Source organism: Trematomus bernacchii, unplaced genomic scaffold (assembly GCF_902827165.1).
Source record: "Trematomus bernacchii unplaced genomic scaffold, fTreBer1.1, whole genome shotgun sequence".
Taxonomy (NCBI): domain Eukaryota; kingdom Metazoa; phylum Chordata; class Actinopteri; order Perciformes; family Nototheniidae; genus Trematomus; species Trematomus bernacchii.
The window spans coordinates 4,844,814-4,956,134 of NW_022987582.1; the positions used below are offsets into that span (position 1 = coordinate 4,844,814).

Genomic DNA, 111,321 nt, shown 5'->3' on the forward strand with positions numbered 1-111,321 from the left:
GGGCAGAGGACATGGATTTGATATGTGGCTGGAAATAGTCATATACACTGCAGAGAGAGCCGCGGGTCCGTGTTCAGCTTTAATGGCCCTCCTCCTGCTCGTCAATCACACATAAAGAAAATGCTTAATTGCAAATTTCAAACCAGTGCAGTGAACTGACGTCATATTATTGGAATGGGAGAGAGGAGACAGGTTTTGAATTGCTTGTGAGCTGGGCAGATGGATACCACTGCCTAGCAAAGGTATATGTCCTTATGAGTTATGAGCTTGTAGCGGGATTTAGAGTTATGGTTGACACAGATCAGCTCAACATTCAATATCACAATTACAGTAAAAGCTGGTGTAATGTTTCTCATATGGATAGCAGCATAAACCTTAGACCCCTAGAGCCACCCTAACACTGAAACAAAGACATACGCCGCAGTGTATAGAGTAGTGTTAAGTTAATATTCATCAATCTAACAGGCCATATTTCAAATCACAACACAAAGCTTATTTTTATGATACAGATTCATTTAGGGGTAACTGATTTGTGTGTGTTTTAACAATACATGATGATATGATTTATTGATATGCTTATATAGAATGTATATAATGTATGCACAATGTGTATTTTCATTGAAAACTATGCAGAGTTTCCCATAGCAGTAGAAGATTTTGAAACAAAACAAAGCTCACATTCCTCAACCTCTGGCTTAGTTTACTTTTGAGGAGAGAAATGTCTCCTATTTCCTGCTGTAGATAATGAGGTTGATTTTATTCAGTTTAATATTCATTCACTCTAAACACATGGTTTGTGTCTGTATGAATACATTTCCCTCCACTTGAACGTTAGATCCTCTTTCCAGATAGACAAGAGAGAAAGCAAAGCGATTGTTATTTTAAGGGCCCAGCATGCCGTTCACCACGATTGACATCTCTTTTTTAATTGACCCCGGGTCAAATAGGGACTGGGATAATATTTTGTTAAGTTATTCTCATTTCCCTATGAATCACATTTCCATATATCTCCACTTCATGCCTTATTTATTACCTCCTTACAATTACCATGCAAACGACGTCTTAACTGTCACCCCTTTCTCCCTCTGAACAGTTTAGTAAATATCAAACCATATTTATTATTGATAAACCCACAGCTGAAAACCCCCTTTTTATCTATGAATTATTCACACACTCAAAAGCTTAGGGAGTATGGGCGCCCTCCATTTGATGCCATGGAGGCCAGCATAATTAAGAATATTGGCTCAAGCTGATGCTTGTGCATGTATCTGTTTTGCCCTCATCTGTCCATCTGTGTGAGCCCGTAGGAGATCATACATTTCAATCCCTGCATCACGCCCAGTGACAGACTTTACACAATGGATGCTGATTTTATTATCACAGCCCAACTGGTGAGGGCCCCCTGCTGTTTTACTGTCCACACAAGCCCCTGCCGTCAGTCACTCATTGTTGATTTCACACGTTCACACTGCAGACAGCAAACCCACACACCCGAAAACAACACAAAGCATAATTTGATTTTCTAACTGTCTATCTCCAACATTCAAACCCCTACTCACAACCTAAATCGCATTCTGACATATGTAAAATCTTCCCTGACACAAACACACACACATTCAGACACGCTCATTTGCCCATGTGCTCACTCACACTAACCTGGGTTGGCTTCCCAGCTGTGCAAGCTGTTTCTTCCATCAACATGTGTTTACTGGCAGGGGACCCTTATGTTTGCATTACGGGGAGGCAATAAACAGGAAGGCCAGCCCGGGGGTTTGAAAACTACTGTTTGGGGGAGAACCCTCATGAGGAGTGAGCCCTAATCATTATGCACTTCAGCCTTTAATTAAATGCAGCATAAAATGTCAAAAGACTAATTTTTGTGGATGATGTTTTCTAAAATCCACACATGCTGAAGTCCTTAGTGTCCAAAACCGCACACTTTGATGAATTTTTTACAGTCTTGTGGAGCACTTACCACCTGGTTGAGTTAACAGGGCACATGTGTGTTTGTTTTGTGAGTGTGAGTGTGAATGGGGGATGTTAACATTACATTAAGGCGTTGCTTGCTACAATACACATACAAGTGAAAGACTGATTAACCAGATGACTGCAAGGCCTATTATTTTTGGTTAATCAATAGACCCTTGAATAACTAATGAACAACATCAAAGAACAAGCCTATAAACAGCCACGGGCAAGTGATAGACTGCACTGTTTTCATCTCTTTATGAAAGCCTTAGCTTTTGCTGAAATATGATAATGATTCTGTTCTCTGTTCATTTTAGCGCTCACCGTATGACAATGAACAAAAGGCTCTTTTTAGATCAAACTGCACCTGAAAAAGGTTTGTTGTGAGTCAACTTCAAAGAAAATAATTAGCAAAAATACGTCTGTGAACTTCACTACATAAACTATTAATATACTTATATCAACTAAAAAACATCTCATTTGTGAGTAAACTGAAATAGCAATACATAGATTGGAGAAAAAAAACATTAGTAGTCTGATGGAAAGCTGTGTAAACAAAAGACAAATGTAGTTAATGCTGACAGTTTTACTGGTGTAAGCCGGTAATTGAAGATTTGTTTTTTTAAGCCTTCAATCACTTCACCATTTGGCAAAACATGTGCTGCCAATTCTGCTGCAATCTTACTCATGATTCACCTTCGTTAAGTTAGAAATATGTTGGCTGAAGGCGAAATGGATTAAACTGGATACTTTTCGACAGATACATTTATATAAATCAGAAAATTGACCAATGATTGACAAAAGCAAAGGGTTGTCCTGTAACTTCATAATTAAATAGTGTTCCGTCTATACATGATTAAATCACAACCTGAGGTGAGATGCATGAATTTGAGATGTTAGGAGAAAACATTCTGAAAATAAAGGTTTTTAATGAGCTAGTAACCATGAATGGTATTACAATATTGTATTGTTATATTCCCATGGGGGATTTAAATGGCACTTTAAGTAATGTACCTCTACATTACATTAGTGTGTTCTGCAACCCATGGACCAAATCGCTTGTCTATCATTTAATATGATTGAAGTCTCCATAGGCTTCTCAACCCAAATATGCCAGGGCAGACATTTAACTCACAATAAGTGTTTTAAATACCCTCCCATGACGCCCAGTCAGCCAATCGGGGGGCCCTGGAGGTGGGGGCCGCTTGGCCCCACTGGCAAGCATCTGATCGAGGGGCTCCTCAGACTCAGCTCGGGCAGAATTGGTGTACCCCTCCCTACCAGATGACTGTCAGTGCGCATTTCCTATTGGCGAGAGGGAGTGAGAAGTAAACAGAAGAGACCAACAGGGGAAGAGTGTGTGAGAGAGAAGCGGTGAGTGTGTTACAGTGGGAACAGAGTGAGAGAGAGACTCCAGCGGAGGGGGCGAGAGGCAACTTCACCGGGGTTCATCACTGCGCACTGTCAGGGAGAAGAGATCGCTTTCCAGCGCAGCATGCTCACGCAGGTTAAAAAGTGGACTGTGGAGGAAGCTACTGAATGAGACCCCCGATTCACTAATGGACTGTTAAAGAGAGCGCAGTGAGTGGTTAAAGCTGTGCCGGCCTGACAGGGAACAGATACCGGAGAAGAAGCTGATGCAGTGGGGAAAGTTACCAACTATGGAGATGATTTGTTAACTGAGAGTTTTCAAACTGTTCGGACAACTCAGAAACATTTCCTTAAACTGGATGATATTATAGACGAGTCCCAGTGCACTTGTCCGTCCGGTGAGATCTCGGTGCCGCGGTGGACCATAACCAGCTCAGTCGCATAGACGGAGCGAGTGAATCCCTCCACGCTACACAATCAGCGGCCAGAGCTACAACAATGACGGCGTTATACCTCATATTTTGCCTTATGGCCACAGGTAAGACATGTGTTTGTGTGTTATCATTAAGCATGCATATCTTTATTGATGGAGAAAATATCGCTCCATACTGGCGCGATGCGTCAAGCCATCCAGCGCGCGGTTATAGAGGGGCATGATGTGCTGCAGTGCTACAATCCACTGCTGTTAATAGCCGGTAAATGTTTAATTAGTTTTGAAAGAGTGATTACAACAGGAGGTTCGACTGTCTGCAAGCCACTCCGGGGCACCAGTGAATCATGGCACTGCGTAATTCTGGGTTTCTGTTCTGGTTCAAATGCCTGATCTGTGAGAGAGACTATCTGTGTTTCAGTGGATGGGCATGAGGTTGCGGATGCAGGGCGCACGTACGGAAAGTTGAACCCACATTATTGTTTTACCTGAGGGATTCCTTATTCCGGACTGCAACGCGTGCGAGCGTATGCCTCACAATATATTAGCTTGTTTTAAAATGAGGGTTAAATGCTTTGATGAGTAAGCAGGTGGGGGAAATACAACTAAAGCGCTGAGATTGGAGGCAGCGCCGTGCAGAGCTCCGCATACCATTTCCCTCTCGAAGTTAGTCAGTGGTCCGCAGATTGAGATAATGATGTCCATTAAATAAAAAGCACCGAAGAGGTTTGGCCCGATTTAACGATGTGGACATTATGTTTGCTACTGGGTCGTTATGGTTGGGTTTTGAAGTTGTTTTCTCTTTGAGGCGCAATCCAACACAATCGTGGTTACTATGAACGGTGCGTAAAGAGATAAAAGGGTGCATCATGAGGGGAGCACAGTCTCGCGGGTATATGCGTTTGTGCTGGAGCAAGGCAGAGAGGGAGTGTGAGAGACACCGAGAGGAGGAATATTTGTTTTTTGGGAGACAGGCAGAGGCACAACGCACCTGTATGCCTCCCCCAAAACACCACCACCCCCTGCTGATTTCTGTTTACAGAATCAATTTGCCTACAGTAGTTTGTTTATGAATCATTTGAACAGAAACTCATGTCTCAAAGCATAAACTCAAACTACCCAGTATGTATGTAAATCTGACTAAGAGACTGTTTTAAGGAAGAATGCCACAAATGAACAGCCTTTTGAAAAAAAATGCATTTGTTGCATGTGTGGCTTATAACGATAGTTTTCCTAAGTGTATGTGTATTATCTATGCATCACCATGTGTATTTTAATATAATATCATAATTTATCATCTATGCCTTTTCAGTATAAATATAATCCTTACGAACAAGCCGGCTCTATGAGCAGCTGGTAAAATGAACTCTGATAATTTAGTGCTGTGAATGTCTTGACGCAATTAACACTGAGCAACTGTTGACTTATCAGCATCTTTCAGAGTTGTTGATTAACTAGTTTGTGGTATTAACACTTTAAAAGAAATTAATTAGCTTTAAACATGAGGGAGTACACAACAGCATCACACTGACACAGATCATCTCTGGGAGGGACAAAGGGTGGAATAATGAAATCAAAATCCCTTCAGACTTTTATTTTTCCCTTATCTTCTCTGCCTTTGCCAGAAGCAGCATTAGCTTTCAGGCTCAATCCCGTGCCGTATTTCAACCAGCTTTCAAGATCACAAATGGCAAAGCGTGTTTAATGGCCATTTGTTGTGAGTACATCTTTACCATCAGCCCCGGTTCCGCATGGTTTTGTCATTATTCAAAGCTCGGGGAAGGGACATGACACCAGTAGACCTCCGCTCCCTGACAGACTAGCAACAGCTGGATGTGAAGGGAGCGGTAGCCAGACGGTGGCATATTTTCCCCGACCCTAACACACACACACACACACACACACACAACTCCTCACTCTCACACACAAATAATGAAAATGGTAACAGCTGCCCTAATTAAAACCTAAGAGACCATAGACCTCATTTATTGAGCCTCTCTTACAGTCAAAATGTGGCCACAGCAAGACTTCCCTTTGAAATGTGTGTATGGCATATAACACATTTGTATCTATGTAGTCTTGTACAACACTGATAATTTACTTCCTCAGAAAGTCCCCTGGGCTCTCAGAGGAATTGGATTCCACACTGCATCAGTATTCTGAGTAATCTTCAGTGAGCTCTGCTTTGGAACCTTTTGCATGGGTCGCTTGAGTCTCATCGGGCCAAGTTCAAAGGCTGTGAGCCGAGATTACAAGTTTCTCTCCCTTCCTCTTAAGTCGTGTCGCCACTCATGTCTCACTATAGTGTAACGCCGTGGAAATGTTCCACCTTGCCTCTTCTCACAACTCTTTTGCCTGGCTGAAGAATGTGTGACTGTGGGACAGGGGGACATGAGAGCGTATCTGCTTAATGGGCTGGAGGCGGCTGGCAGACTTTCACCCAAGGTTGAAAGCCTCTTCACACACATATTTAATGCAAGCACACACAGGCACAAACAGAGAAGTGATATCCAGCCGGGAAAGTGATAAGCCCTGACCAAGCCCACTCCTCTCCACCACATCATCCTTCCCTTTCCCATTACCAGAGATTTGTCTTTTCCTCACGCAGCGCAAATATGTTTGTGGACACAGTGCATGGCAGCATGGCCCAAGAGGTTGGTTTTAGGGAAATGTGCATATTTCATGAACTGCCAGTCTTTGAATTTGTGTGCCGGAAGTCAGGATTCATAGCAAAACAGAGTTTAAGATGAACAGGGAGAGGAAGGGGAGTGGTGTTGCAGGGGTAAGACTCGGATGTGCCACCAGTGTCTCAATGATTAAGCTGACAAGCAGTGGGGAAACACTGAGGAAGACTGCTGAGCACCGTTAACCCTTTCTCCATCTTGTTACTCTTGTCTGTATCTCTCTGTCACACAAACATACTCATGCTCAAATCACTCCACCATTTCTATCCCTCTGTCAATTTCAATCCTCTGCGATACAAAGAGATTGAGGATAAAGTAGGTAAAGTGTGAAAAGTTTGCAGCCGACAACCCCAGCCAGCCGATGAGGAGTTTTAGATACGCGGTGCACAATAGTGCAGACGCAGCAGAATCCAAACACAGCTGAGTCTTGAACAGAAGTGTCTTGCATTATTTAGGAGGCATACTCATGGCAAATATATAGATGAATTTTGGCCTACTTTGATTTCCTGTCTATCTGAGCTCTGTGTAATGGTTTGCTGCTGGGGTGTTGTATTGAACATCAAATCTGAGTTTTCTACATTCTCTAGTGGCCACAAAAAAAAAAAGGTAGGGATCCATACATTTGTTGTAACAGTAACTTAACTTATAGTCAATATATGGTTTTTAGTTTAGCATTTTAACCAAACTCAAAAGTGAATGTTTCCTACAAAGCCTCATCCTTTTCCTTTGGAAGTACATGACACAAACACACATATACACACATATACACACTCAAAGGCACGCACAGACAGACAGTAATGAATGATCAAGATCCTAAACAATGGCCTGCTGTTTCTTCTCATCCTGGAGACGTGTCTTGCACGCATGCCATTGTCTTTCGGCCCTTCTTCATAAACAGATATCCTCCCATTTCCCCATCTCGCACACACACACTTACAGTACGTGTACGGAAGGAGAAACTGGAAGGAGAAAGGAAACAATAGGGCTTCATAATGTTGCCTGTCTCTAATCAGCTTTGCCATGCGGGTAAACACAGATAAAGAACTTGGCAGTGTGTCCTGAGGCTTTGTTATCAGCTGTTAGCAACTTAACTGGATGTGTATGCTGGTATGGCTCAACACAGGAAGGCATAGCAAATAGTTTATGGCACTTGGTTTCTTCCAGGATTATTTTTACCTCTACCCGCCCATTCTTTTTTTTGTCTTTGCTTTCTCCTTGTGTCTGTGTCTGCACATCCTCACCTTGTCTTCCTCTGGGACAATCGGAGGATCCGGGGAGGAAATGACAAGGAATGGGACAATGGAGGGGCCGTGTCAGCTTCCTGCCATCGCCTGGAGTCTTCTTCCCCAGTTAGAGCGCAAACGTGTTTATTTTTCTGTTCAAACACACTAATGGAATAAATAGAGAGAGAGTGAAAATCAGGGATTCTGTGCATGTCATTAAAACAGCCCCCCAAGGGAAAGAGTCACGTTTATACTGTAGCAGCTATTTTAAGAAAGACTTGGATTGCATTCATCGCCCCCTAAAATGCAAGTGTCACTTCCTTCTAGAGAGATGTATCACCATTTCAAAGACCCTAAGCCCAGAAACCAACATACAACAGAAAAATTGCAGACATACTAGACCACACATTCATTTTTATTTTCCAATCAATTCCTGCCCTGCAAGACAAGAATTTCATATCTCCTGCCGAGACACAGAAACCAACAGCAAATTGAAATGTATCTTCTGCGTTGCAGCAATATCTGTTCCTGTGTTATCTTCACCAGCCGTGTTCCTTAACCCTGTATTAAAGAGAAGGATTCTGGCAGCTGAGAAGGGGCTCAGGAAAAAGAAAAGTTCAGCTAACAACTGAACATTTATTTTATACTGGATGCTGATTTATTTAACTCCTCTTTAGACTGTCCATATATGAAATGTGATAGTCAGTGGCACTCAGTAGTAAATACAAGCTCTGAAATATTAAACTGGGTGTACCAGGGCTCGTGGCATGTGCGCATCATCCAGAAATGAGACACAAGGAGCTCACGGTAACAACATCCTAAACACACACACACTCACACATACACTCAGAGGTCAAGGGCACACACTAGGGCAGAGGATGATAAGCTGAGATGAGTGTTTGGCATCTTCAGGGCTGTGTGCCCTTTCTGGAGCGATTAGTCAAAGTCCAACTGTCTAATTAATGATGCTCCAGCAATCAGGATATGTCATTTCCTTAACCAACTAGGGGTAAAAACACATTCAAGGAAACAGGAGATGCCTGCTGCTCACTTCATTAGTGACGGAAGCAGCATCCGTACACTTGGGACTACAACTACTCGTTACTTGAAGTCCACTCCTTCCCCCCCTCCTTATTTTCTTTTCATCTCTCCTTCCTGACAGTTCAAACCGCCTGGAACAACACGGCTAATATTGTGTTAGTGACTCAGCCATTAACCAAAATAGTGGGTTGTCTGTTTCTCAGTGTCTTCTTCTTCTACACAATAAAATACTGTTGCTGTAGGAGGCTTGGTAATGGGTTAGAGAAACATATTTTATTTTACAATTCGGACGGGGGCTGAGAACCTCGCCCTGGGAGGTCTGTTTGAAAAGGCAGCCATTTTGCTAGCAACTGAGAGATGTCAATCAAAGCTTATCGATCAAGCTTTTAACTGCAGCTTCCTCAATGGCAAAACATGTTAATGTTATTGAGCTGTGTAGAAACGTGAGGAACAGGGAAGCGAGTGGGTGGGTGGTTGAGGTGGGTGGCGGGTGGACCGGTAGGGTACAGTAAGGTGTGTCTCTTTCCTGCCGAATGTTTGTCCAATGAAAGCCGATGCAGAAACGGCGATGGACTCAGCATGAGAATAAGGGGGAAGGGAAAGAAAGAGAAAGGAAAGAAAAGGTGGAGAGGGGTCAAAGGATTTACTGCCAGGAGCCAGGTAATGGATATGCTCGTATTGGTGTAAACCAAACCTGCTGTTTTTCTTCCTGAAAGGCTGAGGTGAAAAACAACAAAGGTGTTACTGACTGCAACTCTGAGGGGCATTAATAGAAAGTTGATATTCCAACACCTCGGGCCAAACGTTAGATCTCAGGTGTACACTTGGACACGCGAAATGCGGTTGTGTGCAGCAACGTGTTGTGGCTGGGGGGCTTATAATGATGGTGAGGTAAGGAAAGTGTATAGGGGGAGGCTTTTCTGCTTCTGCCACATTCCTGTGAAGCTGCAGCAAGGAGGGCAAGAACACATGGCTAAGTGCTTCCAAAGCTGGCTGAGGTGAACCCAACACCCCTCCTGGAGGAAGCAGCCCAACCATTGTTCCAGCACATTGCACCCGTCTGACGGAGGCATCCTCGTGCTGCCTGGATCCCAGGGGGCTGGAAAGAGAACGAGGCAGCGGCGGAGAGGGACTGATTGTTCCCTGCTCAGACTATCCACAGATGGGGCTACGGCACAGGATGCTGGCTGTTTGCTTTAGAAAGTCCCAGGCGTTTGCTTTGCAGTTGTGGTGTATGCTCTGGGGGATAGAAGAGAGGATATGTGCCAGTGGAGACAACAGCAGGGGAAAGGAAAGGAAAAAAAGAGTAGAGCAGAGCGAAAGAAAGAAAAAGAAGGAAAGAAAGAAAGGGACAGAAAAAGGACCCAGCCTAATATGATGTCAGTGTGAATATAGTGTCAGTGCCAAGAAGGGAAGACAGATGATACAGCCATACAATGATAGGGTAGTTGGGCGAGAGAGTGCTCAAGTCCTCCCCTGTTTCCAAACAGAGACATATAGAGCTAGAGATAATGGAGAAGGGAGGAAGAGCTAAGAGAGTAAGCGAGGACGGGGGAAAACGGAAGGGATGAGATGCAGGGAACCCAGGCTGCATCCATCATGTGGTTTGGTGCAGAAGCCATTTGTACCTATTGTTCTCCATAATTTGTTTTCTCAGAGCCTGCAAAGGGAGGGGTGAAGGGGATAGACAAAGCTGCGGCAGCCATTTATTTTTGCACTAATTACATAAGTGAGACAGCATAATTAGACGTATAGCTAAATAGACAAAAGGCTGAGAGAGATGCACAGAGGGAGATAGACAGGGAGGTGTAGATGAATTCAAATAGATGAGAGGCACAGCCCTCTCTATTTCACATTCAAGAGTGGTAAAATAAGTAAAGGGAATGGAGAAGGATAAAGAGAAAGGAAAAGGGAGAGTAAAGGAGACGGGCTGATGGAAGGGATAAAAGATAAGAGGGAGTGAGAGAAAAGCCCTCTTCACAGGCTGCACTTTGAGGTGCGGCCAAATGCTGCCTGAATAGTCACCTTCTTTAATACACCTGCTCAGCAGGAGGGGGCAGAGAGATATAAGGAGAAGTGGCAAAGAAAAAGAGAACAGGGCAAAAGAGAGGAGAGGAAAGAGGAGACAGATCTCATCTCTGCCTCTTCAGATCAAAGGCAGAGAGTGGCTACAGGAAGTTGTTTGTTGTGGCTAGTTTGGGAGGGTCTCTGTCTGTGTGAGGTCATGGTTTGTCATGGCCTGTTATTTTGCTCAGGCGGTATTACACTGCAGCACAGCCACATGCCAAACCCTCGAAAGTATCACAGGCTTCAGGGACAGTTTGTGTTAGAACTTGTGACGTTCTATGGCCTTGAAGCAGCAGGAAAGCTGAGGACTACATGTAGGTTGTCTGAAAGTTAAAATCGCTACAGAGATTGCACATCTTTTCAAATATCTAAAAAGGACCATGTTCACAGGTATTTGGTTGTTGTGTTACTAATGCATTTGTGCATCTGCTCTGGTTCACGTGTAGGCGGTGCGTGGGTGGGTTGAGCATGTCACCAGTCTTTCAGGACTGTGATACAGGGGGAGATAAATAGGCCTTTAATGAAGCCACTCAATCACAAGCCAGTTAAAACATCTGAGCAAAGATTGAGGGGCAGTCAGGCCTGATCGGAGGACTATTGAAGCCGATGGACGGAAGCTCTTGAGCCGTCACACTTTAGATTAGCCATTCACTGCACTATAGACCTCTGGCCTAACTACTCCTCTGTCTCTTAACAGCTCTCTGAGACACTATAGTATAGCTCCAGTCAACTCCCTGATTGTGCTGGGGAGTTCTTTAAAAGCCAATTTAAACTCAGTCCTTTGTTTAACTCCCCAGGAACTCAAGCTGGGACATACTGTGTGTGTGTGTGTGTGTGTGTGTGTGTGTGTGTGTGTGTGTGTGTGTGTGTGTGTGTGTGTGTGTGTGTGTGTGTGTGTGTGTGTGTGTGTGTGTGTGTGTGTGTGTGTGTGTGTGTGTGTGTGTGTGTGTGTGTGTGTGTGTGTGTGTGTGTTGTGTGTGTGTGTGTGTGTGTGTGTGTGTGTGTGTGTGTGTGTGTGTGTGTGTGTGTGTGTGTGTGTGTGTGTGTGGCGCAGAGCCTAGTCTTTGGGTGAAAGAGAGGGTGTATTGGAGAAATCAATGGCCCAATTCAACCTATTACAGCCATGACTGTTGGTGTAATGGTGTGGAAATGGACAGTGGTCATGTGGATCCCTTTAATGCCTCCAGGCTCGGATCACAACTGAAGCTCTGATTCATTTCCTCCCAGCTTTGATTAAAATAAAATAAAACCTCAGAGGATTTCAAAGACTCTCACATGATGGCAACGAGAGAAGAGATCCTTCCGTTTTGTGCAGGGGATGAATCCTCCATTCTACCAGGTTTGCCGAGGGACAAACCTAACACTGGGCAGCAATTTTCCTCAACAAATAATGACTCCTCTAGTCCTCTCTCCTTCCAGCCTTTGCCTCTTTGATCCCAGGTAATGTGTTAACAAGCAATGGGTTCATGGAATACCCATAACATTAGTGTGTGTATTCGCACCAAGGTGTAAGAGTGTGTGTTTGTGTTTACACATGTGTGGCTTTATGTGTATTTTCGCGCCTACTAATGAATTGCTTTATTTGCCTGCTGAGGTGACGATGGCCTGTCTCTAGCAGGGCATGGCTTTTTTTTCTCTCTCTTCTGTGTGTCGGTTTCAGCCCATAATGGGAAGGGCCCTTTCTCACACTAACACATTAATGAGACCGGTCTAATTAGTGCCTGCGGTTCCATATAGGGGACCCCCAGAATCCACAGGAGCATTGTGAGTTGGCCTTATCAGGGGACCACTCAAAGACAGAGGACCGAGTGAGAAAGTTCACACAAATAGGCAGACCTGCTTGGACTAGACTCAAATTAGTTTCCTTGTTAATTGGGGTAGGAGCATTAAAAAATAAAAGGTGGTGTATTTTCTGATACGTGACCACTGAGATTCAGCTCCTCACCGGTTAGCGCCCTCTCTCCCTCCGGTTGTGCTCCTCCTGAGGGCGATGCAGAAAAATGATTTTTGCTCTCCTTCATCCCTCTCCCTCAATCCAGATAATTCAATCTGCTCAATATCAAATAATCTCTCCCAATTTTCCAGCCCATTTTAACCTTATCGCTCAAACAGATACCTCTGGGGGATGAGCCTCGTTCCACCTTGTTAAAAAGGGAGGGGGAGAGAGAAAGAGAGAGGTAGCCAATGAAAGAGGGATGGCAAATAGCTCTCAGCAGTGCTTTTAAAAGTCTCTCTTTGCTGTTCTCATGGGCCTTATGTGAAACAGCGGCCAAATATGTTGAAAGACAGAAGAATAGTAAGGATCAAGATACAGAAGTAGATAAAGGAAAAGGGAGACTATCTACAAGAAATTAGGTGTGTTTAGGTGTTGTGAGTCGTGGTACTTAAGGTCTGGGGCACTAACTTGGGTCCCACAGCACTTATCGTGCCCCTAGCCATCTCTCCTGGCAGTTAATTAGAATCCAATAAGGTTGCCGCCTGTTGGTCATTGTTCCTCCAGTGTGTTTACCCTTTCCAGAGGCTCTATTCGCTGCTTAATCTGCAGAGAAGCTGAATGTCAATAGGTCAGGCCAAGACTCCAGAGCCCTAAGAGAGAGGGAGAGACCGAGTGAAGGGGGAAGAAGAGAGGATCAGGGGGATGAAGGAAAGGGGTCGTTCCTTCCCTCTCTCAATATTTTCATCTGACGTTCCATTCTAGTTGTTGTTTTTCTGCCTCCTCCCTCCCTTTTGCGTCTCCTCTTCTCTTCTTTTCTTCTCACTTCTAATCCGTCCTCTTGATTGTTCTAAGCTGCTTTCAGCCAGCCCCTGGGAGGGTGGGGGGTTTTGGAGTCTGTTTTAATTAAGATTTAAAAGACGACTCCCTCAAGAAGGGAGATTTAAGAGCAGGATGGACTGAGCAAAGTATATGAATGAATGTAGGTAGGACAGATTGTAGGGAGGGATCAACAAATATCAGAAATCGGTAAAAAGGAGAACGTTTAAAAGCTGTTATTTAGCTTTAGGTGCGCACGCCCCAAACACCCACACATTCACACTCAACGCAGCCAGACTCTGAGGCATTCGAGTGGCTAAGCCAAATGGGATTTTTTTTTTCATTTGTAATCAAGCGGCACAATCTATATAGATTGATCTCAACTTCCTGTGATTCATACCATATCCTGCGAGGGTGATATGGGATCAGTGGTAGCCAGCAGGCAAGCTGAGGGAGTTATCTCCACACTCTGTCTAATGATCGATCATCTCACTAGATGCGCTTAAGAGCCTGTAACGCTCCACTTGTTTATCAGAGCCCCAAACCTGAGGCTTCTTCGTAGATGTGACCTGCAAAGCAAGTCTCATTTTGCAGACCGGCAAAATGAAGAGAGAAAAGAGCTCTTTTAGAGGCACGTCTCAAACGTTTGAAGTTTGCTTTTGTTGTCTTGACCAGACATGTCAACGGAGGGTGAAGTAATTTCCCCGTGTGATGTAATTCCATTTGGGTGGTAATGTCACCAAAGTGAGTGCTAGACGTTACATTAATTAACAGTCTTATCGCACCAGGACAAAAGGAGATGTCTCTGTAGAAGTCTGCACTGGTACTGTTAGCATCCTATGTAGCATTACTACCATCATGAAAACAACAGACATAGTGTGTCCATCTGTATGTGTCACTGCAAAAGGGCGCGTGCTTCGTTTTTTGGTAAAACAGTCACATAGCATACATCTGCCGCTACTGCAAAGGCTACATTCTTCATCCAGAGTAGAACCCCAAAGAAAACACACCCCAAAAAAACAGAGTGCACAATGAAGTGTTTAAGTTCATCAATCCCCAGACTTTGGTGCAGCCGGTAAGGTGTTAAAGGCCAGGCGAGGGTCGAGAGCCCAACCCACAGCATTCTCTGCCATGATGCATCCCAACACAGAGCCACCATATGTCCAGGGTTTCACAGTCAATGAGCCATTCCACCCAGCTTTACAAAGACCCATTCACAGCCAGTTGACTCTGAGGTAATCTGCAATGCCATGGTATGGTTAGGACAGAATGCAGCACTAGCCCAACCGGTGGCAGTTTGAGAAAAACAATGGAGTAGAACGTACGGAGGAGTAAACTAAGTGTTAAGGGAGAAGGGTACGAAGACAAAGAACTTTACAAAGCATTTTGAGCGGATAAACGCAAGCATGATCTCGCCCTCGGCTTGCCGCAGCTCCATCGCTTGCCTCCATCAAAGCCCCTTGAGATTCTCCCAGCGCACCCTGCCTCCGTCACTCACAACTCTGTTAATAAGGCCAGCAGTAAACGCCAGGAAAGATATGCAGGGATGAAAGATCTTCCTCTCATGTTTTTGCTTTGAGGATGCGTTTCCGGGTGTCAAGGGGGGGGGGGAAATGCAGCTTTACAGAGAAATGCTGCATTTTAATAGAAACAATAAACCCATCCGCTTATAAAATAATATTCTGTGTCCCATATCCTGTTGTGTTACAGCTCTGGGGACTTTTGGCGAATAAAAGCCCCCACCTCCACTAAGCTAAAGGTATAGAAGAAGCCCATGTCAAAGAATACAGTGTGAGGAGCTCCTGGGGGAGGGATATATCACACATATATTCTTTCACTGCAGCGATTAATATCCGGGGGAAAAAAGGTCAAACTTGACTTGAAACGGTCCAGTATATCACAGTTACATTGGGAGCCAGCATTTCATACATCAATCCCTGTTGTCATGTCTCATCAGCCTGGTCACACAGGAGAGACCCGCACCGCACATTATCAAAGATTGATGGGATGTCCTAGTTAAAGACAGGGGGGGTGGAGAGATGGCTGGTTGGGAGAGGGAACTTTGAGTTACCCTCTGCCTTTTCAGAGGTGTTGACTGTGGGTTGCGTGGACTTTTACGCCCAATACAAACATCATCACTGTGGTTGGCAAATGTTATGCCAGGCTTCACTACTGGCGACATTAAGACCTGACCCCAAGATATATGGGGGGGGGGGGGGGGGCCTTGCAAATGCAGCCTTTTGAGGTCAATGCTCTCACACCAGATGACTCCCGCTGACTCAGGAGGCTCAAGACGAAGGGGCTAAGCCTTCAATCTCCGCCCTCTTCCTCATCCTCCCCTGTAACGAAAGACAAAACAAACTGACAGAACAAACAGACAGATTATCCTAAATCCTTTTTTTCTCGAACACACAACCTAACCCTCTCTTATATCCACTGTTCACTGTCATCTTACCCGTTTCTTGTTCAGAGTGCTTGCTTAATAATTAATTGATTAATTAGTTAACTCATTAATCATTTATTCATTAATCATGGCCTGATTTTTCTAGAGGAAGCGGCACAATCTGAAAAACCCTGACTTCACATTTCAGTCTAATTATGCTCCTTTACTAATCAACGCTTAAGAAATGGAGTTTCAGGAAATGAGTTTCCCCCTTCCCTTCTTTTCTCAACACAAAGCAGGATGTATTGAGGTCGGCAGGTAACGTTCTCTCCTCCCTTTCTTATGCTCTGGAAGCTCTTAGTCATCAGTAATTTTAAAGGAATGATTCAAGTTACAGGCAATCTGATGAACAGAATAAAAATGCAATGTTAAATGAAAGCTTGCCTTTTCTCCACCTCGTGAAAAAAAGAGAAGATAAATTCTGGTCACAGACTTATAGACATTGATTAATAAATGGCAATTTGAAGGCCGTTTGTACAACAGAGGCGGCTGCATTGTGAATCACACACTTATTGTTTTCACTGGATCTATGGCTCTCCTGGGAGGGGACGTAATTTGTTTAATCGCCACGAGTTATGTTCTCTGGACAGAGAGATTGGAAGATAGGAGAGTTCCGAAATATCTTCTGTAATGTGGAGTGAACAGGAGTAGAGACAAACTTTAAAGAGGTTTAATTAGAAGAGTTTTTGTGCCTTTGTGTTCCTGTTGGATGCAGAGTTCACAACACGGTTCAGCTGCCTTTTCTGAAGAAGCTGTTGTCAGCTGCTGACAAAAAAGAATTATGCATCAAATGAAAGAGAGCACTAGTGAAATGGAGGCAAGTTGGGCATTAACCTCTAAGCTTTAAAAAGCACACATATTAAGCAACACTAATGAGACTCTCATTGAGCTAGCTGTGTTTTATATTCCAACACACACAAAAGCACAGCTATGACTGCAGTGTGCCGCGCTGCTGCTGAATGAGGTTGTCTCTCTCATTCATCTCTCCAGCAGCTAACACTGCACAAGTGAACAATAGTGTAGATGGCCCTTTTACTCTAATGAGATGCATACATTTACAACATTACCACCCTCATTAAAAAATAATAATAATAAAGGAGAAAAAAGTATTAATTATGAAACGCACTACTTCCTATCTTGAAGAGCCATGGGGGTCTCCACTGGGCTCAATTAGGAAGAGTAGGCCGCAAATCCCCAGACTAAATTAATTGACACCCCAGGGCATTAGGCCCAGAGTCCCAGTACAGAATCTATGTAGAGATTTCCTTTGTTTTCATTTCCACAGCCTTTTAGAACAAGCAAGAGAAGGAGGCAATTTTAACATGATCTCTTCATTGTTTTATGGATTAATAATCTATTATTTATTCATGTCTGTATTTGTTCACTTGTCATATCTGCAGTTGGTTATGAAAATATTTGCTTTTCTTTTATCTTTGAGAAGCCCTCCTGTCACATGTTCCGCACCATAGCTGTTTTATCCACTGTGTCAATTGTGAGTACACAAAAACAGCACAAGAAGTTAATGATTTAAAATCACAGTAAATTATACTAAAAGCCATTCCATCCAAACACTGGGAAAGAAAGGGGGGGGGGGGGCAGAGAGGGAAATTGGGATACAGAGAGAAAAAAGGGAGAAATACAGCGAGTAGCAGAGGGGACAGAAAAGGGCTGGAACTGTGACACAGATCCAGCCAGCAGCTGTCTTGCAGTGAAAACACCGGGGGGTAAGCAGGAATGACACGGAATGACAAGACTAGCTCAATCAACATCTTGTCAACACTGCTGGCTGATGTGTACAGACAATTTCATACCGCTACAACTGGCTCCCTCCCCTTTTCTCTCCTTTTTTATATGGCTTTTTATTTCCTGTCCTCCTGCCAGCCAGCCAGTCACTTGCTATCTGTCTACATGGAGTCAGCTCTCAGCTCTTTGGCTGTTGGCTTCAGAGTGGGGTGGGGAGTGGGGGGTGGGGGTGCTGTTTAAAAGCTGTGCTAGAATTATACTCAGAGATGCTTGTGCCCACTACAAACCCTAAAGATATGGAAGTGTGACGGTAAGGGTGTGTGTGTGTCTGTCTGTCTGTCTGTCTGTCTGTCTGTGTGTGTGTGTGTGTGTGTGTGTGTGTGTGGCAAGTATGGGGACACAGCATTAGAATGAGGGTATTTATGGCACATTGTCGGGCACTGCAGCACAGTGACTGCGTGAACCATTCCCATCCACACACACTGACTATATGTCACATCAGCACTCTTGGTCTCCCCCTTACACCCCCCCCCCCCAGAGCCTCCTCCTTTTTCCCTCCCTTTTTTCTCCTCCTTGTATGCATACCACTCTATTACTCTATCCATTGCATCTGCTGTAGCAGGTACCCGGGGAGAGAAACTCTGCTGCTGCTCGCCCATGCGATCAGCCTGACTGCTGCCCTGATGTGTGCAGTGCCCTATTCCAGCGGAGAAAAAGCTTGTGGTGACAGCCTCGGAGACAGACTGATTACAGCGTTCCATCAATCCCCTCTCATGGTCCGCTCCTTTGCAATTGGAAGCTGACAGGAGCCCACTTTTTCTATTTTTACCTTACCTCAGTTTTTTCCGGTCTTTCTAACATGTAGTGGCCTTCTTTTCTTTCTGTTGTTCCCCTTACCCTGCTTGCTTGAGTGTTGTGTTGACAAGCCGACACAAACCCCTGTGATTTTCACACCAGGGATGCAGGGAACAGGAGAAAGGGGGCAGGGGATACAAGGTGGAGGAGAGGAAGAGATGGGGATGGAAAGTGCAAGGGGAGAGACTGGCAGGAGATGACAGCTGACACGGAAAAAAGTGGAGCGATGGCAGAAAGAGCCATGTAGAAAGCAAATCAACAATTAGTAACACCTTACATAACTCTCAAAGGGGGCCTGCTAGGGATCACGGATCACTGACTGTAGACATTTGAGTGATCAACAGAGGAATGAGAGGATGGGTTTTGGATTGTAGAGGAATGGTAGAGAATGCCCAGGGTGGGGGGGCATCAGCTGAGGGGAGGGGGGGGGGGGGGGGGGGGGGGGGGTTTGGTGGATGAGCGGGTCCACTCTCTTAAAAAAAAGGGTCCAGGTCTGAGCCAAGATGTTCACAATGGAATAAAGGCTGAAAGGAAAGGCTAGGAGGATTAAACTCGGGCAAAACAGCTCTTAAAAAGCTGTTAGACTGCAATTTGGGCACAAAAAACACAGAATGGGAAAAAGATAGTGAGTCGGTGGGTGGGAGTGCAGCTGGAATGCATGTGGGAGAGCAAGGATTGAATGGAGGCCGGGACACATGAAGGTATGGGAGAAGAGACCATCTGCAGAGCCACAAGCTGAGGCTGTTTGCAATGGTCCAAGTACAAAAAAACTAAAAGGAGGTTCATCACACAAGCAGTGCATGTGTTGGGTGCCACGCTGCAACGAGTTGGTGGGTGGTATCTGTTGTTAGTTCTCTTCAAGCTCTCAGAAGTTCTGTAGGAGTCGTGGTAATGAGCTTAGTAGCCAGATCAAACATGAGATGGGTGCAGGGTCCCCTTTGGGACATACTCTTTGGTTCAGCTACCTCAGCACAACTATCTGTTTGTACACACACACACACACACACACACACACAGGAAGGGAAAGACAAAAGAGCCTGACTCAAAACAAAGGGATAATAATTCCATACAGAGAGAAATGGAGCTTGCATTTTCCAGCCCGATTTAGAAGCCTTATCTAGACAAGGCACAATGGATGGCATTTGGGGAAAGGGGTTGTTTATTCCAAGCTTGACACTTTTCTGCCAATTGCCTTGTTTTGTACTGGGGTTTTTCTGGAGGTCTGTTCTTTCCTCCTCATTTTCTCCTCCTCATTTTCTCCTCTCAGCCACTTATTGTGGAAAACTCACACCAGCTTGGCGCAGGATTCTGGCTCTACCACAGGGGCAAAAAACGCGATATCGGGCTCTATTTTTTTTACATTTTGAATTATTTCTGCAAAGAGCAAATTGTCCAGTCAAGTTGAGAGCACTTATATTTATAGACCCCACAGGACTGGATGTTGCACTCTTTGCACTAGATGGGAACGGGGACATGGAATAAAATCAGGACTAAAATAGGGACTCTGCAAACGCAGCGCGGAGCCTCTTAAGAGTGAATGAACATGTGCAGTTGAGTGTCATTGTAACAACGCAGGGAAATGGACAGAGTGCATCGCCGGAGCCATATTTTTTTATTCCTGACGTTTTGAATGCTGATTTATAGCCATGATTTTTTTTTTTTGGGCAGATTATCAAAATAGCATAAAACATTATGACCGTGGCTACTTGGTACTAAATGCAATGTACTGTGTGTTTGATCCCAATTCGATCAAAAGGTCATCTGCAGTGCCATTATCTTCCTCAGTCTTTAGCATCATGGCCGGGGCTCACGCTCACACACGCACACACGCACGCACACACACACACACACACACACACACACACACACACACACACACACACACACACACACACACACACACACACACACACACACACACACACACACACACACACACACACACACACACACACACACACACACACACACACACACACACACACACACACACACACACACACAATCTCATTCTATCAAGGCAGATGTCCAGTGGTGGACGGATCATTGCTGACATCTGTCCATCTCTTCCTGATCCTTCCTGATGTGGATGTATCTCTATCAGCTCAGATGAGGGGGAGAGAGAGTGCAGGCAGCATCGGGTCGAGGCAAAGCTCTTAAGTAGGTTGCGTCCAAGTCTGAGAGGCTGTTTTGCACTTAACTCCGACCATGTGACAGCAAAGTCACTGTGTCAAAGTAACTGCTAAATGTGCCCTCCGGTGCCTGACAAGTCGCTTTCCCTATTAACACTGCCCCACCCTCCACTCATTCACACATTCAGATGCGCACACCCACATGTACACAGAAATAGCACAACTTAAGACACACACGCACACACACACGCACGCGCGCACACACACACTGAGCTCACACAGGCGGGCAGAAACGAACACACACACAAACTTAGCCCCATGTGCATCCAGCAGCGTGAAATGATATTCCATTTTGAGAAATCCGGATTAAAATGTATCAGGCCAAATGTGTTTTGACCTTGTTACTGGGGGATGGAAAAGTGCTCATACACACATACACACAGCAAAGGTAAGAAACCAAGTAAATGTTGATGTCATTTGTCGTGATGAGAACTTGGAAATCCAAATTGTGGCTGCCTTTAAAGTAACATTAAGCACACCGCATGTGGTACAATTAATCTATGCCGCACATATTTACCTGCGTAACATTCAGAACGACATGGTAAATAACTCACATCTACTGCAGGAATGTGGGATTTCAAGGGGATTCATATCTTTCTTTTCAAATGCGATTCAGTTGCAGCCAACAGACTCCCTATTTTAAGTATAGAGAAAACACTAAAAGCGATGGCGTGGTGTTTGTGTACATGCGTGTGTACAGCAGCACACCAAGAACGAGCCTCCTCACACCCACAGCTCCCTACTTCTTCTGACTGCCTCTCCTCCATGGTTCCTTTGTCTGGTTCTGTTCCTCCCTCTCTCCCCGTCAGAAATGTATTCATGTAATTAAGCTGCTAATACACCGTCAAATAATTGTCTAATTCAGCAAGGAGGAATTAAAGGAATCTGGCATGAGTCATTAGCCAGTCGAGATGTTCTGTTGAGCATTTTCAATAAGGGATCTGGAGAGCAATGAATCACTCGTATGGTGTGAAGACATTCGCTACAGCACATACTCTGCACTCTATATTTGTACGCCTGCAATTGTATGCCTGTGCGCGTGACGTTAATTGCCATATGTGAGCATGAGAAATTGTATGTGGGTGAGGTAAAGAGAAACAATTCAGTGCATGTAATCCATCCAAACAATAAACCAATGCGGAGAATTATTACCCATTGTAAACATTTAGATACTCTGGGCAAGATAGTTAATTGCAATCAATGTTTGTACTGTTGCAAATACAAAGAGTAAAATCCCTAACCTGCTATGCAAGGGGGGGCATATAAAAACGCTCATCAGAGCAGAATGTTAGGGACAGGCAGGCAGACTGTGAAAACAGAATTTTTTAAGGTATGATGGGAAAATGCCAGCCTTCGCTAAACGCCTAATAGCCTGAGCTAGAAGACGTTTCACTTCTCATTGACGCTCTCAAATTGGCCTCTTTTGATCCACAGTGCGTGACACATAAACAGCCTACCTGTTTGCACCCACAGCTCAATAGGCTTTCCAGGCACTTTGGTAAAATGATATACAGGGAGACATTATTTGAGAACTAACATGCATTGTTCTCTGTTATTTTCCCCCTGTTTAGCTATCTATTAACATCTCTTTTGGCCCAGATGGAGAATCAGAAAGAATGGGCGCATGTGAAAATTGTTTTTTTGAGGCGGTTGTTGAGAACCACAGCGGTTGTGTAATCCATGGAGAACTCACGTTCCTGATGAACTCACTGTTTGGCGGCTTTAATTGTGCTGTTGGATAACAGAGACAGAGGGTGCAAAAGGAGGAGGGAGGGGGGGGGGGGGGGGGCGAGGGGCAGGGTTCAGTCCATGGTGCACCCCGAGATGAAGTGGATAATTGAGTGCAGAATAAACACTGCCAACAACCTCGGAAGCCCCCCTTTCAAAAAGAAAGAAAAAAACTTGAGAGAATAGAGCAAGAAATAGGAGGGGGGGGGGGGGAGAAAAGGGGTGAGGGAGAGAGAAAATCCCAGCTACCCTCTGGGGGGAAAAGCTGCTATTGAAAAGCTATTAAACTTGCATTTAGCAGGATTGATTGGAAATGAAGAGGCCTATTAAAAGAGAGGGACAAGGGGACAATAGCGCGTCTCTGGCCGCCGTATGTTGCCCTCCTTTCAGCAGCTTTCTTTGCTCGGGGGGGGGGAGCAACCCTGTCTGTTTAAGCGCTCCCACCAAGAGAAGCAGTTCAGGGGGGGCTTAGCACTGCCTGAATAGAACCCTCTTTATCTTCCTCCGTCCCCCTTCCCTTCCATTCTCTTCTGAGCAACAAAGAAAGAGAGCAGGAGAATGAGGGAAGGTTTTTTTTTTAAGTCTTCTTCCCGACTCAAACAGACACCCCACTTAGATAACCAACCAACTGCCTCTCCCTCTCCTCCTACCTTCCCCTACAGATTAGTTACCTCTGGAGTCTTGCCATCTTCCCCTGCCAGTAGGGTTTGTAATACTCAATCTTTAGCATAGTGGCACAAACAGTTGGAGCCGTGGATTCCGTATTCACGCAGCGTTTCTGTATGCGTGTGGAGGCAGGCCAGCCAATCCAGTGAGACCGTGTGCCGTGCTTAAACACAGCAGCAGAACGGCGGCAGGTGTCTCCACTGACTTTCAGCAGGCTCAAACGAATGGTTCCCCTGGGAACTTTAATGGAGTTTTGATTGTTTAACATCCATTTTTACAAAAAGCACACTGAAAGAGTGGCACATTTTTCCCCTCAGAAATGTGTTTGCTTCATGTCAGCGAGCATATAACCATATGGTCTCGAGAAGAAGTTAAATAACTTATGAAGCGCATCTGACTCTTCCTCTTAGAAGCCAAATTTATAGAGAAAATAAATAATATGTTCACACATGTCGGCCTTGTCTTTTCTCTCAGAAAGTACCATGAAAACAAGAGTGAGCAGACTAGTTCATGGCAGTCTGCCCTTTTTCATTTTCACACCACTTACAATGCGAGTTTTATTTGTCTCATACTAAATCTTTGCTGGCATTGCAGAAGTGTACTCATGTTCTTGTAAAATGTACCAATTCACTTGCTAGCTATTTGGTGATCTTCTCTATGAAATGTTCAATTACCAATCATGAAAATAAGATTTCTAAAATACTTTTTATTAACATCTCTATGATTTTCCTTCTGTTTTTACAGCAGCCACCCAAGCAGCCTACTTCTCCCAGCAGCCCCAGGACCAGGTGGTTGTATCCGGCCAGTCGGTGACTTTACCCTGTGTCATCGTGGGTTATCGGGGAATGGTACAATGGACCAAAGATGGTCTGGCACTAGGTGGAGAGAGAGACCTACCAGGTATTATCACTGACCTCTTATTTCTCCCTCTCCTTTCTCACCCGCTTTCTGTGTTTTTATTGCTCTCTCTGTCTCTGTCTGTCTTGCCACGATCAATGCCAGGTCTCATTAGAAACCAAGTCCGTCTGTGTCGACCGCTGGAGTTTTACGCAAATGAATGTTTAGAGAACAATGTACTGCAGACAGGTCGGCTAACAGCTGCACACACCAAACTTTCATTTGTTGTTTAGCATTTTAAGGGTCTCGTAGGAAGGTAGATAATCAATTGGCTTTTGTCACACGCTGACATTTAAATGTGTGGCTGACTACAGAGAAGGTGGAGAGGCTTCCTCTTGACCTTAGCCACCCCATTTTTATTGTGTCTGTCTTTAAAGGACAGGCTCCTCATGCAGCAGCCTTCTGACGTGTTGCATTCCCAGCCTCACGCTGCTCTACAGTATAACACAGCGGCTCAATGCCTGGCTCAGTGAGGTGCTGCTTGCTTTCATATGTGTCTTAAAGAGCCGTGCCACATTTCTCTAGCCTTTGTTCAGCACACAAGTCTGTTCATTTTTATAGCCCTTTCATAATGTGTTTGTTGTTGTGTGGTTTTGTTTGTCTCTGACTCTATTCTCTGTGCTGGCTTCACGCAGGCTGGACGCGCTATTCCTTAATGGGCGACCCGCTATCAGGCGAGCACAGCTTGATGATCGATTCGGTAGACTTGGCGGATGACGCAGTGTATGAGTGTCAGGCTACGCAGGCGGGACTGCGCTCCCACCGAGCCAAGCTCACTGTACTAGGTAAGATACACAGCTCATGCATGATCCTCACAGCAAGCCCTCGTGCCAAGGCCTACAGGCTGGCAGCGCTTGGGAACAATCAGGGGAGTGTCTTCATCACAAAACACAGAAACATGTAGGCTAATAAGTACACATAATATGTATTTGTGTATAATGTACAATACCCAAAAACATATTCACATTTAAAACACAACTTAACATACACTATACTCATGTAAAAAAACTCCTTCCTTTTCTAAACAACTTCTCTATCACCATTAAAGATAAGCCCGCTGTACATTTAGTTTCCTGGTTTAAATCATGTCCTGATAGTATAATTCAAACCAAGCCACGCTCAGCCGAGAGATTTATCTAGAAAAAAGGAAACCCCTCTGCTCTCAGTAGCGATAATCAAGACTGTGGACGTCTAGGATAATGTGATTGCTGCAGTCACAAATGACTTGCGTAGCCGCTTGAAAGTCAGGGTCTGCACAGTTAGCACATTTTACAGTGAGCCACAACATTTGTCAACCGCAAGGCGGTTTTACATTAACATGATGTGAGTGATCTACTTCTTCACACAGACGCTCAGAGGTGGGGGGTGGGGGGTGGGGGATTAAGGGCCGTATTTTATGGGAATTGGAATCGGCAAAGCACTGCTGGCATCTGGTGGCATGCAAAGGAACATCACTCCATTCATGTTTCCCGTGAATCGTCCATACAGTATACACCTACACACAAGAACCATACAAAAAGAGGGGAAATAAACATGATGGCACAGCTTATGCTATAACAATGTGCAACACTTTTACCACAAAGCATATTCTCCTTGAATCTGTATGTCGCCATTAAGGTGTGTATTCAAAGTTCTCAAGGGGGACGTGGGCAAAGCTTGAGTTGCCATGGAAAGGCAAGCAAATTGTGATCAAAAGTCGTACATTTCAACTAAATTATGAGATTTAGAGTTCACCTGTGTTTATCAGCCCACCTTTCTGGGTCTAGAGTAACTGTCTGCACAAAGCACAGCTCTGACCACATGCCCACACACGACCGTACACGACCCATGTGGAGGCAGTAACAGAAGTTGATGAAACTTCCACTTTTACATTTAATGCACTCTGAAAAACCAAGGCTGCTGGATCATGAACAATATATGCATTTCATAGATATATAAAAAGGAAATCAAGTGCATCGGTCAGGAACCTGAGGTTTATGTTTATGCGTGCACATAAGAGTGTTGAATAGAGAAGGTGGCTTTTTCTATGCACGTGCCAGTATGTGTGTGTGTGTGTGCAAATCAATGTGGCCAGATGAGACCAAAGCAATCCTGCACAGTCAAAGGAGTCAACGGCAGGAGTGCAGTCAGGGGAATCGGCATGGAAATTAAAATCACCTAGCATTCGGATTCCATTAGTGTCCGTGCCGCGGCAGCGGAAGGACCTCTGACAATTCAGATACACACAGTGAAATTGGTTCGGTGGAGGGAGCGAGAAAGGCCAGCACAAACCCCATGTTTACGCCTTCTCATATTGGTTGGGGAGATAGACGCCTTCATCAGGGGTGGCACGCTTGGCTTGCCAGTGGTGCGTGCGAAACCATGCAAATAAATGAACAAATAAGCAATTCAGTTGAAACATCACTCTGCAACAGTAAGAGCAAATAGAGTAAAAATGCTAGTCCCAAGAAAGGAAATAAATATGGTTGAGTCTGTTTTTCTACGAAATGACAACTGTTCTCTGCCATCTCTCCTATCTGAAACTACACATTGTTAAACAGACACATGGCCATAAGATGATATTGTTTGCCTCTTTTGCTGTTGCGAAGTATTGATGCTGTGCTAAGAGCAACAGCAACTCAATAACAGTACGACTTCTTTGTGGCTCTGCGCTGGCCTGGAGCTGTAATGAGTTGTTTTTGTGTTGAGTGGTATGTTTGTTTTTCTTTACAGTTCCTCCTGCAGACCCTGTGGTGGAGGGCGGCCCTGTTGTACGTCTTAAGGCCCACACACCGCACAATCTCACCTGCAGAGCCTCAGGAGCCAAACCTGCTGCCGAGATCACCTGGTACAGAGATGGAGAGGTCATGGAGACGGCAATTTATTCCAAGGTACAGTGAGAACACATACATGCCCAGGATTATCATTCAATCACTAACACCCACACAGTATTACAACACATATCAGCAGGCAGACATACATGCAAAGCTTCTCAAAACAGAAGTATTTTCTCTTAGGGTATGATACTCCCTCTCTATTTCCTCAGATTCTCTTTTATTTTTCTCATCTTTCTCCCATGGTCTCACAGGTTTTTTGTTTCTATCACCACCCTTCTCTCACACAATTTGTTCGCTCACTCTGCAGTCCCCCTCCCATTTTCACTCATGCCTGACCCCACCTCCCACCCCACCTCCTCCTCCCCCCTCCCTCCCTCCCTCCCTCCCTCCTCCCTCCCTCCCTCCCTGCCTTACCCCCTTTGCTCGCTAATGCAGCGACACTACAGCATAACTGGAGCATGCCAAAGCTCAGACAGGCATGAGTGTTTCATACAGTAGAGTTTCTGCAGAGAAGAAATCACCCACAACAATGCAGAAACACAATGGGGATGCGCCGGAGCGTGAGCCAGCCACGGCTGGGAAAGTGTCACATTTGTCATGCTCTCTGACCACGCTAAATGACGCTAAACGCCACATTTAAGGAGGCGAGAGCCTGAAGTGAGAAAGGAGGGAAAGAGATTGGAGGAGGGAGGGAGGGAGAAGAGGAAAAGAAGAAAAAAAAGGATATATATAGCGTTAACTAGTGAGATAGATTTATGAAAAACAGAGCATTTCTCACATTAAATGTGAGTGGGGGCAGAGAAAGCGTAGTCCTAGTGAGGGGTGGTGACAGGCAGGGATGGGATTTGATCTAGCATAAAAGTGCTTTTTGTGTCTCTGGCTGAGGAATGAAAGCCGGCGTCCATTGATTCGAGAGTCCAGGGAAATGACTAAGCTTGCACTCTTCCTAAGATGTGTGACACCCAAAAAAACAGACACACAGGCACCTTGGCCATCACAGTTTGTTTGTGTGGTGTGTGGTGTGTGTGTGTGTGTGTGTGTGTGTGTGTGTGTGTGTGTGTGTGTGTGTGTGTGTGTGTGTGTGTGTGTGTGTGTGTGTGTGTGTGTGTGTGTGTGTGTGTGTGTGTGTGTGTGTGTGTGTGTGTGTGTGTGTGTGTGTGTGTGTGTGTGTGTGTGTATTTGTGTGGGTGCGTGTGTGTGAGGAAGAGAGGGAGAAAGTGAGATAGCGGTGAGCCATATCCTCAGAATCTACACCTTTCCTCACTTAGGAGTATTGATTTCTGTGAGCAGTAAATAGATTTAAAAAGATGATGACAAACAAGGAGCGCTGACGGGGAACACTCTCAGAAATGTGGGAACAGCACAATATCCCCCGCTGCACCATAAAATATATGATTTAACTGCCATGCCAAAGAACGGGACGGCAATTTCAACGCCTTACACCTGAAAAGGAGATATTCCCGAAGTAGTGCGATCACAAATGGCAAGCGACTTGCTTGTGCAGCTGATGTTAAGTTCTACTCAATTGTAAGAGTCTTCCTTTAAAAAGGCACAGAATGTTAACTGTTGCTCCGGCATCCAGCAGCATATAACAGTGTTTGTGTAACTCTACAGACAATGATGGAGGATGGAAAGAAGGAGTCAGCTGTCAGCATGCTTCCAATCATCCCTGAGGACAGTGATTCTGGGCGCACCTACACCTGCAGGGTCCTTAACCCAGCTGCTCCCGCTGGAAGACAGACATCCATCACTATCAATGTCCAGCGTGAGTGTCCCGGCAACAGCAAACACCAACATATTTGTGAATGCCGTGTGCAGCGATCTGTAAAGCCCATTTAATTCTGTCGCACTATTAAAAGGTGAACGGTGCCAACACGATGGCTGAATCCAATTTGTGTCAGTAACATGAAGGTTTTTCCCTCCAACAGACCCTCCTTCAGTGACTCTATCAGTGCAGCCGCAGACTGTGACCGAAGGAGCCAAGGTCCTCTTCATCTGCTCTGCTTCAGCCAATCCTGAAATCACCGGATACAGGTATCCATCCTGCATTTCTTCCCTCTTCTGCTGCCACCATACATGCAGAGCCAGCAGTCTTAAGATGATGATGCTGCACAATCGCACCATATTTCAAGGCATTATTCGCTGCCAACCAGAGTAAAAATGTCATCCAAAGAAAGCAGCGCAATGCTTGGTAGATTCATTGGGTAGAATGTGCTGCTTGATTGGCAGCGTTTAATTATGATTGACACAAGCCATGAATCGGCTAATAGCCACTTTGCTACGCATGGCTTAGTATCTTCCCTGAACTAATGCGGCTGTATAATATGATTATTCATCTGTCCCAGGTGGTCAAAAGGAGGGGTTCCCATCTCTGAAGCAAATGGGGACAGCCTTGAGGTGACGGTGGACTACTCTTACTTCACAGACCCCGTCTCCTGCGAGGTGTCTAACTCTGTGGGCAGCACCAATGTCAGCACGCTGGTCGATGTCCAATGTGAGTTTAATATATACAGTGTGGTGTAATTCCTCGAGGTATATGATTTGTAAAAGCAGTTTTATTATTGATTGTAACTGACTGTTGTTCACCCCAGTTGGCCCCAGACTGATGTCGGAGCCAAAGCCCATGACGGTGGATATGGGGATGGACGCAGCCTTTACTTGTGCATGGACTGGTAACCCTCCTCTGACCCTGGCCTGGACCAAGCAGGGCTCCAGCGTGGTAAGGCAACAAACACTAGTCGCCACTTTAACTTAACGCTTCAACACCATCCCTCCAGAGAGAGGCATTCACTTAAGGCCTTGAGGCACGCATCCCTCACACATTTCCCCACAATCCTGAATCCTTAACACCTCCTCTCTCCACGCTCCCCGAGGGGCAAAGCCTCTGGCAGGAATCTGTCTGTCCACTGACAGATTCATACAGCATAATCAAGGCACATGTCATAACTCTTATTAACAGATCAATCAATCTGTGGTTCTAACAGAATGTGACTTAAACTCTTAGAGCAGCCTTAGACGTTAAAAAGGGCTGACGTCACTGCACTTAAATATATCCTAAAAGTCCATTTCCGTAGGTGGAACAAATTGGACATTTCCACCTTCACTTTACATCATCCTGGTAAGAGTCTTTCATTGGGGACATCCCATAGGAGCGTCTCTCCTGGCGACTAATATCATTCCTGAGGCGACGCTAGAGTAACCACCCTCCCCCCCCCAAGCGAAGATTGCTGTGGGATGGCGTAAGCGATACGGTCATCTCAGAGGGTGAACGCTTTCAGGCACTCTGAGTGGAAACGCAGGCATTTTTCTAATCCACCCACTGCCACTGTCCCTCACACAGTAATGGATTAATTGGGTTACTCCATAAGTGTGTTGAAATAAAAAAATTGGAGAGAGTGGGGGGGGGGGGGGGGGGTGTAGAGAGGAAGGAGGGGTAAATGGATTAATCACAGCTTGATGGAATGACAGGATCAATGAGCTAAAGAGTGAGTGAGTGTAACAGCTCCAAAGGCTAGGGCCCACTCACACCATAGTGCTCTCTGTTCTGTCCCCACTGTTTAATTACAACAATCTCCCCAGCAGCACGGTCACTCAGCGGTAGCTGGAGTGCTTAATGCTGTGATTAAAGCTCTTCACAATGAAATTAAACTCAAACCACCAGCATTTGTTACAATGGCCAGCCCACCTCTGTGCTGCCTCCACAATGAGTTAGCCACCGATAAAGGTCCTGGTTTTTCTTTTGTCTGCCTTCTTCTCCCCACCACCTCGCTCTTTCTCACTCCTTCTCTCTCCGACACTCTTCTCACTTGTCTCTCTGAATTCCTCACCAGGTCCTCAGTAATGGCAACACCTTGCAGCTGAAGGCTGTTACCCAGGAGGATGCTGGAACATACATCTGCAAGGCCATCGTACCCCGGATAGGAGTAGGAGAGAGAGATGTCACTCTGACCGTTAATGGTGAGTGGCTTTTCAGAGTATCCACTGTGGGTTCTGATGTTTTTTCACTGATGTGATGATTAAATAGCATCACAATTGATATGACAATTTTGCATCGGGCAGTATTTTTTTTAATTTGTATGTTCTGCTCGTTCTTTCTTCCTCACACCAGGCCCACCGATCATCACAGTGGACGCCACGCAGCACGCTGTCAAGCACTCCAAGGGCAAGCTGGAGTGCAGAGTGGAAAGCAGCCCCCCACCTGATAAGATTGTAAGTTATCCCTTGTATTTGTGTTGCGTGTCGTTCACTTGTGAGCTTGCATACTTTGCACTCCTCCTCCCCCCATAAGAGACATCAGTCGGCGCAGCTTTACCCCTGACCTCACCTTCACACCTTTGCAGCCAACACGTCTCCACTTCACTCGCTAGCCGACACGCACACACACATATTCACAACTGTAATTGCGCCGACATTGACTGTAGAGACAGTGGAGTTGGGCGAGCTGTGGGAGACCGGCTTCCTGCAGGTTTCAGCCAAACCGCATTCAATTAGCGGCCCAAGAGGCATCACTCGGCTGACCCTATTGAACTGCTGAACGTACGCTGGGCTGAGAGAGGATAATGAGGGTGTGAAGAGGAGTGAGAGAAAGGTGCCCTGCTGGCCCTGCGCAGGAGACGGCAGAGAGGAGCCTTATTTCATAGTGCAGCTACCTAAACCCTCCTTAGGCCTCACCTGCAGGGCAGACGTGGGAGGCAGCTTAAACATGAGCGTGTGAGCTGTGTCAGCCACGTAGCACGTTAGCGGTCGAGAACAGAGAGAGAATCTGGTGTTCAGTCAGCGGCAGGCCAGGATCTGACGATAAACACGCCTCTGCAGACTTCATAGACAAGTGACTTACTCCCAGTTTTCTTTTCTCATTCTCCTCTCAACAGGTGTGGACCTTCGGAGACGTGAGCCTGTCCTCTGGTTCCTCCGGACGTTACTCAGTGCAGACGGTCGCCGGTGACCACGGAGTGCTGTCCACCCTGGTGCTGTCTGACACTTTGGCGCAGGATTTCCAGCTGCGCTACAACTGCACCGCCTGGAACCGCTTTGGCACCGACACCGCCCTGGTCACACTGAAGGAGCAAGGTACAGGAAAAAAAAAAGAGTAATAACCCCCACTAGAGCCCTCCGCAGAATTTACAGTGATCCTCTCAATCCTTGCTGCGAAGGGGGCCAGATTAGGCGACAGCAGCACTCCCGTCTTGTGCTTATCTTAATTATACTCCTCCAAATCGATATGATTTAATCAGCAGATGGTTCCTTTAATGAATATGTTTGCCCCATAACGTAGATATTGATTGGGGGCAAAAGTCAATTAGAGGAAGCCACATGCATTTGCGGTTGGGCTCGTATTCTCTATCACTGTCTCAGTGCCAAGTTAAGCATCTAAGGCTGCAGCCCTCTTTTAAGTGATCTTAAAATAAGCTAGTAGTACTACTACACTGTGCTAGTGGAAGCCTTTGTTGCAGCAGACACCAAAAATAAGGTCCTCGCCAGCAATTTACATCAACGTAGCCGAGTGGGGTCCCTGGAGAAATGGACGGCGGTATCTCCTGGAATCTCTAATTAGATTACTGTCTGTTGCTTCATTGCATGTCAGGCCTTGTTACCCTTCTTTCAGAGAGATTATAGACAATAGCCCGGCTGAGGGATGCCAGATTGCCCGCATGAGTATATGCTAGCTATGAGCGGGCAGGGGGCTTACCGCAGATGAATTTATATAGGCGCTGACGTTGCCGGGATTAGCAGGACAAATGAAGGGATCTCTTTATTTCTTTTGCTCTGATCTGTACGTTCTTGACACTGACACTTATGTTCTACTATCTCTCCTGTCATCCCTCCTCTTCTCCTGACAACTATCTACTCCCCCCCCCCCCCCTACACCACTCTTTTCCTCTATTCCTGTTCTTGTTACAGAAGCCCTGCCGATGTTGATAATTGTGGGGGGAGCAGTAGGTGGAGGCTGTGTCCTGCTCATCTGTGTCATTACTCTGGTCTCCCTCTGCTGCAGGCACACAGGCAAAGGTGAGCTCAATGGTTAGTATGGGCGAGAGGGTCAACAGCCAATTCTTCAAATCTAACACAATCAAGTCTTTGTCATTTTGTGAGCTGAAAATGTAACAGTTTTTGTTACATTTTTGTGCCGTTCCACCCTGTAATAAATGTGTTTTAAAGTGAATTGTAATGGAAGAAGTCTGCTCGTTTACTAAAGCTCCTGTTCTTTTTAATCCTTGCAGGTAAAAGGTGCACTCGTCTATCCAAGAGTGACATCAGAGTTCAGATTGTTCATAGTGATCACAACGCTACACGTGGCAATGATGATGAAGAGGATGTCAAAGAGCCAATGGTACATTTCTTTGAGCACCGTCTTTGTATTCCACATAGAGATATCTATTGATGGAAAATTCACAGCGACACCGTACTGCTCCGACTTTGTTTTGTTCTTATTCAAGTGAGGTCATGCTCATCTAAATAATTCTTCAAAAAACTCTCGGTCTTTCCCTCAGGCACCAAACAGCAGCGAGTCTCCTGGGACGTCACGCACAGAACACAGCGACCTCCTGGAAGAGGAGGAGGATGAGAGATCGGACATCAAGGTACAACTGAAAAAACAGTCTTAAAGAAACACTCTCAAAACAGCGAGAATGCGTTCTTTTCATCATTAATGCATAAAACCGAACCATGCAGAGTTCATGATTTATCTTCATTCTCATAGGACCCCACCAATGGCTACTACAATGTCCATGGTAACGAGGACCGCCACATCCGCAGCAGTGGGTTCTCTGAATATGTGCCCAACACTCGGCCAGTCTACACTCCATCGCAGCTGCCCTCCCCCAGCCCCATATACGGTCAGCATGGCACCCAGCCTCGTGTCTATGACTTCTCCCACCGGTACGCCACCACCACAGCGGGAAGGACGGCGTATGAACAGCAGCAGGCTGCCCAGCAACAGCCCACCCAGCCAGCTAGCATTTACCCCACCGACCCCGCCTACAGTGGCTCTGCTTACCTACCACCCGCCACCTATGGCCGCGCCTTCACCAGCTACGTTAAGCCAGCTTCCTATGAGAAGGTGGATGCGTACGACCAATCAGATCAGGCCAGCAAGGTGTCCAGCTCGTCTCGCTTCTCTTACGCCTCTTCGCAAGTATCCTCCCAGCAGTCTGACTATGGCCGGCCTTCACAACGTATGCAGACGCATGTCTGATTGGACAAAATATTTTGAAAAAGAAGAGTACAGGAGCAGTGAGTCGATAACCATTGTTACCTCCACATTCAAGTGTGGCTGGACTGACATGAACAGAGACTTACTTAACTCGGACGTTCCTTCAAGGACATGTTTGGACAGTATATGGAGTGAGCCATATGATTTATGTTGGTTATTGGATAACCAACCTTTATTTGTTGTGTTGGATGACGGGATCTACAAAAATGCTGACTGTAGAGCTCCTGAGCTGGAGATTTCAGCAGATTGTGATGTTCAAGTCAAAGTAATGATTACAGTGTGATACCTCACCAGGTAATGCCTACATAATGACCACCCAAACCTGTGGAGATATTCTGTCAGTGCAAGGGCCAACTAGAAAATAAATAAAATGCATCTCCTGAATTTGGGTGGCCAAAATGACTGGGGTAGCTGTTTACCTGCCTTTCAGAGTCTACTGAACTATGAAATGTGACCTCTTAAATACTGAAAGAAGACATTACAAGCTAAGACATTACGAGGTTCAAAAAAGCCGATATGATACTGTTGTCTGTCATTTGGTGTTTTGTTGGCATGCGAAAGAAATTCTAAGCACATTTGTGTCGATCATTCACAAAAGGCTGAGCTATCCACAGAGAAAGACAAACTATTCTGCACAACAGGCTAGCTCTACTGACCAACAAGTGCCACGGGCACTGTAGAAGTTTAATCAGTGGTGGAATACTTCTGGCCTGAGCTGTATTCCTGAATCTTCTTCTGATTTGAACCCTAACACGTTGGATAGCAGTGTTGCTTACCGGTGGAGAAGGAGAAAGAAGAGAATGTGTATTTTAGCCATCATTGTAATGGAGGGCTATTTGTTAACTGTGTTGTACCAAGATGGACAAGATAAGGCCGTGAAAACCCAAAGATGGTGATAATTGTATGGGGGAAAACTGGGGCTGAAACCTGCTGTCCATTCCCTGGTACTGTTTCTGATTGTTAAAATGAAGACGAGGCTGATACCCGAACAATCAAAAGTGGTGGTTTGGAAAATGGGGGCAATCTTGAACTTGAAATAAACTTGAATGCAGCGTCATCTTCAGCAGACTCAGTTGGGGAAAGACATGTAAGGTTGTCCTAATGTGGACCATACACTCGTTTTACAACTCAATCAAATTGTCTCAATATGTTTACAAGAAACAGTACTACCCTGAAACACTTAATGATCTGTACAAATGGCTGAGCCCATACTTTCTCTCTGTTGCATGCAAATGATGTGTCTAGTGAAAATCTTCAGCGTTTATATTCATGTCCATTTCATGTTTGAGACATTGGTTTCTGCACCTGGCCCAGTTGCATTCCACTTCCTGGATGTTTCAGTATGGACGCCTGTACTGCCATTAGTCTAAAAAGCGGTTACCAGGCAGCCTGATGAGAGAACAAATGTCACAAGTAAGGAGGCAAACATCATCGCTTGTCTTTATTTTTATATTTTATATAAGCCTTAATGTACAGCGTGTAAGCTGCTCTATTGTAAAGTATCTTTATATACATATGTATCTATCTTGGTTGATTTATTTTGTTCCACAGAATTTCTTCTCTAAGTTGTTCATCAATCATTGAATGCAGTTACTATGCTTTTTTTTTGGAACAACTAATTGCCATTTGTTTGTTCATTCTTTTAATAATGTATTAAGACTTTATTTGGTAATAATGAGCTATCGTTGCTTGTACCTTTGTACACATATTTATATTTAAATAAAACCATTTCCGATAAACAACTGGCTGGTGTGAATCCTGAGAGTTAATCAGCCTGCCGAGGAGCTTCGGTGGGCATGGGGAACAGCGACAAAACGAAGCTTCCCATGTAGCAACAATGATGAATACATAAATTAGCAGCACTGTCTATGTTGATTTTCCTATTCCCCCAGCGGTGCGCTGCTTTTAATGAAGACAGATGAGATGGTGGAACCCCCACTATGTGTATCCCCCTCCCGAAGTCGACAGGCCCATCTCGAAGGGTAATAGGATAGAGCTCTGACAAAGGCAGGTATTATTCGACAATATGAGTTCAGCTTGTCACCTCTGTTCCCCAGGTAGGCGCGCTGCTCACGGCGGGGAGGAGAGGTACATGCTCATTACAATTCTTCTGTGAGGAGAGACAAGGTCTCACAAGACACGCATTTATTATGCACAACATAATACAAAGCGAGACCTAGTCGAAGACAAATGATACAGGTGATACAATTAGGTGATGAGGAATCCGATAAAATATGTTTATTGCTAAGACTCATTAGTATAAAAACATTTGCAAACACAGACAAACAAACAAAGGTTGTAAAATGTCCATATTCCAAAGACACAGTACAAGAAAATATCTTAAAGTTGTGGCTTCTCCCTGCTTTCACACAATACACATTTACAATTATGAAAAAGAGATCCATTGAGTAATACCTTCAACATTTTTTTCTTCTTAATTTTTACCCCTTGAATAAATAACACTTTTGCAAATCTTTGGTTTGCTTATCCAGACAACAATATTTGCAGGAATAATCGCAGATAAGTGCAAATATAAAAGATCCATCCTGTCAAATTTGAGATTTAAAAGTTCCCTGAGTTTGCAGTGACCAAAGAGAGGAAACTCCAGACCAGACAAGCCGAGTAAGCATCTGTAAATATGTAATACAAATACTGATCTATGACCCCTGGTTTGATCAACAACTAAAAAAAATAAAATGTACAGTTGGTACAATTCGGTATACCAAACATGACTTTTGTAGGCTTTTTGGCTTGTCCCTGCATGTTGGATTTGAGCAACATGATGAGTCTTTATCTTGTTCTTTTGTTTTTATCATAAAAAATACATGGCAATGCAGACAGCGCTAAAAGTTCATGTTTATAGTTTACTGATAAAAACTGAGACTAATGGCAAAATAAAAATAGTTGAATCAATATAAAAACCTATGCAATGCTTTGGAAAATACTTGTAGATAACTTGTTTTGTTGCAAATAGGCCGAACCCCATTTACGGTCTGATAGGATATTCGATTAATAAAAACCTCAATTTATAGTTATTTACAGCATTAACCGACTGGCACAGTTCCAAACTGTTCCAAGAGAGCCATATTTCCTTATTTTTTTTATTTTTATTTTTTAAACTGTATAACCTTTTTAGTTTCTCCATCCATCTTAAAAAGTTACATTTGACAAATATTAGGAACAAAATTCCTAGAATATGCATATTTCCTCATTTTCTCTTAGGATACATTCACCAGTGAAATATGACTATTTTGATGTGTGTCAAAAGACACTTTGCAGAGTTTCGTCTACATAAAATAAGTTGCTTTAGGTCATTCATGAGAGTAGTTGGGTCGGTGCAGCAGTATCCTCAGCTGTCTGCTGCTACATGAATAGATCTTGGAGAGACTTGTCCTGAATACGACTCAAAGTTCAGTCTCCATTATTTTTAGCACTTTGATGTTGTTCCCCGTTCTGTGTCCCTTTTCTGATCCTACCGACCTCATCAAATCCCTGTCTCCTTCTTGATCCAGTCTGTCAGCTTGGTGACGCGTGTGTAGACACCCGGCTTGTTCCGACGAGCGCAGCCCTCGCCCCAGCTCACGATGCCGGCCTGGAACCACTTTCCACTCTCCTCGAAACACACCAGGGGGCCCCCGGAGTCTCCCTGGTGACAGGAGAGCAATTATTAGATTGGCCTTGGATGTGAGAGCATGATGATTATATGGGTGTGAAAACCTTTCTACATCAGCCTTTTGTCCTTCTATTCTATTCTGGAGAACATGTTGATTGGTCTCACCTGGCATGCGTCAACTCCTCCGGACAAGAATCCACTGCAGAGCATTCTGGAGGTGAGTTGGCCCTCGGTGACAATGTTACACACCGTGTCGTTGATGATTTTCACACTCGCCTTCTGCAGTAGCTGAGCCTTTGAACCTGAAAGAGCAGGACAAAGGGGTCACATGGCCTCTGTGTTAGTCACTAACATCAAAAGGTGTTAATGGTCTGGATTAGTGTTAGCTAATGAAGGTTTAAGAGGCTTCCCAGGAGAGCCAACGTCTGTCTTGATATATGGATATGGACGGAAGGCTTAATGGAATAGAGCGGATGAGATAAAAAGATGAGAGGGGAAACTAGAGGGAGGGTTGAGTGGAAGAGAAATATGTCATGATGGGAAAGATAAAGAAATGGGAGGGACATTAAAGGAAAGGCAGAATAAAGGATGAAATGAGAACGAGATAAAGGGAAGAAGGAGGAAGTAGGCAGGGGAGGAAGATGAAGGACAGAGATGAATAACTCATTTTGAGAAAGATGGGGGAGGAGTGGGATGTCTTAATTTTGATTTTAGTTGGATATGCAGAAAGGGAAAACACAACTGTAGAGTGGGTCACTCCGAATTGAGAGAGAACACAGCATAAATATATAATAACCAGTAACAGTGAGAAACAACAAATGACAGTTCTATCCAAAATGTTCAATTCATGCATAATACCTCCTTCTCGCATCGCGCCCCAGCCTGTGACCCAGCAGGACGTGCCTGCAGGGAAGATGTGGGAGGGAGCGGGTAGGCAGATGGGCTGGATGGTGTTGGTGAACTCCAGCGGCTCGCTGAGCTCCAGCAGTGCAATGTCATAGTCAAAAGTCATCTGGTTGTAATCTGGGTGGGTGATGATCTTCTTCACTGACCGGCGCTGCACTCCATCCTGCTTGTACTGATCCTGCATGCCATTGTAGGTCAGCCAGTTGGAGGCAACATGATTCCTTTGGAAGCATTGCAGGGCAAAGGTTACATGGGAGCCAGGATGGATGAGTGCAACATCATAAACATATGTGCAATCTAGTAACAATCTACATATGCCTTGCAATGTATGCTAGTACTGTAAACTCAATGGAAAGCAATTCAGCAACCTCTCTAACAGAAAAACAGAATATCATAATCCACAAAGGTAGTGCTTGATTATTGGATTGCATTTCATTTTATTGATATACTGTAGGTGCTAAATCTGTTCATAAATATGCAAAACGACTTGCTACTTATGATGATATATGACTAAATATCTTTGTTGTGGCTTCCATATAAAGTCATCTGGAAAAAGCTTGAAAATGAAATATCATTTTGTATATCAAATATCATCAACAACTGAAAATGAACACAATCCCTTCTCAACAACAATAGAGGTTGCTCAGGTCTAACAGCAGGGTTTGTGCTCCACCTACAGGGCACTCTTGTGAATACAGCTCCATGCTTTCATAGTTGAGATGTAAATTCTGCCCCCCTCCCCAAGGTTTTTCTAAATTAACTCCATCAGTGGCTAATTTTCCGATTTAACAATTTGAATAAAATACTCCTCTGTTGAGCAGAGTTCTGTTTGTCTGAGAATATGCATAATGGAATTTAATAAAAGGTTGAAAAATGTGATGATAAACAAAACATGAGGGCACTAATAATGTTTTTTAAACCAAAAAAAGAGTGGATGTGTTACTATACTATCTACTTGGTACAGTCTATGGGTGTTTGAGCTGTCACTCACTCTGGGCTGCTGGTTGAAAAGCAGTGGGCGGCGGAGAGGATCCACTTCTCAGATATGATTGAGGCCCCACACACATGCCCATAGGTCTGGAAGTGAAGGCTGACCTGCCAGGGCCATTCCCCCACGGCAGCGTTCTGCCCTCCCACAATGCGGTTCAGCTTATACGGCCTGGTGCCACACGCTGACATTTAACAGAGGATATAATGAGAGAGGAGGAGCATTGGAGGGTAAGAGCAAAAATATTTGGAGAGAATGGCATGCATAATCGAAAAAAAGAGATTACTGGAAGCAATCATGATGCTGGCCTTAACTGTTATGGCTACTATGACTCTCTGGAATCCTAATAAGGCACACTGGCATATTAGTTGATCAAAAAACAGACACACCCTGAGGCCTAAATGGAGGAAAAAGCAAAAAACTTCAGAGCTGACAAGAGCTGCTTTCAAAGACGAATGAAATAAATAAAGTAGTCAAGGCCTGGGGCTCTTTTCTAACAGACAGCCCAACGCGCAGCTCAACCCAGCTCTGCTATAATCTAGTTTGAATGACACTGAAGAGATTAGATCCACTTTCAGCTGTTTTAAAATATGTAAAAAAAAAAGCTTAATTTTGGAAGGGGAAAGAGATTAAAACATTTCTTACAGCAGCTGTCCTCGTCGGAGTTATCAGAGCAGTCTTTGACGCGGTCGCATTTGGCATTCACCTTGTTGACACAGTCGCCGTTCCCGCACTTAAAGCTGAACTCAGAGCAGACGCCTGGAGCTACAATGGGGTGGAGACAGGTCCCAAAATCAAAACACATAGCGTATTTCAATCAAAGCTTTTAGATGATTGCTAAGTTTAACCAGTAAAATACTATGCAATCAGTGGGGCTTTAAAGTGAGGCTTGAATGCACAATGTGTAGTGATTGAGGAGCAGATTGCATTGATTGGGGGTATTGATTGGGGTTGAGGTCTAATATACCTCTTTGTTCACAGAAGTACAAATCAAAAGGAAATACAAGAAAGTCCTGTGCGTGTGTGTGCTTGACTAAGTGAGTGCAAGGAACATTGATAAAGAGGGAAGTAGAAAGGGGAGGAAATGTTAGAAAGAGCTGGAAGAATGTGAACAGTGACAGGACATATGCTTTGAATTATTAATAAAGTTGGCAGTGCAATGTCTTTGTAAAACTTAAAACTTTACAGACGAAGGTTAATTGTTTAATGGTTTGTTTAACATACTTGTGAATCACTCTTGTGGGTTTTTTTTTTTTAAATATATTAACTGGGAAAAAGAATAAGCGCTGCCACTTACAGGTTTCACAAGAGGCCTCGTCGCTTCCATCTTCACAGTCTTTCTTTTTGTCGCACACAACGTCCTGAGGCAAACACTGCCCGTCACCACAGCGCCACTCGTTCGGCTGACAACCTGGAGCCGATGAAAGATAGTGATGAGAAAATTGGGCAGTGCTTCAAACAAACTCCATCACGGAATAAAATTGAGACAGTGACCAGAGCATTAGCAGTGATGTGCCTTTAATGTTAGCACAATTAGCATTATATAGGCTTTGCAATACTTACTGCAACTCTTTTCATCGCTCCCATCTCCGCAGTCGTTGACTCGATCGCACACCCAGAGTTTCGGTTTGCACAGGCCATTGGAACAACTAAACTGATCATTCTCACACTCTGAAGTAAGAGAAAATAGTGTGTATTAAACAATGCAACTGAGGAAGATTATACAAGTGATTGAAAAGGGATCGTTCACCAACCCAAATCACTCATATATTGGACACCAGTACCTGCTTCTGAGGGCTTGGTTTACAGTAAGTTACTTCATGGAGCCTAGTAACATTAATATGAAGGCAACACCGTAACAAATCACCCGATAAACGTGTTCATACTCTTCAGATTCTGTTACCTTTAGACAGTGCCAGGTGAGTCATTTCCCTGTGTTTCTGTCTTAATGCTAAGCTAACTAGCTTCTTGCCTGGCCCTGGCCTCATATTTAAGGGGCATTTATGAGCTTGGTATTGATGTTCTCTCGTCATATATCTCTCTCAAGAAGGCAAGTAGGTGTTCATATGAGAAGAGGATATGAAATAAGGAAAGGAGTAACGACAGAAAAAGTGCTGTTGGGTCGTGCGGGAACTTACGGCACTTCATCTCGTCGCTCATATCACCACAGTCATTCCAGCCATCACACTTCAGGTCTTTTGCGATGCAGATGCCCGAGGCGCAGGCAAACTTGGCGGGGCAAGCTGTTCCCAAACAACAGAGAAAATATTGAAGGAGAAAAGACAAGGAGGAGAAAAAAATATCATGACAAATTGAAGAATAAGGGAGTGACACAGTATGTTCACAACATCCATCACATTGCCAATCCTTGTCCCTGTTGATCAGAGCCATTCTAAATCTATTCTGGTCAAACTTGGAGACAACATAAAGAGCAGAGCATATTGTAAGTAGAGTGCTCCTGACTGACAGTGGCAAATAAAATGGACCCAATAAACAAGCTATCTGGTGATTAGTCTAGCTCTTGTGTTTCACTGCTGCAGTTCCTAAGCCTTTATCACTAAACGGCTCCATTTGACTGTCAAACAGCTGCCATCTCATCGTCTCTCAGACTTCACAGCTACTCCCCTACCCCCGTCTGACTCTGTAATGGCAGGCTATGAGTGTCCCTGTCACATGTCCCTGTCACATGTCCCTGTCACATCCAAAACATTTCAGCCTTCCCGCCAAATGCCATGTAAAAATGGGTGAGAGACGGGACTCTTTACTCACGGTCTGCGGGATCGTAAGCGCTGTACTCGGCACTGAAGCCTTTGTCAGCGAAGGACTCGTCGGAGTGAAACATCACCTCTAGGACGTTGCTTTTGCTGGTCAGAGCCAAAGAGGACAATTCGCCACAATACCTGGGACACAAGACATATGTTTAAAGGAAAACACTGTTTTAATTTTTGTAGTTATTCTGATGATTACTTGCTGATCGATATTAGAGAATAATTGCAACCAAAACGGTAATATAAATGTCTCCCTATTTAAACACTGCTGGACTCGCATGACAAGTTCTGCGCGTGCCACCATAGGACACATTGTTCAGAAACATGTATGTATTTGGGAAATAGTGAGCATGCGTTAAGACTGCATACAAAAATGAATACTAGATGTTTTAGATATACCGTGACCAAAACGGGTCAAAAAACAGGAGCATTGAGACATTTCCTAAACAAAACAATCGTCTGCAAAAGTATCGGAATAATTACAATATTCTTGTGAGGAAGGACAACTAAAATACAAGTAAATTCATAGAAAAACTGTGTACTGTAGTGGGTCGAAGTTGAACCAACAGTTAATCTGTCAACTGTGACGGTTGCAGGGAATCATTAAAGGTGTCATTTAAATAAGTGAATGTCTTACTTTGTGCCCAACACCTCCACAAAGTCTTTGTGACATACACGGATATCCACCCCAGGCTCTTTCATGCGGAACATGGTGAACTTCAGACGCACCTCTTTCCCAGCAGGGACCTACAGCAGAGGAAGAGGTGATTGGTTCATAAAGACCTTATTTAACATGCATGTCACTCCTCCTCCTACACACCAAGACATGCATCTGCATCCCATGTAAATGCAAGTAGACAAGTTCGCAACACACACAAACAGGCCATGGCACACGCATGTACATGTACACACACACACACACACACAGCAAACAAAACCAACACATAAAGCACTGCAGCTCAGTGAGAGCTGCGGCAGCAACAGCGGGCTGACAGATGAAGATAGAGGAGGTACTGAACAGCTTGGCTTCCACAGTGCTGCCTCAGCATTCCTCTCATGGCAGGCTAACGGTGGTGGAGGAGGAGGAGGTGGTGGGTGGAGGGGTTTCAGGCAGAGGAGGGGGTAAGGGAGACAAGCAGTGTTTCAAACCTTGATGGTCCACTTGCAGTCCACTGCAGGGGGATAGAAGCTGGGGTGAAGTGGGGAGGTGAAGACTCCTTTGTTTTCAGGGAGTTGGCCGCCACACACTTTAACTGAAAAGAGCAAGTCATAAATTCACATTCAGTAAAAAATAATTTCCTTTTTAAATGGATTTAAAAGAAACACTTACCCACCATAATCACTATTCATATATAAATGACTCCCTATTTAAACACTGCTGGACTCGCATGACAAGTACCTCGCATGCCAGCATAGGACACATTTTTCAGAAATGTTTTAAATAGTAAGGTTTTAGCAAAAATGTATGTATTTGGGAAATAGTGAGCATGCGTTAAAACTGCATAAAAAATGAATACTGGATGTTTTGATATACCGTGAAGGCATTCCAGGAAACCAAAGTTTCCATCAAGAATTCACGCAAGATGATGATTATTGATACACAATGGTCATTTTCTTGGTTAGGTATTCAAACACAAGCAGAACTAAACAAATCAAGGTAAATGGATAAAGTATAGAATCTATCAGTAAAATAATGGCCATTAATCGCTGAACTACCTTCTGCCCTGGGGATGGCTTTGTAGTTAGCCAGGAAGCCAGGCCTCTGGACCTCGCTGTCAGTAATCAGATTAATCAGCATGATGTTGCCGGATGACACCACCTCAAGGGGGTTGGTGGGGGGCCTGTGACCACACTTCCTGTGAGAGAATGATAGGTAGTCAAAAGTAACAGAATCAGAAGCAACTAATTGTTGTAAACACTACCATAAAGCAGGAGCTAAAAGTCGGAGTCTCTGGCCGTTTCTCAATCGCGAGGATATTGGCTTCCAAGACAATATTTCAAGGATGCTACGTCATCGAGTGCCGCCGAAGGACTGTTCCAATCTCCAGCATACTTGGAATTCCACCGAGGCCGCGTCCTTGGTTTGGGGGAAATTTCGAGGCTGCACATGGGTAGACTTCGCGTCCTTAAAATCCCCACAATGCTTTGTGCATGGACCAATTTCCCCAAATCTGTGGCGGAAGATGTAAGGCGGGGCCTCTCATACCTGCACACTTGCTAGCCTGTTCCAGTCTTTGTTTTCCGAATGCCAGGAAGTATTCTTGCCTTGCTTCTGAAGCAAGATGCTCGGCTCGGCTGTGCTACCAAGCCAGCATCCTCGCGATTGAGAAACGGCCTCTCTCTCCCTTAGGAAGCGCAACACTTAGAAGAATAACAACTGTATTTGAGTTCCCTAAGTCAGAAGCACTAAAACATCAATACAGCTAACAGGTTTAAACATTTTCAAGAGAAAAATCATTTGAAAAGGAAAATCAATAGATAAGCAGAGAGGGGTAGTAAAAGATATACATGAGATGAGATGTGCCAGCACTAGATAGAAATTGCTTAGGCGGAGTTTCAAAGTCAAACATTAGGTGCATTAGCAGAAAGTTGCAGCACTGCTGGAGGCAGAGCAATGGAGGTGTGAATGACGCTGCAAGATCAGCAATACATCTACCTCTAGTAGAATAATGTCATTATAGAGTATTATATTATGGCTCTCATAAACCTCATGTCACCTTGGATAAAACTGATCGCTCAATAGATTTATCAAATGTTATGCATCGCCTGGTAAAGCATATTTGTTTGGCAATGATTTCTGAGTTAGAAATTGCCTGCAGCTACAACTGATGTTGCATACAGGAGCCTGTCGTTTCAGAATCACAGCCCTCCCCCATAGACAAAGTGCAATTACACACAGTGGTGTAGCAGGATTCAGGTTGGCAACCTTCACAGATTTGAAAGCAGAGGTCTTTTTGAGCCAACTCAATCTCACCGAGGTCTCAAAAGTTAACAATAAAGAGAGACATGCAGTGCAAAAGGCTTCAGGGCCAACACAAAAAAAAAAAAGTTGTAATCACAAATCTACTGAAAGGAATGAAGTGGAACATGTTTTCCACCCACATCAAAAAGAGCTTTTACTCCTAAACCCTTCTGCAACATTTCAGTCAAGTGATACCTCGTGGTTTTCCTGTGGGAATCATGCAGAACTATATTCCACCCCCCTCTGATCGTCAAGGCTAAATAAATTAGACAAATGTTGGTTGAACCCTATTAAACAAACCCTGCTACCAAGGTGTAAGGTCAAATGAGAATTTGATTTGTGTCACAATTTATTTTACAGTGGGATCGAATCAAGTCAGATTATTGCCTTTACTTCAGGGAGAGTCATTAGTGCAAGAAATGCTGCCCCTACCCTTATGACCATGTACCATGACCAACATGTTTTCCAAACTGCCAGGACATTCTCAGCCCTCTGACTTACTCTGTGATGGCCTGGGATTCATCTGGACTCAAAGAGTCATAGATGGAGACAAAGTCATCCGAGCAGTCATCCTCGATGCGGAAATCAGGAAAAGAAACCGTTATGGCGTTAACCTCTGAAGCTCGTATTTGCCACTGACACCGTGACTTGGGGGGATAGGCCTTAGGGTAGCCTGGTGAATGAAATGTCTGTGCCGTAGCGGAAGCCTCCAGACGGAAGAAACACTCATCTGGGAATAAATAAGATTAGTTGAATCATACAGTGGGCATAAAAATGATGAGTAACTTTTATTTGCAATTATGCAACATTTAATTATGCAAAAACAATGACACATTTTGAACAGTCAAACTATTCCATCCTTTATGTTATAGATGTATCTGAAAAATAGATTAATGTAAGATGGTACAGCTACTAAGTTCATGTAATTCAGTCTAATCATCCTAATAGTAATACATCAGCACAGTGTCAAAGAAAAAAGTGTTTTGTGTGCCTGACGCAGGGATCTCCATCTCTGACTACAGCCGCACATGTACAGTACAGGCCAGACATTCGTTAAAGACTGGCAGGGGGGTGAGCATCTAGCCAGCTGGAAAATTACAACTTGGAGTGATTGAAATGGGACTCACTGGCTCTGGGGTTCCTGGCCATGCGGGAATCTGTGACTGGAGATGGAGAGAGAGTGACAGAAAAACAGGAGGAAAGGTAAGAATGGGTCGCTGATGTTGGGAGGGTTGAAACGATTTGATGCATGAGCCCTAAAATATTTGGGTTGCACATTTTCTGTTCAATTTCCCTGCGGTTATGGGAACTGGTGATGGTGTGTAGCACTTTCTGCTCCATCTCACCTTGCCCCGCAGCAGCAACCCATACATCTCTGTCTAACTATCTGGGACAGCGACATCAAATCATACCCACAGAAATCATTTTAAAAGAGGACCAAAAACCCACTGAGTCACAGGGCCAACGCTTGGCTGTGGGCCAGGATGTGGACAAATGCAATGTGAATGCTGATAGGGCGGAAGGAAGAGAAATGGCTGTCTCAAGCCAGGCCAGAGCCCAGCTAATATCATTAGAGGATCCAAACAGCATTGAATGTGCAATCTCAGATGCAGCACAAGCAGAGGGGCCTGGCTTATCTGTTATCATCTTATCAGCACAACTCAAAGCAAGCTCCTTTAATACGAATAGAAACCATACAGGATACCAATGCTGATAGGAGATGACAGTGTTTTAAGATCTGTATTCACAGAGTTTTTATCTTAGGCTGATGTCATAAAAGGCAGCCAGATGTAGCATACTCCAAGTTCACCCCATCTTTCTGCCCATTGGTGTAATGCCCCCCCCCCCCCCCCTTCCTCCTCCCTGGCCCTGATGGTACCTACATGAGGCTGTGACTTCACTAATCTTGATATCCTCGGGGTTCCCAAGGCTGCGCTGCTCCTTCATGCCTTTCTCCAACACCTCCAGCACTCGCTCCTCTGAGAACTCCGGCTCGATCTCCAGGTCTTCGACAGGAATAATAAACTCGGACCAATAGTAGGCGATCACACCCTCACTGGTAGAAACAGAGATGGGAGAGAAATGGATGGAGGTTGGGAAGGAAGAGCATAAAGAGAGTTTTCAGTAACAAGGTTCACAATTCAAGAATAAGCACAGATAGTAGAACATGACAATTACTGATATTCCTAGTAGCCAAATCGAGCAGATTTACCATTACAGATTGAACAAAATGCCTAAATAAACTAGTGTTCAATGCTTAACACATAACTGTCAACAGACCTCATCTAACCTTGATTTTATTCGACAAAATACAACAGAGTTTAACTTTTGAACTCCCAGGGGGCAGTGCAACACAGCATTTTCTTCATGCAAGATTTATTGTGAAACATTTTTTTTCATGAAGTTTTCACCATCTAAAAAATAGACAAATCTCAACATCTCATTACCTGAAAGCAGTGACCACAGACTTGCTGTAGTATTTTCCGAGGAGTGGATCTTTCTTGTAGTTTTGTAAAAGCTGTGTATAAAAGATGTGTGGTTTTATTGAAAAGAACAAGTTAAGGACTGCTTGTCTGCCTGAAGACAGAAGTACAAATTAGCATGTTAACATAAAAACCGCCTCCCATGCAAAGCACACAACAATGGGATTCTCAATTAAGTGTTTTGCCTTCAGCTGCAAAGTGTATCAGACGAGGCTGCAGTCATTCTTTGTAGTTTTAAATGCAGGTTAGACACTAACATGTATTATACAACATCTAACACCAAGAAAAGAGTAAGAAAGCATGAGCAGGTTTCATTTGTAATGTTAGGGATTTAGCAGCAAATTACATTGGGAGATTATATAAATATCAATATACCAAAATGACTATTAGTTTAAATTAGCAACATCAAAAGTAAACTCATTAGCATTTTACTAAAACAACTTTAGAGACACAGAGAGGATAAACTATATTTTCTCAAGGACTCTAGAGACAGAATACAGTTAGTTGAACATGACATCTCTATCTCAAGGGTGTTTTTAAGCCAAGCGTTGTTTACTTAAAGCCATACTTCACAATCGTGTAAACACTAACGTAGACCTGAAACTGTTCCTCAAAAGCTATCCTGTTTGTTGTTGTATGCAATTGCAAAAAAAGCTAGTACATCAAAAAGCTTTTTCCCCTCAATCATCTAGTGATCTAATATTCCAGCTCCACTCTAATCCTTACCCTCACTTATGTACGTTTGTGTGCACTTGATGGGGTTTGAGCGAGGTTTTTTTTGTATCAACTTGCTCCTAAGTGGTGCTACAAACATCTCCACTGCCTCCAATAATAGGAGATGCTGTTGAGGGAATCACGAAGCGAATGTGCAGCGTTTTATCCCGCCCACGCTACTGTGCCTTCAGCAGTAACTGTGCATTGGGAGGGGCATTTTTTTAAAGCGTTTTCACAGCTAATCCTCACTGAGAAAAGGGAACAGAATGTAACACTGTGCTCAAAATAGTTAACAATAAATAAGAAAGGGGAAGAAACACAGGAAAGTCATCTTATGTGAAACTCACTAGTGCCTCCAGGTTGTCTGCCAATTTGTCGAACTCCTTGCTGTTGGTGTCCTCCAGCTTCTGGTCATACGGTACATCAACCAACTTCATATGCCCACTGTAGACCTGCTTTGAAGGCCCGAGCCGCATACCATAACTGCCTTCTGAATCAGCTTCTTTAACTTGGGGGAGAGGCAGGTGTGAGTTCAGTGTTTGATCAACAAAATGCTATAAGATAGCTCCCTCTGATAGAAGAGTAGAGCTTTAAAGAGACCCTGAAGCACCATTTCAAAGTTGTGCAGTGTGATCTGATATCCAGCAGACAGTTCGGCTCTCAGAGCAATTAAAACAGCCAGTTGAATCAAGAGGCTGTTTATCAACACTTCAGAGGCCTTTTCATCAAACCCAGTATGAGTAAATGACAAGGAAGCTGCGCCTTAGTCTTTGTGACATTTGTCTCTTTTGCATTATTAAAAGCAGAAAGTCCGAGCTGTCGAATAGGCAAACACTAATGGGAAATGACAAAGTCCAAACAAGCCACTCTTACACTCTTCTATCAAAGAGCTGTGTCTTCACAGTAAGTGCAAATGATCCACTCTGCAGTATCTGATGTTATGGCTGTCTTGGCAGTAACTGATTTAAATAATTTAAATATTCAGCTAATTTCTCATTTATTTCTGTTTAGAATAACTTTGATTTATGTCAAAAAACTGTCCACCACATGTCCAACATCTCCAGACCTATTAAAGCACTGTGCTTCAAACTTCAAGAATACTCTACTGTGGATGATATATAAGAGGGAAGCATCCAACTATACTCACAGAGAAACAGCCAAATGAGGAATGCTGCAACGGCGGCAAGGATGAGAAGAGCCACCACAACGCCGATCACCATGCCGATCTTCCGCTTTGACGACGGCTTTTCTTTGTTGGTAAGGAAGTCAATCTGCTCGTGACGGCCATGGCGGCCCTGATGAAGAAAAAGATACACGGTCAGCAAACATACAGCAAGTGTACCGTGATGTGGATGCAGATCATATTTACTTTAATTACGTGGCGTGGGCTTTTCAATGGCGACTGCTGATAGTTGGAGAGCATATATAATAACAACAACAATAGTAATAATGATTATAACAGATGACACATCAAATCGCTGAACATTGAAAACATATATTTGACACTAATTGTCAACATTTGCTGTTTGATTGCTGTACATTTATTTTAAAATAAATGTATTAAGTCTACAAATGTCCATGGGTAATTGGAAAACTTGACAATAGAAAAGCAGAATGACAAGTAAATCACCAGATCATCCACCTATTTATAACGTCTCGTTTAGATTATTGTATCTCCCTGAGTATTGGTGTCAATACGTTTTTGCTCCGTCGCCTGCAGCTAGTCCAAAATGCGGCTGCACGCCTTCTTACCGGGCAGAGAGGATATGACCACATCACAGCTGTTCTGGCAGATCTTCACTGGCTTCCTGTCAGTTACAGGATCCAGTTTAAGTATTTGTGGAAAACGTTTAGAAATAATCAGCTTTGTGAGCACATCTAAAAGTGGCATCAATCGGCCATTACCACTGCAACTAACCTCTGCTTTAAAATAGATATGATTCCACAATGATTGGGCCACATAATGTATGTACTGGCCACCAGGGGGCCGCAGATTCACTTGGAACACACACACACACTGCATGTAATTATTTACAAATTAAGTCTGACATCTTCATTGATATTTTACAATCTTTCAGGGAACATCCTCTAATAAGCTCACTAAACAAATATCAGTTCACAGAAATGTTATTTAATTTTTACAAGTGGCATGTTTGTATTGAACAGGTTATTTAACAGTGGAATAAAACTATTTTAAACTATTGGAAAGCACGGAAAATGTGTGTGCATTGAGATTAACCATTAAGATGACATAAACATGAAGTCATGAACACTAACCCAGACATTAGTTGTCTAACTTGAACCTAAGACACTTGTAGCCTGTCTCTGCATTCCCCTTATTCCACAATAAGGGGAATGTCAACACAGACACCTGTCAACACGCACTCTGCTGTTCCTCAGGGGCGCTCCCCCTCCCTCCCGCTGAAATTATGAATGAAAAGCGTATAGTAATCCTAGATAACACGGCAGGGTCCGTGACAGTTTGTTTTCATCTGATTTCAAATAAACAAAGTCCTGGTCTTTGGAATATTAAACTTGTTTCGCCAAATTCAGATATAACGCTTGTCACGCATAATTACAAGCGGCAACTTAACGTCACAGCAGGCATAACAACCCCCGGGCCGCCATTTGCCCATCCCTGTCTTAGAAGGTATTTTCCGCAAGTAAACTTAAAGAAATAACACTGTCAGCACATTAATCACATACATTTTTTTTAATTCATCACTGTCCCCATTATGAAAATATGACCTATTATTATTTTATTTGTAAAACAAACAAGAACAGTTTCCTTTCTCAATATCTTAACTTCAGATATATATATATATATATATATATACAAAAATGGGATGTGTATGCCTTTAACTTCTTTCCTAGAGAGACAAGTTCAAACAGGTAGTCACATGGTGGCATACAATACTTGTCAGACCTGTTCAGGTAGTGGGACGAAGCTACCACACCTTCAGGTACACATGTTCGTGGGAAGAAATTACATGATTAACTGAGAAGGACCACGTAGAGATTATGGGCTTCTTTATGATGCAGTGTGTGTGTGTGTGTGTGTGTGTGTGTGTGTGTGTGTGTGTGTGTGTGTGTGTGTGTGTGTGTGTGTGTGTGTGTGTGTGTGTGTGTGTGTGTGTGTGTGTGTGTGTGTGTGTGTGTGTGTGGAGCTCTCTCAAGTGGGTGGACTGAGAGAAAGGTTTCTGGCCAGTTAGCAATCAACACACAATGAATTCAGTGCCTGTAGCCCATGAGTGAAGAAGCCCAAGTGCTATTAGGGGTGGAGAATCACTTTGGTATTAAATCAATTTGTCAGATGTGCTGCCCCTGAAGATGGGGGCTCAATTACATGAGTCTAGATGATAACTCATGGCAATTAAGGCCTATTCTTACACGGCTAGGGCTTCCACACATGCTTTCTAATTGGAATCTCTAACAGCAATCATGGGCCAGAATGAGGAGGATCATTAGAGATGGGGTCAGCGAGTGCTCCAGGGTCTCCCTCTATCAGTCACCCTGATCACAGCCTAATAAAACCATGATATGCTCTCCATCATTTCCCATTCTTCACTCCTAGAAAGAGTTAGTATAACATTTTATAGCTATGTGTAATCGTTTTTTTAAATACCAGCTCAGCCGTGCCTTGCCAATTATTAAACAGGAAGTAGTGCTGTCCGTCTCTCAACACAACCAATCATGTGGATGCAGACTAAAACAAAATGTTAATGTTTGACAAGAAAAGCAATCAAAGTTGTTGTGAAATATCCTGCAGTGAGTTTGTCCAAGTAGTCTAACCGGTTTGACAAGTGGGAAACAATTTAGAACTGCTGAAGGGTGTGGTGAAAAATAACGAAGCCCTCAAGCACAGTTGCAGCTATGTCATTACAACACTGGTCTACAACCTTATTAACAACGATTTGTCTGAACAATCCAGAATTCTTGTCAGGGTATAAACTAGTGATGCATTGTACTTGGCTACTTAGATGCTATGGGAAACTTTCTCAAAATACACTGACTCAGTTTCTCAAAATAACAAGATACTAAGTCATTATTTGGGAGAAAAACATTTTCTTCACAGCTGTGCAATGTTTGACATAATGAAGGGTTGTGTAAGTGTAATAATCCTTAAAGGGACAATATGTAGGATTTGGTGGCATCTAGTGGGGTGGTTGCAAATTGGAACAAACTGAATACCCTTCCTCTCCCCCTCCCTTTACAATACAGCGATAACGATCTACCAAGTGCAAAACTAAGTAACGTTGTGGTCTCTTTCAGGACCTTTGCCTTGCTCAGAGGCCATCCTCACCATAACACAATATTAGAAGCAACAAATGAATGCCATGGCTGGGTTACTGCAGATATATAAGTGTTTGAGAGCTATGGTGGCCTTCAGGTAATGTTAAAACCGAAAATTACTTGTTCTTGTGCCACTGTATGGTTTGTCCTAAAGTAGAAAGATGACCTTGCAACATGGCGTACCTTGTAAAAAGGGACCCACTATATTATAGATATTAAAGTCTCATTCTCAGCTAATGTAAATACAATGATTCTTGGTCTCAGCAGAAGACATTTTGACATGTCACAGCAAAGCACATGGGATTAATAAAGTCAATGATTCATGATTTTAAGTAAGGGATGCAACAGATGTATTGTATTAACTGATACAGAAATTCTATAGCCAATCCCGATATGATAAAAGAAAAGATGTTGAGAGCAAAGATAGGGGATCAAAAATATTCATAGCGCTGAACTAAGAAATCCCAGCAAAATCATAGTTGTAAACACGAAACATACAAAATATGATATACAAGTACAACCCTTAAGAATTATGTTAAGTGCTTCAGTTCTGATAGTGTTGGCTGACTCTTACTCTGTCGTGACTTGGCGGGACCAGACATCATTAAGTGCTCTTCGTATTGTGACAAATCAAAATGTCTGGATCAACAAAAAGGCCTACAAGCTTCAGACAATGTTTTTGTATTTCTCAGACAATCAGCCAGTTGAATGCTGTCCACATTCAGCAACACAACAAATACTTCCCTTATCCTTTAGTCTTAACTGTGGGATCAGCGTGTGTACAATAAGCAACCATTTTTCTCTAAACCTCCATGTGTGTTCACATAGGTGCAGCCCGATATTCTTTACATATAATCTGCATGTTGCAACTGCTCAAGTGGTTTGTCGACATATTTCGAAACTAATGTGTAGTGACTAGAAGCTGACACCGTTTCACAGTGACACACAGCAAAACCAAAAAGCCAAAAGCCAAGCATTCAGCCCTAAAGTAGAGCTCCACCCTTTTAGAATTGCACAGCCACAACATTGTCCAACTCAGGGTGGATAAAATAATAAAATAATATTAAGAAATTGATGCAGCCGAGCCAAATAAACCACATAATTTATTCTGCACATTTGCATATAGTCCTGTTAAAACCTGGAGCCTTCATTACCCACTATGCAACCTGCCACAGATTGGTTAAAGATTTGGGCAGTGGACGTATAAAGAGACTGATACAGCCTTTCGAGGCTGCGACACTGTTCATTCCTATAAAAGGTTGCTCAGTAGTGCATAGAGCCAAAATAATATTGACTTATACTGAGTGTAAAAGGACCCAGATCTTCCACATCCATGGGACCCTTAGAGATACATAACCCTGCCTCCCAGCACCTCGACTCACACACATTAGCTTGCAATAAAGGACTAATGATTTAAGTTGATTAACCTCAACTACATAAAAAATGTGCTGATTTACAGATGTCCTGTTCCCAAGTTAAGTCTATGGGACAAAAGGATGTTTGGGACCCATGGCTTTATGTGACGGAAGTTGTAGTCCCACAGTTTGGCCACAAGGAAAAGAGACTGGCGCTCTCCCTTGAGGGCTGATTTTGGCACATTATACTAGAAGCAGCTAAATCAGTGTCGCTAGAAAACAGAGATGAGGTAAGCTCACTTCTTTTTAATTAAACACCCCTAAATGTATTCACTTTCAAAGTGTTATTCTTCAGCCTCAATTGACTTTGCCTCAAGTGACATCAGTTCATCAGTTTTGGCATTGCTCCCTCTGGAGACCAACAAAAGCTTTAGTAACGTTTTACACATATGCGGTAGAACCCCTCAACGACCTGTAAACGGACTTTGATTTGAAAATCAGTAGAGTTCCCATTTAAAACGCTCTTAAAAACCTCCTTTGATCTCACCAGCATAGATCTGTCCTATCCAAACAAACCACCCCAGAGACTGCTAGCAAAAAAGGGACAATCAAATATGACAGCCAATCAATACAATTCCAGTAGCCTCATATTTACTTTTAGTAAACACCTGCAGAGATCTAATACTTGACATTGGCCCTAAGCATACACTTTACACAGTTAGCCCCTTATACTGCAGCATCACTGTGTGTGAGGAGGAGTGAGGCTACAGCCTTGTGGCATACTACAGAGTTGCTGCTCAAGGAGGAACTAAGCAAAAGGCTGGGAGAAAAATCTACAAAATCCTCCATAACTGCGTCTTCCTCTTTACAGAACAGAGAAAGACTGAATGAATGCTGCTGGCCTTGTATGGAAGCAGCCTCCATAAGGATTTACACACAGAGAATGTCTTATTCTTATCAAAGATGCAGACATTTGCCAAAGTGACAAAGCCCTGAATAAGTACAAACAAAGCCCATGTGATAACTGAACACAATTAAACATTTATTTAACTATCTAGTTTTGTCCACTTTTCCTTTGAAAGCATCACTCAGTAGAGTCAACAATAAGAGACGTGACGTTAACACTGTACTCACTTTACTGCTGTTCAACAAGAATACCCTTGAAATGTGTCCTGAAATGCAGTAAGAGAAAAAAGAGAAAAGCATGGCCTTGCCTGAAGAATTGTTTCTCTCTCTACTGAGTCACCACATAAACAGAGAACAGACTGACTGCAATAATCATAGAATTCCCATTAGATCCAGTATCTACTCATTGAAGTAATCAAATATTAACAAAGGAAATAAATGATAGTTTCCCAACAGTTTCACTGCATCTTAAGAAAAAACAACTATCTCTCCCAACTTTTAGGAGCAGAATGCCATGTGGTGCATGACAAGCTTTAAAGTATTTTTTTGTGAAGGTATATTTTGAAACCTACAGCAACTCAAAGTTTTCTTGAGAAATCCAATCCCACACACTTTTCCAAAGAATAACCTTTTAATGAAAAAATAAATGAAAAGAAAAAAAGCAGCAGCTTGTTTTCTTAGTTTCGCTATGTCTCCAAAGAAGCAGGGAGGGGTCAAGTAAGGACACGCTTGGCCATTCTTTTATGACAAATACCTAACAGGCACCCACTCCTGTCTGAGCCTGGCAATGGCTCTATAGATATTTTTCATGTCAAACAAATGGATTTGAACTCCTTGTTATTGTCACACTAATGCATAAAGAAAAAGGTTTATTTTGCTGAAATAGCCTTTTCCTGTTTGGCTACATTCTCAGCAGTAGCCTGCACATACTAGTACACTGCAGTGAGTTTTTCCCCTAGGGTAAGGAGTGTTTTTGTGAATAATAATGACACCTTGTGTCTGACTGAGGTTTTCTAGGCCTCTATTCCATTATTTACATACAATGTTCACTTCACAAACATGCTAAACTTTCCCGACTTTTTTTGACACACCACATAGGGTTACAAATGGTGTAAGCCTAAGTGAAGTCTTCAAAGTTCAATTATTCATTCAGACCAGAGGGAAAACATCATAGTATCAGTGTTGGTGCTTGGATAAAAGAGGCCCAGAAACTAAATAATCTTTATATGGGCCATTCTACCGAATTGGTGCAAAGTCAGGTTGGAACAGTTTTGAAATTTTGTATGTTTTTTTCCCAAAACTTTGTCCATATATATTTTGTACCATGTCTAAATTACACATATCTAGTAAAAGAACCCGTACATTTTTATATCGTATTTTCAGACAGTATTGGAATGTTCTTCCTCTACCAAAAATGGTCACTACCGAAACATATATACATACATACATACACTGTAGTAAAACAGTATTATATTAACCTGTTAAGATTGTTTTACCTTCCCTTCTCTAAATAGTATTTTAACAAATATTTCTTGAGGGTTTTCACAATAAAATCAATGCAATTTAATATCAAATCAAATTTCAAAGTTCAATTAATACAATTCATAAAAATCATAATGCAATTTTTCTTTGTAAAATACATAATACTGATCATATTGATTCCAGAGTTGATGATTGTTGAAATTGAACATACATTAAACCAATCAGTATCATATCATTTTAGTTGATAAGTCAATATACTTAATTTTTTACAAAACATCCAGTGTTTCGGTAGTGACCACAGTATTTTGTTCTCAAGGTTGTATCATATTCCTTCAACCTTATTGCTTAATCTTAACTCATAACATGCCTTATGTTGAAGTGTGAATGTTTGAAGCTACTGACCCAGATTCAGCACTTTAGTAACAGGCTGAAACACTTCATAGACATGTTTTTTTATATATCCGAGACCTATAATACATGCCTAAAAATAGTATAATAAGAGACCTTTAAAGTAACATACTGATTTTCAGACTTTAAAACACATTTATTTCAAAACTATGGGATCTACCTGCTTGCCATTCCATTTTGTCACTACATAAACGATCATGTCAATTACCGAAACGTAACCATATGTTTCGGTAGTGACGATTCTAGCTAAAATTGAGCATAAGAATGCTAGCATACACGTTTTTGAAGAGGTTTACACACATAAAAACACAATACTTTGCATAAAACTCCGGAAAAGTTTACTTAATTGAAGATAATATGGGTTCGGTAGTGACAATTCTTAAGGTTACACGCCGATTTTCAGATATTGGAACATATTTATATCAAAAGTATGGGATATAGCTACTTGCCATTCAGCCATGAGGGACAGGGATGCAGTGTCACTGCCTTGTCAACAAAAAACAGGCTCAGCCAATGGACTAAAACCCCTTGTGTTTCGGTAGTGACATGAAAACTGGGGACATGATTTTTTGAGTAGGGCCTATAGTTTTTTTTATTAAAGAATTAAACCCACAATAAATCTAAATATTCCAACTTCTGTTTGAATGTAATCATAAAGATCTTCTAAATACACCATTGAACAAAATAAAATAAAATGTTTTAAATGTTATTTACAGAAATTGACATTTAGATGTCAGGGTTGGGGACAGCTACTTCCCAATAGAAAGTAGGCTACCCTATAAATGATGTTTTTGTATTAAGCTTATCACTATCTAATTGAATGCCTTGTGTTTAAATAGACCATAACATATTCTTAGTAAATATCTATGTCTGAATACTTAATTGTTTTGTAGTATAGTTTTTCTTGTTGTGGGACCGCACTTTGCACTAATTCGGTAGAATGCCCCATATACCAAAACGTTGTCAAGGGCCAAAATATCACGTTTGTAATCGTTGGTAATGTAGGCCTCGTCGTGTAAACAGATAGTCAGCTCCGACAGAAAAGCTAGGCCCACACTTTGGGTGTGTAGTAAAACGGTGTGTCTCTCTGTTGTACAGAACCATTTGCATATTCATTAGCACAAAGAAGTTTAATTTCAAACTTGATAAGAACTTACGTTGTATTCGGCGGAATGCATCTTCCAAAAGCGCCCCCCCACTGAAGTCCAACAGGATCAGCTTGACCTTCCCACCAGTGTTGTAATGAATATTAGATGTGTAGCTTATTCTTTATAAAAATGACTATATTATCACTTCGTTAAGGTTGAATCCAAATGTCAGCAGGTCTTCTTGTATCGTCACGAAGCACCTGAGACAGAGCTCTTCCGCACACACCTTTGGGGGAATAAACCACGCCCCTAAATACCTGCTGTATGTGCAGTGTAGCCGTTTGTGGGCGAAACCAATTCAAAGAACTACAAGACCATGCTGTCATTGCACCTAATAATTACCTATGACTCTTAACCCACATGTTTATTCAAACACCTGCTTCTCCCCCGTTTGGTGTGGTCCATTTGCGGATGTTGTCGCCAAGAACTCTGAGGGAAATACATCCCGATTAATAGTTTGAAAGCATTCAAGCAAGGCAAATGGGAGAAAATGCTTGAGGTGAGCTCTCACATCGTGTGTGTTTTATTGTTTGTGTGGAATATTTTTCTTTAAAATATGTAGGCCTACATTATAAATGTATAGGCCTACTGTGTACATAAACATAAGGCGTGTATAGGCCTAGACTACATCACAGAGCAATAATCAATCCCAATATGCCTAAAAAAAGGTGTAACCTTAAGATCATTATGAAGGATGATGTGGACGGGTTTTTGGGTGCAATTTTAATTAACAGTTTGCTTCGTTTCCTATCTTTAACCACTGGGAACTTTGTAGGAATTTCTTTTTTGATTATTCATACATTTTAGTTTTTTTTGTATAAGAATGAAGGCGTGGTTTTAAAAGATTGAAAAATAACCTCATTAAAACTTTTTGTATGAAAACTATATCAGACAAAAAATAATGTTCATAGCAGGGCATTTTGTATTTTATGGAGCATCTTGTTTATTATTCCCCGGACAGAGGTGGGAAGTAATTTACTCAAGTACTGTACTTAAGTACAATTTTGACATACTTGTACTTTACCTGAGTATTTCCATTTGATGCTACTTTGTACTTCTACTCCACTACAATTCAGACGTAAATGGTTTACTTTTAGTCCACTACATTTATTTAATATCTTTAGTTACTTTGCAGATTTTGATTGATGATGTGAAATATAATCAACTCTTAAATCAGACTTTAGTTACACCTGGAGTAAATTCACAAGCTACCCTGCAGTATACAAAGTCATTACAACTAGCTCCACCTTTACCAGCTTGTATAACACTTTAATGCATACAATAAGTATAATAAAAACATGTAACATTATTCTGAAATGGGCCAATCTGCATTATTGAGTACTTTTACTTGTTGTACTTTAAGTAGCCTATATTTGTATGCCAATATTTTTGTACTTTTACTTGAGGAACATTTTGAATGAAACCTCCTGGATGAGGTCTTCCTTCAGTAAGTCTGCTTGCTGTTAATCTTATATGTAAACCCAGTACTGTCTATTGGTATTCTATTTTCAGGTGGATCTTCCCTCAAACTGACGCTGAAATTATTTGCAGTCTTCACATACACCACCAGATGTCCCCCTTTACCAAGCCACCGTGAGGACACCATAAGTAAACTCTGTGATAAATACCCGCAGAAACAGGGCTTGGTTCTGTCAGGCTTCATCCTCATAATATCCCAGGCTGCCATTGGAGAGCCCGTTGGCGAGAGCGAGCAGGACGCAGACGCAGGAGATATCGCAGGAAGGCGCCCGACGAACGCAGTGTCCATCACTTCAGCTGATGTAACCAGACAGCATATGGTGGAGGCAGTTATTTAACATTTAACTTCGTTATAACAAATATAAAAGAAGGCGAGAAAATGGGACATACCGCAATACCAATATTAATGGCTGTATTGTCCTACTGCGTGCTGGACAACGTCGAGGTAAGAGCAACACAATCTGAACCATTTGTACCAATGGCACAATGTAATTTTGCCTTCTGTTAAGCTGAATGTCGATGTGACTTTTTTATAAAATGATGCGTTATCATAGTTAATGTCGCCATTACACATGCAAAGCATACAGCTGCCTCTATCTCCATATTGCTGACACGCACCCTTATCAATCTAGGGCATGTTTAATTTGTAAATGCATCCTCTGGCTCCGTCCTATGTCAACAAGAGTAATGGCACGCAACTTCCACCAAAAGGCAGTGATAGAGAGAGGATTTACAAATGCAAATGCTGCAGTAAAATATGAATGAAGGACGTAAATATAAAAGGCTTTATGAAGATGTGGTTTACAGTGTATTCGGTTTGCTGCGTCAAGTCGGGGCCTGTATCAGACATGGAAAAAATGTCACTCAGGCTTTTCTGTTTGGAAGGATGGAAATCAAATCCCATCTCATTGCGTCCCATCTGGCCTTGTCAGAGAGAAAGGAATCAGCTTGCATCCGTCCTTTTTAGAGGAGTGGTGCAGCTCTTCAGCAGGATGGAGTCATGCATATTCAATTGCTTTTCTGTGTTACATTTTTGGTTTTGATGGCAAAGCACTGAATAGATAAGAAAAAGTGTTGTTAGATTTTCAGTGGATCATGTTCTTTCATAAGGGCCTACCTCAATTTCTAAATATCCGAATAAACTGATCATCGAAGAGGGGGTGACTTTGATATATCATTGGACATAGAGTGCAATACAGAGTATTCTAGTGAGAGATGTGGAGTCATTCTATTGGCATCTGTCTCCATCAATATGTAGAGAGGAGATAGTGAAAGTCTCTGTTAGAGAACGACAGCTGCTTCCACCTTCCCACTGTCTTATCAGCAGACACGCAGTTTGATGGACTTTCATTTTCAATAACTACTCCATCACCCATCATCTCATTCCTGTAATGGACTTGAGGCATTAATTCAGGTTGGAGCATGGACATTTGTGTGTAGAAACAGGGTGGCGTTTGGAGGTGAGTGTGGATGGTATGGGGGAGGGAGGGGGGGGGGGAGGATGAGTCATGATGTCCCAGCTGGAGCTGTGGTTCAGGTCAGACATACTTTTCCACCTGGAAATTAAGAGTGAATGAAGCTACAGTCAGAGGTAGATAACTGAGCATCCTGTCTGTTGGTTCAGAGTCTGCCCAAGTTCCTAAGAGGATTTGTGAGATGTTTATTTATTAGCCATCTTCCACAGTGATTCTGCAACAGTCATAAAGCCTCTCCTTTCATTTTGAAATAATTTCACTTCTCTAAGAGCCTTAGTGGGATTACTGCTATGCTGAGGAACAGGCTTTAGGTTCATACAAGGAGACCTGCCCATGAAGGTTTACACTGAAGATTACTCTGAGAGGGTTGGCTGGCTGGATTACACTGGTATTAGCCCTAATAAAACTGCCAGCCTCCTCTAATTTACTCAACATTTTTTCAGATGGAAATGTGCAAATTGGATACATTTGTTTTGATCTCTCTTTATTAGTGTTACATTTATATGTGTCAGTGCACTGGGATAATCAGAATATAATCAAATTACACTTCCATTCAGTGTTCTGAATTATAAAGCCATGATAATTTATTAACTGAAATACAAATCAAGCATCATTCTGTGTTCTGATTGGTTGGACACATTGATGCTAAGTTGTCACATATGTCCTATTTGGGCTTCCTAGGTATGTCAGCTGCCAGTATTGTACTTGTCACAGCCCCAAGAGCATTTAAATAATTGACATGATACTAAAGGTCAAGCGTGAAAATATGACAACCACTTTTATGGGCAGTCTGTACATTTCTACATCATGACGTCTGACATTCATGGAGCATAGAACATTGTATTAACTTTAATTTTGTGGGTTATGTGTGCCAGCATGTTTTCTATAGGTCACATGTGCTCTTTCATATTTAATAGGAGAAGGCAATATACAGTTTTAATCACATTATGATTGTGATGCATACAAATATGGGTAGGTGATGTAACATATACTCAGATCTTGATATGCTTTTTGTAAAATGCCATTCTCCCCTTGAACACTGCTTTATGGAAGTCTTAGATTTGTATATGATTTTTTCACATGGATTTGAAGTACCTTGATTTACCAGACATTTCATCTTCTGGGTTTGTAAAAAAATCAGGCCTTTGTGGCTAGCTTTTTTATTCATTGAACTTAGATATTTTGATGAGCATTGATAACATTTCCCTAAAGCATGAGTTGACATATTCAGGAATCTTGTTTGGTCCAACCAACACTCCCACCCCTAAAGGTATTCAGTTTCCTATCAGACAAAATAAGGAAAACAAGAGTGTTTGCTTCAAATATATTTTACTTGAATGACTAATTGATTTTCAAAATGGTTGCTAATTACATCTGTTGATTGACGAATAGTTTCAGCTCTTATTACTGAATGATATATAATTACATTTTACCAATATCAAGCAATCTTGTCATGATTACTTAAAATGTTTCCCGGTATATCAATGTAATCATATTACCTCACAGAAATGTATTTTTTTAGGAGGAGGGAATTAAATAATCTATCACTCCAAGTACATCTCGCATTGATGCAACATGAATTTAAACAAATCTGATATTATCATTTAGCTGTCCTGGTCAATGATTTGCAACATTTGCTATAATGCTCTCATACAATTGGAGATATTGAAGAAACGGCCACTGCAGCAATGGTTCTACTAACAGTTTCAAATACGTATTATCATAAAGCACAAAGCTAAACAATCGTATCACCCTGGGATATGTTTTGTCAGACAACCCAGGCGCTCTCTTTAAGATTACAAACATTGGGGAATAACTATGGCAATGAGAGTTCTCACTTGTCAAAATGCCAGACTGCAGCTTGTGAGATTTAGCTACAGCAAAACCACCACAAAGGAAAACCTGATTTATGAAAGCTTCATATAAAGATTGTGTTTGGTGTAGCCGTATGTGATAAAAGGCATGTGGAAAGCGAGACTAAAGACTACAGGTACGTGCTCAGCTTTTTCATCAAGTTCTGTATTTATCAAGATAAATGACTGCAGCATGAACCTGAGCACGAGCACTCGGCTCCAGAGAGGCTTCAGAAGAAGATTGGTGGCACTCTCGGAAAATCCCACCGTACCTACAGGTTTCAGGAAATACAGGAATCTGGGAGTGCATGAAACATAAAGGGAGCAATGGGAGGGAGAGAAAATGGAAGGAAACAGCGGAAGGATAGGAAGTAGATTAAAGTACGGCTAGAGATTAAAATAAAAATGATGAGTCATAAAGTTGCAGCTCCTCCCAAACAGCAATTTCAGGCCTCGTGCTGGAATACAGCCATTCAGATCCATGCACCTCCCACCCCCATCTGCCTCTCTATGCAGTAACACAAGACGATTTGTTGGGGAAAAAACAAGGAAAAAGATAAGGATAACCAGATCTCTCTCTCTTTCTCTCCCTCTCTCAGACACACAAACACACACACACTCTGCCCTACACTCACTTAATTAATTTCAGAGCCAAGAGATAATCAGGTTCCACTAATGGATTTCCGTGCGCTTGCTATTCTCTACTATATCCGTGTGCCAGTGGGCATAAAACGTACCATTTTGTTGTATCACATGTTTTCCCCCTGTTCCTGTGTCTGACTTCCTTTCCAAGGTTTTGGAAGCGCTGCACACTTATAACACCTGGATTTAATCCTGCAGGGTCCTCTTGAAATGAGAGCTACTCTGTACCTGAGGAACAGCCGGGTCTCCTAAACATTTCACTCCCATACAGTGAACTGCATTGTCAAATATGTTTAAAGGGAAAAACTTCTTCTTCTTTCTTCTGAATTACATATGTTGTGTGCCTGAAGTTTTATTTGTTGGTTTGCTTATGAAGTATCACAAATACGTGATATTCACCAAGAAGACCGCTTGTGTTCCCTTACTTACTTACACTTGTTTTAACTTATATATGAATGTATTAGCCCACGGCAAGTCAATTATGTACTGAATTTATATATGTAATTTAATGTTGCAACACATACTTATTTAAAGCCCAATCATTATCTTTCCCTTAATCTAACGAAGCAGTTTTTAGTTTGCAAATGTAACCACATGCTTAAACTACAACGTATTCCAGGTATTTTTGTTGCATAATAATATTTTAAGAGATAGTGTTTTGAGGAAAGATGTAAAAGTGCCCTAGCATTGAGCTTTTAGTAGAGGTGACAGACTAATGAAAGAAATGAATTGCGCCATGTTGGCCATTCTTCCAATCAGAAACATTGAAACAGTGCCTTGTGCTGTGTGCTTCAAAAGGTCATAGGGTTTTTTAAATGTCTATTATCACTTCTTGTCTTTTAGATTGTGAATGAATGCATTTGTATCTCCAGGCTGGGAGTTCTTCCAGCTTTTCTGCTGAAAATAACTTGACATTAATTGCATATTTGCACGGCTCCTCCCTAGACTCAGGAAAGCTCTGCCAAATCGTGGTTGAGACGATTTTCATCTTGTCTCCTGGCCTTTCTGCAACATTTCAAATGATGCGTCTCAGCTGTAAAGAGAGTAATTCCCAATTCAGCATTTAATAATGTTTGCTTGCAATGCTCATCTCTTTGTGCCATCTTTATAACCTGTCATGCATAACCGGATGCACTGCATTTGATGAGTTAATTGTTATGTTTTCCCAAATCACATGGCTGTTTCTAGGTTATATTATATAAGCATCAAAATAACTTCCCAAAGCTTCACAACCTTTCATCATTCTTACTGAATGTCACATATGAAATACATGTAGATGGGACCATTTCTGCACTTGAGTACTTGCAGATGAAATCTCAATTGCTTGTAAAAGCTGAAGCCCAGGGACTGCGTGGATTTACAGGTGTTTTCTGTGTGTGTTTGCGAATGTCATGAGTTTGCTCAGTGTCACCTTGAGGGGTTGAGAAACTAGCATACCGTCCTGATTACATCCAGCTGTGGCTTTCCTCCAGAGTATGCAGGGCAGAGATACCACTACAGCCCAAGGTCTTCACAGCCTGCACACGCGCCTCAGTAAGCCTAATGGGTTGGATTTTCTGCAGAAAAGTTTAATGCCAAGGCGAAGCGAGATGTTTAGTCCTGCCGCAGCCAGTGGGAGGTTTCAGAGCAGCCCCCTTCAAAAACATCTGCAGTGTGGTGATAACACTTGTCCTCCATGTTCAGGAGGCAAAAGAGAGAGCGCAGTGAAACAGACTTAGGGCTGGTTGAGATAGAGAGAGGGAGAGAGCGGGGATTGCCCTGGCACGGCGAATGATTTGAGAAAACGGAGAGGGTGAGGGAGGATGGAGAGTGTCTAAGTGATGTAGAGCATGTAGAATGTTATGTGGGCTGCAGGGTGGAGTGCATGCTAATGGAGGAACCCAGCCCTATAGCTGCTGAGCCCGGGCAGCTGGGAGAGCAGAGAGATCCATCTCTGTCATGTACATGTATTCACAGGTGGCCTTCAAATGAGACGAGGAAGTGTGGGGGCGAAGGCAGAGGCAAGAAAAAACCCTGTGGCCAGACTGGAGTTTTATTGAAGTGGGACTGCAACAAAAAAATCTAATTTCCTTAACATTCGTGGCTGCAGGTTGTAAGGGAGTAAGGAATTGTCGAGGCCCACGGAGACTGATCCAGCCAGGATTTACAGTCTACAGGGAAACATTGTGAGCTGCTATGGAGGAAAAGATATATTCTATTTTGGCCCTTTCATTCCACAATAATTTGCACACGCATAAAAAAACACTCCTATTGGAAGGACTCAACACACTTTTCAAAGACACTAATTCACAAACGTACAGTGGTATTACACAGATAGCTCAGAAATACAGGCAGACACATTTCCCACAGACTAGCTGCTTTATAAAGATGGCACGTTGCAGAAGCCGCATCAATTATTGAAGGCCGTGGAAAGGTCTGGGCTCTCGCTTGTCAACGGGGCTTTAGCACTTGTCACGCACCCTCTCAACGCTCTGCCAATCCTTCCTCTTGATACTACCTGTTTTATTTTTTGTAACCCCCCATCCCATTGTTATTGTGCCCACCCTCCAGGTCTACTCCCCACCCTTGCTCTACAGAACACAAAGAAAAAAATCCCCACCCGTGTCTCCGCCTTGCTTCAGCCCCCCCCCCCCCACCTCCCCACCTCCTCCCCGTCTCTGCCCCAGCCGCCCCTGCCTCATCCCAAAGGCACTCCCTTCCCCCCCCCCCCCCCTCCCCACTCTCCCAGACACTGCCCATCCATCTGCCTCAGCAGCTTTCAGTGGCCAGTGACATCTTTTCACTTTCCTTGTGTATGCTTACTGATAGTCCTTGAATAATTGATGCTTCAAACTCACCCTTCTTTTTATTTAGTTTTATTCTGCACTTTCTCTTGCATTTTTTTTCTTCATTCTTGAAATGTTTAGACGTCTGACTGACTCTGTCTGTCTTTATCGGCACATGCTGGTTCTCTATTGTCCCTACACCTTACTAGGACACTTGAACGGAAGGGGTTTAACATCAGATATTCCTACAATATGAACGAAGACAATACAGTGGGAATTTTTGTTAAGTTATTTTGTGAGGATTCACTGTTATTGGCAATTTGGTTGTACCCATTTTCTAATAATACATTCTATAACATCTTCTAGTGATTAAATACATTTCCTATAATGCTTTTTGACAATCTCCAGACAACTGGTGTGAACTTGTTGCATTCAGCTATGTGAGGTGTAAGCAGTAAAGTTAGCTTAGTATTGGATTGATAACCAGTACTAGGGCTTTTTCTGTTATATTAATATTATTTAATTAAGATTTACAACCAAGATATTTCCCAGCTGTTGTTTATTTGCCAGTGCTAATGTATATTAGGATGGTTATTTATTGTAGAGTCTCAAATATACCCTCCTCTTCCCCTGAGATAAAGTGTTCCCATAGCATTTGACTCGATAATGTGTATTCAGCAAGCTTAGATTCTCCAAGGCTTCCTGCAATTGACCCTGCCTCCATTCCATACAGAATACACAGAAGGCTCGCCTACTGTAAACAACCGGGCTGCTATAGATGATGAGACTCAGGTGTGGCTGCTCCTGTTGTTCATCACAATAAGATTCAGTGATGGAGACAGACAGATAGTATTCCACTCTTTTCTCAGCTCAGGGTCATCATGCTCGCCAAGGCCAAGCTGTGCCGGTTATCAATGCTCACCCAAACTCGCCTGACAAATTAGATTCCTCGCACAAGTCTGGTGGTGGCTTGTGAAAAGATTGTAATAAAAGGGGAAAGCACAAATGGAGGTTGTAGGCCCTCAGTGTGGGGTCTTTTATACAGATTGTCTCAATGATTAAACCATTTTCCCTTCAGTTGGACGCTCTGCTGAGACTTCATGGCTTTAGGAAATGAGATAACACTAATATTTAATCTACTGAGTGATTCTGCAGCACAGACTCGCAGACTGCACAGCCAGCACTCATTATCTCACAAGAGTGGCCCGGTCTAAAATAACACTGAGAAAGCAAGACAGGACATGTCCGCCTGGCATGATCTCAGTTTGCATTGTTATTCCTCGTCAGTGGATTTATCAAACTGTATGTGAGGTGATTTATCATGTTAGTCTTTATTTAATAGTGATAATCAGATCATTCTAATTTGCACATATCAAATGTTTTTTAGTAGTGGTTATGAGAACACCTAAAAGAAGTCTTCCAAATCGATAATTAAAACTAGTGTAAGGATGATCTGTTGTTTGTCTCTAAAGCAGACGAATCAGAAGAACGTGACGAATCGTTAAGTCGGCTACTGAGTCATCACATTGTGATTAACTATGAGTGGGGTAATTAAAAAGAATACAATATAATGCTGTCACTAATAGGGGAGTAATATACTTTACCAGTAAATGTTGAATATTGCATATACATCGTTAAAACCATTAATATATTATATAATACATCACTTAGATATTACACTTGTGGCTGTCTTTCAAATGATAAATCTGTAGATTTCTTTAATCTAAGAAAATATCTATTAAGAAAATATTTCTGATGTGTCTGAAATTCAGTACAACCCAAAGATATTGAGTTCATGTGAAACAGAGGCAACCCCTTTTACATTTTTAATGGTGAATGGCTTTTATTATTAATTGTTTACCAAATAGTTTGAAGGGGTGTCGAGATAAACCAGTATGGATGATAATTCATTTTCTTGCTGTTTCTCCATTTTCCATCAGTTCTTCTGACTGCTTATCCATTATCCATTATCTAATTTAAGTTTTGTATGCCTTTGCACAGTTATAATTACACTCTTCATCTTTCTTCACTCTATTCTTGTTTATATACAGATGATATTATCAATGATTCAATGAATTATATTATTAGACATTATTCCCAACACTATAGTGGAAATATTTAAGTTTTAGTCTGCTCTTATCTCAATGAGCACAGCTCAGCAGTTCCCAGTATTGCAAGTAATTTAAGTGGAATGTAAACAACCAACAGACAGCGATAAGGGAAAGCTAACAAACCATTAAGCCAGAGTTTAGAGTCCTGACCAGGAAAGAAAGTCCAAATAAACATGTGGGGATTCTTTCGTTTAAGAGACAGAGAGAGAGAGACAGAGAGAGAGACAGAGAGAGAGAGAGAGAGAGACAGAGAGGCTGACCGATAACGAGCGGGAGTGAGAGAGACTGAGTGACATGCTTGAAATTCTGTAGGGAACTAGTTGCTACGGTAACAGGGAAGGTAGCCGGCTCCTGTGGGTGGTGTTACCATGGAAACCATCCACAGTGGCCAAGTGATGCTGAGAGTAGAGGAGATGGCTAAAAAAAAAGTGTGTTTACAGGGTTGGATGGGAACATGTGAAACAGCTAGAGCTCGCCATGTGAGCGGAGGCTGATGTTAAACGTGGGAGAGTGACGTCAGCCGCGCCGCTAACTCTGTCATCAAGTTTGTTAGCATAACCTTGATTTTTCTTTCCTTCCCTTTGCTTTGTACAAGCTGGTCCCAGCAGGCCCCAGGGTAAAATGTGCTTTCATCCTGCTGTTCAGTAACAGAGCACCTCATAACCATGAACAGTAGCCAAAGATGCTGCGCAGGGCAACATACGGCTAAGAGGAAGAGGTTGTCCCTTCAATATGTCTTTTGCAGTTTGTTGGGCTAAAGCTAGCCATGCTGGTCTCTTTTTATCAGTGATGGTGTATATTTAACCTCTCACTTGGAGTTAAAGACCAGTTTGTTCCAACTGTGGCTATACCACATGCCTCTGAATTAAAGCTGTGAACCAACATGTTGTGAGGTTAAATGTTACATACATTTCAATGCATGTATTATGTATTGCATGTGGTATGGATCTTGGGTCTCCACCACAATTCAAAGATCAATTATTTCTATTAGCTTTCTGGTCACATTCCCACCTCAAAAAATACATACAATAATACAAATAAATACACACAACCACACAGCCCTCTGCCTCCCATTCTCTTTGTGAGGCTCACACATGTGTATATATAACCTCAGAGCCTGATTTCCATACGATGCATCTGCTAGACATGCTCCCAGAGGAGCTGGCATGATGTGATCAGAATTGTATATTCATGCATAAATCAGAGACAGAAAGAAAGAAATATATGAATGTTTTAACCCCCGTCTTCATTTCCGCCTCCTCCCCACCCCTTCCCCTATATAGTACATTACTCCATCTTCTGTTTGTTTTATTTATGTACATTCAGTTCTGCACCATTTTCATTATTGTACAAACTTCTATTTGAAAGACTCAATTATACTGTTTCAATAAAAAGGTATAGAACACCCCCAAAGCAGAAACTGTACATATTAAGAGTTCCTACTTTACATATTTGTGCTATTAGAGGAATACTTCACCCACAAAAATGCCATTTGTATGTAAATTATTCACCACAAGTAACAATAAAAAATGTTTTTAACAAAAGTTATTTTTTCTCGCTAGCCCCTGTGGTGAAAGAAGAAGAAGAAAAGGAGGAAAATCTTGATGAATGGAAATAATTGGGGGCCATGTTCAACAAAAGCAAAACTAGATTTGTATTCAAAATCTCACACAACTAATTTACCTGGTTGTATGCTCACCTCTTCCCAAACACGTGCATTTATGCAAGTTCAAAGAGCTTCAGAGGTCCTTAGTCATATGGATGAAATGTTTCCATGGCCAAAAGAATATGAACTTGAAAGACAATACAACAAAAATGACCGTAGAGATTGAAAATCCAAAGTAATGCATTGTGTTTAATTTGCCTTCCTGCCAGATGATCTCCAAACCGTTATTACTGATCATTAAACTTCACTGTATTGGCAGATTCCTTTACATGTTTTAACAAGCACAAGATGCAACAGATCTGCAGAGAGTACATTCACGAACTATGTGCAGTTCTCGAGAAGCACAAGAAGTGACAGGTAAGTACACGTTGAACTGGGGTAGAGATGACGAGCGGATCTTAAGAAGAATACCCAGGAAAATAGACTGCAGTACAGATTGGCTGCAAATACAAAAAGTCAAAGGCAGCGTGAGGGGCTTGAGAGGCAGCAAAGGCCCGGAGTGTGAGATAAGAAGAAAACAAGACAATGCTTCAGATCTAACTGATGCTGGCTGCCTGCTGTTTGTCAGGGAGACCGCAGAAAGACAGGCTGTCTTTCAGTGGATCAATTATTACAGTCTTTCAACCTAAACATGCCCTCATTCATGATTCCCTTAATCTACTTAAAACATGCTCAAGGGCATTGTGTTATCGCTTAAAGACCTCCAGTCGCGTATCTACCTACAAGAAGAATACACACTTTTCTAAAACCATACTCTGTCTCGTATATCGGACTAAAATTGGAAATCGTGTTACTTCCTAATCTCCATTAACCTGCTTAATTCAGGATTTGAGTGGATTACCAAGAGATTCAAACTCAAAGCCAGTCTGTCATGAATGGGGGACAGTTTTTCATAACATTGAAAACAAGCACTATCTACATTTTAGTTGTACTGTGAATTGTGTACTGTACTGTAAAGCACTTTGTACATTCGTGTTGTGAAGGGTGCTATATAAATAAAGCTTTACTTACTTACTTACTTACTTACACTATCCGACCTCTTCTCCTGTTGTGGTTTAAGCTTTTGATATTTTATGCATTCTTTTAAATAATTCAAATGTGCTGTTTTGCTTATCACAAGAGAGGTTTTAAACTATGTGGGAGGAAAGGTAAAAATACAGCCTGTGTGAAATAATTAAATTAGTATTCAATAATACACAACATGCACTGGCTGATTTGAACCTTTCAGTCCCCGATTCGAGCCTTTTGAACGTATTTACCGGTTAAATACAGATTTGGAGAGCTTGTTTGCATTGTGTCAATCTCAATCTGCCTGCAGAAAATCCCTGATTTAGTGGCAATTGTGTTGACATTAGGATGTTTCAGACGGACCTGCAGTGCTCAAATCTCCGCTAAGCCTTTGATTCCTTCAATCCCCTGAGGTAGCTCTTCAGCTTGAAATCATATCTGCAGGCTCACTGTGTTTGGCTTTAACATGTTGGCACTCCCATGATGCGTTGCTTAACTGTGAAGGAGGTTTGGCTGTGTTATGTAACAGCAGAAATCAACAATGTTACCCGAAGACGAAAAAAATATCAGTTTTGCTGTGTTGACAAAGCTCTCTGATCTGGACTGACTGTTTTTTCTGGTGAGACATTATTACTACATAGTTGTTTGTCTCCCACATATCTCCAGGAGGCAGTGGCATACTGTAGAGAGCATTGTGAACATGACACACTATGTTCTATGCTTTGTGTTTTTGTCCTTTCTGGAGAAAAACATGTAGTGGGGCGTCATTATGGTGACTCAGAAGAGGCATGTTGAAAATGTGGGTGGAACAAAGCGTAAGCCATCTTTATAAGTTCAGCCTCTTTTATGCAACACAAGTATCACAATCCTAAATACAGCCTTTCCATAAAACTGGGAACACCACGCATGCCATCAATGTTGCCATGTGGGAGTTTTCTGCTCTCTTGTTCTGAATCGTTGGACATTTCTGTTTTACAACGGATACTGCTGAAAGGCAGGATGTTTAAAAAAAATGCTAACAGGAAATATTTCTGTAACAATAATTGCCTTCACAATGGGAGTAAAATTCAGGTGCGTGTATCATGGATTGTACTCTAAAGAAAGAAAAGGGAAGAGAGAAGCAGGATGTGTGTGAACATGATACTTATCATGAGTCATGGCTCCCAGCTGGGAAAGGTGAACTCTGTCCGTGAGGGTATTTGGCTTCTGTTGAGTCTCACACTGATATCGTACATCAGGGAAATCGGTATCTCACTAAGGTCATGTGATTCCAGGAGGATATAGCGACCTTTACATAATTCAGTCCCTTTCTTAATCCCCAGCCGCAGCAGCCTGTTCAGTGCTAGGTGGAAAGATGCGGGGTTCACTGTATAAACATGATCCTAAATAACCACAATCATGACATGGTTGACACTGACGCAGCGTCCACACGGCGGCGTGCGTTTGAAGCTTGCCGGTGGGCTTGTCTGAAACTCGCCCAACAACCAATCACATGAATCTCCCGCCCCGGACACACAAGCACGCGGTTTGATTGGCTAGAGCTTGTACTGGCATATGATTTGATTTGCTGACGCTTCCGTCGAAGCTTCAAAAGTTGAACATTGCTCAACTTTTGAAGCGAGCAACACGAGCAAAGCGAAGCGACGGAACCACAATGCAGTTCGGCAAAGCGTGACGTTACCCCATTCAAAGTGAATGATCAGAAGCGTTGAAGCTTCAACGCACGCCGCCGTGTGGACGGGCCGTGACAGCCTCTAGATCCATGAAGTCTCCTGCAGTGATGCCATCTGACATGTTGTGTATTTTAAGCTAAACTTGAAATGAAATCAAATATTGGGAGCTGGTGTTGGCTGCTGTTTCAGACCTAGATGAACCCGGGTGATTATGGGGCCATCTGCTCCCAGGGTGCCCAGCTGGAGGCGGACCGCTGTAATCTGGACTGATGAAGCTGACTTAGAGAAGCACATCTCTGCAACCAAAACCCTCGGTAGTGAAATGCAATAATTTTTCCACCTATTCATTTTTTGATGGACAAATAATATCAGTCGAACACATCTATTTGGGCTGATAATACAAGACACTTAAAGACATCACCTTGTACTTTTGGAAAAAGTGTATTGATATTAAATGGACAATTGAATTAGAAATTAATCGGTTGTGGAAATAATTGTTACTTTCAGCTTTGTTGGCGATCAAGTATTGAAGTTAGGATTCAGTAAGTAACTTCACAGCGAGCTTGTGGTTTACAGAAAGCTATAGAACAATGCAATATTTTCCACTCTGCCCATCGGTCTCCTCTGAATAGAAAAGTAATGACTTCAATTAGCCATTAGCCAGTGATGTATAATAATGAGTGTCAATGTGCTGAGCTAACCTGCTCTATCCTCCTTTGTCCCCACTGCACCATGAGATTCTGGCAGACTAATGTTGCTACTCTAATAACTACATGCCACACCAGGAAGAGGCCTGATGGAGCCTATGAATAATTTAACCAACATGATTACAATGATGAATGCTCCCAAATCTCTCTGGCCATTTAGCACTGGCCTAGAGAGAGAGGCCATACAGCAGAGTGTCAGGCATTGTGTGAAAGCTGTTAGGGAGGGAGGGGGAGACGAGGGATATCAAGGATAGGGAAGCTAGGGTGGATCCAGCTCGGCCTTGGGAGAAGGCGTAGGGAGGGAATATAGAAAAGAGTGAAGGAGGGGCCCGGAGAGCAGGAAGACACCCACTATTTAGCCATCTGTGCTGCAGAGAAGCACAAAGACGTGCTCAGGAAGCTCTGTTCCTGTGTGTGCGTGTGTCATCCATGCATGTGTTATGCATCGATGAGGCCAATTTGTACGTGGGTGTGTTCTCTACACGAGTGATGGAAAGCAGCCAGTGCCAGTCCATAATACTAATCACGAGCAACCCCAGTTAACCTAGCCTACACAATAGGCTTTAGAAGTGACAAAGCTCATGATGTGATAGTACAGTAACGTGTTTGTTCTTATTTAGAATGGAATATAATTATTTGAAGTTTGTAAAGTCTTGCTGCTTAGATCCTGGATTGTTGTGTCGTTTTGTGATGTCTGGTTGTTTGCTTGCATTGTCACTACATGTAGTCTTTTGGTCAGATGGGATATCCCAGGTCCCTGTTGCTAAATAGGGATTAGCTCCTCATGGGTCTGATGTCGCTTAATTATCAGGTGTCAAGCAAGCTCCCATATATCTCTATCCAGGGAGTCAAGAATAAGCAAAAAAGTGTTTAAGTGTTTCCCAAAGATAGAAAGAAAGATTAAACGGAATACATGTGCACAGGGCACGTACCTCAGGTGATTTACAGCATATAATATAACAAAGGAAGTATAGAATTATAGATTGATGAAACTCAAAAACATAACCCTATAGATAAAAGGGGATCAAAACACTATCAATCACAATGGTATGCAAGGGAATAAAAGATCCTTTTAAGTGATAGCCCCTATGTGACGATAGACATGCTGCTCCAAGCACTTAAGGACTCTGCATCAACTTGAAGCCTTTGATGCATTTATGGCGTGGTTCTCCAATGCAGCTTATAAAAGGTGACAAATGATTGGTGGGCTCCTCCCCTCCGCCTCTACCACTCTGGCTTGCCTGCAAGAGCCAGGAGATTGCATCATTACAGAGGATGAAGTCATCCTGCAACATAAGGATGGAACAGGTGCTGAAAATGTAATTAGAACATGATGGAAGATGCTGGAGGAACATGTAAATGTTCTGCCCTGGCCCAAACCCAGCCCAGCTGACAGAAGTATTTATGATGATCAAGTCTGTCGTCTCTCTTATTTTGAATGCTGCACAAAATGTGATATATATAGTAAACATATTATCAACCATTATTATATCCTTCTTATTTCCACAATCTCTGGACATCCCTTAGTTTCCTTTTGGCGCTTTCCGCTACGGCAATTGTGGAAGATAACAAAGTGAAGCAGCACAGTCGGTACGCAGCGGATATGGAGAAGCAGTTGAGAGTAAAATAGAATTTCAAGAGCGCTAACGGAGGCAAAGAACCTGGTGAAAAAGGCAGAAAGCCAATCGATGCTTTATATCACTGGGTCGTTATTAATGATGCAGTGTTCTCTGCAGTGGGAGCTGTCGGGCTTCTGGGCTGTCTGCCTGTTCAGCCTCATCAGCACGAGTACATGATATGTGAGACTCAGGATGGTTGAACAGCGCTGCCTTACCAACCTCTGCACGCCCACACCCACCTACTTCATGCTTGAACTGTAGATGCTTCAGTACACTTACAGTATTTTCTCACTGAGACATGGACTGGAGGAGAAGCATAATTGTTGACAGATAGTGAAGCCAACTGGATCAGTGTGCCTCTGAATGGAGACTGAATGTTCAGAGAGACCTAACCTGCTCACGCCACCGCTGTCTTTACACACTGTAGTTGAATTGGTATGAAAATGAAAATTGCACACCACCAAGACACTCAAATCTGTGTCTGCATATTTGTCTGTCCAAAGGGAATTACAGCTATAAATTGTAAGCATAAAACATGGACCAAACAGCTTAATCAAGGCAGGAGAATGTGATTCATTCACTGAAGCAAAGGCTATTTTTAGCAGTTAATGGATGCATAATCCTTCACCACAGAGGACTATTGTCTGTAAATGTAATCTGTATCTAATGCAATGTGTCTGCTAAAGACCTCACAGAATTCTGAGAAAGGCACATATTTGAAATGTTGTAAACAGGAGACCATTTGTTTTGTATGTGTTTGATCTGCATGACATTTTGATGTATTAGTATTGTAAGCAATAGCATACCTAGCTACAAATTGAATTCCCTGCCCCCCTCCACAACCTCTCTGGACCTTCTTCTCAAATTGACCGTTGTTATCAGTTTGACTCTGCTCTTGGCTGACTGACCAATTTGCCATTTTAACAAGATTAGCAACTTGGCAGATCCTCTCCACTGTCTTGTTGTACAGACAACAGGCCTCTGGTACATAAATAATGTGCGTTCTGTCCTGGCTGGGATTCAGGTCGGATAGTGAGTTGTTTAGACAAAAACATCAATCACATGTTATCATGGGCTTAAAAATAAATGAGATAATTAAATGAGTTGTGTTATAGCATCAAAAGCTTGCCTTTATTGTAGAAGATATATATATTTGTGTGTAATTCAATAAGGTTCCATGTGACTAAACATGATCGAGAAGAACAGTCAACTAGTTTCACTGGAATAAAATCCGGCATCTTGAGTCATGCCCGTGTTCAAGCACATTCTTGCCAGATGTTCCCATAAATCCTTAGTGTAACATCAACTGATTATACAAGTCAGTGTTATTTTTCCAAAATAGAGGTCCACAGTCGGACATATACGTAAAGCAAATGTCAATACTCTAAAATACATTTCTGTCCAGCTATTTATACTTCTTTAAAAATATCTCAATCTAAACTCAATCTGAACTAAAAAGGCTGACTCATGCTGAGGCCAGCTTCTGTTACTGCGGTGAGAATATAATGACACAGTACAATGAAACACCTTCAAAAGCCCTGCGAGGCATTCACACAGCAGAACAGAGCAGGCTCTATGACGTCGGCCCCTGAGTAATCTTTTTGGGATGCATTTGTGTTGCTATGTGTAGTGGCGCAAGACGAAAAGAAGCGTACATCTTAAAACAGTATTTCTTATCAGGGGTTATCACAAGAGGGAGATCTAATCTGCTCCCAGATCTGTCTGGAGGCTGGGTGTGCTGGAGGTCAGGGCCTTAGGCTCCTGATGGACTGCTATTGATTTGGGGGAACGTGGCGATACAGTTGCAGTCGCTCAGCATTGATTTTCTGCAAGTGCAGTATAGTGGAGAGCAGGCGGAATGAGAGAGCTGGACCAGGGGGAGCTGCCAGGTTATCTTCTCAAATATCCGGAAGTATTTTTCTCTTTGTGGCACTGACCTTCCCTGAGAGATATATCTATATAGACACTAGCTCAGCAGCTTCAGACTGTTACAGCAGCTTCAGCAGTGTTATATTGTACTCATCAAATATTACTCTTAAGTTAAAGGTGGGGTTGGTAAGTTTGAGAAACCGGCTCGAGATACACTTTTTGTTATATTCCATGGAATGCTCTTAACATCCCGATAGCAATGAATATCTTAAGTGCTTTGACAAAAAATCCATAAAAAAATGTCATCTGTGGAAGCCGTAGTACTGTAAAAAGCACGACCAATCATTTTAGCCGGCCCGGCTAAAATAACTGGATGGCCTACCTGCCTGTCAGCCTTCCATCTGTGCACAAACTTATCTCGTGCCCTCATTGGTCATGTGCGCGTTCGTGTGTGTTGGAGGAGGGGCTCTGTAAGGAAGTGGCAGATTTTCTCCGGTTGTGTATTTTCAAATTCTAGCGATCTCGAGCCGGTTTCTCAAACTTACCTACCCTACCTTTAACCATTAAAAAAAGATCAATTTTAGCACTGTCAATTACTAATACTGTCATTTAGTTTTAAAGGGAAATATAACATGTCATGCTGTGAAACTACCAACAGTTTACATTTACATTAATAGCTGACAACACACTACAAATCATAAATCAACACTTTTCCAAAGCACCGTTAAGCAATTTTTTTGCAACATGTTTATTCCATACTTTATGTAGCAGCCATTGTTTCCGTTTATTTAACTGTTGGTTGATGATTAACTACAGCTAACTAACAAGCAGCAACTTGCTTGATGGGTAATCCATCACACTGGAGTTGTCAGCAAGTACTGACAGCCCCATATTTAGATTGGCTGCAAAACAGCATTGTTTTAAGAGCAATATTGTCCAAAACCCCAGAGGACAAACGATGGGCAATATTCACAGGAAGAAAAGGAAGAAGTTAATGTTGTTGCATTGGATAATTTGCTATATTTAAAGCAGAGAAACTTTGAATCTACCCTGTAGCATGTTGGCTGTGATTACACGTCTTAAGCAACTTTGTAATCCTCTGCTTATTTATATCTAAACTATTAAAATTAATGAAAAGCCTAAAACCTAGGAGGGAAAAGCATTCATGAATGTAAAAAACTGCGCTATGCTTTTGGAAATGGTCAGCAGTAATGAAAAGTAGATCCGTAATTTGTAAGAAATCTGCTAGGACATGCAGAAACACAAACTGCTCTTAGTGTAATTATAATGCACAGGCTGCTCAGGGCCTTTTATATTTATTGTACATTTACTCAAAGGGATTTATATATTTATTTTATTCTGTTTGAATTTTAATTAGGACTTCAAAAACGTAAGCTCCAGTCGGCCAAAGTAGGGCTTCCCTTTGATCAGGCGTCACTCTCCCATATTTTATCTCCTCCATTTCTTCCCTTTGGGCAACTTCCTTCTAATTGGTTCAGCGTCGCTCGTCTTGTCTGTCGTCGGTGGGTCCATCTGTCTGTCAGTGCAGATGAAAGGATACGAGCTATACATAGGCTCCGGGGCACGGGATGTCCTTTTGAGGAGCTTTGGACCGTAAACATTATCGCATGTTCTCCACCATGAAGGTTACTGTCAAATGATGCACTGTGAAAACCACATATTTTACTTACTTGCAGACGTGTTTGTAAAAGGTCAAATCTGCCCCAAAGATGACTCAGACATCTAGTGGAACATGATTCACTTTTCCACATTTATCATGATTCTTGAGGGCCTGCTGCTGTGACATTTTTTGAAATCCTGCTTTGTTTGTTAAGGCAGATCCTTGTTTGTGCTGTTTATAGAGCTTTGTCCTACTCTTACCTAACCCCACCCCTCCTTTATTCCTCCCTGGGCTCTCTCTGTCTCTGTGCTGTGTGTTAATGTAGTGAAGTGGCCCATCGGTCAATGAGCTTGTATTAACACCTGACTCCCAGCCCTAGCTGCTGTTTCTTCCTCTATGTGGGGTCCCCTGGGCCCTCCCCCAGGCAGAGGCAACATATCCCACGATCAATAACAACATCCTAGAAGGCCGCTGGAGGAGGGGCGGCAGACAATCTTTTACATACTCTCGTATATTTATGCTATACACCTTCCTTTTAATCATTCCTCCTTTCCTCAGCTGTCACAGCTGTCAGCCAACAGGGAGAATAGGCCACCAGACAATAACTCAAGCTTTTTATTGGCTCTCCTTCTTATTCACTTCACTGTCTTTTACAGATCTTTTTTCTGAATTTGAGGTTCTCCGATATTCTATTAAAGCTTTGCAGTGTGCACTCAATTCTCCTGTGCATTAGCTTCCTCTACATTCTCGCCACTCTGTTTCGATCTTCCCTCACTCAGTCTTGCACCCTTGCTTACACTTTTGGTCTAATGTTGGAAAGTGCTGTAGTGCATTTAGGAATTATCTGTGGTCTACCCGCCCTGGATCAGCTTCAAACACAGTATTATCAGCCACTGTGTTTATATTAACTCTAACTTTACTCCCTTGTCTCTCTCTTCCCTCCTTCCTATGCTCTCTAGGCCCTGGCCATGACCGAGGTGAACAGGCCAGACCCAGAAGGCGCTGAGCCACAGATTGCCATGTTTTGCGGCCGTCAGCTCCTGCACATTAACCTACAGACTGGCCAATGGGAGCCGGACCCTCAGGGCCGGCAGGGCTGCTTCAAAGAGCCCGGAGAGATCCTGTCTTACTGTCAGAAGGTAAGGTCCTAAACCTTGCAAAGAAATCATTTTAACCTGAACAGTATCTTAAAATCAGCCTTATTTTAAAAAACAGTATCACTCTTAAAAGGAACAGTTCACCCACAAAATCACACATTACTTTTCTCAAACCCTCTAGATTGTTCAGGTGCGATTTGCCGAGTTTTGGAGATATCGTCCGTCGAGATGTCTTCCTCCTCTCTGTAAAATGGAACTAGATGGCACGCAAAAAGTGACATTGAATATATTTGAAAAACTTAACAGCAATGTCTATTTCCAGGAACCATGACTATAATGTAGTAACTTTTTTCTTTCTATCTTATAACGCTATAGAAAGAAATGTGCATCTATTTGTTGAAGAGAAGATCTAGCTTGTGATTGATTTCTGAAAAGAGACCTCTCTGTTGTGATTTTTAAGCACAACACGCTATTTGGTTCCATTATATTGAATACAAAACAGACTTGTCTATGGCCGATATATCCAACATCTGGCGACTCCCACTAAAAAATATATATAGAGATTTATAAATAGCACAACAGACAAGAGAATAAATATGTGTTTTAGATATTTAGGTGAACTGTCCATTTGATGCCAAAGAATTAAGCATTAAATCCCAATTGCATATTATTAATATATAATTTGGTTTTTCTAACACCTGTCAATCTATATATTTAACCATATATAGTGAAGTGATGGTGGCTTGTTGGAATATTTCAATATTTCATTTGTAGCGCCATCCACTTTCCCTCCTCTTGTTATCCAATATGTGTACTCTTAAACATGTGCTGTAAGGTAGTCAATGTTACACCTACTCTCCACACACTCCTCCCTCAAAAATATGTATTTGAAGTAGAACGGTAAAGGCAACCAAGCGCCATCTGGAGGTCAAAATAGACACTGCTGCTACGGATCTGAATGGAGTGTAATGCGATTAGCAGACACATTATGCAGCTGTGATAGCTTTTACACAAAGCATCCATGTTTTCCTTGACATTTGTGATGAAAGCATTTAAGTGTGCATTCAGACTCTGTGCCAGATAATTTCTCTCACTATTAAAGCTCATAATGAGTTTTAAATTATTGGCCTTGATTTTAAGTGAAAGTAGTCACATGTGAAATTGGAAATAAAAGAAGAAGAATGTTTATTGAAATAATAATTTCAGTTTGCCATGTCTAACATGGCTGGAAATAAAGGATTTAAACAGCCTTTCTATAAGAGAAAATGTTGCATGACTCTCTCCCTTGTTAGTGTTCTCCCCACTGACTGTGCTCTCCCCCCTCTTCTCCCTGGTTCCTGCTACTTTCATTCTACCCACCCTCCCAACCAAACCCCCAACCTATCTTCTAACTGATTCTCCCTGTCCCTCCTGTCTTCAAACCCTCTGTTCTGTCCATCCATCTATCTGTTTCTGTCTCTGGTGGTCTCTGCATGTACCCGTACGTCCAGATGTACCCAGCACTTCCGATCTCACATATAGAGGAGTCAAAAATACCTGTCACCATCCCCGCCTGGTGTAAGAAAGGTTGGGGCCACTGCCAGCCACACCCCTTCATAGTGCTGCCCTACCGCTGTCTAGGTAAGATCAACACACCACACTGTCATTATATAATGTCACTGCTAGGAATTCATACTGTACGTCTATACTTCCCTTTTATACTTTTGATGGATTGACTGTGTACTATGGACAATGGAAACAAAAATGTGGACAGGGGTACGACATACTCTGACTGCTCTACAACAAAGGCCAAAACAATTCCACATATGGTTTTATATTGTTTAAAAAAAATGAATATTCCTTTGCATCTCAATCAATGCAACAGCGATATATTTTTTCCTCGGTACTATTAGAACAATAGAAAGACAGTGAAACAAATGTTCAGTCCACAGTATTGCAGAAGGGCCATGGCCGCTATAAGCCACTAGGAGGGAAGATAGGCTAACAATGGACGAGTGAATGAGTGAGTAGTGAGTCACCCTGGATCCAGAAACCTTCTTGATTATTATAAACACAGCGCTGTAGAACTCTCTCAAGTCAAAATGTACTACACAAAAAATGGCAAAAAACATAGTTTGAGAACTTCAATCAAGTTTTAATATGAACATAGTGAAACTACCAGCAAGCTACTTCAATTTACTACTAGTTTAACTACATTTAGTTCACTACTCCTTAACATAGGTAAACACTTTCCTTTATGTGTACCGTAAGCCTTAAAGGCCAGTATGTAGTAATAGTGCCATATATGGAACATGTCTAAAATGCAAATAGATTACAAAACGTGTTCCTCACTTCTGTATGATTCATTGTTTAAATCAAATAAGACAGCTGCATTCATGATTTTTATAATAAATGTTGAATATTCATTTTAAACATACCATAGCTGCAGTTTATCTTCTGAAAGTGCTTGTACATTACAAATGTATGCACCCCATCCCCATTTAACTATTCTACACCATCCTTTTTATTTGTTTTATGCCTTCTTTGCATCACACAGATTTCTTTCATTCATATACGCTATTTCTTTCCTTATAACACCACACTTCTTCTTGGGTCTTAGAACAGCAAACTCCATTGGAGTTCTTAAAACTAAATTGAAGACCTATCTTTTTTATTTGGCTTTTTATTTGGGGTAATTTTAGTTGTGTCACTGTTCATGTTTTATTGTTTTATCGTTCTGTGATAGGCTCGTTCTGTCTCCTATGTTCCTCCATGTTTAATCTGTATGTGTCGTCCTTACTTTGTATCTGTAAAGCACTTTTGGTTGCATCTATCATGAAAGGTGCTATATAAATAACGTTTACTATTATTATGACTTAAAATAGTCCCACTGTTTAAAATCATCGTACTCTGAACTAGCCCTTTCTCCACTCTGCAGGGGGCGAGTATGTGAGCGAGGCCCTGCTGGTGCCCGACCGATGCCGTTTCCTCCACCAGGAGCAGATGGATGCCTGCGAGAGCTACGTGTACTGGCACAGCATCGCTAAGGAGGTGAGAAGAGCAAATAGAGATGTAAAGCAAATATCTACAAAGATGATAAAAGTTTTCAAGCCGCATAAAAGCAGCAGGGTAATCACATACACATGTTTTATTATGTTGCACTGTTGGAGGAGCCTGTTACCTAAGATTTTGTTCGACATAACTACACTGTAGCTATGTACGAATGACAATAAAAGCCTTGAATCTTGAACAACCCAGTGCCGCCAAAAAAACATTTCTGTAGCCAAAATAGAAACAGCAGTCCAGACTAGACACGTCTGCTCTGTGGTTTGTCGTGCATCACGTCACATTATCAGTACGCCTACCCGAGGTGTTTTTTAAAGAGCAAAATGATGACTGAGTTCACCTCCTGTCAACATTTCATATTCAGAAAGAAGAAACTCAGAATTATCTCTCATTATATTTACATTTTGCTTTATTTCTTTGTAACTTTTAACACAAAGTATTTCAACTTTCTACCCTGTCAGGAATGCACTGCAGACAATCTGGAGCTCCACAGCTATGGGATGCTGTTGCCATGTGGAGATCATTTCCGAGGAGTGGAGTATGTGTGCTGCCCAGGCCGAGGGAGTTCCAACGGCAAAGCAGAGATCGAGGAGAGAGACGTCCCCGCTGCTCCTCAGACATTCACGTCCCAGACCAACGGAAAACTCAATTCTGTGTAAGATCATTCAGCTTGACATGTAGGAGGCTGAGAGATGTGTGTTACTGGCTGTCAAAGTAATGACTGTTTGGCTTTCCACAGAACCAAAGTGACAGCCCCCACTCCCAGCCCCTCTCCTGACACTGATGCAGACGAAGCCGATATGGAAGAGGAGGATGATGAAGTGGTGGAGGAGGAAGACGAGGAGGAGGAAGACGAGGAAGACGAAGTTGATGAGGAAGAGGCGGAAGAGGAGGAGGACGACGAGGCAATAGCTGTGAAAGGCCCAGAAGAGTATGAATACTCCATTGACTCAGGTCCCTACCAAACATCTGACTACATGGACTCTTTCTTCTACGAGAAAAGCCAGAAGCCCACCACCTCTGCACCTCTGGTGAAGGAAGAGAGCTGTGAGTGTCCCTCATGTTTGCTTGGCATGCAAAGAGTGTTTAGTAGCTGTAGATAAGAACACACAATAATCAAAGATCTAAAAACTTTTGATGACAGCATCACTCTTGAATAGGGACGGGTACGGAAACCAGGTTAAACGGTGTGCCCGGGGCTCAAGTATTGATATGCTCCAAATGTAACCAGTTCTATTATCGATAATCTTGAATTGTTTTGTTTAATTTATTATCACACTGTAGCATCTACTCTGCTCTCATTGCTGGTGCTGGGCTGCAATAAAAAGCCATTACTTTGTCAATACACATGTTCAACGAGCATAAACATTTCAAAAATAGTTATTTCTGCTGCTTTGCCCACAGTACTCTGTTTCCAGGAATATTATGTATTTTATATAGTGACTTTGCTGTTGAAGGAATTACTTTTGCTGCTCAAGAAACCTCATGTATTTCTATTTAAAATCTATATGAAAAGCAATTTTATAACCTGTAAGAGTTTCAATAAAGAACTGAACAGATAAGGAGTATGATAAGAATAGTAACATTGATAAAAACCCTTATGATGCTCAGCACATCTCCTCGGCTGTAAACTATAGTAGTGAAGTGAAACTATCTGTTTTCATCCAACATGCCCATCTTCATCCAAGCACCTCACACATGTATGGGGTCCAACACACACACCCCATACATGTGTGAGGTGCATGGATGAAGATGGGCATGTTGGAGAAATGCAAACAAGTGTCTCTGTCTAAATATATACTGAATATTTCTCAACAGTCTTCACTGACCACTGTCCTCACCACTTGTGCGTGTGTCATGTAGATCTTAGGCATATCACACTTCCACCCACTCAGCAACCTCCAGGCCTCAGCAGGGCTCTTTCTCATGTGCGCAGCAAATGGAGCAGCTGACCACCAAACATATAAACTACTTAGAACAAACTCAGGATGAAAACCATGATATTACTCACTGTATGTGTGGGAAACAATTGAAACAATTAAATTATCCATTTGTGCGCTGTAACTACTTCAGTTTAACTAAAGTCTTATTCCATTGGTTTGGATACAATTTGATGATAGGAGCTGTTGTATTCGCATTTAAAATAATGTTGATTGCACGCTAATTCAAAATCCAGACACAACAAGCAGAATGGGATCAGCGATCTCCTAAATGTTTGGGATTCTAAAGTAATTCATAAATTAAGTAATTGATTCATCTTTCCAGAGCAAAATCCAATGTAGTTTTCTATTGTGGTTTCCCCTTCCTTGAATTGGAGTGTAAAATTGCCTTCCCTGTCACATTTTGACCGAGGCAGTTCTTTTAATAACAGGATAATTGCTCTCTGGCTTTTGCAGTCTGTGTGACGGTAATAACCTCTGTTTTCTGTCTCTCCTAACTAGTGACAACACCCAGGCCCACAGATGGCGTTGATGTTTATTTTGAGAAGCCAGTGGATGACACGGAGCATGCCAACTTCCTGCGTGCCAAAACAGACCTGGAGGAACGCAGAATGAAGCGCATCAATGAGGTGACTTTCACACGGCAGAGAAGAGGCTAATGGTTGTTGGCTGGCAGGTCGGACTGAGACTGGCTGTTCTATTGCTCTCATTTTCTCATCTAATCCTCAACATGTTTTATGTGCAATCAGGACAGCAGATAAAGACAAGACACATTTAGAATTCAAATATGCCCAAACAAAAAGAGCTGGTCAGTGTGACCTTGTATGGACTGTAGCTAGCATATAATCACATGTGTAATTAATCCTTTTAAAATGCCAATGGGTATACGTTCAGTGCAAAACAAGACTCTCCAGGAGTTAACATTATTATAAATACAAAGATTTAAAAATGTATACTTTGCAGTATTTGTTGTTTTTACACAACACATGATGGAAGTTTATCACACTTCACATCTGAATGTGTTTTTGTGCGTGCGTATCTTACAAACAAGTACACACGCTTACATTCTCAAGACAGGAGCTGTACAAGTTAGAGATTGTATTTTTGATTTGTGGTGTTACCACAAATACCATCTTTTTATCACTGCCAGGCCATTTTGCTCAACAGTTTGATAAGAGCATGACTTTAAAGATGCACAGTTATGATAGGTTTACTGTTCTTTCGTAACTAGCCTTTTATATAAAAAAGGACAACTTAGTAAGTCAGAAAACTACTGCGTCTGTTTTGTCTCTAAATTTCAAACATTCCTTACAACTGCCAGCATTTTCTTTTGAGGTGATTAAATATGGTATGACAACTATTGCCTGGCTTTCTTTAGGGAACAGCCTGTGAATTAGTATATTTCCTAAATTGTTGACATTTGATTTTTAGCCAGACATCCCAAGATTTTAAAACCAGTTCATTTCTAAATCGGTGACATTGTGTTTACATGTGCATAAGTTAAAAGGGAGAGTTGCACTGTTACTTTTTATGCACTTTATGTGATGTGACAACTTAAACACATTTTATGCCAAATGTACTTTTTATCAGTGTGCTATTTACACAGTATATTTAACTCCTCAGATCATGAAGGAATGGGCCGAGGCAGACAACCAGTCAAAGAATCTGCCTCGGTTAGAGCGACAGGCCCTGAATGAGGTAAGCAGACATTGTTTTTCAAACTCTATAGGATTTATTGCGGCAGTAAACTTTCAAACATAGTGCCGCGAGGGATTAAACAAGAGAAAAACACTGTGGACGCGCAAAAACTCAGTCTTTCCAACAGTATGCGTTTGACCTTTTATTTTCTTAGCAAAAGTTCAATAGTCCATATCCATATGTATATTATGTGTGCATGCGTGCGTGCGGTCAACAAAAATTGTCCTTCTCCAGCTCACTCCCCCTCCATCTATCACCAAGTGTGCAGGTAAAAGCAACCGGATATAACCGCAAACGTCACCACACAAATCCTTAGACACGCCCACCACCTAAAGTGACTCAAAAACATGTCCCGTAATAAACACAGAAACTACTACTTCAAATGTGGCTCCTACAGGATTCATCCCATAGTTTAAATACTCATGTGGTTATAGAGCCCCTTTGGTCATCCTTGCATCTATGTTTCCTCTACCAGCACTTCCAGTCTGTGCTGCAGACGCTGGAGGAGCAGGTCGCTGGAGAGAGGCAGAGACTGGTGGAGACTCATCTGGCCAGAGTGGAGGCCATACTCAACAACAACCGCCGTCTGGCCCTGGAGAACTACCTTACTGCCGTACAGTCGGACCCCCCTCAGGTACGCCCATCATGGAGTGCAAAGAAGAATAGATAGAGTTCAACCTGGCTCAATTACATATCTGCTTTAAATCCTTTCTGTGTGCCGTTATCTAACAGTCTGGCATTTCCTGACTCTGCCCCCTCTGTCTTCCAGCCAGAGCGTGTGCTGCAGGCTCTGAAGCGATACATGGCAGCAGAGCAGAAGGACCGCAGACACACACTCAGGCATTACCAGCATATTGTGGCTGTCGACCCCCAGAAGGCTGAGCAGATGAAATTCCAGGTGTGTGTCTGAGAGTGCATGAGGTATTTGCCCCCTAGAGGCTTTTGGCACACACTTTTTAAAAAAAAAGCAGGGCTGTCTTCTGCTGGCCATGAAAAGTACAGAACACTGTGTGCTGAAAAGTTAGTACGCGTCACAGATAAGTTAATATGAACTGAATCCACATAGGTGAAACGGCTACCAATCTTCTTTTCATTAAAATCAGATCAAAGTCAGTCTGTGCAGACTTCAAACGCAGACTAGACACATAGAACATTTATATTCATTTTTCATTCATTTAAGGAACGAATCACTGCTTCTCTTTTCACAGCAAAGACCAGTTTGACTTCTTTGATTGAGCTTTGTTGGCCCTTACTTCGTAAAAAACTAAGCATAATTATATTTTGCAGGTGTACACACATCTCCATGTCATTGAAGAGAGGATGAACCAGAGTCTTGCACTGCTGTACAAGGATCCTAACTTGGCTGAGGAGCTTCACGATGATATACGTAAGCGACGCTACTGTTTTTATAAATCTGCAGGCTGCCTTGTTTTTTTTATATTTCCTGTTGTAACATATCTGTTCTGATGGATTGTTTCTTTATGTATGACCTATAGAGGAGCTGGTCAAGGCAGAAAGAGGAGACATCAGTGAGCTCATGACCACCTCCTTCTCTGAGACCCGCACCACCGAGGAGCTTCTGCCGGCCGAGAGCGAGGAGGAAAAGGATGACGAGGAGGAAGAGGAGAGAGCCTTCCAGAACAGGCCTTATCCTCCCAGCATTGGTATACATCCACATAGTTATTATATTCAACAGATACAAGTCAGCCTGCTGTTGCTAATGCTATTTTCCTCTTTTCTTTCTCCAAAGAAGTGCAGCCAAACAAGAAAGGTGAGCCGATTCAGTGTCATTAAAGCATGATGTTTTTCTGTTTACAATGATTGTAGTGTAAATAATGACTTTTGCTTACAGTTACATGTTTTTATAACATTTTGTCTCCTGTCAGCCTTAGTGTCTCCAGTAGAAGAATATGATTATACCACATCTGAGAGAGGCCCCACATACGAATATGAGGAAAAAGTAAGAAAATGATCTGAGAATCTGTGATATAAACCTAGCCCAGTTGAATAATCGTTTTTTTAAATTCATTAATTGTGCTTTCTGTAGTTATGTTATATTTTTTAATGTTTCTGACCCCCAATTTTTTCCCTAATTCCCTGTCATTTTAGATCAACACCTCTGTGGAGCTCAAGCAGGTAGTCAACAAGCCTCCTGAGATCGAGAGAGATGAACTGGTGAGGCTAAGAGCATGAGCATCGTAATGTATTTCAGAATGGCTCATTTCATGTCTAACTGCTCTTTGTTTTCTTTCCAAAGCAACCCGATGCTTTGGAGACGTTTAATCGTGGCGCGATGGTTGGGTTGCTCGTGGTGGCCGTGGCGATCGCCATGGTGATGGTAATCAGCTTGCTGCTGGTGCGCAGGAAGCCATACGGCACAATCAGTCATGGCATCGTAGAGGTACGATCCTAGATAGGCCAAAAGCTCTTAGAGAACCACATATGTGGTCTTGCACTTTATAGTTTAGGAAAATTGTTTTTAAATATATATATATGTCATTATTTCCTTCAATAGCACTGTCTAAAGCACCTCAAAGGTTTTTAGATGTATTTCCCACCTTCAAGCTATCATTTTTTGCTTCCATAAATCACCTTCCAATGTGCTTGAATATGTAAATACTGTAAGATCCTTTAGGGTAAAGGGACAGTTTGATATTTTAAGAAATATCCATATGTTCTTTCTTTGCAAGATTTGGATGTTAATATTAAATCCAAACTCCCATAATGTAGCCAGCAGCTGTAGCTTTTTGTCTTTCACAAATGTGGGAAAATAGCTAAACTTGTTGTGTTCGGAATGTTGCAAATTGTCGTTTATACACTTAAATGTTTTACAGATTAAACAAACAAGATGTTACCATGGTAATTAATGAGGTGCTAGAAGGCCGACTTTCCTAACTGCAGACAGACTTAGGCTGGCGGTTTTCCCATGTTTTCAGTGTTTATTTTAAGCTAAGCTAACCAACTGCTATCTACAGCTAAATACAGATAGGACAGTGGTATTATACTTTTCATCTAACTCACGTAAACCAATAAGCCCATTTCCCAGAATGCAAACTATGGATTATTCTTCGAGAAGTCTCCACAAACTGCAGCAGTCATCCTACAAATGTTGACTAAATAATTGTATTGAATGTACTCACATCTCAGTTGAAGGTGTGCTCCGTGCTTGTGAATGTGTCTTTAGTGTGTAATAATTGGAGCTTTCGTCTGTCTCGCAGCAGGTCGACCCCATGCTGACACCAGAAGAACGACAGCTCAACAAAATGCAAAACCATGGCTATGAAAACCCTACCTACAAATTCTTTGAACAGATGAACTGAGGTACTGGGGTTATCAACAACAAGTCATGCCTGACCACTTGTTTTGTCCCACCCCTCCCCCCCACTCTTCCTTACAGTGGTGTCCCAGCTACACACACTCCCGTTGACGGATTTTTGATGCGTTGCTAACAAAGTATCTGAACAAGTACAGGGTACGTCCCAAACCCTTTGTAAATGACCAACAACAAGCTATCATCAATACTAGAATGTGAATAATGAGATATGATAGAAACTCACATCACCTATTGTAATCTGATACCCCTCCTCATTAGAGTCTGAGGATTTCTATTAGCAGTGACACATTAGCGTTTCATAATCCTCAAATACACCCACCTCATAGACAGGAAAACCATCCCAGTGGCATGACTTGACCTACTGCTCCTCACTAGAAACTGAAGTTGAACGGTGCATAATGCTTTATAGTAGACCTTTTTATTTTTCAGTAGTAGTCCCTTTTGTTAAAAATGTACCACAGTTAGATATAATGTATCTGTGTGTGAGTGACAGCCTAGTCAAGTTATGGTTTAATTCTAAATGTGAAACTCACTCAGTGATATTGGGGCATTTACTAAGCTAATTGTCAAACTATCCATGAGCTACTGTAACATTGGACGATTCTTCTTATGAACAAACGAAATGAACGTTAAATGAGGACTTGGAGGTTCTTACTTTGAATGTGTGAGACATTAAGGCTTTCATTTCAAAACATAAAAGGCCAAAAAGACCACACTAGTCGATACAGAACTATGTGCTGGTGGTTCAAAAAAAGTCATGTTTAGTTTTTTTGTTTTTAACTCTGAGGATCTACCCTCAAACGTATTATAAATTATTTGGCAAAATATACCAAATATTCCATTTAGATAATTTAGTCAGTGAATGATTTTGATTTATTTGTACTGCTGCCTAAAGAACTGTAAAACAGAATAATCAGAAGTCCGTTATTTTAATGAAAGCATGACAACTTGGTGTATGATACTGCTGTATTTATTTGTGTTGTTCTTGTCATTGCTTTTGAGAAGTCGGAAATGTCACCGTACAAAATTAACACTGTAAATAACGTAAGGAATACATACTACTAGATGTAAACATTTCTATGATTAATTTGCATCGATGTAATGGAATAATACATAAAAAAAGTAAATTGTGCTGTTACGAGAAGGAGAATCATTTTTCCTAACATGGCTGATTGAAAACGGACTGTTGTAAAAACCAGCACAAGACAACGACAAAGTAACTTCTTTCTGAATGTATTTAAGGTAGACGTTGAGTTTCCATCATATTTTCAGTAATGCATCATTCCCCTAGTAGACCTTTTTAGCAGTAGTGAAGTTTAACACATCCAACAGAAAGACTAGATGCCTGATGCCCTTCAACACTTTCTGTAGCAGCCTGATCATTTTCACATTTAGCAGGTGCGTAACAGAGCAGAGGAACTAAAGCTTGCGTGCTATACATGTACAGAGCAGCGAAGTGTAAAGAGGCCACAGCTATAGTAATGTGAAGTGTCATTGTGTGTAATAAATCCAAAAAAAACACCACATTTAGGCATGGTAGTAGAAGTTTGACTGATTTGGATTCAACAACATTGAATGTTAGTACTCTATAGATGCTATATTTAAGTTACTCTCTTCTTAAATAGCTTCTCACTGAATGACTCATTGTAGTTCGTCATATTTATGATCAACATAGTACCCTGTATAGGTAAGTAAAAAAAGGGACTGACCCTTTTTTCTGGCTGATTGTTAACCGCTTAGTGTGTCAGGTTGAATTTCCTTTAGCCACTTCATTCAAACCGACTTGGTTAAGGAACATTGCTTTTTTTCCATCAGTCTTTAACAATCCTATAGAAGAGATCATTCATACCAAAATCAGTTTATACTTTATTTCTTACTGGTCAACATTTTACTTTTAAAACCTGCACATCTTGTCCATTCAGGGGGAAAGTAGTTTACTTATAGGTTGTTTTTTTGTGTAAAGTTTGCTTTTGAAATAAGCAAAATGAGTTTGACTATCAGAGTAATGGTTTGTTTAGCATTAATCTCTCGCTCTTTGGTCAGGTTACTTGCAGGTTGCGGTTGAGATATGACAGGTGAAGACAAGTCATAGCCCTTGTATAATTTGTACAGCTACGTTAGTGAATGAAAACGTTGTATGTTCACAGTTTTAAGTAATTTGATCTTGTAATGATACTACTGAAACCATAGATGAGAATAAGCTTGCCTGTGTTTCCCAAACCACTGAAGGTTTCCTACCAGCATTTAGCAGACTTAGAATGGTGTATACTGTAGTTACTCAAAACACATTTGTACGTACATCCTCTGTCAAACTCTAGACTTCTTTGTTTGTCTGTCCCCTTACTTCCCGACGAAATATAAACAATGTTATTGAGATTTTAATTGCTGCATTATTGCCTTTTACAATGCTGTGTTTTCGATGTAATTATTCTGTATTTTTTATTTCTATGTAATAATCAGTTGGATCATGGGTCATGCTTTTCACCTGTAATGTAAATTTAAAAGCTTGTTTAAGAAAACATTGACAAGTTTATAACGTTCAGAAATGTGAAATATAGATAGACATATGACCTCTGCCTAATTGACAAGGAGAGGCGCTAAGCACAAGTAGAACCAAATTACTCAATTTGTGTAACGGTTGCTAAATGTTAGACATTGATCCTGTCTCTCTGATTTAAATTATAACGCATTGATTCTTGGGATGTTGATAGAGAGAGCTGTTCTTCATTTTCATTCAGATCTTTAACCAAAGACATGCTCCACAAATCAGCAGACAGATATTTCTATTTGGCAAAATGTTCTCTGTTGTGTAACTGTATTTGCAAGCAATCTGAGAAATTAAAACTGGTCGAGAAAAATGAATAGTGTAATAAAAATGAATGACCCATAAATGTGTCTGTGCTTATTGAATTGCTTTTCACATTCACATTTTCTCTCTCTAAAAAGTCTGACATCATGGTCATGCGATAAGGAAACTTATGTCAGTTATACATTTCACAGGCAACATGTAGGTGAGTGAAGATTGATCATCATATGTAATGAACCACAAAAAAACACAATCTAGCAGGGGGAAGACTGTATGACTAACTCATACTGGAAAATAAATGTGCAAATCCCCAGCTGAATTCTTAGGAAAAGAAACCTAAAGTACAATAAGAACATACTTGTTTGGTCTTTAATACAACATAAATGCAATTTGTGTCATGGTGCACAAGGTGTGATGACAAAAATGATGTTAAAGCATTAAAATATTTACTTGGATTATATTGCCCATATTGTGTATAGGCACCATTGTTTAAACTTTCGTGGATATAACTCTATCAACAATGTTGCTGTTGGGAAAAGACTGAGCAACAACATCAACTTTTAATCACCCATGATAATCTTCGATCATTGTAACATTGGTAGTAACATGAGTGTGTTCCTTAATACTTAATGTAGTGCACTGAGAAAGTATATACTGTAGCTTTGGAGGTTAATGTCCTTTCATTTTTAAGAAAGTGACTGCTTTAATCTAATCATATTCCTGTACTTGATGCTGTGAGAAGCATCAATACATATCAAGCCCTCTGTTAAACTAACTAATTAGCTGCTTTGAAACAGTTCCCAAGCACCAATTCACGTTACAGTCACAAGCGTGGGCAGGGAAGGCCACACACTTCCTTCACCCACAATTTACAAAGAAGCGCCAACCCCAGCCCCGAGCCCTGCATAGCTTCACTTCTTCCAAACCACAACACTAACGGGTAGTCCTGCTTACCCAGATTACTGTGAAAAGGCTCTGTGGCTGTACAGTGACAGTTTGGCCTTGAGGCATCAGGCGCACATCAGTCATCTTGGTAGTGGTTCCTCTGAAGTCGATTGCTTACATACCGCCACTGTGGTAATGTAAGACGACTCATATTAACACGGCCTTTATCACATCACAGTGTGAGTGTGCGTTTTGTTTAGTTCAGGAACACTTTGATTCATTCAAAAAAACAAACAATATGAAACCCCTCAGTTTGCAGACATTAAAACGTTTAGGTAGATCAAAAGGTTGCTCAGTAAATGAATAAAAGACAAATAACATTAACATCATATAAGATGTGTGTGGGCTGAAGTACACGCTATTGCAGAATGCGCACAGACTAGCATTTACCTCATATACCCCACACAGTTAGACACCTCAGTGAGTCAGCATTGGTGCTGCGTCTGATGGTGATTGTTAAACTGACAGTGAGGGGATAGCAGGTGCTGAGGAGTGTGGTGTGGGGGGACTGACAGTCTTGATATTACTGGAAGGTGAAGCCCTTTGCATCAGCTCTGGCTGTCTCCTTCACATATAGCTACAGATGACATTTAAGTGTTGGTATAATGCTAATTTCTCTGAGAGGAATCGATGAGATCAGACTGTCCAGCGGTTAGAGCAATACTTGGCAATAACTGTTCACACAGGCAAACAAATGCACAGTAGTCCCTCCAAATGTCAGCACATACTTAATGTGTGCACATATACACACAAGGATTTAACTTTTACAGATGGTAAGTGACATTTAGCAGGTGCATAACAGAGCAGAGGAACTAAAGCTTGCGTTCTATACATGTACAGAGCATTCATACCAAAATCAGTTTATACTTTATTTGTTACTGGTCAACAGTTTACTTAAAAAAAAAAAAAGATGTGTAGATATTGAAAAAGCATATACACTGAAAATGGATTTATGACTTAATGATAAATCTGAAAAATAAAACGTCAATGTCAAGAGATCTGTCAAACCTCTGATCACTACACTACCGAACTACTAGATGGAAACCACCTTGTGTTTAACACTATACACACTTGACCATGTGGGTGACAAAGAAAAGGATGTGTTGTGTGTTTAAGTGCTACATATTCCGAATTAATTTCTCAGTCAGATAAGACTTGTGGTGTGCTTCAAAGTCTCTCCGGAAGCCAGATATGTTCCTTTACGTTGAGTTTGGTAAAGCACAGAAGACAATCCCATCACTGTGAAAAGTACTTCCCGTCTTCACAGCATGTCACATTTATGACATAATTACATTACTTAGTAGGCTTTTACCATATGGAATTGTATGAAGTTATTCAATGAAGGCCGTCTCTGGCCAAGCACATTCACATGTAATTTGATGTCACATATTATCTGTAATGACACCTGTACACTGTTCATCTGGTATGGACCTTGATTTTCTTTTCTTCTTCTACACCCACAAACAAAATTAAACAATCCAAGGTAAAAGCTAGCAGCATTGGCTGCGAAACTAAAGTTAAAGAATCCAGCAGCCTATTTTCAAACAGCCAAAACCACAATGATACGTAAACTAGACACTTGGCAACACTTGTTACATGTCTGATAGCATCTCGCTGTTCTAACTGAGTTTAGATTTTTTGTATTTCTCTAAAACTACACTAAAATTACTTATGCCTTCCTTCTCACCAATGATCCTAGCCAACCTGAGCCTAGCTTCTAACTTCTTTTACTGTCTCAAAACTCCTAACTATCCATGGATGGATTTTTTTATTTGGTTCCATTGATAATTGTAATGTTTTCTCCCAAAAACAGGAACTCATGATTTCATTGTATTTGTTACATTTGGTGTACCACAAAGCTTTGTATCACACTCCCTGCTATTTTTTATCTGTAGATTTGGAATTTTATTTTCAAAGTTATGCAGATGACACCGATCTATGCCTGGATGATCTCATATGTGAAATGTAAGCAGACAGAACCATCTGAATCAAAGAGATAATTCCTCATACGATACAAATCATGATAATCAGGTAATTATTCATTTTTGTTACCGTCTTTATTCATAATTCATATAAAGTCATCCATTTTCAGTATTTTGACCAAGAACAATAGGATTTGACCACAAAAACCCACTCTATCTTCCATTTACTGCATCTCAATTCATACCAGATGTGACTTCAAAGGGCTTTTGCCATGTTATATTACATGGGCTTGCATCAGCAATATGTCCATCTGCTCCCCAATTGCAACTTACCATAGATTACTTTTGGCCAACTGTGTTTGTTACATCGTTTTTTGTTTCAGTTTGTTAACATTTTTCATGTACAATTGTACGCAATGCTTCTCTCGCTATATAGGTCTGTCCTTTTTTTCTTTCCTCTCCTCCATCCTCCACTTTTGGTCTTGTGTGCCTTAAAGTCCCATAATCGTCTGCTGCCTTCTCATTTACTGTTTCATACTGGGATTTTGGCCACTCTTGACAGAAGAACTACAACATGCACTGCTTTCATTACTATATCCAACACTGCAGCCAACATTCACTCTTTTTCAGCTCTGTTTTGATCTCCACCCAAAAATATATGGCTCTTTAGGTGTTAGATTCATTGTTACATACAGTATGTTCACCAGCTAACATGTCAAATATGTCTGTCAGCTGAATTATATAATACATTTTGCAGATTTTCAAAAATATTCTATGAATAGCCACAAATTAGGGCCCACAAATTATTGCATTTCAAATGTTGATTATAAGGGAAACAAGTAAAACTAGGTTAAATCATGTATAATGAACAACAAACAAACAATGTATACAAATATAATAGATTTTTGTGAATGTATGACTATATTATTTTAGAAATATGTCATCTTGACTGCCTGACTATTAATCATGGTCAATTGAGGCTTTAAAAGGCACACAAAAGAAGTCATAATGTACTAAACTATCAAGGTCTGCTTAACTGACCAGCTCTACAGTTGACCTATTTATGTACACTTTTTAACAAAAACATCTGAGAGGATCACCACATCGAAACACAGAGAATATATTTATATTTCAAGAGTGCTGGTTTCAGGCCTAGCCCTGCACACCAGTAATAGCGGGCTTTTATCTGTTGTTTGTATGTTTCCTGTCACAGATCAAGGACTTTGAAGTGGTGTTTGTCTCAGCACAGAACATCCTATTAATGTATTGACCAGAAAGTGACGCTGAAGGGGAGGAAATCATGTACTGTACAGCACAAGGTAAACAGCATCAAGGGCATGCAAATATCACTCTAACTGCCTTCCTTGTTTCTTTGTCATAAAACGTTTTGGTTAAAAGAAAACCGTTCTCAGTTCTTTAAAATGTGTAAGCTTTATATTTTCACTTTTGCTTGATTTGTGGTTTACCCTGTACAACAAATACATAATGAATAGTAAATCTGCATCTACACTTTAAGCAAAATAGCAATAGGAAATAATTCAAATAACTGCTTTACTTCAAAGACAGTCACCACCTTTTATCAGCAAAAGATCCTTTTAGCACCATGATCAATGCACCAATAAGGGAGAGAGATCATCTGAAGAGGAGGGACTGTAACGTCAAAGGAGGAAACCAACCTGTCCCTCACCAAAACCTGTACCCAGACAGAAATGTCACTTCACAGTCATGATGCGAGGTAGCTCCTTATTCTCCAGGGAGAATATTCACTAAGAACCGGGTAAGTGTCTCACTCACACTGCTTGCTGCTTTTTAAGTATTTGATGCTTGAAACCACAACAAGAAACACTTTAACACTGCTCATCTTTGCTCTATTTAGCTGTAGTTCAAGATGTACTGTAAATATAACTTGTGTGTCACTTGTGAACTTCTGCTGAGGCTTTAAGTTCAGGCATCTCCCTTGTGACTTTGGGTCCTTTACATTCGAGCTGTGGAGAGGCTAGCTGTAAGTTCATGTCCTGTCAAAGGATGTGTAGATCTGACATATGCATGCGAGGTTTTCCACCTTGTAAGCATTGAGATAGTATGACAGCAGGGAGCTTAAAGACCTGTTAACTATGTCACAACTCTGCAGAGTGCAATAAAGATTTGAAAAGCATCAAGGGGAATTTTGTTATTGCACAAGCCGGTTTATTACAAAATCAAGAAATAACATACTGAGACAAGGTTTGCCAGAATGAAAGACACCACTTCATTTCTATAAATAGTACATTTCAGGTGTATGACATAAATGTGAGTAGATGTTTGAAAGTACAATCTAACAAAAAGTTTAAATTAAAGTTAATGGAATGGCACTCCACTAAAAGACAAGCATTTCGGAGCTGTCTCTGCAAATGAAAAGAGAAAATCCCAGAGAATAAAAGGTGTTTATATTACATCAACACATTGCACTGCTTTAAAGTTCCTGAAAATGCTCTTTAACATAAAATAACGTTAACTGAAGTTACATTGAACATCTTAAACATCCTAAATACAAAATAACTGTCCTCACAGTGCTGCTTCTAGGACCAATAACACCACTGTACAAATAATAGCATAATTGTTACGATTAAATAATGAATTGTTCACAAAATTATTATACGCTATTCACTTCAATAATAACAATAATATTACAGTTTTATTATTTGTATCATTATTATTACTTTTTAAAATATTGTTATTCTAATTATGTGAAAGGAAATTCATATGAATTCAGGAAAATGACAACTGTAAAGAAATATCAATTGGACAGAATACATTTTAACTAGGCATTAAAATATAAGGTCTGTTATAGTTGTATGAGATATATGCAGCGCATGCCTTTCGGTAGTGGTTAATTACACCGTTTTATATTCGTATACGCAGGCAATACAGTAGGCTTCACTGAGCTGATGCGTGTTTACATTGCATGATAATATCCCTACTTGCTGTCAACACGGTGCCCTCCACATTACACATTGTGTAACTGCAATTATTTGTATATAGAATACATAAAAACTAAATAAAAACATAAAGCTTGCCGGCTGAACTTTATCAAATTCACTTAATCTAAGTTACTTTCTACTTCTGATAGTGGCGCTGCTCCACTGTCACTTTCACTCTCAGCACTTGGTGTGGTTTTGTTTAAATAATCTACAAAATAATACAAAAAATATTTTCCAGTAAGATAAATCATTTATTTGGTTAATTATTGCAGAGTCACTGAATTTTGGAGAGGGTACAAAGGCATACACACTTAAAACATTTCCAGTAGTGATGAGACAAATGTCATTGCGTTTTACATTTACTTTATATTTACATTCACCATCAGAGGACAGAATGGGGTTGCTGAATTGAAAAAAAAATCCACACTGTAATAGTTAACAGTATATGTGAACGCCGCTGCAAAAACCGACCACACACTGTATTATCATATAGGTTTATTATAGAGTTCAGAAGGAGATGATGTGAAGACGACTTCTTCACAGACATCCGGTAGTTTTGACGCACGGCTGCAGCGTTTTTCATTCATTTACTCTCAGTTTTAGGTGTGCAATTCCAAATATTTATTTTACATAAATGCATATTTACATATTCCACCCTTGCAGTGCACTTGAATTTTATGTTTATCATTTTAAAATACCTTCATCTTTTAAAATACAGTCAACCTAATACAGTTATTGTTGTTGACTCTCATGTTTACCCGTGTGTACAGTCATTAGTCATGGTTTCATATACTGTTCGGGCTTTGTGGCTTTAGAGTGTGTATGTGAGCGCTGAATATCAAAGCTTTGACAAAACGAGTACAAAGGGAGTACATTTCAAACTTCAACCAGACATTCAGACAAAATATCATTCACTGTCTTGATTAAGAAAGCTTCTTCAGCGTATTTCAGTCTTCTAAAATAATATTATTAGAATTCTACTAGTTGTTAAGGTGTTCATTTTTATTTAATTTTTGTTTTTGTATTCTTTATTTATTTGGGGTCACATTATATTAAGACTACAGCTTTGCAAATCATATATTTTTAGAGACCCAAAAATGACAAATGAAAAAGTACACAGGGGTTGTTTGAAATGACAAATATCTACACATGTACTCATGCATCTACTTAAACACACACACACACACACACACACACATATATATATATATATATATATATACATATATATACATACATACATATACCCATCTACAAGCACACCGACATACATACATACATACACATATATACAAATATACATATATACATACACAACCATGTACGTACACAGACATTCCAACATATACACATACAAATATATATGCATACATATCAACATACATATCTACATACATATACATACACACATACATGTGCACGTACATACACACCTATACATATACATTCAATCGGTGTATAGAAACACAGTCAAACATTTTTATTTTAAAGTAACCCATTAACATATTTATAACTTTTGTATAAACTGTTTTGCAAGGCAGCTGAAAATCAAATTGACTGTCACAACAACTCATTGCAATGTAAAACAATTATTAAATCAAATCTGGTACATTCTGCCCCCTCAACTTTCACTATAGGTAACGCTGTCTGGAAAGCATGGAAAGAACTGCAGATAAACACATTATCTTTCAAGCCAATCCCTGCTGTTGATCTGAAGATTTTTCTCCGTAAAAATTTGTATTTCTAGAAATGTCAGTATGATCACAATCTGGTGGGATCCTTCTGATCTTTTGTTCCTTTGACTTTCTTTTCTCAGACATTTTATAATACTTCTACAGCCTTCAGAAATGATCCGCATCAACAACACCCAATACTTCCACTTCCTGCAGGAGGCAGATGCCTTACGTCGCTCAGGATCCCTCTGTGATGTCATCATCTCAGTAAAGAGTCACATATTTAAGGCTCATCGGCTAGTACTGGCTTGTGCTAGCAGAAGACTAGCGCAGCAGCTAGCCCAGGCAGCCACAGACAGCTCAGCCCACTGCACTCTGGAGTATTTCTCCCCCCGCACCTTCCAGCAAGTTCTGGACTTCACCTACACACAGACCCTGGAGGTGACTGAGGGGGACCTGCATCTGCTGCTTAGAGCTGCTCAGCTGTTGGAGATGCAGCTGCTGGAGGACCAGTGCCTGAAGCAGCTGGGAAAACTGAACTACAGAGAAGTGGAGGCTGACAGGAGAGAAATCCCATGTTTCAAAGATGAGGAGCAAGATGAAAGTGCAGAGAAGAACGGCCAAAAGCAATCATCAAGTCCAGTTGAGGAGGAGAAACTCCAAGAGACTTCTTCCCCAGAGGAGGAGGCAAACGATTGCATTGTCATGGAGAACCTCTCGCCCTGTGATCCTGATAAGAACCCCAACAGTCTGCCACCCCAAAAGAAGAAGCTCAAACGCCCCCCCGTGTTAGAATCATCCCCTAACAGAGAGCGTGTCACCAGGCCTGCCAGTAGCAGCGCCACACTCTCCTCTCCATGGACATTCCCTCCAAACATGTGGAGCTCTGTGAGCACCCTGAGGCGGATCGCAGGGAATTATTCAAGTTTAATCGCAGCTCACCCCCTTCAGTCCCAGAGCCCGTCCTCCATTGCATACCCATTCCCCCTCTCCTCCCCCCACATGTTCCCCCTACTCGGAGCTCATTTTCAAACCCCTGTTCACAGCTCTGTAATGGGCTACTCAAACTTTCATCCAAGTTATACACACAACCTCTACGCTCGGTCTTCAGGGGTGGGGAGCATTATCAAGCAAGGCCTCTTGAAAAGAAAAAAAAACAGCCAGAGAGGATTTACTGGGACCAGTCACACCGGTGAGAGGAGGTAAGTCAGTTAGGGCATAGTTTTGGAAAATTCAGTTTTGTTTTTTTCAGTCATTGTCTCCCTATTATTCCTCTCAGACATTGAAATCCCCTAATTTGCTCAATTGTTCCTTTGCGACAGCTGCTGTACCTGACTCACTGCAGTCGTGTGTGTTTGAGCCTCCTGCACTTTCCAACTAGAGCAGTTTCACCAGTTAACCCTTAACTGCCAGTACTTCATTAAAAGTTTTTTTTTTCTTTTTTACAAATCATGTTCAGTTTTTTAGATTAATCACAGCGCAAACTTTGTTCTAATTCTCAATGAATGTACTACTGCCACTGTTGTGATACTAGAGATACTAGTGTGAAAACCACTTAGTTTGTTGGTGATTTACTACCTTTTTCATGTCTGTGCATTTCGTACAGTGTTCTACATTGTGTAACTAAACAGTGTGTAAAGGGGAGGCCCCTACATTTTTCCCCTCCTTTGCAGAATTCAAGATTTTCCACCCACTGAAAAACAGTTTCAGTGCTTTGAATGGCTCCGTCTGTACCAAAATAATTTGTTCAAAACATTCATATGTCTTTTTTCAGTAAATAGCTATTCTTCATTGCCTCTTTATTTTCCTGTTCCTTCTACTCTCACATTATATCAAAGTTAAAAGAGCTTTTACTGCATGAGCGCTATAAATATCTTGTGGTTGAGGATGAAGAGGAAGGAAAGGGGGTTCAAAAGATGCAATCTGTGATAACACATGTTGTAAAATATCAGCACTGACATGTTTTTTTTTAATGACTTTTACTTAGTGAATTCATCTTGCATTTATATTTATTATTATTATTAAAAGCAACAAATCATGTATTTTTTTGCATTCGTCACAACAGAACATTTATTTTCCACAGTTACCATGAGGTACCCAAAGCCAGCAGAGAGAGAGTTAAAGACTGCCAACGCTGCTGTAGCACCCTCCATGATAATCCAACGCAGCGGGAGCCAGCCTCCACACCATCGGGTAAAAATACAAGCTTTTTTAACAGAAAAATGGTTCTTCTCAATGATTACAACACGTTGAGCATACAAGTATTACAGGTCAGGGCTGTAGCAGGGCTCATCCTATGTAGAGCTTATCAATTTGACCGATTGTAAGACAGTTCTTGTCGTGACCCTTAACCTCGGCAGACTCCAGATACGTAGCTACGCAATGGAAAGTGATAAAGATTTGTGATGTGGTTTCGAGAGCATGGTGCAGCAGGAGCAGGAGTGTGGTTACTAGATACAGCTAGATATGCAGTACAGTATGCACTGCAATGCAACAGTGGTTTGAGTTATACCAAACAAAAATTATACATATTGATTAACTATAATTAAGTTAGTCACTTTAAGGAATTTGGAAACCAACAGTTTCTCTTTGTGCATGCGGTTGCGTGAACTTACAAGCATATGCGAGTAGGAAAGTTAATGTATTATGTGATGGAACATTATGTTCATACTTAAGAGATTAGTTGTGATAAAAATGTGTTTTGTACCTGCTCTAATTAAGCAGTGTGATAACAAGGATACTAGTAATTCTACTCAAGCTATGATTGAAAATATATTTAATAAAAGAAAATGTTTTGTTTTAAAGTAAAAATACAAAAACTGAACAAGTACATTTTAGTACCTGCATATAGTGTGGCTATGTTTGACAGTCATTTGTTTTCCCCTAAAATGATAGAACTGTATGTTAATAGGGCAATATAAAAAGCATTATCTTTATAAGGTGTTAGGTGTTTGAAAGTGAGAAGAGAAATATTGGACAGGAAGCATGCTAATGACAACAGGTCTCAGCAGGCTTTGTTTAGAGTGGTGAGTGTTCAATTGTTGTGGTTTACTCTTCATCTACTACAGTACACCCCCTCCATATTTCAGCATCCTGTGTAAAGTAGGAGGCCCAGTTTGTTTTGCTCCTATTACCTCAAAATCACACCTTTATCTTCTTAAAAGACTCCCTAACACGTATGCAGACTGCAGGTGATACATGTGTTCAGAGTGACAGGAAAGTAAGCGTTTACAAACTGAATGTATGTCTTGCAACAGGATGCTGACCAGAAATAGACTTGTGCATGTCAAAGGTGATTCAATTCTATGAATCGGATAAACATATTATTCCAAAGCATTTGCAAGAAACTTTTTAATAAATTGTTGTTATGAAAATTGCTATCATTTCAAGGAATGTGCAAAAGTAAATCCTAAATGTGACTTCTGCTGTCAATTTAAGAAGCAAGGGGAAATTGGCATTTTTTGGGGGGAAATAAATCCAGAGCCCAAGGCGATCACGAAATGTCTTTTTCACAACAAAAAGAAACCAAAAAAAACACATATTAAATATAAAATATTATAAAGAGGAACAAATATCTTTTCAAATCATTCTCAATAGACTTATCAATCAGCTCTCAAAGTTTTTGGTTGCAAGTAATTGGTCAGTTACATGTATGTGTTCTTCAAATCTCATTGCGTTTGTCTATAAGGACTAAAGTATGACAAGAAATGTTATCACAAGAGCAAAAAAAAAAAAAAAAAAGAACCCTGAAAAAAACAAGTTTAATTTCATTATAGCACTATTGAACTCACACATCGAGGTCCATATCATAATCTTCACACCTTTTACAGGAAGGTTTGTGTATTTATTGTGTTTTTCCATGAACAGTCGGGCCCCTCACTGCCCACCGCAATGTTCGAACCGTGACCTGTTTTACTTCATCCTGTTGTTTTCACAGGTGAGGCCTGTGCAGGGTGTCGTGTCTGTGGGAGAGGAGATGTGGTGCAGCACGAACCACAATCCCATCAACAAGAACACAGAGGAGAAAAACCCTACCAGTGCCAACACTGCCCAAAGAAGTTTAGTCTGAAACACCAACTGGACACACACCATAGAGTTCACACCGGTAAACACACTGCTTAATCCGCAGTGCGAGATTAATAATAATAATACCTTAGCAGAAATAACTTTAAACTGTGAGTTACATGTATAACTTTAAACTAATGAAAACTAACAATAGTAGGATTGCTCATAGTGTCAAAACAGATCAGAGACAAGTTTAAGTTTTAGTTTTAGCCTGAAAGGACCATTCGAGCAATCTAGCATATTTTAGCCAATTTGCTACAAACCATTGCTGATTTGTTTCAGGTTTTTGAGCCACTTAATGGCTGGAGATGATTTCCACTCATTCAAATACAAAGAAACACACCTAACAGGAACTCGAAACTTGCAGACCTGAAACTTGCGCGAGATAGAAAATATATCAATGGTGAACATCATGTCAGCTTATACTGCTTTTAAAGCCATTGTGATTATTTCTGTGGTTAGATGCAATTCAAAGGTTGCCCTTGCAATGACCTTAAACGACTTGCTGTAAATTGGTAAAAATGTAAATTGGTTGAAACATGCTGGACCACGTGCGGCTTAAAGTACACCTCCAAAATGTACGCCTTATTTTCAAGAGAAGATACATAAAATCAATCTAATCCTGAAATATTTTATCAAGAGGAACCTGGTGGTCCATTTTAAATGTTAGCTTGTTCTTAAACTATAAGATTTATCATATAACAAAAAAATGGCTGTCTCTTTGGAAGCTGCTGCTTTCAAAAGATTCTCTGTCGAGCCTTTATGTTGCTATATTATTGATAAGTATTCATAAATATTGTGGTTTTGTTACAACTACATACAGTCTTGGATTAAGGGTGATTACATGCAGTGGTGCATTACCAAGTTAATGGATATCTGGAGCATTTGTTAAAAAGTGACCCAGTTTAATTGATTTTGCTATTTATAAAGCAATTTAAAAAAAATATATATATATGCATTCAAGGGATAATAGCAACATATCAAACAAATCAACAAATGGTAGAAACTGGCAACAAATAAAATGTCAATGTCTAAAGCTACCCATCATATGAGCACACTTATTTTCTCTGTCTTCCTTATCCCCCTCACCTCTCCTTTATCTACTTTAAGGAGAGAAACCCTTCGAGTGTCGTCTTTGTGGTCAGCGCTCACGGGACTACTCGGCCATGATCAAGCACCTACGGACTCACGGGGGGGCCACACCCTACCAGTGCACGGTGTGTCTGGAGTTCTGCAATAGCCTGGTCTCCATGCAAAGACACGTCAAGAGCCACGCCGTGCAGGACTTCCCTCCTGACTGGAGCATCAACAGCACCTACCTGTACAACTCACATATCTGAGCCTCGCAACACAAACACTTCTTCACAAAGTTCTCATTAGTGTAGCTTAAGGTGTTGCCTCCAATGTGCTATCATTACTTTTTAATAAAAGCCGCTAAGCATTTGTTCGTTTTAAAAACCAACAAGGTCCTTTGACAACACTTACCACAAGTTAACAATACGTGAGGCAGAAATTGGGGCTCTCCCAGGTGTTGCAATAACTTCTATACAAACTGAAATTGCTTTGTATTGACGTTCACCATCATAGAACAGAGAGATGCTGCACTAATTTCCAATAGCAAGTCTGCAAAGGTACTGAAAGTGTTTACCATGATACTTTAGGTCATTTACGTGCATTAAAGTCACATCAGCAGCTCCTCCTCGTCAAATGACGCAGGCACCTTCCCTCTTTCATATGTATTGGACGCTTGTGTAAACTTTTGTAAATTGGACCTAGGTTTATAGCTCCCTCATGAGGACAACCACTGTAACAAAAGGTGGATGTTTTCTGTAGCACTGCTCACAAATGAATCACCAGGTTGAGAAGTGGCTGAGGTATTGTGTATGGAGCTGGAAAATATATATATTTGTTTCATTAAATAATGGAAGATTTAAGCAGACTACATTTGTTGACCCAGATTAAAATAATATATCTATATTGCATAACACCTTTGAAGTCCGGCACTTTCTCATTTTTTTGTATCTTTCATTAGTAGTTTTATTTAATCATCAGTTACTAATGTGGGGCTGCCGAATACACATGTTGCTGGCAACAATATAGGTCAAACATCACACCAGTTATGTGACTGAAAATATTCCAGAAGTCCTCGTAGCATATTTATGAAACCATTCACATGTCTTCCAAGAAGGAGTTTTCAGAAGAGCTGAGCCACTGAAAGCTGTTATTATTATTATTTGTATAGTATTATATTAATATGTATGGGGTAGAAAATAAAGAAACGCTTACCTATATTTACATTTAAAGGCTGGATGAATATACCATGTTTTAATAATAATAATAATACATTTGATTTGTAAAGCACCTTTCATTGCTTGTTTTAGACTATGCTTTACACATAACAGCCATATTGACAATCCTTTGTTGTTGAATTTTGTAATAAAATGCATGTAGATGAACATTTTAATTATGTAATCTTTTCTTAGATATTCACATATTCCTTTAACAATTTAAAATGTGTTTATACATAATTTAAAATCAGTAATATTTTTGTATATCAATTTGACACTGATTAATTTTGTATTGTATAATAATTCTCATGTAAACATGTTGAATTATTGTTTTACACATTTGAAATAAATCCAATCAAATCTAATCAAATCAAATCAAAAATCTAAATTTATTTTACTACTTACAATTTCCTATACCGGCCAACTACAATTTGGCCTGCAAGGAATGTGTATTACTTTTTAAGTTTTGCCAGAAAATAATAAACGTCTTCATATGAAACAAGATTAAAAGATATAAACTGAGGTATTCATAAAATAGACTAATCAACCATTGGGCAGACACAATGTTCAATAAATAATATGATGTTTAAAACACGAACAAAATTATTAAAACATGTATGTTGATAGAAGCTTCATTTTTCAAAACCTCAATGATAAAACAAACACATGTTACAATTTTTCATCAAGCATACTTAGGTGAAATTGAAACATAGAAATGAAGTTTAATATTCTTTGAATGCGTGCTTCAGAGACCAGGGGCCCACTTCCTGTTCGAGGGGCAACTAACTTAACAAGAGACGGGCTGGAAATGAAATGCCTGCCTGTGTCTGTCTGAAGTTAAAGACCTTGCTATAAATATGATAGCATTCTTATTGTAAACTATTTTTCTCCTATGACCATGTTGCTTATTAGTCCTCCTCTACCATTGTTCCCAAGTCTCAAGGTTCAAGGTTCTTTATTTGTCAAACGAACATAGCTACAGTGTAGTTATGTCGATGAAAATCTTGTGTCACAGGCTTCTCCAACAGTGCAACACAAAACACAGATAAACAGAAAAATATAGTGCAAGTAAATAGTAAATACAAGAAGCTGTCTTTGGACTTTGCAATGTGATAGATGTTAACTGTGCGGCGGCCTGGCAGCCATACCTGGTGAGTGGTGTAGAGCTGACGCAGGTCTCCTCTGAATCACCCTTTCTCCAGTGTCATGCTGGCATCGTTTCCATGTACGGTATGCTTTGGATTGGACCATCATCTCTGTATATAAAGTGGTAAGATGGAAGTGACTGTTAGTGTTTTCTCAAGAATGTCATGTAAACATTTTTTTATTGAAGTACTAGTATTACTAGTATTTGCCACTAGGTGTCCCTATGTGTTTGACTCTTTGAAAACAGACAACTAATCGATAATTGATGAGCTCTTATTGCAGCTCCTCAAGGTAGTGAACACACAATGGGCTCTCAGATATTTTGACTGGTCATAGTACGAAAAGCATGGGTGTTAAGGACTTGATTGTGGTGGAAATTCCACACTTAATCACCTTCCGGTAAGAAACGAACAAATATACAAGCTTAAACCAAAGTTGTGTTATTTAATAAAGAGTTATAGCATTTAACAGTATCAATCTTATTTCCAGCTGGAATGACAGATAACCTGCACCCATGTTTGCTAAATAAATCTGACCCCGTTACACAGAAAAGCAATGTCATGTATACAGAGGAGCAGGAAACAAAAGGGACATAATACAGGTAATATCCGTATGATAATTTGCCTGACAATGGTCCAGTGGCACCCTCCTGTCTGTCAAGTGCACGGAAACAGAAGGTTGCCAGTCTTTTGTATTAAAGGTGTAAAGCCTGGGAATGAAAGCCCTATATTACATTAGGACTGATACATTCAAACTGCGGGAAAATCAAACCAGAGAAGGAAGTTATATACAGGTGTGCACATAACTTTTTGAGTGAGTTACTCAGATGAGTACCAGGAGACAGCGTTTGGTACTCACCCCACATGAAGCGTGGTGTTAATAAGTGCAGTCTTCCTCACTGTCCTCCTCAGTGTCTCCTTCACTGTCCTCTATTTACACTTCTTGCATGCTAGATGATGAAGATGATGAAGATGCACCTCCCTGTCTCTTTGTAAGCCTCCAATTTGCTTTCTCCAAAACTTGTTGCCAAAACTGTGAAGTCCTTGCATTTCCTGAGGCCAAGTTGAAGGATCAAATACTAAGAAATTATCACATGACTTGAAGTCATATCTGATTTCAGAGGTGGGAAGTAACAAAGTACACTTATTCAAGTACTGTACTTAGGTACAATTTAAGATACTTGTAGTTTACTTGAGTATTTCTATTTTATGCTACTTTGTACTTCTACTCCACTACAGTTCAGAGGTAAATCATGTACTTTTCTTCCACTACATTTATTTAATACCTTTAGTTACTTTACAGATGTGGATGAATGATGTGAAAATATAATCAAGTGTTAAATCAGACTTTAGTTCCACCTGGAGTAAATCCACAAGCTACCCTGCAGTATACAAAGTCATTCAAACTAATTTTTAAACACTTTAATGATCAATAATTATAAAACATATCATATACATTATTATGAAATGGACCAATCTGCAAAATGACTACTTTTACTGTCGCTACTTTAACTAGATTTTGATGATAATACTTTTCTAATTTTACTTGAGTAACACTTCTTCCACCTCTGTCTGATTTCAAACTCTTCCATTAACAGCCTGAGTAAGTTTGCAGCTGTGTGTTTTACTCCACTTTGTTGTAAATAAAACTGCAGCAGCTTGACCACAGAGCGTGAACGTTGTGATCAGCTGATTTTGCGCAGTTCTCCAGTGTGTGCGCGGGGCACAGAATGTGCACAGGGGAGTCTCCCACCGCAGCCAGTTGACGTAGTTTTGGTACAATTCTGTTGTACACACCGACGTTAACAGCAGCTCCGTCTGTGCACACGGCGACCAACTCTGTCGTCCAGTGATCTAAGCCTCTGCCTCCTGTGAAGCTTCACAGGTCCGTCGGTTATGTCCTGCGCGGCACAGCCAGCACCCAGTTCAATCAGTCATAGAAAGTCTGAAGATTTGTCTTTGTTTTTTTTGGACATGTCTAATAATTTACTCCACTGAGTATTGACAAGAAACATGTGTAGGCGAAATATGTGTTTTGTTTTGATGACCTATCAGGTACGCAAAGGCGCGTTGTGACACAAGTGACGTTACGCATTTCAGATTGTTGCCGCGCATGCGTACCTGCGTACCAGTTATGTGCACCCCTGGTTATATAGTTAAATGAGACGTAATGATACATTTACTACAACATTGATCAAAGAGCAAAATCTGAAATGTACTACTTGTTTCAAATATAAACATGGTTACAAATGGTCCATGTTTTCACTTAGGTTAGTTTAGATTAAAGCTGGGGAAAACATGGGAAACAGATAGTCTGGTTCAGACCAAAGGTACAAAATTCTGCCTTTCACCACAAGAAGTGCAGAAAGGGGAAAGATCAACACTCAGATGAAACAGGAAGCTTATTTTAAATAAATAATCTTACAGGAAGGTGTTGGCTGGCAGGTAAAGCTACTGTTTGACAGACTCAGGTCCGATAGCTGAGTAAAAGACAGGTTTAAATTGTTTAAAATCCAGACTACAATGTAATTGGCAACTATGATGAACTGGCAAATGAAGAAGTAGAAATATAGGAAGCAGGTAGGGTGATGCAGGGGAAGGGGTAGGTGGGGAAGGCCAACAAGAGCAGATGAGGGAAGAGGAAGCAGGTGTGTGGGTGGGTGTGTGTGTGGCAGTCAGGTGATTGGTAAAGGAGGGAAAGTGAGGACATCTGGTGGGTGGAAGGAACATGGCACAGGTTGCCACATCAAAAACATTTGACAAAAACTGAAATATAACATACATTTGTGGAGACACATACATAAAATGTAGACATAAAAGGAACTCATTAACAATGGATGCATCCAAAAATATTTGCAAACGAGGATTCTCTCACATCTTCAGTATTGCATAACCTAGCCTACTGGTCCCAGAACAGTAATGCAGGGCTGAAACCAATATAGGTTCTTTATAAACATAAACGTTTTTGATAAGATATCATTATATTTCCATCATTGCAACATATTATCCACGCCAAACACAGACTCAAACTGGACTCAAACTTGTGACTGGATCCTGAACTTCCTGACGGGCAGACCCCAGTGCGGGTGGGAAACATCACATCCTCCACCCTGATCCTCAACACCGGAGCCCCGCAAGGCTGCGTGCTCAGCCCTCTCCTCTACTCCCTGTTCACACACGACTGCGTGGCCACATAGGCTACAGCTCCAACACCATTGTGAAGTTTGCTGACGACACGACCGTCATCGGCCAGATCACCGACAGCGACGAGACGGCCCTCAGGATTACAAAAATACCCCCATCACCCCAGCCACAAACTGTTCTGTCTGCTGCCGTCTGGCAGGCGGTACCGCAGCATCAGGACTAAAACCACCAGACTCAGGGACAGTTTCATCCCCCAGGCCATAAGACTGTTAAACACCTGAACTTAATCTGGCTGCAATTTAGAAATTATTTATCTAACATATCATATTCAATCACTTGTTAAAGACTCTTATTGGACTATTCCACTATTTCACTTTTTTACTATTTTTCTTTTTGTATGCACTATTTTTTCTGTTTTTGTTCTGTTTTATTGTGTTGCACTGTTGGAGGAGTCTGGCTGTGACCTAAGATTTTTATTGTCATAACTACACTCTAGCTATGTACGCATGACCAATAAAAGCCTTGAACCTTGAACCCTGACCAAACCTCCCACTCTGACACACTGCCTTCCCACAATCTTTTTTTATTTGCGGCCATCAAGCATTGGAATATGCTTCCATCTGAGCCCAAAATGTGCACAGACACTCTTTTTACCA

At 41.5% G+C, this 111,321-nt stretch overlaps 4 protein-coding genes across 9 annotated transcripts; 3 read left to right on the forward strand and 1 right to left on the reverse strand.

Moving 5' to 3' along the window:
- Nucleotides 1–3,362: 3,362 nt before the first annotated feature.
- Nucleotides 3,363–36,115, forward strand: kirrel3l (kirre like nephrin family adhesion molecule 3, like). Of its 2 annotated transcripts, none has more exons than XM_034127400.1 (15): nt 3,363–3,877; nt 23,908–24,063; nt 24,696–24,845; nt 26,773–26,930; nt 28,491–28,641; nt 28,805–28,910; nt 29,222–29,370; nt 29,468–29,595; nt 30,707–30,833; nt 30,985–31,085; nt 31,748–31,946; nt 32,778–32,897; nt 33,098–33,207; nt 33,368–33,457; nt 33,577–36,115. In XM_034127400.1, the coding sequence occupies exons 1-15, from the start codon at nt 3,838–3,840 to the stop codon at nt 34,069–34,071; spliced, it is 2,280 nt and encodes a 759-aa protein (XP_033983291.1). In that variant the 5' UTR covers nt 3,363–3,837; the 3' UTR covers nt 34,072–36,115. The 2 variants fall into 2 exon arrangements, with proteins under 2 accessions (XP_033983291.1, XP_033983292.1); XM_034127401.1 differs by having other exon boundaries at nt 32,778–32,885.
- Nucleotides 36,116–36,302: 187 nt separating this feature from the next.
- On the reverse strand, nt 36,303–58,329 carry zmp:0000001114 (suppressor of tumorigenicity 14 protein homolog). 2 transcript variants are annotated; one of them, XM_034127399.1, is made up of 19 exons: nt 58,125–58,329; nt 49,671–49,818; nt 48,871–49,031; nt 47,774–47,844; nt 47,210–47,382; nt 46,454–46,489; nt 45,828–46,056; nt 44,081–44,220; nt 43,514–43,617; nt 43,002–43,111; nt 42,366–42,496; nt 41,735–41,839; nt 41,160–41,267; nt 40,894–41,007; nt 40,242–40,361; nt 39,600–39,780; nt 38,561–38,829; nt 37,868–38,004; nt 36,303–37,735 (listed from the first exon to the last, which is right to left on the reverse strand). In XM_034127399.1, exons 1-19 carry the CDS (start codon nt 58,143–58,145, stop codon nt 37,574–37,576), a joined length of 2,520 nt encoding a protein of 839 aa, XP_033983290.1. In that variant the 5' UTR covers nt 58,146–58,329; the 3' UTR covers nt 36,303–37,573. The 2 variants fall into 2 exon arrangements, with proteins under 2 accessions (XP_033983290.1, XP_033983289.1); XM_034127398.1 differs by lacking the exon at nt 58,125–58,329 and adding an exon at nt 50,276–50,314.
- A 1,447-nt stretch (nt 58,330–59,776) lies between these two features.
- On the forward strand, nt 59,777–92,609 carry aplp1 (amyloid beta (A4) precursor-like protein 1). 3 transcript variants are annotated; one of them, XM_034127574.1, is made up of 17 exons: nt 59,777–60,039; nt 79,563–79,742; nt 81,191–81,320; nt 82,618–82,730; nt 83,207–83,400; nt 83,485–83,792; nt 85,187–85,314; nt 86,309–86,383; nt 86,859–87,017; nt 87,153–87,281; nt 87,671–87,770; nt 87,880–88,047; nt 88,134–88,154; nt 88,270–88,343; nt 88,493–88,558; nt 88,641–88,784; nt 89,602–92,609. In XM_034127574.1, the coding sequence occupies exons 1-17, from the start codon at nt 59,974–59,976 to the stop codon at nt 89,701–89,703; spliced, it is 2,157 nt and encodes a 718-aa protein (XP_033983465.1). In that variant the 5' UTR covers nt 59,777–59,973; the 3' UTR covers nt 89,704–92,609. The 3 variants fall into 3 exon arrangements, with proteins under 3 accessions (XP_033983465.1, XP_033983466.1, XP_033983467.1); XM_034127575.1 differs by having other exon boundaries at nt 89,605–92,609; XM_034127576.1 differs by having other exon boundaries at nt 88,137–88,154.
- Nucleotides 92,610–97,094: 4,485 nt separating this feature from the next.
- zbtb32 (zinc finger and BTB domain containing 32) lies at nt 97,095–106,546 on the forward strand. Of its 2 annotated transcripts, none has more exons than XM_034127589.1 (5): nt 97,095–97,167; nt 100,167–101,225; nt 102,107–102,216; nt 103,961–104,128; nt 105,199–106,546. In XM_034127589.1, the coding sequence occupies exons 2-5, from the start codon at nt 100,198–100,200 to the stop codon at nt 105,426–105,428; spliced, it is 1,536 nt and encodes a 511-aa protein (XP_033983480.1). In that variant the 5' UTR covers nt 97,095–97,167; nt 100,167–100,197; the 3' UTR covers nt 105,429–106,546. The 2 variants fall into 2 exon arrangements, with proteins under 2 accessions (XP_033983480.1, XP_033983481.1); XM_034127590.1 differs by having other exon boundaries at nt 97,121–97,167; nt 99,988–101,225.
- Nucleotides 106,547–111,321: the final 4,775 nt, after the last annotated feature.

Excerpts from the sequence above, each read along its gene's own strand:
- kirrel3l (XM_034127400.1), top strand. The coding sequence starts at position 3,838 with ATGACGGCGTTATACCTCATATTTTGCCTTATGGCCACAG. Across the intron at positions 28,642-28,804 it reads CATCACTATCAATGTCCAGC|ACCCTCCTTCAGTGACTCTA; the intron begins GTGAGTGTCCCG and ends TCCCTCCAACAG. Across the intron at positions 29,596-30,706 it reads CCAAGCAGGGCTCCAGCGTG|GTCCTCAGTAATGGCAACAC; the intron begins GTAAGGCAACAA and ends ATTCCTCACCAG.
- zmp:0000001114 (XM_034127398.1), bottom strand. The coding sequence starts at position 50,299 with ATGTGGTCATATCCTCTCTGCCCG. Across the intron at positions 47,845-48,870 it reads CAGACAACCTGGAGGCACTA|CTTTTACAAAACTACAAGAA; the intron begins GTGAGTTTCACA and ends TTTTATACACAG. Across the intron at positions 47,383-47,773 it reads TCTGTGGTCACTGCTTTCAG|TGAGGGTGTGATCGCCTACT; the intron begins GTAATGAGATGT and ends TGTTTCTACCAG.
- aplp1 (XM_034127574.1), top strand. The coding sequence starts at position 59,974 with ATGGGACATACCGCAATACCAATATTAATGGCTGTATTGTCCTACTGC. Across the intron at positions 60,040-79,562 it reads GCGTGCTGGACAACGTCGAG|GCCCTGGCCATGACCGAGGT; the intron begins GTAAGAGCAACA and ends TATGCTCTCTAG. Across the intron at positions 83,401-83,484 it reads AACGGAAAACTCAATTCTGT|AACCAAAGTGACAGCCCCCA; the intron begins GTAAGATCATTC and ends GGCTTTCCACAG.
- zbtb32 (XM_034127589.1), top strand. The coding sequence starts at position 100,198 with ATGATCCGCATCAACAACACCCAATACTTCCACTTCCTGCAGGAGGCA. Across the intron at positions 102,217-103,960 it reads GCCAGCCTCCACACCATCGG|GTGAGGCCTGTGCAGGGTGT; the intron begins GTAAAAATACAA and ends TTGTTTTCACAG. Across the intron at positions 104,129-105,198 it reads ACACCATAGAGTTCACACCG|GAGAGAAACCCTTCGAGTGT; the intron begins GTAAACACACTG and ends ATCTACTTTAAG.